At 41.0% G+C, this 121896-nt stretch overlaps 7 protein-coding genes across 10 annotated transcripts; 3 read left to right on the top strand and 4 right to left on the bottom strand.

The window, feature by feature from the left end:
• The first annotated feature begins 1759 nt into the window (after positions 1-1759).
• Positions 1760-88531, top strand: LOC106636192 (uncharacterized). Its single transcript, XM_089592063.1, has 18 exons — positions 1760-2215; positions 6788-6900; positions 7315-7372; positions 29687-29744; positions 30746-30827; positions 33530-33618; positions 34979-35111; positions 35216-35418; positions 74711-76376; positions 78359-78541; positions 83715-83943; positions 84224-84459; positions 85074-85416; positions 86477-86685; positions 86819-87021; positions 87117-87286; positions 87386-87547; positions 87630-88531. Exons 1-18 carry the CDS (start codon positions 2152-2154, stop codon positions 88118-88120), a joined length of 4692 nt encoding a protein of 1563 aa, XP_089448189.1. The 5' UTR covers positions 1760-2151; the 3' UTR covers positions 88121-88531.
• A 4021-nt stretch (positions 88532-92552) lies between these two features.
• Positions 92553-96236, bottom strand: LOC106646357 (prostaglandin reductase 1). 2 transcript variants are annotated; one of them, XM_089592235.1, is made up of 5 exons: positions 96044-96236; positions 94353-94480; positions 93592-93883; positions 93124-93397; positions 92553-93023 (listed from the first exon to the last, which is right to left on the bottom strand). In XM_089592235.1, the coding sequence occupies exons 2-5, from the start codon at positions 94456-94458 to the stop codon at positions 92682-92684; spliced, it is 1014 nt and encodes a 337-aa protein (XP_089448361.1). In that variant the 5' UTR covers positions 94459-94480; positions 96044-96236; the 3' UTR covers positions 92553-92681. The 2 variants fall into 2 exon arrangements, with proteins under 2 accessions (XP_089448361.1, XP_089448360.1); XM_089592234.1 differs by having other exon boundaries at positions 96048-96236.
• Positions 96237-96594: 358 nt separating this feature from the next.
• rictor (rapamycin-insensitive companion of Tor) lies at positions 96595-104968 on the bottom strand. 2 transcript variants are annotated; one of them, XM_089592233.1, is made up of 15 exons: positions 103945-104968; positions 103715-103765; positions 102920-103067; positions 102586-102851; positions 102082-102500; positions 101666-102019; positions 101178-101581; positions 100421-101078; positions 99450-100131; positions 98733-99379; positions 98358-98663; positions 97850-98289; positions 97669-97771; positions 97498-97605; positions 96595-97316 (listed from the first exon to the last, which is right to left on the bottom strand). In XM_089592233.1, the coding sequence occupies exons 1-15, from the start codon at positions 103991-103993 to the stop codon at positions 96909-96911; spliced, it is 5043 nt and encodes a 1680-aa protein (XP_089448359.1). In that variant the 5' UTR covers positions 103994-104968; the 3' UTR covers positions 96595-96908. The 2 variants fall into 2 exon arrangements, with proteins under 2 accessions (XP_089448359.1, XP_014205206.2); XM_014349720.2 differs by having other exon boundaries at positions 102920-103076; positions 103724-103765.
• A 707-nt stretch (positions 104969-105675) lies between these two features.
• LOC106638657 (uncharacterized) lies at positions 105676-107731 on the bottom strand. 2 transcript variants are annotated; one of them, XM_014351939.2, is made up of 4 exons: positions 107639-107731; positions 107396-107555; positions 107167-107295; positions 105676-107085 (listed from the first exon to the last, which is right to left on the bottom strand). In XM_014351939.2, exons 2-4 carry the CDS (start codon positions 107546-107548, stop codon positions 105985-105987), a joined length of 1383 nt encoding a protein of 460 aa, XP_014207425.2. In that variant the 5' UTR covers positions 107549-107555; positions 107639-107731; the 3' UTR covers positions 105676-105984. The 2 variants fall into 2 exon arrangements, with proteins under 2 accessions (XP_014207425.2, XP_089448105.1); XM_089591979.1 differs by having other exon boundaries at positions 107396-107504; positions 107623-107653.
• A 2486-nt stretch (positions 107732-110217) lies between these two features.
• Positions 110218-112782, top strand: LOC106638365 (translation initiation factor eIF2B subunit gamma). The gene is made up of 6 exons (XM_014351489.2): positions 110218-110415; positions 110528-111211; positions 111281-111590; positions 111678-111907; positions 111985-112161; positions 112250-112782. Exons 2-5 carry the CDS (start codon positions 110535-110537, stop codon positions 112139-112141), a joined length of 1374 nt encoding a protein of 457 aa, XP_014206975.2. The 5' UTR covers positions 110218-110415; positions 110528-110534; the 3' UTR covers positions 112142-112161; positions 112250-112782.
• Positions 112783-114312: 1530 nt separating this feature from the next.
• On the top strand, positions 114313-116621 carry LOC106637691 (mpv17-like protein 2). The gene is made up of 4 exons (XM_014350573.3): positions 114313-114839; positions 115486-115988; positions 116080-116205; positions 116283-116621. The coding sequence occupies exons 1-4, from the start codon at positions 114815-114817 to the stop codon at positions 116292-116294; spliced, it is 666 nt and encodes a 221-aa protein (XP_014206059.2). The 5' UTR covers positions 114313-114814; the 3' UTR covers positions 116295-116621.
• Positions 116622-118064: 1443 nt separating this feature from the next.
• On the bottom strand, positions 118065-120557 carry LOC106636163 (ATP-dependent DNA helicase Q5-like). Its single transcript, XM_014348483.2, has 11 exons — positions 120445-120557; positions 120188-120324; positions 119930-120094; positions 119680-119853; positions 119360-119539; positions 119183-119282; positions 118999-119110; positions 118685-118900; positions 118497-118613; positions 118363-118423; positions 118065-118294 (listed from the first exon to the last, which is right to left on the bottom strand). The coding sequence occupies exons 1-11, from the start codon at positions 120548-120550 to the stop codon at positions 118133-118135; spliced, it is 1530 nt and encodes a 509-aa protein (XP_014203969.2). The 5' UTR covers positions 120551-120557; the 3' UTR covers positions 118065-118132.
• Between the last annotated feature and the right edge of the window lie 1339 nt (positions 120558-121896).

Genomic DNA, 121896 nt, shown 5'->3' with positions numbered 1-121896 from the left:
AGGAGCCTCGCTCGTGGGTGTGGGGCGGACGAGACTAGCGAACGGGGGTGGCGGTTGAAGGGGCGCGCTCGCGACGGCTGCTTGTGTGACTCTGTTCGCATACACATATACCCACTGCTCTTATATATATATATTATCTTCTCTCGGGATGTGGGTCCTCCTTTGCTATAACTTTCCTATCGCGAACTTTGATCCGCGTGCATATGGCTCTCTTTTTCACCATCATCCGTGACATGTGCGTGAGGTGATGCTATTCTCCGTGACTGAGCTTTTTTTCGCGTGCACCCGCTACACGGGAGTGGGGGGGGGGAACTCAAGTTTTCCTTCCCTCGTTCCTTTGCGCTAATGGCTCGGTCTGAGTTCAAGAGCTGAAAGATTTAGGTGTACGTGGGAGGCTGTGCGTGCTCCGGAGCTCTTTGAAATATTTACCACGGCAGGAGAGCTCTTGTTTTCCTCGACAATCAAAGTCGTACATTCAGCCTACTTAATACGGAGGACTAGAAAGACCGAGCACATTATTGATGTACGTTATTGTGATTCAAAATACGAACGTGTAAATTGTCGCGAGCATGAGTATATTTGTGCTAGTCGAAAGTTGCCAGACTGTGGAAACGTATACACACATTGTACATACGTGGCATTCACGTGAAGACTCTTTTTTCTTTTTTTGTTTCTCCGAGTGCACTTGCGCGCGAAGAACAACGAGAAGAAAAGAACGCGAGCTAGGTAGAGACGGAGAAATGTCAAAACGGCATTGTTTAACGCTGTTGAAGTAACAGCTACTGTACCCCTGTTCTTCTTAATAATCCTGCTGACGTTACTCGGCTCTTTCGAATGAATTGTCACTCGAGCAAGAAAATGGAGAAATAAATGCTGTTTAATTCCTTCGTCAACTATGATGTTTTTAATAATCGATGTACCTACAGTAGCTATGTTTTTTTTTTTTTTTTTTTTTTTTTTCTCACCACGGTAATCCAAGACTGGCTCTCGAAGCCGAGACTTTTGCGGACCATTTTGTATGCACAACAACGAAAAAACGAGAAAAGTTATAACAAAAAATACCCCCACGTATACGCTCGTCCGAAGCGCTGCACTGTCAAAGTAAAATTATGCATCCTATACGGTGTGGTGTATTAATCTCGGGGAGACCGGAACGACGCACCACATGACGTCGTATGAATTCAATTAAGCCACGGTTACCATGCAACAATGCGGAAAGTTACGTGATCGGATGACGCGATGCACGTCTATAACTTTCCATTAGATGCTCTCTCTGCTCTTAAATGAAAAAAGAAAAAAAAAAAAAAAAAAAAAAAAAAAAAGAGAAACTATTTCGCTCGCTGTACACGCGAGAAATACTAGGTACACACGGTATTAGCGTGGCAAAATTTGAAATTGAACCATATTTCTCTCTCTCCCGGTTTATTAAGAAAATTGAAAATGCTTTTCCCCGGGAAAATGAATGCCGCTCTCGATTTTCATGCGCCCGTATACACATATACTTATACGTGTGTAGGTATACGACTGCCCGTTCAGTAGAAAACAGCCCGTCCGACCGTACCGTTTACCTTTTCTACTGATTTAGTGCACGACGCACGTGTTTTGAATATACGCGCTGGTCTCCGTGAGATCGATAAACCTTTGCATTTTTCGTTCGAAAGAATAACAATACCGATCAATTGGTACCACTGAAGATGAGAAGAGGGAAAAATAAACATTTCTGTTTTTTTTTTTTTTTTTTTTTCATTTTCAGAGCCAACAATGGACGAAGCGAAGTTGCTGCAGCTGACGATGCCGAGCCCCGACCTCAGCTCGTCGACCGCGTCCGAGCACCAGCTTCCACCCGATCGCCGGCAGCAGCGCTCCAGAAACAAAAATCCATCGTCCAATTGAGCCGAGCTAGGCCATAGCAAAACACCAGAAACGCGGTCGAGGTGCCGCGGAAGATGTAGTGCCGGCAAGTGGCCCTCGGCTGGCCGGCCCCCCGTACAACCCCTTTACTTCACAGCGATGTTCACAGCTACGCCACGATGAAGAAGCCGGCGAAGAGGAGAACGGCCAAGGACACCCGGTTCCCACTGTCACTTCTGTATTGCATTTAACGCTTACCCTCGTGTAAAAGGCACCTCTGCTTCGAGGCACAGCGGAAAAATGGTCGACCTCGGTGGCTACATCATCATATTGATGAACCACGCCGGCAAGATGAAGCTCTACGGTGAGTGTACGTGCGAGCGCATCTTTTGTTTTATAAGCACGTGCAGGTTACTTCTATCTCTGTTGTTGGTGGCCTTTGTTCGTATTTATTTATAAAATGATATGTCATTTCGCTGTTAAATACATCCCTAGGTGTGAGCGATTATATAGGAAAATATACCTGGGAATCCCACGCGAAAGATCAATCCGGTGGGACAATAATTTACGCGCAAAGCCGGCGCTTCGATTAAACCCGGAAATCTCCAAAGTGATTTCTTCCTCTCCCACGCCGAGTGACGCCTCCTCCACTCTTGGTCCCTTCTATTTCTCTCAACGCGAGGATATCATTAAATCCTTTTTATTCTTTCTTGCCTTCGTTCCCCCCCCCCTCTCTCTCTCTCTCTATCACACTCCTCTCAGTGCAAAGGAGAAGAACGAGAAGAAAGAGGAAAAGGTGGGCGGCGGTCCTGCTCTTGTAAAAGTAGAGAGAGGGAGAGAAAAAAAAGGGAGAAGCTCAGGGCGCAGCCTAGGGACGATTCCTCGTATTGTTCGGAGTCGTTATTCGCGTCCGAAGGATTTCCTGCTCCAGCTCCGTTCTATGTTGCCGGGCTCTTTGCAGTGCACGCTCGACCTCCTTCCTCCGACTTCTTTTTGATGATATTTCCCTCTCTCTCTCTCTCTCTCTCTCTCTTTTGGATGACGACGACACACGCACAGTAATTAAAACTCCAACTGTTTTCGATCGAGAAAAATATCCTCCCTGTCACTTTACTCTCCAGCTTGGAGGTGCTTTTTTTCTTACTCTGTCCCTTGTGTCAAGTTCACCGGTGCATTACTTCTGACAGATTTCAAAAAATTCTCATCCACCTTTTTCGGTCCAATAACGTGCAGATTTGTTATTTTTCGATGGCGCGAGAGTAATTGATTTCTATTTTTTCGCTTTTGGGCATCTACAGGAGTGCCTTGTATTTTCGTTGCGGCAAAAAGCGTAGCCAACTGAAATAAATTGCAACACTGGGTTTTTGGAAACAAGAAATTTAATAGACCATTCCAAGGAGTTTTTCCATTTGATTAAGCTCTTATTTTATAGGTACAATTTTGTTTTCATTTAATCAGATGATTTAAAGTCCAGTTATTAGGAATTCTATTTATAGCGTATACATTTAACGGTATGGTTTCAGACCCCTGCAAACATTGTCGCGAAAAGTTATGCATCTCAAAAGTATAAAACTTTGAACCCATTTTTGTTGGGCAAGCAATTTGTAACTTAAAAAAATCTCATGACAATGAAACTTGTTTTTACAACACCCACTTTCAACTATATTTGACATTCCACGGCATATCGGTGCAAAGGTTGTAGTTCTAAAAATATACATCTTTTGACAATTGGAAAAGCAGTAATTAACGTAGATTCAATTATTTAAGATTCACGTAAGGGCAAAAGAAATTTGCTCTACTGAAGTCATCTGCTTAAGCTTAGTTAACCTCAGAAATTCCATAACTCACCCATTACGACCGCAGCGTTGTAATCTCACGATTAAAAACCAATCTAATTTTCCGTGAACCCGTAACAATTGGATTTTCAATATCAACCTAACTTTTCGCAAGCTCGATCCCGTCTCTCGCCGCTGCTCTCTCATTACCACGTTAAATGATTCCCCTGTATTATTTAACGCAACTATACGAGTGTTACATGCACGTATACATATATGGGTGGCTTAAAACTGCCCTCTCTATTGACTCGCACCGCCCCCGCCCCTCTCGGGCGCTCAAAGCGAATTGTTCCGTTCATCAAGTACTTGGAGCTTTTGATGACCGACCACCGGAAGATTAAACGAACTCGGTGCACAACTATTGTGTTACATACACCTACACGAGTATAGCTTGGACACTGTTTGATTTCCGAATTTCCACCCCTACGCCCACTTCTCCCTTGGTTTCGATCACGCGTTGATTTTTGAGCTTTTCTTTATAAAAAAATATTTTTTCCAACCTCGAACCAATAAAACACCCGCGTGCTCGATACATCCCCTTTAAAAAGATCAGAGCCGGAGGTTCTCGCGGGCACCACCGGGGCATTACGAAAAGAGCCCAGTTACCTCTTAAACGCTGCCCTATTTTTATTTTCCCCCGTATATATAATATACGCTCGGCGCAACACAGCTATATATACCATAGACATAGACTTATTTTCCACTTGAACCCTGGATCCCGTTTTTCCGGCTGCCTGCGCAATGTCCCGCGTCTCTTTTTTTTTTTTTTTTTTTCCTTTCTCTCAGTCACCCACCACAACCCAAGGGATATCGATCCGTATACACATACGCTGTACAGCTTGATTGTCCGGCGCAGTGCAATGGGGCGGATGGGTACACTAACCAGGTGTAGGTTCTCTTCACGGTTGGGCGCTGATTATTTGCCGTTTTCGATACACCACCTCTCGTGCTCGCGTTGTTTTGCGTGTGAACGCGCGCGGGAGCTTGTTTTGCTCTCTATAAACTTTGAATTGCGCGACCCCCCCCCCCGAGCTGATTGCGAGGCTTAATGAGTTACCGCGTTTTTTTTTTTTTTTTCATACCGTTAACGAGTCTTGCTTCATTTTATTTTATTTTATTTTTTTTTTCCTCTTCTTTTCTTCATTGAAATTAAAAGTGCAAATGTGCCCGTGGTGGGGGTGTAATTTAATATTTCTCCGTGCAAATTAAAAATACCCGGCCAGAATAAATTTGAATAAACAGGAAAAAATACGGGAGTATATGCCTGCCCTCTTGCTCGCGGTTACAGAGGATGATTAAATAATAGTCCTTTTTTTTATGCTCGGCTTAAAACCAGGAGGAGGAGGGGGTGTGGGGTGATTATACGCGTGAGAAAAATCGTGGCCGCGGTCGCGGTCGAGTTGAAAGTTTCGAGTCCAAAGTTGGTTATTTACGTGAAGTATGTACGTAAGCTGCACGAGCGCGCCGCTCGTTTGAGGAGTAAGTTTGAATTATGCATGGCACGAGAATTTCGGAGGTTAAAGTAACGAGGGGAAATTCGACTGGGATGGGTTTTGAAGCCACGGCCAGCATTGATATGAAAGTAATTTGTGCGCGGAAAATGTTTTCCGAAGCTTTTTTTTTTTTTTTTTTTATTGATTGTTTGATTTTTTTTTTTTTTTTTTTCTTTGTCATAATGCTAAGAATTCACTCAAAATAATTACAGCAAAAAAATATGAGGTTTGAAGCTCTTCATCATGTACACTGAATTTTATATTCGCTTCCTTTGACGTATGCAAGTGTAAATAGAACGCGTTTGAGAGAGTCATTTCATTAATTTGAAAAGTTACGTGGTTTTTTGAAACTATTGATATTTATGCGTTTCCAAGTGCTAGCAGTGTTGGATTTGATGTATTAAAAAAGTTTGCGCAAGAGCCAAGAGTACCCAACCCTGTATCACATCATTATTTTTACGAGGTTGAGAAAAATATATGTACTTTTTAAAGAAACCGCTAGGGATTTTTATTAAACAATTTGTCCACGTATATAGAAATGCATCACTCGACTTTTTAGCTACCGGCCGATGCATGTCTGACCAAAACCGGGCACTTACTACTGATTTTCGCTCTTGAAAGAAAATGTTTACTTTTGTCGTTTGTACTTAATTAAATTTTTAAAGTAACAGTGAAGACGTTTCTTAAATACCTTTTTGCACAAAAAATGTTTCTTTTTTAAAACTTATCTCCTTCATTGACATTGAAGAATTAAAAGGTTTAAAATGTACAAAAATTGGCATACTTTTATAATGTTACAATTCCCGGATCAACGAATCCCCAAAAAAAAAAAAAAAAAAATTGACCCTTATACCCCTTTTCTTCCCTTCCACCGATACACCTTACAACCCCTTATAGTTTCCACCCGCATATGCTCAGCTGGAATGTTCCGCGTGTAAAATTTCATAGCCGGGAAATGAGGAAATTTCTAAGATAAGTCGCGCACGATCGCTCCGCGCCGTGAGAGGAACCGCATTCCACTCCCTCGTGTTGGCCGTGCTTTTATTCCGCTCTTCGGGTATGCGGTTTTTCCCTCCAATGAATAGAGCGTCAAGATAATAAAGCCCTCCTCCCCCCATCTTTTTTTTTTTTTTTTAAGCCGCTCAGGAGTATTCCCTTGTGTACAGAGCTCGAGCTACAGTGTCTTTTTTTCCTATACCATGCAAGGATGGCCCAGTAGCGCTCTCATACCGAAGGACTCCCGAAAAGCTCTTCTGGTCCGGTCGGATGAATTTTTGACGCGCAGCCCAGAAACGCGAATCCATAGCGCATCGATGTCGACATTTTTTGATGAATTAAAGCGCGTCTCACTCCAGTCGGGCCATTTTTTATTTTCGAGTTCGACAGGACCTCGTTTGCGCGCGAATATACAATGGGGTTGCATAATAATGCCAATGTGTTGCCGAGGTATATACGTCCATTCTGTATGTATGCACCACCGGGCGTTTTTAATTAAAAATGTTCACCTCGACGCCTCGAGGAACTATTTTTCATTCGCTGCACCATAAATCGTGTATTTAATACATGTGTTGATTAAATTAATGGATCGTAACCTGTGTTTTGGGACAGGCTCGCCGGCCGACAATGGCGACAACTTGGAGGTCGGTGACGAGATTCTCGAGATCAACGGTCGGACCCTCGAGAACGCGACCTACGAGGAAGTCATTAAACACATACACCAGGTGAGTAAGAATGCCCTTTTGTTTTTATATTTGCAAACGAAATTACGAGCTTCTTGATTTTCATCCAAAACGGCTACTCTTTTAACCAAATTCGAATCTTTGCGTTTAAACTTCGATATCCGCGTAGTACACCTCGTGCACGTATTATGGAAGGGGGCCTTGGCCGAGCTCCAGTCGCGATAATTTGCTTGGAAAAAGAAAAAGCAGGGCACCCGTCTAGCTTGGGTCCTTTTTTTATTATTTTGCGTATACCTGCATACCGTTTGCTCGGGGAGGGGAAAAAAATTACCCGTCATCTGGAAGAATTCCAGCTGTGAATTGGTTCGAAAAAAAGAGAAAGAGTCTCTGGAGAGGGGACGAGCGGAGGTGTGTGTTTTACCTGATGTACCGATCGATGGCCTTTGTCTGTTGCAGTGCATTAAATCCAGGACGATATGTCTGCGGGTCAAGCGGAGGAGTGGCAACAAAATGGGTATGGCTTTAACATGTTATGTGCACCGTTGCATGAGTATACCGTAGAGTAACACGGTAGAATTTTTTTTTTTTTTTTTTTTTTTTTACGCATCGTCGCAGGAAGTCGAAAGCTAACGAGCTGATGAATTTTTATGGCCAAAAACTCATGCCCCCCGCTCGGGGAGTGAAAGTTGGCAAAGACTCGCTGTCGCTCGACGCGAAACTTCTTAAGTGTTATTGCAACTCCGTGACTTGCCCGGACGCTCGTCAGCCGTCTGTTTTCCACGTGGGGATCGATACGCATCACATATTTCACCAATATCGCGAGCTGACGCGAGAACACAAACCCGTGGGTGGGTCCGATGGCTCAAAATAAAAAACACCAACTCCTTTTCCGAGCCTTCGATCGCTCGAGCCGTACCAAGGGATGTCTCATCCTCGTCGTCGAGGAGCCCTTCTCCTTTTCTCTTCCCCCCCCCCCTTGCAAAAGTTTTAAACTCGGCTCGCGAGAGCCTTTTCGTGTTTAAGCGAAGCTCGAGTGGAAGAAGCGACTCCTGACTCTGCCCCCCTAAAGCATTTTCCGACCCGAGGAAACAACTGGCTTCGCGGCGCTGCCGAATGTTTTGGCGGGGATTCAATTAGGCAAACGACGGGACTCTACGCCTTTTTCTTTACACTTCGGAGCGCACATTTCATGCAATGCGTTTCAGCTCCCCCTTTGAGTTTTCACCTTCTTTTGAACTCTTTGGCGAGCTGGAAGGTAAATGAATTCAGAACTCACCTCTCCGAGCCCACCGAGTGTATTGCATGTACACACAAATAAACTTTCTTGCCGAGTAATTTTTAATAACAAGAAGGGGAAAGAGAAAAATTTGTTCTTTTTTCAAAAGTACACAATACCCCTTGGTACACCCCGCGCGCCCTGTTCACGAGATACGTATTTATTTTGCAAAAGCACGCGTTTCCCATGTATGTATGTATGCTTCGTCCGAGATAGCAGCAAAAGTTTTTTTCCTCCTCCCACGGAGGGGGGGGGTGACTTATGAGATTTGAGTTTGCGCGACAAACACACGACGGACTTTACGATGTATCGGGCGCTTTCGAGCACAATGCCTGCGGGTAATCTTTTGCCGTGTGTACACGCGTAAAGCCGGATTTTGCGCGTTTTGTCATCCGGCGTCCAATATCTCGTGCGATAAAAGAGGATCGGCTGCGTATGAGTGGAAAAAAAAAAGAAAAAAATCAGCCACGATGACGTTACTCAAAGCTTATGTACATATATGTATATCTCTTTGACGGTACATTATGTTGCGGCTCGATCGGTAAGGAAGCTCGAAGCGCTCACCTTTCCCATGATAAATCGATCAACGTCCAATCACCCGCTTTTTCGTTATCATTAACTCTAGGCGACAACAATAATTAAACAAAGAAGGGTCCACGTGATGAAAAAAAACAGAGTAAACTCGATGAAACAAAACGCTAGCGAGCAGCAACGAATCGGCAACGGTCGGTCGGTCCGTTCCCCAGGTAATTATTATATCTATGTATCGTGTGCCAGGTCTATCGTCCTCTCTCGGTTGCTCCTGCATTGGCGCACAGGCCGAGGTATAAGTAGTAACAGGCGCGAGTGAGACAGACCGTCGGACGTATATATGGCTGTTGGTGGAGGAGGAGCGAATGTATATAGCCGGGCGAACGCCAGGAGTAAAAGAGAGAAGGAGAAAAGAGCGTGGATACAAGCCACACCAGGTAAATAAGACAGAGAGAGAGAGAGAGAGAGAGGGCCGGCACGAGGCTCCAGCTTGTATAATACGCGGAGGCACAGGTAAGGCCTCTGCTCCTGGCTACATACGTGTCAGTTTGCTTCCCGATCTTTTTCACGGTGCTTCGCGCTCTCTCTCTCTCTCTCTTTTAAACTCTCGTCTCGGTGCGTGTCGGCGTTCTCCCGCGCGATTCCCCTCCTGCGTGGTGGGTGCTTGAAAACATACGCTTGCATCATCAACCCCCTGTTTTTTTTTTTTTTTCATTTATTTTTAGACCGCGCAAAGTGTGCCCCGTTACGTGTAGTTACCGATCATCGAAATCGGCACGAACCAAGTGCGCGAGCTGTCTTCGTCGAAAACCGTGAGGAAGAATTGCGGAGACGATTTGGTGAAACGTCACGGAAAAATAATTAATCAACAAATAAAAAGAGCGCCCACATAGTGTGGCACTCGAATTGTGCGTGCGTGCGTGGAAGAAGTGTGAAAGCAGCTCGTGGAGCACACGCACGTGCGATAATGGCATGGGTAGCTGTTGTCGGTGCGTTGCGCGACCCGCACAGTGTTGATGATAAAATTTGAAGCAAATAAAAAAAGAAAAAAACAAAAAGGGAGACGACAATTTTCCGATCTTCCGTGCGAGCACCGATTTTGGACCGAGCGAGGATGCTGCACAGCACGGGAGACGATGGCGGAACGAAGAATGAAATAAATATATAGGTAGGAGGATGCGCTCCTCTCCGTGGGTGCACTTTTTTGCAAACCGATCTGTGCGCCTGTGTCGAGCGGAGCAGGCCCGGGGGCAGATGCTGCGCGAGTATAAGAGCACAGAGTGTTGGTGTGTGTGTGTATGTGTACACGTTTGCTCTATCTATATGGACGCATGTGTGGGTTCTGTGCTCGGTTGCGCAAGATATTCGCAAAGTGAGAGTGCTGCCTGCGCCCGACTCTTCTACACCACAACCGAGTATAACATATATGTTACAAGCCTGGTATTCACGTGCTGGGCGTTATGTCGTATACGAATTTTTTTAATTATGTCGCTTTTGTCCTCAATGCACCGAAACATGGGCGTGGATTGAAAAGGTTCAAGGTGCAAGTGAGGTCGAAAGTTGAGTATGCACGTGTACGTGTATCCTTACAGGGGGGGGGTCCGTGGATGTATCTACTCGATTGCCGTGAAGTGCAATGACATCCGGCTATATACATATGGATGCTGAACGATTTTCGCGCTCACCTCCGCGCAGTTGTTTTATAATTAACGTACCTCGTGCGTGAATCGCGCGACGCTCAGGTATCTCAGATCGGCAAATGTTTTCTACTCGATTGGAACGGAAATAATTCAAACGCCAGCGGTGACTGATTGAACGGCTGATTCATTGCGTTGGGATGCAAAACGATTCGATCGCTGTTTTGGAATTCCTCTGTATAGGTGCACGCACTTATCGTGCAAGTGAGTAGAATCGTAGTGGGTATGTTTCAGAAGAATTAACAATTTTTTTTGCAAACGAAATACTTTTTTAATTATTCAAGTCAAACGCAACTGTGCGTAGCGTCGTCCTTGTTAATTAATTTAAAACGAATTTTTAAATACATTATTTCGTACGACTAATAAAGCGTTAAAAAAGAAAGCATCAAAAATACGAATGAAAAATTGCGCAGGGATTAAATTTTTTTTGTTTGAAATAAAACGTTTTGAATATTTTATAATTTGGCACCGTTAAGCATTTAATTAATTTGTTTGAACCAAAATATTAGTCATTATTGAACGAAATTTTTTATCTTTTTTTTTTTTTTTTTTTTTTTTAACAGCACTCCCATGCAGCTTATTTTACAAATTTTATAAAAAAAGGAGCACTTTTTGAATTTTGATTAAATCTCGATGGAAACTCGATACCACAGGTCTGCCCGACACTTATACTCGTCCCACTTAGTCGACGAAGCCACACACGCGCCTATACCTGTTATTTTCGTTGTCATCTCGGAAGAGCCGGTTACGAAAACTCGATTTCACGGAAAACCCAACAACAAAATATTCTTCGGTGGTCCCTTCGCGCACACAGTGCCGTATAATTTTACCAGACGCGCCGCGACAAATATTCAATTTCATATCCACGTAACTTCCTTCACTCCACGCGCGTGCGTTCACTTTTCTTTTTTCCCCTTTTCCCTCTAATCAGCAAAAATACTCGCGCGAGTTCTAATACCCACACGCTCGACACATACGTATGGCGTGTACAACCCGTTAAAATATTTTTGCACGATACACACACGTTATATCCGTACCTATACATTATATACACATGGGGTGTTTAGCGACGCATCTGATGCAATTTATTCGCTGGTGCTTGAATGTATCGTCGAGCGCTCGCTTGAAATTCAACTTTAAACGAGGAGACGTCTAATGTTATCGCGGTGTATCATCTCACTTCGTATACATATACAGTGCTTTCTTCCAATATCTTTCGTATAGGATACGCGCGGGTGTTCTATCTTATGTTCAGAGCTGATGCGTCTCCTTTGGGTACGAACATTTTACACCAGAAAGGAATTTCGAAAGTGTGCGCTTGTACGAGCAACATATACGCGGTGGCAATAATGGCTATAATGTACAGTATAGCCGAACGGTTTTGCGATAGCCGCTCGCATACCTACGTATATATATGCACGCGACCGTGTGTAATGTTTCGGTGCAAAAATAGTACAGTACATATTTATATTCACGGGACGGAAAAGAGAAGCGAGTAATTGTTTTTTCTTTTTTCTTTCTTTCGTTTTCATGCCTATGGAACATCGCTGCTCCGTAACAGCTCGCGAATGACAAGTTTTGCTTTTCCGTATTACATTATCGCATAGGTATACGATCTCTCGACAATTTGTGTAACAAAAGCATTTTTTTTTTTTTTTTTTTCTTCAGTTAATACACAAAGCCACGTGACTCACTTTAACGTTTTGATCACCAATAGTTTTTTTTTTCTTTTTAAGGCAAGGCCTTTGAAACACTACGATCCGTTTGTCGCCGCGAAACATATTGCATTACCTTTACGTATCCACAATAATATAAATATAGTCATGCGCGCGACACACGCGTTTAAATCGATGCGGGGACTTTCGATCGATGATTACGCGAATAGCGCAATTTTATTTTTCCCGATTCTCGCTATTATATTAACCACACGCGAGCAAAAACGAGGAGCACACAGAGCGTGTTTTTTATATTACCTCGGCCCTTGAAATGTGAAAGGCTATATACATACCCACGTGCATACCACCACGTTATTCGCGTCTCATAGCTGTATCGCGCGTATTTATATGCACTACGTGTACAAATGTAAAAAAAAAAAAAAATGCATAAGCAGCATCGTTCGGAGATAGGGTAATCAAGGTACGTATGCAACGCGATTGAATAATTCATCTCGGTGGCATTCCGATAGGACATTTTGGTTTTTTTTCTTCCGAAACGCTGGCGAGTTGTTCATTAAATTTGTTTGAAACGAAGGACAAAAAAATATCAGTAACAAGTCCAGTTCGGTCGAAATAGTTGGATAAACGAGTAGATCCGGTTAATAGACACCCGAGCGATGATAATTCATTTCGGGGGGAAAAAGAAGGGCGCGACAGAGAATTTAATGGCACAAGAGCAGTCGAGCTAAAGTGCATGGGGGGAAAAAAAACGCCGAGTCCGCGATAATTGCTTTTAGATCGCCCCGCGTGTACGCACATTTACTCCGCACGCGCGAGCGATAGTCGTGGGGCACTTTGCTCGATTTAACACTTTATGCACGAAACTCGAAGGGCTTGAAACTCTCCCGCCGATCGACTCGGGCTCCGTGAATTTTCACGATTACGTAACGCGCCACGAGCCTCGAAATGACGTAATCTTTGATTCCACCTGTACATTGTCGTGATGCTAACAGTGCACGAAAACAAATAAGCGCCGATTTCCCATGCCCGTTGACGAGAATCAGGCCGCGGCAGCAACTTGTTTCCGCTATCCATTAGCTCCCCGTATAAGCGTTATATCGCGCCTAAAACTTTGCACTCCATTGTGCCCGTCGTATCGCCGAAACAATTAAACTCCCTCCCCCACCCCCTTGCATAGCTGCGCTCTAAACTCGACTCGCCATATATATATACACACATTCGGTCTTTTCGAAAAAAAAAAAAAAAAAAAAAAAAAACATTCCTTCAGAGCCAACTTCAATTTCCCCGAGCTCCGCAGGTCAGCAGAATTAAATGTCCAGCTCGTGCATTTTTTCAAAGCGTGTGTATAAATATATGTACGTAGAGGAAGGGTATGCACGCGTGTACGAGCTTATACGATGCGCGTCGCGGGAGCAGAGAGGATGTGACGCTAGAGCGGAACCATTGCGCGCAAGCGGGGAAGGGGAAGTGCAGGAACTTACTTCCGATGGGCAACTGTCTCTATTTTTTCCTCCGCTGGTGGTTTTCGATTCATCGGGAGGGACTTTTTTGTTACCGATTGCCGATCGAGTGATTTTTTTTTTTTTTTTTTCGTATACATATACACGTATCAAATTAACGTTTTAGTTAAAAGTTGTACGATTTTCCGATTTTTATAGTATACAACGTATCGACTGGAGCTTAAAATTTGGCGTCTGTATCCTACTTAATTGAATCGGCAAACGAGCAAGGAATGAGTTTTATCGCACGTGCCGCGTCGCGCTTCAAACTACGCAAGTACATAATATATATACTCACGCAACGTTATATAGTTATTTCCAGAGAACGAAGTAAGAATAAACTCGAGCAAAGAGATGTGCACGGATATAGGAATCCTCATTTTATAAGTACGTACACATGTGCGGGGCAAAGTTTTTATTTCCAAATGCGCGCACGTTGGGAAGTATCTACTTATCTCTCGAGTCCGCTTATATTATATACATGGTATAGTTTTCGAAGGAATTAAGAGATACTGTGTGCTTCTCTGGCAGTCGGTGCGGGTAATGCCAGAGTGGAAGTTCCCTTGATCCCTCGCCCATGTATGCTCTTGATCTCATTATGGTGTATATAGGGTGCACGGGTATAGTGTGCATAAGTAAAGTAAGTACAAGAGCAGGTATCTTTATACGAGTAACATCACATGTATACACTGCGCACGAGGATAGTTTCGGTTTATGGGTTCGTGATTCGTCGCTGGGCAACTTCATCGTCAAAACAATTGTTTGCTGTGCAGTTGTGCACACGTACATACGCGTATAGAATGGGAATTGCTTCGCTTGAACAATCACAAAGTGGTACTTTAAAGTCGCGTACAACCTGGGTGGAGTCAAAATTTATCGAAATAATTTTAGTTCCGATCAACGGGGGTTACTCGAGACGAGGACACAACAATCATTTTTTGGCAGAAATTCGACTACAATATATTTTGATTTACAAAATAAATCCACGTTAATTGCGTATGAATAATAAAGTTTTTTTTTTTTTTTTTTTTTTTCCATGGTCACTTCGCTAATCTTATGTGTTATAAGTAAGTACGCATTGCAATATTTACACATTGTTGTGTTATTATACTAGTACCCACCCTATGAGCAAAATTTCGGTGAGATCGAATAATGAACCTGTATAGAAGTCGTCGTCTACCAAACTTCTCTTTGATAGACAGAAAACAAATTTAAACAAAATCAAGTGACAAAATAATTGAAAAATGTCAAAGCCTCTTTCAAATTACATCGTGAGCAACAAAATATAATTGCAATCATTTTTCAAGCTCAACATGATCTCTTATGTTGAATCGTCGAGGACAAGGTTATTTTATTAAAAAAAAAAAAAAAAAAACTATATATATATATATATATAGAAGAACGTAAAATTGAATTAACAATAAAATGCTGTTGACAAGTACGTTTAAGGATAATCAAACCCTTACTTATATACCTTCCACTCCGCATCAACATTGCGAAAGTAGCTCCTAAATTCGCTAGTGAATGTGATGGTTCTTTAGTCGCAGTATCATTAAAAACATAAGATTCACTTTCGTGCAATCGAAGGATGTTCCTGATGTTGAGGAATCGTATTAACAAACTTGAAGCGAGGCCCTCCACTTTTCCCTAAAATATTGTTCAGTTCGTCGATTCGTCGCTGAACCATTTTAATGGCCTCTGATTCCATCGACTTGACGACCACACCCTTAAAAACCGTCGTCATAGTTCTGATGATGAAATTGTACAGCCAGTCCATTGGATGATCTTTGAGCTTTAGTTGGGTTGACCTGCAAAAGGTTTTTTTTTTCTAGTAACATTTCGTGTGGTCGAGTCTTTTTTTTTTTGTCTTTGCGATTAATTACCCCGCGTGGACGAAGTGTAGTCTTCTCAATCTTGCCTCGTACGTTGCAAAGTCCAAATCAAGGGCAACGTTTACTTTTAGATTCCGAATGTCACCAACTAGCAGGCCAGTCCTCTTGACGAGCAAAAATTCGATCGAGTACTGGTAATCGAACTGAAATGCGTCGTTGAGATATAATTAATTATAATTGAGTCTCAATTCACAGATAACCGTTTCCGACAATTCATATCAACGGAATAATTTGTCACTGTCACCTTGAACAACACCTTCGTGATAAACAACTACGCTGCAGCCTCAATGGCTAATAAAAAAAAAAAAAAAATCATGTACAGGTACAAAATACTCACTCCGATGTGGTCCCATCCCAAATTCAAGATCAATGTTATGGCCCTCCTCCTGTACAAAGTAACGCAATCGCCGGTTCGTCGTACGTTCTTCAACTCCCTCAGCTTCCCTTTGTCCAACACCAAATGGATCTGCCAACATTATTCATTACCGTACACGTCAGCACAAAGTTAATTTCCGTCAAAGTACTCACGCTTTTGGCTATCGATCTTAGCACGTCGTCTATGTCCAGTGGCTTTTTCAACGGCGACGATGGCCCCATGGACCTGATCCATTCGTCGACGTAGCTATCGACGTTCACCTGGTAGATGATTTCTCGCGTGGCATTGGCATAGGTGCCCCTGTCGCAAACAAATTCCACTATTCGAGGAACCGCAGAGCCGTGATGGGCAAAAATCTACTTGATAAACTTACGCAACGTCCGTGGGAGCCTCCACGTTGCCACAGCTAGTTGCACCGGAGAAGACAAGCACCAGGGCGATCCTGAGGAGGTGGCACCTCATTTTCCCGGGACTTTGTCGCCCGAGCGAAACGAGTCCGGCAAAAAGTGCGCGTGTGCGCGAAACTCGGGTGGCCGACTGCTATTTATTGGAAAAATTGTCGCGCTCACGGTATATGTGTCATTAGTCGGGATCTCTGAAATCCCTGCCTGGATTACGTTTTGCAGCTCGATTCTCGCGCGCGTCGAGCATCTTATCGGTCTTTCGCGGGTCACCTCCTTTTTCCGGTCTATACGAGAAAGAAACGCAAAAAACCTTTACTGGACTACCCTCGGTTATCGATGCTAGTACACTAAATTGGAGTACCGCTGCTTTGGCCAATTACTCACCGCGAGGTTGCACTCGGGGCTTATTTGTCCATCTGCGCGATCAAATTCAATCGCGTTTCTCGCAGAGATAACTTGCTGAAAGATAAATGAATTTCTTGTCGCGTGGACCCACGTACTCACGACAAGGTTATTGTTTGGAAACGTCAAAAAAAATTATATATGTGTATATTTATAGTGATAATGATAAAAATATTTTGACCGATGCAGAAATCGTTGATCTGAGATTCGATCGATGCGAAACCTGTGGAACTTGAAGAGCATCCAGCATCGTCAATCAAGTTTATCACGATGATATTGGGAATAAAAAGTCATTAATAAATTCATCCACAGCGCCTGTTATCGATGCTAATGAGATAAGGTACTAAATACCCACCAATCGCTAATACAAATGACGCGTACTACGCAAAAGTGAACGGGTATGTTGTACTCTAATTTCAAGTGCACGTGCACCGAAAAAATAATCGGAACAATTAAATCTACGGTCACATGATCGCGCCGAGTACTGACATTGCTTTGTTTGTCAATCATTTGTCGTTGGGCCAAAAATCTTTTGAGACAAGGTGAATTTTTCATTTTTCCCCGTGTACTTGACCACATGGTCAATTGAAAAATCCCCCTTACTAAAAAAAAAGCGCGGAATCCAATAAAAAGCGCATATACCGAGTTTTTATGACTTTTGTGCGAGTTGTATTTACCTGCAGCTATTGGGAAAAGCACAAACGGCAATAAACTAATGAAACTCGAAAACTCTCATCCGAAATTTTCAGTTTTATCTGCTTCCGCGCGCAAATCAAAAGGACTTTGAAAAAAAAAAAAACCCAAAAAAACCAAAAAAAGTGGAAACGAAATAAAGGAAGGAAGAAAAAAAAATGCAAAACAGCCTAGCAAAGCATAACAGCAAGTATACGCGGTATAGCTATATGTGCATGTAATACCTTGGTGATAGCACAGTAGCTTTTATATATGTATATATGTATATATGTGTGTGTGTGTGTACCCAGAGATAGTAAGAGGGAGCGCAATATGCCGACTGGCTGGCGGTAATGGTCGTCGACCCGATGGTCATTCACCTTCCCTGTTCCCCGCGCGTATAAACTGCACACACACACACACACTTGCGTGCAACGTATAACCTACAGTGGTAATATACACGATGTGCGCTGCTCTCTTTGGCTCCTTCCTTGCTCCGGTTATTAGCTCCATATACGCGGAAAGCCCTACGATAATTTAGAACGCGTCCATTATAAGCCCACGTGCACCCCTGCCTGGATATCAAGGGAGACCCCACCGGCTGACTTTCATTTTCCACGTGTGTTTCCATGCGTGCACTTACATATACGTTGGGCTCTTTAAGGGTTATTTTGTCGTACCTATATACAAGCTACTCGCTGCAGTTTGGACATTGGTGGTGGTTCTTATTTTATATTGTACATACTTATACGCGGCTTTGAGCGCGCGTGACCGACTTACGCGTGATTCAGGGGGAGGTTCAAAAATGTTCAATCATTTACATGGACATTTCAAGCGTATAACTTTAAAAGGGTAATGATACATTTTACTAAAAGTTCATTACTTTTTATAGCGAGTTGTAATTCTCTGTCCCTGTAGTTGCACCTTATACCGAATATTTAATTAGTAAAATATATTATGCTATTATAGATCTTTTTTCTCGCTATTTGTATATGTTGTACCTAATATTTTTATCGTATCGCTTCATTGGACACTCTTACTTTTTCCGTGACCTAAAATAAAGAAGTGACATATTAATTGTATGTACACATTGACATTCGTCCCGAAAATTGTCAAACCGATACAATTGAAATGCAGTCTCGCATATACCTACATACGTAAAAATATATTTGTTCACCATCAGCAGAGATAATTGTAGGTACATCCCTCCATAAAATCATAAATACAAGGTATACGCCGGTGTGAAATTCGATTAATCGTCAATCCATCATTCGGATAAATAAATACCGGGCGCTCGACATTTTCCAATAGGTTTTGTTTCCACCGGCAGGCACTGATTAGCGAAATCGGGAAATAGTACAGTATAATCTTTATTTGCGATAACATTCGCGCGCACAAATATACGCAATTTAATAACACAATCGATAAAGCAATGATTTTAAATCATCATTAAAACAAACCGATCGCTAATGAATTTCAACGCATATTACGCTTAAATATTTGCAGTACTTTTCGACTCTCCAGCAAACACCTCTTTAGTGGTATTTTTTCACGAATAAAATATAAAATCTCGGTCACTGTAGTAAACCTATGGCGCAAAGTGTACAATTGCATCAGCGTATTTCCATACGTTTATCCTATATACGTACACCAAAATAAAAAAAAATAAAAAAAAAATAAAAAAACCACAATAAAAGAGAAAAAGAGCCTCGGTCATTTCTCTCGCTCAGTGTTTTCGTCTCATTGAAAAGGAAAATGGGTCAAGGGTCCAAGCGCAAGTATATGGAAGGGAGAGAGAAAGATTTTTTTTTTTTTCGACCATAAGTACACATCTATATACACACCGCGAGAGGAGAACACGCACATGCGTGTGTGTGCATACATGTATATTTTCGAGACGCTCACATCGGAAACGAGATCGAAGCTTTGCGCGCCGCGTAGCGATAAAAATAAGAGGAGGCGGCAGGGGAGAAAAAAAAAATTTCATCCGAACGAGGAAGAGAAAGGGACGGGCTGCCACGGCAAGCCGGCTGTACAGTTAGGAAACTGGTTCTCTCTCTCTCTGCCTTTCTCACTTTTGAGACGACGTCGAGATTTCTCTCTCCTCTCCTCTTCGTTCGTCTCTCTCTCTCTCTCTCTCTCTCTCTCTCTCTATACATCATCTCCTATATATTATATAGACACACTTGGGTACTTTTCATCGGTCGCAAAATAGCTATATGTAACATATTATATAGAGTCCCGTAATTTCGCAACCATCGCCCACCAACGCGAATGTTTGCATTGGCTTCTGGCCCCCCACTGCCCCCCCCTTTTTTACACACGCTTGAAAATATAGAAACAGATCGTCCCTTCCGTGTACACGCGCGCGTGGACGATGGGATGATAAGTTACGTACGAGTCACGTGTTCCTTTTGCACACCAACGAGGCCGCACGCGCTTGTTATTTCACCGGACACGTTTTTGACGACTCGATCCTCGATTTATTTGTGCTTGTCCCCGCTCCTGCGTACATTATAATGGGCGGAGGTGGTGTTTAGAAAGTCCACGGAGTGGACATGTATCGATAATTTTCGTTTTTAATGTCTTATAGCGCGAGGGTCTATATATTACTTCCAAAAGGATGGGCGATCGAAGGAGTCCCGCTTGATTATTGTAATTAATGCAAAACTCGAAATCGTCACCGGCAGTCGCAATTCGTTGGTGTCCTCGTCCAAAGTTTCCGCAGCGAGAAATACGAAATTTGCAGTGCAAATTATTGCCAAAATTAACGTCTTCTCCGCGCGTAGTTTCGTTTGGTCCGTCCCTCCAAATTTTTTTCCTTTTCCTTATCGTTTCGTTGCAAACTTTCTCGTATATACATATACAAGCTTGGGTTTCGTCACAGCTCCCGTGCGCCACGACGACGACAGTGGCAAGCCTGTGTTACGCAAAGCCCGTAAAATTAATATCGCAGCCGATCTTGATAGGTAACCCGAGTTGATTACTGGTTACCATGAAAATGTGTTTCTATTTCGTTTGGCTGTTACATCGTTGGTTTCCTTATTTTTTACTCTGTGCTTAAAGCTCTTGTTTTTCACCCTACATGATAATAGATTATGGAAAATGGCCATTCGTACATTAATGCTTGTTACGTAAAATTCACCCATTGACCGTTAATGAGAGAACCTGTAAAATCAATCCAAATGTTTAATATTCCCGATAAGCGAATAATGAAAACGAAGCCAAAATGCAAATTTCATTTCGTTGTGGGGAAAAAGTATCAAATTTCTTTTTTACGCGTCACGCACGGCTGCACTGCACGTATATATATATATGCTTTATGAACGCAGCATAGGTGCGGGAAGAAACGTAACTTTCAAAATTGAGTCAATGTTCGAGCGATTTTTTTTCATTATTATTGTGATGCTTATTATTATCATACACGCATCGATCAACAAAAACAACGGCACCGGTCGACCCCCTCGCGCGCCCTCCTCCACTTTGGTACGGAAAACAAAGTGACTGGCCTCGATGTTCCGTTACACATGTATATAGGTACGTATATAATATGTGTAGCGTTTTTACGTTTACTTTTGTTTACACCTACCTAACAAATATATCTACATACCTTTGTGCACATGCACTTACGCATTGAAGCGAGTACATTGTGCAGTTTTTACGTAAACATTTTCCTCCTTGTTTAAAAAATTTCCTCACCCAAGTGTCTGGCTATTTAGTGCTAAAAATCAAGTGACTGCTTCCCAGAAGTGCCTTTTTTTCTTTTTACAACGTAATATACATCAAATACAAATACAAACATCCATTTCGATCTTTTGTACGCGTGCATAACATCATGCATATATATCATACATTCCGATGAATAAGCATGTAGCTACTATACTTTATTCTTAATACTCACTTATAATCAATTTGCCTAAACTAAATCAAACGCCACAAAAACAATGATCCGTCACCTAAAGACTAACTTGTTATATTATGGGTCGGAAATTTTTTTTTTTTTTTTCTACAAAAAGAAATAATAGGAGAGCAATGATTGATGCTCGATGATGACGGCGTCGATGATGGAAGAGCCGCAAGAGCAGCCGATCGTTAAACAATGAAATAAAAAGAGTACTTATAGAGTTGCAAAAGCAGGCAAGAATGCATACGTGTCACCGGAACTTGAGACACCGACACATATAATACGCAGAAGCCACGTTTGCCGAACAATTGTCATTTACGATGTGTGTCGCGCCTCCCGTGTATACATATATATATATATATATATACTTATCTGTGTATGCGGCGTGATTTTATAACGGGCACACAAGTGTACTTGTACTGGATAGGTGGATGCAGGAGGGAAACGATTGCTCTCTCGATGCACTTTCGTGGTATCGATTCACTACACCAGACTGCAGTTATGGGTGCTTTTCTTTCGTCATCGATTGCGTTTTTTTTTTTTTTTTTTGTTTTTCGTCACGTGCAATAAAGCACGTTGTTGAAGGTACCATAGAGAAAGTGTAATTTTGGTTTTTGCTGGATGTCATGTAATTGACTAAAATAAAAAGGGAAAACGGTAACAGAAGGGGAAAGATTCCGCCTTATTTTCCCCCAAATTCGGTCTACCAAAATTACGGCTCGTCAGTGCAGAGAGTAACTGCAGTCTATTATATTGTACTGTATGTGCGGTGGCAGAAAACGAAGAGCATTATTTAGAGAGGTGGCCCCAACAACAACAGCGCCAGCAGCGCAGCACTTTACATCAGAATAGCCCGTAAATATGTCGACGTTGGTGTCGTACGTCCCATCAGGGACAGATACACTTTCAAACTGTGCGCTTAAATATGAGCGATTCCGCGAAAAATTACTTTTTTTCCATCCCGCACTGTATCTACGGTTTCATTGGAGCTTTTTTTTCATGTTTTTTTTTTTTTTTTTACACTCTTTTATTTATGTCCAACTTCCGTTCGGAAAAAGCTCAAGTGGATAAAAAAAATGAAAGTATCCTTACAATTACAAGATCGTTTCAATGAAATTGTATCAGGTTCAGTTTTGAGGGCGATCGCGATGATTATTCAAATTCATCGAACGAGACAATGAATAGATAAAAAAGACAATTGAAATTTATCACGGAAGAGGCGATTTTTTGCAAATTTCCTCGTATGTGCCCCTTCATCATGTTCTGCCACTGGTACCATCACTGCTGGGGGAAATAAAAAATTCCATCTCTCAAACGACAATAAAACGTGAGTACAATTATTCTCGGACACGTTTTGCAGAATCACATTCGTCGCAAGCTCGAAAAGTATTTTTTTTTTTTTTTTTCTAACATTGAAATAAGTGCTCTGCACCACGAAACTATATAAAAACAACGACAAAACGACAGGTGGTTCTCTTGAATCATCATCAACTAAAAATCCTTTTCGAAAAAGAGGCAGGAGCTCGAAAAGGTTGTAGTATGGAATAAAAAAAAAAAAAAAAGGAAAACTCGGGAAAACCCAAAAAATCACTCGAAACGCTCACTGGGGAATCCATCGGTTTCCCATTTTTCGAAAAATCCGTCCCCCTCTATACATGTATGTATTCTCCTCGTGTCGGAAAAACGTCGGGATGAGCACCAGAGCGGCTCTCAAAGGGGATTCCAAGCATCATCTCCCTTCACTCGCAACCTCCTCCTTTTCCATTCGGAGTGTGCGTGTGTACATACATGTAATGCCCGAAAGCAGCCCGCAAAAGTGGTGTATACATTCGACTTGCACCAAACGCAAGCTCAACTATAATGCACCCATGCAAAGGAGAAAAAGCACCTAAAAGGGACGACGTAACCGTAAACATTTCACACATATGTATAGCGCTTGCGATCGCATCCCCTGTCGTGGAAAAAAAGGGGTATAATATACCATCATTGTGTCGGTCACGTGCTGCGCGGGCTTTGCGCCAAAAAAGCGTCACGTATGTAATACATATGTACACGAACCGAGACTCGTTATAAATAAATGTATGGGGGTGGAAAGAGGGTCAATGGCGATGATTCGAATCTCATTTCGCTAACTCCTGTAGCTGAATAGCACATAATATATATATTTGAGGTACGAATAACGATAACGCACTTTTATTTGTTTTCCCATTCGTGCGCGATGTGTGTGCAAGTACAAGTAAGTATAGCTTGTAAGCGCGAATCTATGGAGCGTATAGTGACTTTGCAGCCGCGTAAGTAAGCGTTTCTCGTAGCCTTTGTTTTTCCAACACACGGGATATAACTTACGGCACATGCAGGTTCCAAGTTTTTTATCGACTTCGCGGGATCGTATAGTACAACGGTATACGGTAGCGATCGGTTGGCAATCGGTTCGTGCATGTGCAAACAGTCGAAAGGGACGATTCGGTAATTCGATCGAACGATAATTTCAGCGAATCACACGTATGCCCATGTACTTAATGATAACCCGAAACCATCCCCATGACGTGTGTACGGGCACACGCTGTGCAATGTATATGCGATGCTGGAAAATGCTCGGCGGTGGGGAAATTGATACGAATAAGTAACGCAGAGCCGAGCGCCAGACATAGTCAAATGGGCTGATTTAATTTGTCATGTAACCGTGTCGAGAGCCTACCTCTCTCTCTCTCTCTCTCTCTCCGACTGTACAAACATTCAGCCCCAACAGAAGTGTATATGCATATATATAACATAGGGTTCGCGCGAGTACTTCTCTGTACGTGTATATATATACACAGTAGCCCAGAGTGGAGGGCAATTAGTTTTTGTCCGACGCCACACTGCTCTGCGGCCCCGGGGCTTTTCAACTGTTTAACAAGAAACTATTAACGAACTACCTAAATACTATGCAAAGTCGCGTTAGGCGCTATACGTGTACGTTATATTACACCTGTACACGCATGTTACACGTACAGGTGTACCATATAATATATTACACAAGTGGATCCGAAACAAAACCTCCGTGTGGGCATTTATTTTGCATCCCCTGACTTTTTTTTTCCCTCTCTCTCTAATTTCGTTTAAACGTACTCCAGGATAATAAAAATGGAAATGTGTCACTGGCACCCGGGGAGCATTTGAAAATTCAGTCGTATATACACCTTCTTGTCGTGTAGTTAATCATTATATCTATAAGTATGTTATGTTGATTATTTTTATCACTTTGGTGTGAACCGATGCATACAGCGTATGTTTGGTCCTCCCGAAAGGAAATATTCGTAGCACTCGTTGTTTAACCGATACTATGGTGCATCAGAGCGCTGTTGCTCCTTGTACACATCGCAGGACTTGAGAGGACACAAGAAAATATTAGGCCTACAGGGCAACGAGACGATGACGAATTAAAAAAAACCCAATTTGATTTCCGCACAAATGTATCGCGGGGAGCTTTTTTTTCGTACTCCTACGGGCGAGTACTTATTCGACGAAAGCTCGGCCCTTTGAATCGAAAGCCCGCAAGCTCGGAGCTTTCATCGGCACCACACACGCGCACACCGATAGAGAGAGAGAGAGAGAGAGAAAAAGCCATCCAAAGGCACGAAGGCGAGAAAAAAAAGGATGGGTTACCCCGCTCTCTCTCTCTCTCTCGGGGAGCGCCTGTACACGCGGTACATAATACGTATACGCCCGCGGCTCTTCTTCTTAGGTGCGTTGAACCGGCAGCGGTTATTTTTTAGCGTCGCGCGCCGGCTTCCAAATATAAACGCCCGCTCTGAGCCGGCATACACGCGCGAGCAATCCCGAGTCGAGAAGACGACGGCGACGCCGACGATGATGGCTCAGTAGCCTCTCGGGTGTAAGCTCACGTGTGCCTCGGAAATACATGCCATATGGAGAAGGTATGAGCTCGGTATTAACGGTGTTGCCGTTGCTGTCGTTGTAGTGTGAATCGCAACGAGTTTTTTTTTTTTTTTTTTTTTTTTTTTTTCTTTCTTTCTTTCTTTCTCCAGTGGTGATGAACTTACGTTTTGTAACTTTGCAAAGGAACAATCCTCTCGCACTGGAACACCTTCGAAATCGTGTCCTTCGCATCCCCCAAAGTGATGCAGCGAAGAGGTACATATTGGAACCAAAGAGAGAGTGTGCAAACAAACAAACGAAATAAAAAATAAAAATCTCAAAGGTTGACGGGCACATTATATTTATGTGGGAGGAAGTTTTTTGACGCGAGGCGCTGTCGTTGCTTACTCTTGTGCGGTGATTTAATTTTTTCTTTTCAGGTTGTATAAGTGTACGGTACAGTGTGTACTCGTACCGTGAAACTCAAGTGGACTTGAAATATACATTGCGTTCGAGTGGTACACGTTATGGTGTAAAGATTTTGTTTTAGGGGGGGGGGTTGTGCTTCGTAAATGTTTGAATATAGATTTTACCACCGGTGCGATCGGTGCGAGTTCAGAGGTCCCGCTCAAGTGGTTGGAATCGATAACCACATCCGATACACGAACGTAATAAATGTAACGTATACTTGCACAGCGAGATAAACGTAAAGAAAAAAAAAAAAAGTTCATCAGAGAGAAAGTCGGGCCGGAAAGTAAAAGAGAAGGGATGGGTGGGTGGCTTTGTATATTTTTAGCAAATCAAAGTTAATCAAAATACGGCCCGAAATAAACACCCTGCGCGTGTGGCTCCATGGATTCCAGCTCGCGCGCGAACGAGACGAGCCGAGTACAGCGTGCAACGGGAGCTCCTATAATAAGCATAGCGCACCCACTTTGAAAATAAGATAAATAAACGGCCCGAGCGACACGCAGTCTTTCTCCTCCCCTTTCAACGTGTACGATGGTAAAAGATCCGTCAAGTTTGACGAAACCCCATACGATGTGCGCTTCGATGCACCGTACAATGTAAGAGGGCCATCAGTTGGTCCGTTTTGAAGTTCGACTTTTTTTTCTTTTTTTTTTTTTTTTTTTTTTTTTTTCATTAAAAATTTTAACCCACACTATGAGGTAGTGAAAAACAGGGGTCATCCTCTCTCGAGGATTCGGTAACCCACCCCGTGGAGGCAGCGATCGCGGGTTGTATATAATATAGTAACCATCGAGCGCGCGTCGATAAATATAGTCCGACATCACTGGCGCAGCATCGGGCTAATAATCTCAAACTTGCGTCCCGCCAATGCACGTATATATAGCATCCCTCGAAATCCAACGAGGAGACTCGATTACTCGCTGCTTCTATGTATACGACATACTGTACATGCAATATAGGTGGGCGATACTGACCCTTTGAAATATTCAAGCGGACCATCCGTCCGAATGAAGGGAGGAGAGAGCAGAGGCTCGGAAGATTCGAGCAGGATCCGAGGCTTTCGCGTATACGTTTGACAGCGTCTACATATATATATATATATATATATATATATATATATATATACACCTATAGTGTATGATTGAATAGGCGCTAGTCTGGTATATTTGAGACGTGACGTTTGTCATGCACCATTTCTGAGGGAAAGTAGTTGCTCTTAACACAATAGCCAAGTGATTTTTTCCTTTTTTCAATAACGCGTATGTAGGTGTAGAGATCGGTATGGCTAATGCGCCCACGTTATTCGACGCGTGAAAGGCGACGTTCTGTGTATTCTCGTGCAGGGAGGTTTTTCCTTTCACTCTGCAGCGCGTATGCGACCCTATTTATGGCTCGTGAATGGCAATGGGAGCGAACGGATGGTGATTGTGGATCGATCGGCATATTATCCACCTTTTCTTTCCCTACGGATATTCCTGGGTTCGCGAGTTTTTTACCGATTGATTTTCGATGTGATTTTTGTCGTCTTTTGCGAGGAGTCGACAGAATTTTTTCCTAAAGATTGAGACGTCGTGAGATCATTTTTTTTTCCCTCTCTTTTTTTCTTCTCAGTTACATAAAGAATCGACAATCAGACCCACAATACGTATAGGTTATTTGTATTATCTTTTGTGTGCTAATACTGTGCAAGTGAGGCAGTGAATCGAATTGTAATTAAACTGCAGCTGCGGCTTATCGATTCGAATACTGTACGTTTATCTTTATACATACGTGGGATCTGGATTAGTAATTCCAGGTGACGTTTACTGTATCTGGATAATCAAGACAATTGATGTGATTAATCTGATGGACGCAAAATTAAGAGAACTGCTATATCGACGAACACGAATAAATAGCCATATAATGAGCGTATCGATCGAGTTTGTCGGTGAAATGAGAATCCAAGTGGCAAACATAACAATCGCAGCGCCTAAGGTATAAGTCCCCGGAAAATCAATAACCCCGAGATGAGCGTTGACGACCTACAGCTGAGGAGACGAGGGCCCAGGGGCCGCTCGCGAGTCTCCTCGCTCTTGCACCGCATCTCCTGGTGTGGCTGTAGCGCGGAATCGCGGATCCCCAGCAGGCCAAAGTCGCCGACCTTGAGCGAGCGCACCTGGAAATCGGCGTTTATCGTCGAGCCGACGGGAGATGGGAAATGTCCCGAAGACGATACCGATCTTGCCCGGCACTTTGATCTCTCGTCCATCAAGTTTATAGACGAGGACGATGATGACGATGGGGATGCTAAGCGCCAGGAGAACGCGCTTTTACCTGCCAGCCCGGCTAACGGGGGATCGCGTGATTCGAGCGGTGATGGTACAAATCTGCGAGTGGTGTTGTTTCATTTGTTTTTTTTAATTTTTTTTTTTTTTTTTTTCAAGGATTGGAGTGTTTTATTTTTGTTGTTTTTTCAAGTGCTACTGTGAATGTCACACGAGTTGCGTATATACCTACATCTACTCTTGATTGTTATTTTTACGACTGATGTGCAAAAAAAACTGGTTCGATGTAAATTTGTATATTTATAGACAGCCAACTCTCGCTGGAGTGCCAATTTCGAAGTGGTAGGAGTTTTTCGAGTTTTATTTCGGCTGTTTTTAAAAATAAAGCGCATCCAGGGAGTTGTCTTTTGGTCTCAAAAAAAAAAAAAAAAAAGTGAATCATCTCCGTGAAATCAAGAAAACTGCGTGTTTCGTCACAATAAAAATCATAATTTTATTTTTTCATCTCTAACTGTACTGTTCCGACATGAGTTATACTAATCTAATAAAAACAGTTTTTTTTTAACTACTTGCTTTCGATGTATTCTCAGGATGTAGGTGGTATTTTTTTTTTTTTTTTATTGATTTTTCGTTAGAACAAAACAACCAGGTATTATAGCAAGTATTTATCAAGTATTAAAATAAAAAAAAATCAGGCCAAGGATCGATATAATAATAACTTTCTTTTAATAGTAAGTCTACCGTAGCTCCTCACTGTGACGATCATAATGATAACAGTAAAACTTTTTTTTTTTTTTTTTTTCACGCTTATTGTGCAATTTGCACAGAAAGCGTCTGCGACACTTTTTTAATACTTTGCTAAGCTGGATCTTTACCAAACTTTGTAAGCATCCATATTTGTGACGTCATCAGCCAAGACGGTGATCTGTGCTGGATGGTTGCTTACGAATATGGATCAAAAGTTTTTTCATCATAGTAAAATTCCTTTCGGTACTCAAGCATACATAAAAATGCTCGCGAAAAATTAATTTTTTCTTTGAGCTATCGATAATTCGTATGTTGACTTGAAAAAGGATGAGACGTGTTATATGCTCGTGTTTGGCATGAGACAATAAATTCTCAAATGTCAGTAGGTAACGAGAAATGTAAGAGAAAACCCGTTTATCGATTCAAAAAGATTTCCGTTAAATTTGAAACCGTTCCACAACGAGACAGCACTAGCGTCGCATTGGTTTTCTCTCGCATTTCCTCAACATACACGAATTTTTGTAGAGCTTTTTTACATTTTATTCCTTGAAAAACGATTTTTTGTAATCTGTACCTCGTGGAAATTAAAAACCAGCATACTTTGCATGAAACGATTTGAAAAAGGTAAAAAAAAAAAAAAAAAAAAAAATATTTCAATTCTCACCCTAACACGGACCCAATAAACAATGCAAGAACCAGGGCGTGGAGCTTGCAAGTTTTGCGGAAGAGAAAATATTGTTCCTTGACCTCTACGAGGCGAAAGTCCCGCTCGTACCACTTGTACACAATATAAACTGGGCTTTTTGGAGCAAAAATAGAGACCCACCAGAGCGAGGAATAATTGATCCTTCGACGCGAGAGACTTTCGGGCTTACACGGCTAATGTGCAACATCACGATGTATTATTTTTAATTCGCGTGTATCGAGCTTTCGACTTCTGACCGCATGGACGATGAGCATGAAAATACGGGTGGGGTAACATTTTTACCTACTTTTAAAGGGTAATTGGGACACTATACCCAAATGAAAATGTTTTTTGTGAAATTACTAATCCCTTGAGAGTGCGTTTTTGAGTGTGATTCTAATAAGAACAATGCTTGGAAAAAATAAAAATTTGGATCGGCAAAGCTAACGAAACGTTTTTTTCTTGTTCAAGTGCTGGATGGATCGAACACCGTAGGAATCAAGGACGCCTTTGTCATCGCCGTCGAAAAGTGAGTTATTGTTTTGTCTCCGTTACGTATTGATCTTTACTAAACGTGTAGGCACTTTTCTTTACTCGGTGAGTTGAAAATGAAAATAAGTCGTCGCGACAGCAGTCGACGCTCCAACAGCCAAAGTTTGCATTTGTATATATACAGATGTACACCACTACTTGCACCTGGAACTTTTTCATAACTCTTTGGTAATTCGTAAAAAGTATGCTTTAGACGTTTGTTTTTTCTTTCCGTGAGCTATTTATATCAAACGCGAGTCCCGGCTCGACGGTGCTTCGGCTGTTTTGTGTGCGATTCGCTCGATAGTAAGTAAAAAAAGAAAAAAAAAGGAAAGTAAATAAAAACGATCCTTCAATTTTCGTGCAACGGCGCTTTTTCATTCGCTTCAAGTTTTTTCTTTTCGTACACAGAGACGCAGCACCGGGAAACCAATGTTTTTACGCCGAAACTTTTTTTTACGACTCAAAACTTTAGCCAAAACCATTTGCCAATTACAAAAAAAAAAAAGCTCGAAATCTTTTGTCGAATTTATCGGAAAACCAATAACCACGACGTAACATTCAATCGGGATCCATCAAATAAATGTAATTGACGTTTCAAACCATAAATGATATATTATATTCCAGCTGATTTTTCGGAAATAACGGAAATCCGATCCAACGAAACGTACCTATCGTGTCTATACGCAATAGTTCATATGACGATTTCGTCACAAAATTCTCGGCAGTGTACTAGTATAGACTCGTAGAGAAAGACTGCAAATACCGTACAAGCGTCGCCTATCGCCGATCACTTCGCGTATTATTAAGTATATACATACATCCCACTTTGTGTGCAGCAATAGTGAGTAGTACAACACTGCACGCGTTTCTACATCAATCACTTGTTTGGATCGTAAATTTCTCAGTACATGCAGTTACTCGGGAAAAATGACGTACAAAAAAAATCAGACGCACGTAACACGTACATTATTTTTTGTTTTTTTTTTACAATTGCAGAGGTGCAAGGGAACGGCTGGAGAGGCTGTTCGCTCTGAAAAGGATCCAGCCTCGAGACATCCAGACGATATTGCATCAACAGGTAAGCAGCAGCCTCCCCACACGCGTTACACCACCTTATACACCCGTACTGCGACTTACAACGAAGCCACCCCTTCTCTTATTATACTTTTACTCGTTTGCTCGTCGCTACATGCGCGCGTTACCATAAATATGTATTAAAAGTACCGGAGCTTATACACACATATACTGGCCAGATGTTACACGTGTATGTGTAACTCTGTGATTCTTTAAAAGTGCCTTTTCGGACTCTCTGGGACTTTTTTCTACTATAGGTTTGAAAAAAAAAAAAAAAGTAAAAAAAAGTAGCTAGATCCAGTGCCGAGGATCTTTTTTTCTCCCAACGGGAGACGCTGACAAACGTGCAATGTGTTTACGAATGTATATGAGCAACCGGTTGAAGCGTCCAATGGGTCCTGCAGAGACGAAAACTGCTTACCAGCGAGAACCCGTTTAATCTTGACCCACTTGCGGTACTTACGCATCTCTCCGACAACGACCGGCCGCATCGACTTTATCACGTACTTGGAATATTTTAGATAAAAAAGGAGTCAAGGAAATACGACGGTAAATTATAGCGTCTCGTGGTTTTTCCAAGGAAATAAAAGCGCGAAAATAATATTCGAGCGACGAGTTGGCGCGTACGCGCATTAATTACCGGAACTGCATTGCAAATGTATCGAAAGGACGTCGACGTCTCTCCGTTATTATATATGTTTATATATATCTCATCGTGTCGCCGATGCTTTGGGAAGTGTTTCCCCCCTCTTTTCCTCCCGCGCGGTGTGCTCGAGGCGAAAATAAATAGCGAGTGTCTCCGGTGTACACCGTAATGTAAATACATGCAAAATTATTCTCACCGACCTCGTCGTCGTCGTATTATTTTGCGCCCACCGGAGAGAGCCACGGGGATGAATTTGCATCGCTTAGACGCGCGTTAGGGTGGCCTCGATACATTTTATTTTTCCTTCCCTCGCCCGACGTTGTCACTTTCGTGATTATTAATTTTCCCGATTACCCTCCCGTCAAAGACACACATTAACGTCGTCCTCTGAAGTTGTCGTTTTTCTTCCAATTGATTAGAATGTGTACCCCCGACACGCGTATTATCGGCGCCATAAGTATATATAATATACGAGCTAATGAAAAATCAGGAGTGCGCGCTGTTTCACGTCGATTGAGTCTCGGTGACGATTAAAACATGTACAGATCAACGCCAAAGTCGTGGCTTACCACGTATAATATATACGTGTATACGCACCAACACTTGCGTTTGCAATCGATTTTCCGGAGAATCTCTGATCCCACGTGATCCGTGGTCTCGCGACTCTGTACTTTGCAAGTGTGAATCAGAGATGGAAGCTCCGCGGGTCTCCCGGATGAAATCGCTTTTTTTTTTTTTTTTTTTTCATGGTGCAACATTACAAGAGCTACAAAGGGAAAGGACCTTAATGACATTATGTACACTTGTGCCTCGGACTTTGGAAATCGTAAAGGTGCGATGCGCGTTTATAATCACGTGAGATGAAACGGGCATATGTATAATAATATATACGTGAGCGCGTACACGTATAACGGAACGAATCGTAAACCTTGATTTTAGTGTACACATGCCGTTCGTCCAGTTTGAAAATCGGAATGTGCGGCCGCTAAACGTTTTAACCGCGAGGCAAACGCGTCGAGTGACGTGTTAAAATAACAATAATAATAATAATACCGTTTCACGAGTATTTTGTACTAGAAAAACGCAATCTATCGACAAAATTGTCATTCAAATAAATTGAAAAAAAAAAAAAAAAGAAAAAAAAGATTAGCTTCTTCACCTGGGCTCATCGTATATGATACAACAAAAATTGTTTCAACAGAGTATAGACAAAACTTGCTTGGTTTCGTTCCAAAATCACGATATCATCAGAAAACTTGAAACGCTGATTACAAGAGAGATTATACCCATATCGGCACCTGCAGCGCGCACGTGTCCTTGATTATATACGTGCCTTTCGTACCTGCGCATCCATCCGCTCTCTCGGACACGTGCGCCTCTCTCCCTCCTTCAACACGAATTTCCGTTCTTCTTGTAACACACACACACACACACACACACATATGTATATAACTACACCCATTACATACACATGAGACTCGTGTGTATACTGTTTTTCTGCGATTTTATTTCTTGAAGCGCGCGTTATGCAACTCCATACAACCGCACTCGTCCGCGTTGCCATTTTTTTTTACTCTCCGATTTGTGCCCGCGATTATGATGTAGCAGCGGTGACTATAATACCTGCATACGTATATAGCTTTGCTTCATTGCTTATCTTCCCCGTGTACCGATGCCGATCGCCGCTTCTTCCTGTGATGTTTCGCGTTACGAAATCCTCTTCTGCTCTGTTTTTTTTTCTTTTTCCGCGCGATCGGACGCTTCCGGTGATGTTTTCCTATATCTTTGGAACGTATACATGGCGTGGTTGTGCGTTAATTAGAGACGGTGCAGATTGAGTGCATATATATTATTGGTCCATACCTCTATATAAGTAACCGATCGAAAGCAGCACTGCACGTTACGCAAATCACGATTGATCGACGCAATCGTTCACTCTGTGGCCTCGATATTATACGAAACAAATACAAACACAAAGTAAAAATCTTCCTAAATTGGTTTAATCCACTCTTCTTTTTTTTTTTTTTTTTTTTTTTTTTTTTTTTTTTTTTTTTTTTCAGGTAAGCGAGAGTAGCACCGCGTCGACGAGCGACGAGTCCGCCGCGAAAGATGCGACGAGCAGCCAGATCACGGTGACCGTCTCCGACAAGTGAGTTTTACCTCTCAGCCGACATAAATATTATAATGTATATACCTATAACGTACACACGTACGCCAATTTGCATTTTAATGCGTTTTTACTATCCCGCGCGCACGTGGGTTATACACATATATTTCTTTGGTCCGCTATACCTCGAACCCAACTCCAATTACCCACTCCGTCTCGTTTCCAAGTTTTTCTTTTTCTTCTCTTCCATTTGAAAATTTTTCACATCTGTCGACTTGTCCTCTCGTACAGCTCATTTTGCCCCTTTGCGTCGAAACAACCCAACAGCTGTCCATATATACATATCCACTCTTATAGAATGTACGGCTATCGCTTCAACGTAATCGAGAGTAAACAATGACGGACTCATTCTCAGACAATAATTGCCATCGCATGGTTGGTTCATCGCTCGGGTGTATACATCTTGACGTAGGTGAATACTTACTCGATGGAGGAAAATTCAATATTCGCCAAAAGAAAAGGATGATCGCGGTGTTCCCCAATTGATCCTCGTCGCCGTATTTTACGCAACACCGGCGCGACTTTCCTCCCCCTCGTAACGCACCGTCCAAGGGTAGTTAGGTACACATCTTACGTATAGAGTCAGCGAAACGCGTATACCCTGGAGCTTCGCTCGAGAGGACAAGGTTATAGCCCGTGAGCGCGCATCCCCTCGCTCGTACACACATTATGCACTCGCTTTCAATGCAGAGCTGGAAACGCGTTACGAAACTGTGGAACGTAGCTTCTTGCGCTAATTTTCGCAACCCAACTCTCCCTCTCTTTGCTGTTTCGATCATTTTTTTTTTCTTTCTTTCACAAAACTTTTCTCCCCCCCCCCTCCCGTTGTTGTTGTTTGCGCACTCGAGTCGATGAGGAGCATTACCCCACATGCGCGGGCTACTCCTTTTTTTTTTTTTTCCCACCCCCGTAAAACGCATCCTTACCTTATTTTTTCATCTTCTCGGTTTGCTATCCGCGTGCTCCGTAGGTATATCTTTGCACACACCAAAAGCGTCCTGCCTTTTTTTTTTTTTTTTTTTTTCTTCATCCGCGTGCTCGCGTGGTCAGGGCGCACGCTGTTGTGGCACGTTAGAGATGAGGTGGTTGGGGGGGAGGGTGCGCGAATAAAGGAGGTCGCTTTTTTTTCACCGAGCACCCGTGTATACACGCGTAGTAGGGACATTTCCATTGTTTTGTTGTACATACATTGTAGGGCCATTGTTTCTCTACCTCCCTCTATATATACGTAGGAGGGGTGTAACTTGTTTATTAGCTCGTTGTTTTTTCGTAAAATGAAAAATCATCATCATCATCATCATCATGATTGTTGTGTATAAGTAAATACTTGCTTTGTCAACAGAGACGCGGGTACGACGACGAACGCGTACACGACTACGAGGCTGAGCAACGGCACGATCCCAAAGGTCGTCGGCAGAGACCAGCGTGTCGGCTTGGAGAAGCAGATAAGCTGTCCGGAGGACGCGGAGGTTCCGGTTTGTGGTTTTTATACTCGACTTTGATCGAAAGAGGAGACGGGAAAAAAAAAAAAAAAAAAAAAAAAAAAAAATACTCGACGCATTCAATAATCATGATTTAGCACTTGGCTGGGCTGCAGGTCGACAGCGTGCGAGCGAACGAGCGCCGCTCGAGCAGTCCCTTTCAGAATGGCCACACGGAGGTGCTGATCGGGGAACCGGAGGGTGGCCCGAGGTCGCCGCGCGGCTCCACCTCGTCCGCGGTCAATGACGCGACTGGACTGCTGAGCGCGACCGACGACGACAACGCCGAGCCCATTGTCAGGTATTGTGCACACACACACACAATTGCCTATTTTATATTCCACCCGCGTTTCGTGTTTTATGAATTGGAAATCATTCGTCAAGGACAATATCAATATCATAGCATATATGTATGTGCACGGGATTGTTTTCGAACGGTGGACCGTACTTGTATTTTTGCAGAGAGATTGAGAAAAAAACAACAACAAACGATTGTGATTGATTGAATAACAATAATAGCGGAAGGTAGAAGATTAAACAAATTCAAAAAGTGTGAAAATTGATGCACTGCATTATACACCGTACATTAGGGTGCATTGTCGTGATTAACTCTGTTACCTCGAAAGAGCCTCACTTGCTCGAGAAGCCTTTAATTCAGCTGTTCTCGACTCGCCTCTTCGGGGTGGGTGATTAAAATTTAAAATTTCAATTCGACACTCGGCATAAACAAAGAGCCGCTCGGTGTACACAATCTACCGGAGGCTGTACCAATTAAAAAGGCAATATTCATCGCTTCGGCCGGTGATCCTCTCTTCAAGCGTATAAATTTCACAGCTCGAAAAAGTGTGGGTGTACTTTTTTTATTATTTTACTTTATTTTATTTTAAAAAAGAGGGACTGAGTTAATAATTGGAAAGTTTGTAAAGGCTTAGCTCCCCGAGGGAAAAGGTAACAGTCTTGGTTGGAAGCAGAGAGTTTCTTTACCTGCGCGCGGGAAGGAAGAAAAGTCGGAGGCGGAGACGGTAACAGGAGACGGGAGTATTTCAGTCCAAGATACCACTGCGAGATGTCAGAAGCATGCGCCTTTCAAATGGTTTTAAAACCATTTGACGTTTTCCCTCCCATTACTTATCAAAAACACAATTGATAGGCAATTCGCATTGTTTTAGTTTTATCAATTATGTTTCCTTTTCCTTTCAATTTTCGATTAACATGTCACCCCTTACCTATAAATTAACATATACTAAATGCATCTGCCGCACGATCAACTGGTTATAAAAATAATTTCTCGACTCGTTAGAGCAGAAAAAAAAAAAAAAAAAAAAAAAAAAAAGCAGCAAGTGCTCTCGAACCGCTATCGATACGCGCACAATACCCAAAAGGGGCACGAGAAAAAAAGAGAAATAAGTGACCAAAAGACGCGCACTCGACATCTTCAAAGTCTTAGCCCACATACATCCGAGACTTGGGAGGATCCTCGACTCGGCACCAGCTGTTATAATCCTAAGCCGAGAGCAAACCAAGTACATACAGGGTGTGCTCGCTCTCCTTTTTCAAGCTGCTCGGCTGCATGTAGAGAGCCGACGACCGTGTACCTACACCCGAAGAGCCCCACTCGAGAGGAGACCTTCGTTTTTCCCTCTCTCGTCGGCGCGCCAAACAATGTCACATCACGTGCGGGGAACGCTGATGACACCCTTTAACCGCTCACCGGGCTTCGTTTGGCTGGGAGTCTCTGACGATGCACGTATTAAGTATTATATACCCATCGTATTGTGCACAGGTATCGGAGCCGCGTCTCTTCGCGGATCCTCGAGGGGCTGCTTGTACTTTTTTTTTTCCTCGTTCGTTTTTAAGCTCTGCTCCATTTTTCCCGGCTAGTTTTGTCCTTATCCCGATTCTGCACGCCAAGAGGTGAACGATATACAGGGGACGGGGGGGTTGCTAACGAGTGGATTGATAAATAAGCGGACTGCTGACGGAGCGTGTGTGCAAGGTATAGATGCGAGGGGTATACGTATAGTGATGATGTGTAATAGGTATCGATTTTACGCACTACTCTGTATACTGGTCGAGTGTAAATCGGTTCCCGAGTGGATTGTTACTTGTTTTTTTTTTATCATTCGGGGCGCCGATAACAGATGCGGGATGTTGGGATCGTTATCTCCGAGCTGAGGTGAAACTAACTCTTATACTTTGCGATGGCAGTATAAGTACATGGATAGCGATTATCGCTATCGGCTGAGATTTTCGTATCAAGTGACACAAGTTATCAAGTTTTACCTGTACAGACGAACGTATATGTAAATATGTGCAGTGTCTCTATAGGGATACAGCAGGTTATTGATCTCGGAGGTAGGAAAATTTTTGGTCAAACGTCGATATTCGGTCATTGCAGGCTGCAAGGAAAATTTATGTTTTTATACCGATCTTGGACTTTTCCACGCGCGTACCCTTTTTTTTTATAAGCTTTGAAAAATGTTTGCACCATAACGTAAAATGTGTGCGTCCAATATACAAACAAAAAGCCCTCTCTTTTTGCAAGTGATTGATGCATCCCCGCCCCGTAAATCAATGAAAACAAGAACTGGCATTTATGAAGCTCCATACCTGCCATGCACATCTGAATTACCATTCCTGGATTTATAGGCGATTTCTTACCATTGAAGATGAATTGAAATTCACATACGGAGGAGAAAAAAAAAAAAAAAAAAAACCAGCACAACGAGCATTATTAAAAGTATAGGTATAGGTGCCCCGAAAAATACCCCAAAAGCTTGGTTAAGTAAGGGTACACGTGTATAAGTACCTGTATGTAGCGCGAGCACCCATATGGAGCCACGGGTACGTTCAACTCGAAATTCCTCTATCGGGCAAAAGCGGCGTATAGGCGGAGGAAGGAAGGAGCCGAGAGGGATAAATAAACGAGAAGAAGAAAAAAAAAAAAAGCTCCGCGACAGCAGCAGCAAAGAGCCAAACAACAAGAGAGGGAGAGCCTCTGAACGTGTGTATGTATAATATATGTAGGTATGTGTGTGTGCGCGCGAGCATATAGATATAGGTACGCCGCGAAGGGAGTGAGCGAACCAACCCAATGCCATACCTCTCGGAGAGGAGGGCTCGGCAGACAGGCGCATACCTTTCTTATAATCCCGTGACAAGGCTTGGCTCTCTCTCTTGCCGCGGGGACGTAAATACGCATCCAAACCCGTTTCCTCCTCCTCCTCCTCCTCCTCCTACCTATACTGTTCCTTCGTGCACTGAGCTTTGCATTTTATTAAAATCCGAGAGCATCTCCTCCGCGCGCTTCTTCGCCCATCGTCTCTCTCTCTCTCTCTTTATTTTCTTTTCTTTTCTTTTCTTCCTCTCTCCGGTGCTTTTATTTGCTTTTAACTGATTTGACGGGAGAGATTTCGTGAAGGTGGGGCCGGAAATCAAGCGCCTCAGTGTCACATAGCTTTTGAGATTTGATTGATTTTTCTCGCCTCTCCCTTGCTTTTTTTCAAGGAGCTTGATGGCTTTACTCGTCTCTGCATACGTATACATACGTCTTACAATTACGCCCGAGTTACGCCTCTAATTTGTATTCTGATTGCGCAGTGTACTGCCTTTATTACCTGCTTTCTACCAAAACAGCACTTTGAATTATTTTCATGGTACCCAAGACAATTTGCGAGTCGGAGAAACGAGTGACAATTGAATTGCCTACAATTCGCATACACCGGTTATTGTTGCTCTCAAAATGTTGACCCACGTGTAGATATATAGGTATGACCTTTATCTTCCACCTGATGTGCATATAGAGGCACGTCGAGAACTGTAACTCGCAGTGCCCGTGTTTACCTTCGAGGTCCCTTTTCTCGACAGAGAAAGATTCAAGGCCAAGGTAAAAATGCGACGCGTCGTGTCCCAAGGGCCGCAGCTGTTTTTTTTTTTTTTTTTTCCTCACCACCTAAGCCGATCTTTCTACTGCGAGACCCGTGCAGGTGGATCCTGATGCTCTATACGTCCGCATGAATGCGCGCATTGGCACCCACTGCTCCACATATATTCTTCCCGATGCGTCTCCCTTCCCTTAACCATTATACATTATTTTGTATTTCCCTTCGATGCACCTTCGTACGCGTACATACACACACGCATGTGTGTATTTTTCTCTCGGATTCCCGAAAGCCCCTCCCATTCTTTTCTCCGCGCCACGACTTTAAAGCCGCGCGAGCGAAAATGCCTCGTAAATGGATTTTGGGTCCTCCCGGGGGATGTTTTATTTTTCCCTTCCACATCGAGCTGCTATTCAAAGTTTAAAAGGAACCGGAATTCTCGTCCGTTTGAATGTTGTTTGTTTCAAATATCGGTACCGAACAACAACAACAACAACAAAAAAACACATGCCACATAATGGCCACCAAAGGCTCTTTACCCACTTTTCGCTGCCCCTGAGCATAGAGAGCGAGACTCGAGTTCCCAACGTATATATTTGCCTCTGGATGCGCGACTCGCGAACCATCCGATACCGTACACCCTTTGGCCGGGCTGGAATATATTATATAGTATTTAATGCTCATTCGGCAACTCGTAACCCCTATATACACCGGCGGATCCGATAAAATTGATGGGGCAACGGGGACGTAAACAACTAATTTGAAAACCACACGCGAAAGCCGCGTCATGATGTAGGAAGAGAGAGCGACCGATTGGAAGTAAGTGGCCGATCCATACGTTTTTTTTTTTTTTTTTTCTGTCTTTGCGAGCGACGACGCCCGGGAAATAGAAATTGCATTGGGAGAGTACATAAGACGGTGTGCGTCCACTAAATACGTATGTGCAAAGGTAATACAACCTATAGGATATACCAATGCACTCGATTCCGCGCGAAATAAGGCTCGGACTTTCTCACGATCGACACGCACGGCTATACATTTATTATGTAGATCTATATGTGTATACTATACGTGCATGCAGTGTGTGTGTATGCATATGGAAAGGCACACCCGATACTTGGGCGAGTAGTGTTACTCGAGACGACGACCTCGCGGATGATGCGCGCTCTCGAAATCGATACAACAATGTGTGTGTGTGTGTATATACAAATCTGTGTTGCGCGCATGCACGGCTTTCGACTGTGATTCCGGTGTTGGCCAATTCACGTGCTCGTCGCCACGATTGGTTTTAATTGTTCGCAAGTATACAACAAAGGAATGAAAAATCACATTATTTTAACAACCGCAAGGGCACACCTATACGATAAAAATGATACGATCTTATCCATGCCCAAAGATGATTGACACTCCAATCGCGTCTTCCGTCAATGTAAAGCAGTCGTCGTCTCCTTAGCATACAAATCAAACTTATGGCCATGCAAATGCGCGCGCGGTGTGTATATACGATTATAATCTGTGTTTGAGAGTGTATATTTATACACGTCCCGTATTATATACAATCCGCGATATGATGTACATATAAGTATATCCGATCCCCACGTGGATGGATATTAAATCTCCTGCTCAAACATAAACGAATGAGCCACGGCTTTCAAAACTCATCGAGTCTGGTTGTCAAAAGAGCAGGAGGGAGCAAATGAGAAACCTTTTTCTATGAGGCGCTTATAAAAAAAAAAAAAAAAAAAAAAAAAAAAAAGAGTAAAGGGTAAAAATGATACACATCTCCGTGCTCACTGAGAACTCGTGCGTATGTATATAATATACACCTGGCCATTCATTGGCATCTATGCACGTACAGTGGTATAATAACCCCACAAGCGTATCTAAGCACTAGATCCGTATATGTTATCTATACACGTACGCCTATTGTGCACTTATGGTCGGGCATTTTTTTCAATGAAGGTGTACATCAATGGGTACGCCGAAAAAAGAGTATTAGGTTTAGGTGTACCAAGAATGAAACCTCATCGGCAATCGGCCATTAGTATGGAACATAACCCGAACGCACAGATATACTCGCATATTGTATACGAATAAATGCCAATTCCTGCATTATATGTGTATTGTTGGCGTGTTTCCGCGCAGTTTTCAACTTCTGAATCTTGTACCTCTCTTTCCTCCCCCTCTTTTTTTTTTTTAATTACTATCATGTACACGTTTTCGCGAGAGCATACTTTACAAGCATTATAGCATGTACGATTTGATTACAGCTCGCTACTCTTCAAATTTTTTTTTTTCTTTCTACCGCCCCACGTGTACAACGAGCGTATAATTATATTCGAGTACATATAGCGGGAACCTTGAGCTACAGCCGGAAGTATAATATACTGAAATGTATAAGGTGCGCAATGGTAAATGTTGTACACCGTAAATCGGCTACAGCTACCGTTCGCTGTACATTACGCTGTTTTTTTTTTTTTTTTTTTTTTTCATGTGCAGCTGTACTTGGCTTATGCTTGCTCCTTGTCTATTATTTCATCATAGCTATGGGCTTATACATGGTCTTTTTAATTTTTTTTTTTTTTTCATCTAATTGTAAGTACTATAGACTTTCTTAAATGTCGAATTGTTTTTGCACTTTGATTAAAGAATTGTTTCTTATAGTAAATTAAATTTTATCTGTGATATGCCGGCCGCTGGTGTGATTCGGGTAGTATAACGTGATTCTCGTACCACAAGATAATTGCGACACCAGGACTTGCAAATTATTATTTTGCTTAGTGCAGCTTTTGCCCTCGATATAATTATATTTGCAACGTGTCAAAATGTTACGTGCATATCTGACAAAATAATTGACGGAAAATATTTATTTAATGGAGTGTTTCCCCAACAGCGGGAAAATTAAACGGTTGATTAATTTTTTCCCCCATTTTTTCTTCTTCTTCTAGCAGAGCGACTCCGAGTTTACATAAGGCGATTCGAAATCCGACTCGTCGCGTCCGAGGAGTGTGACTTTCGCAACGAGTCGGTTTCACTTTGCGATGAAGGAAAGGAAAAAAAAAAAAAAAAAAAAAAAAAAAAACAGTGCCATCGATGGAGCATGTGTGCTCCTCTACACGCGCGATTGTGATGTATACAATTACAAGATCCCTCGCGAGGGAGGGGCTGGAAAAAGCAGGATGCGGCTAAAGTCGAAAAAGCTCGTTAGACGCGAGCAATTGTACGGCGAAAATGGGAGCGCGAGCCAAGTTTCTCGAGTGGACTTTACGTATGCCCACACTCTTTCGCAGATCATGCGCGACAATTAAGCCGTTCACCGTTACATGCACGTTCCGTAATTGCATTTTATGATGCAGCTACACGTGCATCGAAGGTGCGTCGTAGCGTGTACTTAATTTTACCTCTCTTGTACTTCTTACTGTACGCCAAGCCGTAATGATATGATTAATTAGCTACTGATTTACAACTATCGTCGCGCACTCGGTGTTTTACATTGGTTTTCGTAGTCCATAGATATTACGAGAGAAAGAGATGGTGTTTTCCATCCCTCGTTATTTTATTTTTTTTTTTTTTCTTAATTTTCATCCATGTGCTGGATAAATAATTATTAATTCGACGTGCGAATGAACGCGTACCGTGATAAGTTTTATATTGTATCAGCATGGCGCGTATAATGTCAATCAATTGAATAATTTCATTGTGCTTACAGCCACGTGAGTTTTGAAACTCGTATATTTATTTCATCAAATGTGCACACGTAACATAAGCGTATAGGAGTGAACAATTAAGCCCGTGTGCTTAAAATAACATTGAACTAATGATGCGTAATTTATTCAAGATTAATTTACTACTGCGTAATATGAGGTATGTGTGTAGCAGTTATTGTTAATTCGAATATTACAACTGTTATCCATCGCAATTTTTACCGAAATAGTGTAAATCTCTTACTTTTATTCATTTAATGGGTACCTATTGTGTTGATCGAAAGATAGTTTTAGAAGAAACTTGGAGCTTAATTGCACTGATGGTTAAAAAAGTAAATGTTTCCAATAAAAGTGAAACAGCGCATTAAATTTTTATATTCTCTCGTGGTAGATGTAACATTTAAAACATCGTTGACGCCAAAAAGCTTAATTACTTCGAATTTAAAATCTTTTTTTTTTTTTTTTTTTCACTTCAACATACTCACTTTAAATTTCATTGCTGTATAAATTGGTGATTGAGAAATTATCGTTTTTGTCACACCAAGTTAAACAATAATTTTTACAAAAATATAGTTTAATTACTTTTGTTAAAACTACCCGAGAATTTAGGTAAAACCATAAATATAGGCTTACATTATTTCATCCCCCTGTGTCCATCGTATCAAATCTGTATTTGACATATCACATGCAGAAGAAAAAAAAAACAATAATGATTCCATCGCGTTGCCAGTAAAGGTCCATCGGTATAGCGAATAATTAACTGCTCTCCTTGCGACACGACTTCTCGCTCAAAGTGGGTAAATACACACGCACACACTCTTCTTCTCTCAGTTCTCTATGGCTCTAATCGTTTTTCAATGTATACGTGTGTGCATGTGGGTAAGTAACGCCTTTTTTTTCTGCAAGCAGTGTCGTTAAAGCTGACGTAACGGCCGTTACGCTTTGCACTCCGTGAATGATTTTTCGACGCCAAATGTATGCGAACGTATTACACTGGGGATTTGCAGGTGGTCCGCTCCCTCTCTGTTTCACAAGTGTGCGTGTGCACATATATACATGTTGGTTTTTCGCTGATGTCGTTATTTTTATCCACCACCGCGTGTACATAGGTACATATATGCAGCTCGACGACAGTCGTAAAGCGTCTGGCATTCGGGTCAACGAGTGCATTGGTGTTACACGTATGTTATACATATACCTACCTATATATACTCGCCGTACGAACTAGATCGAGTGATTTTTTTCTTTTTCGACGCGCCACGATTTTCTCGCTGCGCTCGGCGATGGAGAAAACACCTTTTTTTTTTTTTTTCTTCGAGCACCCGGACACTCGGCATAGAACTGTATGAAAATAAAAAACACACACAGAGTAGGTCGACAATGGAAGGAAAAAAAAAAAAAAAAAATTAAATAAAACAATGCAATAATTGTCCTTTATATAGAGCAGCCGAAATATTCTTAGGTGTAAGGTATAAAAGCTGTTGGAGCCAGGTACACTTGTAATAGTATAGAGTGAGAGTAAGTATGTATATATGTATATACCAAAATGTGGTAGGAGGGCGGCTCGGAGCGTGCAGTGTCAAAAATAAGAGACGACGAGAATAAGAACCCAGTGCGGCTGCCCCATTGTCAAGGTTACGGCTGACACGATACTATTATGTGTTCCGCGTGACGTCACAGGGTCCCGACTTCTCCGACGACAAAGGGACTCGCTATATATATATATATGCCGGCCGAGACGACGAGTAAACCGAAAAACGACATTCAGTGTATATATATATTATATACGCGAAGGAGAGAAGGGAGAGTAAAAATTTTCGAGGATATAGCTATACAGGAGAAGCTGTGGGCGCGCTCGCATTTTTTTTTTTTTTTTGCGAGGAGGTAAGGGAGTCCCGGGAGAATTGACTTTTTGTGGTTTTTAGCTCCCGACGCGCGCTCCGTTGGAAGAAAGGCTACCTCTGTTCGCGTTTCGTTTCATTCGAGCGAGCGTGCCTTTTTTTCCCTTTTCTTCGTCCTCAAAAGGAGTAGAGCTTTTTCTTGCAGTGCTGCGACTGCGTGTATTAAAAAATTACAGGTATACATCTAATCATCGACTTTTTGCACCACGTACCTACCGGTTATAAAGTTTCACGCAAAAATCCCTAAAGCGTAACTCGTGAACAATTAAGCGTAACCAAACAGGGCGAGTGTTATTATATAACCAAACAGCTTGTAGAATCGTGTCTGTTTATCAATGCAAAGGGAGAAAAACGTTGTAAGGTCCCCGTGTTTGTAAAAATGGCACCTTGTGGTACTAATAATGTACACAGCTTATACCTCTCTTCGGGCGAGGCTAAACCATTTGCACTCCCGAAACACAAAGAAAGGGGCCTCTTTGTCTTTGTTTTTTTTTTTTTTTTTTTTCTCTTCTCCTTTTTTAAGGAAGTCAAGAGGAGGCGAATGAAAGAAGTATAGCGAAATGAGATTGTGCGCGAGTACTCGAGCGGAAACGCGAGCACCCATACATGTACGTGGTGAAGAGTATATTACGTGTGTAGCGTGCGAGGCGTTGTTAATATTATTTTTGTCCCGGGGCGATTCTATTGATAGTATATAATATTATAACATATACGTAATGTATAGCTATACGATCGAGCATCGGTCCGTACTCCTTTATATATACATGGGCACATTTGTGTTTTGCAAGCAATCTTTCGTATATACGTGTGCTCGTAAATATATCTACCTAATATTATACGTAAGCAAAATTTGAGGTTTATAAATGATAATGGCTATCTATCAATGTCACGAGATAGCATAATATAAAATATGTTACGATGATTCCATCGTACGCGAGAGCATTGTGGAATTTTAAGTATTTTGCAACTTTTACTTTTTATTTTTTATATCTCGTTATGTAAATTATAGGTGCGAGTGCCACGTACAAGTGTCGTGAAAACTTTTCAAAATAACTTCCTCGCACAGCCATGATCGGTGCAATGTATAATTATACGAGGTTTCCGTCTCTCTTTTTTTTTTATTTTTCCATTTAAACTTAAACACGAGCTGTCCTCGTATAATGGCCTGACCTCCGTTCAATGGAAAGGAAATCAAAGTAGACAATGGTAATTTCGATATTCCAGTCATGCTTCGGAGCTCCCCCGTATCTCTTGTTCCGTGGGACTGATGATGCACCATACATACTTACTTTACGTGGCCGGCACTGAAATACCAATCGCTTCGTGTACGGAGGAATCCTTGAATCGACGCCGATATTAATGAGCTCATGAATACGTACGTGTTCGTACATGTACACGCGATTCATTCATTTTCTGGTCGACACTGTGATTTTAACCCTTTGTACATCCAAAAATCGTGAGTTATGAACCTTTGGTTTGAAATAAATATTTGTGAAACGCATCTAAGGAAGCGTGATTTTTATTTGATGGGCTCTTTCAAAGATATAAAATAAATTAAGGGTAATGGGAAGCTTATTTTCAACATGTTTTTCACTGATTTTGAAAAACGGTTGTTATAGTATAATTTTTTTTTATCATTTTTGTCAATAAAAAAGTGAGAAACGTTATCGTAAGTAACGTTTTTTTAAAAACACCGTACTTGAGCCAAAAAATCGTCGCGTTTGAAAAAACAAAATGACTCACTGAGGCTCAAAAATTCTTGAGTTTGGGGTAAAACCATCAAGGGCATTTTATTCTCGGAACGAGCCAATAACCCCTGAAAGAAATATTTGTTTTTATCTCGGCTTTCGGCGAAGATGAAATATTTTTTTTCCAGAATCGACGCGAAAAACCCTCGATTTTCGTCTAGAAATTTTCCGATACCCCACGAAAATTCAATACAAATCTAGCGTAAAAAAAAAAAAAAAAAAAAAAAAAACTTATTCACAATTTTCAAAAACTTGGGATTGAATATGTTTTTACGCTAAACACGCACTTAAAAAAAAAATGAAAAAGGAGGAAAAAACGGCCCTTCCAACGCAATCGAAATCCCTCTCGACTACATTTTCTGCAACCCAAAAAAAAAAAAAAATTCATCTCACGGAGAAAAGCCAACGGGCCGTAATAGTGTATACCAAAACGTAAGAGGAAAATCCAGCAGGCAAACCGAAACGCAGAGATATACAAATACCCTCCGTGCATGGCCCGTACATCATTTATAATGTAATGCAGAGAGGGAGAGAGGCTCGTCGTGACATTAGTGCTTTGGCCCAAGGAGAGGAGGTATACTATATATAGATTGTACTCATGAAGAGGCCTCGCCATGCACCAGCCTCGCCTCTTCTGCTGGTGATGCGCGATTTGAATTTTGCAGCATATAAGTATAAAATAACCATCCGCGAGACTCTCTCCTCAACCCCTCGACTCCTATACCTATACGTGCTGCACACCGAAGACGTTTCATACATATAGCTATTCAGGCTGAAGAGCTGATGAGGAGGAGGCCAGGTAAGTATACGTACTCGAGCTTGAGAACCTCTGCATGCTGCCGAGGATACCCATACAGTATACACGGAAAAGAATGAGAATAAGCAAAGGAAGGGAAGAGGGAGGGAGAGGTAGTGCTCTCCCCGGGTGTATGTATACATACACAGGTATAAAAGACATATCACATATAATATACACACCGTACCTGCGACGGTATTTCCACCGTGGCAGTGCATAGCGTGCAACAGCAACATTACTTACCCTATAATATGTTATATAGTACATGGATGGAGACTGCTCGGTATAAGTATGGGGATTTTCCACGGACGCCGAAACGGAGGCGCGATAGTTTTTCACGAGCCATACTGGCGTGGGAAAGGGGATGTTTCTCCCGCAGCTTTTCTTCGGGAGGGGTTTTTTTTTTTTTTTTTTTTTTTTTTACACTTGCTGCGTGAATCAGGAGGTTCTTTTCTACATCAACCAAGTATAGAGGGCAATCCTTGTGATTACATTGACTCATTAAAAAGTTGATCCTTTTCTAAGGTAGAAAAGGACCACCGAGCTCCACCACTTCGCTAGTTAACGCGTATATTGATATTTATACATATACAACCGCAGCATCAGCACACGCGTCTTGGTCCCCGGTTTGGATCGGTGGTCCGCAAAGTTGCGGGAGTGCAGCATCAGCAGCATTTTTCTTTTCTCTCCTGCTCTCTATACTCTTTCGTCTCCCATACCTGCATCCATATATATACATGTGTACATACGTATATCCCACCACTTGCTCGCTCGTTCTTTTCAGACTCTGCAGTGCACGCGTGCAGGCATGAGGCACCAGAAAGACAGAGGCTTGAGAATCGCTGGCCTGTTACCTATATATACACCATCACCTTTGAAAGAAGCTCGTGCGAGGCTGCATCTCTCTTTCGATTTCTATACGCGTATTATCCATCTCCCTTACACTTCTCCTCAAGACGGACAGAGAGTCCTCGGTTTCTCTTTTTTTTTTTTTTTTCCCCGCCCCTGAGAAAGCCACCCGACGCACTTTGTACCAAAGAAAGGGAGTTTTTCTCAATACTTGCACGTATATATATATATATATATATATATATATATATATATATATATACATGTATATATTACGTAACCTGGTGTGGCTTGTGCTGGGAAAATTCGAGCCAACGAGCTCACCAATTTTCTTTTTTTTTCTTCTTCATACCATCCAAACTCGGGATACGCGCGGGAGATGGTGATTATTCTCAACTTTGCTCTGTCCAAATGAGCTTCGGGGGGTGGTGGAAACTTTTGTTCTCGGCTCGAGGTAATAGATTTTCTGCTCGCGAATATCGAGTACAAGCTCACCCGGTTGATCCTTTCGCATCAGCCATCGGCTGTCCCAAAAAACTAGGATGTTTTATCGCACGCGCCAAGACGTTTTTTTTTTTTTTTCCACAATTGTACGTATACCTCTGTAACATTTTCCTTGAGCTCCAGATTTTGTATATTATTATGTACCTTTTCTTCGTCCCGTGTATACGCAAGGGGCCTTTTGCACTGACTTTCTTTGGCGGAAAAGACAATCGAGCGACGCTGTTACCTATAATATAACGTCGGCGTATTTATTTAAGGGGATCGGCTCCTGTTACCCTCGTAGGCACTACACAGCTTGCGGTTCTTTCTCCCTTATCTCTTTCCGAGGAACTCCTCTCTCTCTCTCTCTCTCTCTATCTTCGTGTTTACTTACCCATGCGCCTCTCAAAACGGCACAGGTATACGTTTAGCACATCAGGGACAGGTACAATACTTGGGTGTATACTTAATATTATAATATAATATATGTGTTCGTACACGAATTTGCCCAACGGTGATTTGCGTCTCTCTACACACCGAGAATCCGAACGAGAAACAAACAAGCTCACAGCCCATCGCACCTGATATGGGACACAAACTCCTTGGTTTTACACTTACCTAAAAATATACTTGGATCGATTTTTTACCGATTGATATGTTTTCTCCTTCCCCGGACTTACTCGGGACCGACAAAAGAAAAGAAAAAATAAAATCACCATATACCCATTAGCACCCACCTGCATTATAATACCTGATGTACGTGATGCGTGAGCTCATGCCACGGCAGATCACTCGGTAGCCTATACATATTAAGTATATAGCGCCTATACACAAAAGGAGAGCTGTCCCAGACGAAAAAGCCCCAAGGCTGTATTATGGACGTTTTTCGTTCGTCCAATATACAATTATACATGTATATACGTGTACGGTGTGTTATTGTTACCATATATATGTGTATAATATGTATCCATGCACTGCGAGAGAGAGAGAGAGAGAAAGCACCTGCGCTTCCTGTCACACACACCCATACACCCAGAGAAAGGGGAAGATAGGACAGACGGACGGACGGGCCCTGAATGAGTAATATGGAGGGCTGAGGTTCTCCCCCTACTTTTTTTTTTTTTTTTTTTTTTCCTTTTCTTTCCGAAAAATATATATGAACAAGCCCAGCACGCACGCAGCCGGTGCCTTTTCGAACTTGTGCTGGGCATATATTATTGTGTATACACGTATATAATATGTGTAGGAAAAGGGCGGCGAGGGAGATGCGCTTCAAGGTGCACGCACTTGTCGAGGGGAGCACACCTATAGCGTATGTATATAGAGGGACTGATGGACGGAAGGGAAAGTTTGGGTACCCCTCCTTTACCCTGTCTCTTTTGTTTTTCGTTGATTTTATGTTTTTAATCATTCAAAAGAAAATTTTTTTTTTTTTTTTTTTCCTTTTCCATCCCCTCCGAATTTCGCGACGTCGAGGAAGAACAATGCATTAAATTACGGATCGCTGACGCCTTCCGGTGATGCGCTGGTGATCTCGCACGAAATTCATACGCGTGTGTTGTACGTACACTATTATATTATACAGGTGCACACACGTGAGAAGTATATATAGGAGGAAAAGGCGCGGCGGAAAAAATAAAATATATATATATAACAATGTAACGCGTAATAGGGTACAGAACGTATACAGTGCACCTGACACATGGTAAGCCGCACGCAATGAAAAGGGGAAGCTATGCATGTATACACATACGTGTATTATTACGTGTTATACGCCAAAAAGGGGAGGAAGGAAGGAACTCGGGCTGCTTCTTGCGCTTATGGTTGATGTTTTTAACTTACGTAGTTATCGGATTATCTGTTTTATTATTGCTGGGTTCGGTACACGTGGGGAGTATGTATGTGGGGGATGCGCTCGTTTCCGTTTTCCGCTGCCTATATGGACTTCTTCTTCTTCTTCTTGGCACGGATTCGACATTTGAATCACAAAGTCCGGTGAAATGGGCAGTCTTTCGGGATTGCGCGTGTTTGGGTACGTATTTTTTCTCAATCTCGTCTGTTTGAAATACTTTCAATGAGTATATCATTGATATACGTGATACAAGCCACAGTTCGAAAAGGAAAACGTGATATGCAACAATTTAATAGACTACGCGAAAAAAAATCCACTATAATTACGCATTTAATTGGGCGATTGTTTTTTTTTGTGTTACAGGTGAGTCATTGAAACGAGTACTTTACGGTACACCGCCTAACCACACGCTGGTAAATGTTGTAAGTAAGTGTAAGCATATACATATTTATACATCCGTATAGCAATATACTGCAGTACAAACAATTGGTGCTCCCGAGAGAAAGAAGTGATATTTATGTAATGGTACATTGAACTTAACGCTCAATTTGTCGGCAATGTCTTTCTTTCTTATTAATACGTCCTTATAGTAAAAAAAAAAAAAAAAAGGAAAAAGGTAAACCTCTACTATTCGATACTTTTTTCTTCTAAAATGAATAAACTATGTGTGTGTGTAACTCCCGGTGCGCAGTATCACCCTGGCCATTTGGCGTGTCGGTGCGACAAGTCAACGCACCCAAAGTACAGGATATACAAGCACGTTACAATACCCATCGTGTGTATCTGCAGCAAACTTGTTAAATCGATCGAATTCTTCATATTACATCGCACGCGTGACTCACCGCGCACAGGAAAAAACGGCACTCGTTCTACATTACAACTCCCCCTCTCGCGTGGAGGGGAAAAAAAAAAAAAAAAACAGAATACACAACAACAAACACGTAATTGCCGCGTAGAGCAAACAGAACGTGCACGTACACAACAAAGGTAACACGTATTGTATATATATATATAATATACCACGCGTTTCCGTCCGATGGGCCCATTGACATCGCGATCGGGAACGATGAGCGGCTCTATCGTCGCAGTACACCGTCACCACGTGCGTGGGCGTCAACCCAGGCGTTGCGGAATCAACAACTTCTTTTCCGTGCAGGAGGATTGTATTTCAATTCGACCCCTACAGGGAGGGGGGCTTGGGTGCAATTTGTTATTGTTCCTACGTTTGATCAGCTCATATATACGTATGGGAAACCGTAGATTTGTTAATCGTTGAATTCATTACAAATTGGTGTAGCATATTACGCTCAGTATAGGTGTAGCACGCAGTTATAAAAATCGACAAAGGTACATGGGCGTACTTTGATTTTGATTTTCGTACAGTCATGCACTCCAGGATGTAACAGTATTTTTTGCGCGATTAGTTTTAGAACGTATACAGTACAAGTGCATTATACGTGTAACCCTCATGCGGTGCATTTAATCAAAAAGGAATGTACTTATGCAATGCTCGCAGGTGAGTATACGTAGTGACGTAAAGATAACGAGGTTTCGTAATTTCATACACGTATAAATATATAACCTATGGATATGTATGAACCACCTATGCGCGTGCAGTGCCGGATAAAACGGAGTTGAAGCCTTACTCACTCGTTGCATTGATTTTCGACCTCGTTTTTCTAGAGCAAAAACTCGTCATTGCGCAGTTTACGTTACCATATACACCGTACAACGCGTGGGTTATATACCTACATCTCATTCAAAAACTTTGGAAACACACGTTATAACACCACAGCTGTACTTATATATTGTAGAGTAAAAAAAGCGAACGAGCCATCGAAAGATACGACGCGTAATATAAGGCGCGGGTGTGCGACGCGCACGTACATTTATAACGTAGGTACATGTACATGATACAATTATAGCGGGAGAAAACAATTTTCACGCGATAAGAACGAGTCGCGTTCGGACGAGGGAGGTGGGCGGGGGGGGGGTGGTGATGTACACGCAAACGATATCACACGTAGTCGCATTCCGGCGCATCGAGTTGTTACCTCGCGCGTGTAATGGCCGCGAGCGCGCGTCCGCGAGAAGAAGATGCCATCGTCGTCAACTTTTCCGCAAAGGCAGTGGGCATCGCTTCAGGATCTGCAAGGGTACATCTCGAGCGTGTGCGAGCACTGCTGGCGTTATCTCGGACACATCGGCGGGCGCTGCTTGTTTTGCAGGTACAAAGTTTCGTTGGTTTATCACGGCTCGTTGTATATACAGCTCTGCGTGTACTTACCTATATAGGCTTATTATTTGTACCGAGTCGTGTGTCGATGCTCGCAGCTTTTTTTTTCTTCTTCCTCTTTCAGCGTCACGGGAGACGGATGTTTTTCTTTTTCTCTTCTGGTCGAAAGGTGATACATTGTAAGAAAGTGAGGGAGGGAATTAGAGAAATGCTGAGGTGTTGGCAGGACAGGTTGACGCGTCACTTGTTTTTTATTTATTATTTTTTTTTTTCTTCTTCGTTGACGTTGCGTTTGGAATTATCGTGCGTGCGTTTTGAAATTTTTCGCGATCGCGAAACCATACGTAAACTCTTTATGCGGTGGATGTGTAAGTTTTTTTTTTTTTCTTTTAATCAAAAGTGAATACAAACAATACGTGGAGATAAGGTGCGTCAGCTTGTAAAATATACCAATTTGTCATGTATCCTAGGGACATATCGATATGTTGAGTGTTCGGACTGTGTAGAGGGGCGATGAAAAAAAAAAAAGAAAAAATAGTTTTCTTCCCACTATAAACATACATCGATATTATATGACTTGAGAAAACGCGTTCCCGACATTCGATAAGTCAAATCATTTGGATGACCGACACACCACCCGATGTTCTTATCAAATTGGTCAATCGATGCACGAGTTAATCGAACCACACCATGTGACACGCGTGAGGATCGAATGTGCATGCACGTACAATATAATATTTTATCGAAAGAAGAAAAAGAGAGTTGATGTTTTGTTGTGCACCATCAGTGTCGGATTCCTGTAATATTTGACTCTTCATCACGTACTCCACAGGTGTCATTCTTGCAGTACACATGGATACGGGTATGTACAGCGGAGCGTTGCTGTAACTAAACACTTGTATCAGAATTTTGGTCGCGCGAATCAGTTTATTCACGTATACGTCGAAATCTGTAAAAAATCCAGAGAGAGCTTCAGTTTTTACCTGCGACACACCTTTTGCCATTATCCCGGAAAAAAGCATCATTACTCAATAAAAACGAATGTTGAAACGAAAAGCTTTTTTTTTTTTTTTAGCTTTGATGAATCACAAAATATATGGACAATCGTAGGCGCTGCGCTCAACGGGCGATAAAATTACCTGGGCTTCAAACTATAGTCATCCGAAGCTTTTTGATATTGCTCGAGTGCGTTAGATTGCTTCTCGAGTATTTATTTTATATTTTTCAAAGCCCCATCCCAATTAAAAGAACAGAATCGTACTTTCTACTTGGTATGCTTTTTTCCTGCGGATACTCTCTTTCATACATTTTTTTTTTTTTTTTTTTTTTTTTTCAAGGTGAAAGTGAGCGAGTAAAAGGTGCGTCGCATGTAAAATGATCGAGCTCGAGTGAACGATTACATCCACAGGGCTACGGGATTTTAAATTTGCAGGATGTGCCGCGTAAAAAAAAAAATTGGCTTCTCATTGGATTTTTCATTGATTTCGACTCACAGGATCCAGTACGTATATAGTTGGACGTAAACGATGTGCGTCTCGTTGTGCAACGGCAGGCACGTCGCGATGCAGTACCGATGATGTATAAAGAAAGACAGATTCTTGGAAAAATGAAAAATGAAAACAAAGAATAATACCTAACGGAGTCTTCCCACGGAAAAAAATGGAGAACAAATAGAAAAAAAAAGCTGGCGAACGCCTCGTTGAAGCAAAAGACTTTTACACTCTCTTTTTTTTTCACACTTTCTAACAAAACGCATATGCAAACAGAAAACTTTGGTCACGCCCGTACTGCAACAAGTCATCTCGTAGTAAAACAATGCGACACATGAGGCGTACGACGACAAAGTGGCGGTGCGAAAAGTGAAAAAATATAAGCTTATAATATGTATGCATTGTAGAAAAAGAGAGCCGATCATATCCGATGTTCCTGACTGCAGTGGTATTATGAAATGCGAGGAGTGAGACAAAAATCAAGACAGAGTCCAACGCGTCGTAATTCTATAAATAACAAATCGAGTAGGTAGGTATATACGTCACGTTAGGTGAACTCTTGTCATAGAAGCAAAGAGTCGGGAGCTTCCAACTACTCCTCCAGTTATGCACTTACGTAACGTTTTGTCACAGAAAGGCGTATATTATACTTACCTACCATTCAACAATTCGAGAGAGAGAGAGAGTCTGGTTTTGCTCCCACGGGAAAAGGAGCCGCAGTGCGGGGAGGCTCCCCCGTCATTGTGCGGTGTCAGATTTTTCCGGTAGACCTGCAGAGCCGTACAGTATAATTATATCGTAGGCTCTTTTTCTTCTCTGAATGCATGCGTATGGTATTGTACTTTGCTCGTGATTTCTTCTTTCGCGTTTGTCCACTGCAAGCGTGGGTACACAGGGGAAAAAAAAAAAAAAAAAATTCTTTTTCCTTCTTGTATACCGTTTATAGGTGTACGCGAGCGCGAGCGATTTTGATTGCCGGGTAATTTTTCCTTTCCCCTTCGTCGAGCTTCGCGGAACCTTCGATGTACCGTTGCGCACATTATCAGCCACGCGCGTGTGCTAAGCTCGCAGGCGCTGGAAACGCCTTTTTTTTCATAATTGGAAGCGATGAGTAACAGCGCTTCGTTCGTCCAAACGAAATCTCATTAGGCTTTGACGTGAACTTTTTTTTGTAAATCATCAGCAAAGTAAGTAAAGGATGATGCTTGTTTTTTTATTTTTAGCGAAATTTTTAATACAATGTCGTGTTGCACAGTAACTGAACTCGTATCTACACTGTCGTGGAATTTGGTGAAAATGGGCAAATAGAAATCACGAAACCGTGAAAATGACAGCTCGCGTGCGATTGGGGTGGAAAAGTGTATGGAAGAAAACACTGGGAGGCAGTGCACATTTCGTACTTGTACGCGCGCGCAGGAGAGGAGGTGCAAGGCCCGAGAAAGATAGCGGTTAATAATAAAATCGCTCGAATAATTCATCGTCACGGCGCGCTGCGCCTCTAAATATACTGCGCTGGATACTATATATACACATCACCCGTAATCGTAATAATACTCACTTAAATCCGATTATTACGAGATTGTATATATACACGCGAGCACGAGAGCTAATGTTATATGCATATACATATAGGTGTATGTATATACCCAATGGTCAATGTTGGCGCTATGTAGCGCTAACTCGGGTAATTGACGCCTGGAGGCACGCGGAAGTGCGGGTGGAACGAGCAGTGGAGATTATTCTTTTTTTTTTTTTTTTTTCTATCTTTGCGCTTTCCAGGATCTTTTATTTTCGCGCTCTACTGCCGGTCGCAATCGGCGGTGCGGTTGCCCCTGGGTTTCCGAGAGCAATTCTCGCCTATGGTTGATCTTCTCGTTGCTCCTGCACCGATTTTTTTTTTCCTCGATCTGTATATAATATGACATCAGGTGCACAAAAAGAATGTGATATCCACGTGGCATCCCTTACACGATGCATAAACGTAGATAACATTTTATATACATAAACCGAGTGAAGCCCCGCACGAGGGATTACCGCGCACGTAATCATACGGCCGAGACTACAGAGGGGCAAACAAGACTATAGTATACAAAAGACTCAGTGACATTTGACCTTCTGCTCTTCTTCTTATATTCCTCCCTCCCACGTGTGTGCCTATATATGTATAAATTAAAAGTCGACGCACCACCTGCACCATCACCGGGTGTTGTATCTAAAATAACAAACATATATATAGTCGCTCTCCCATTTAAACGAGGGAGAGATCCTACAGTGTATATTATATGCATAGGAGAAGCCCTTGGATGCACGGCGAGTTCTCACCTCCTGTAAGACATATATTATATCGTAAAAGGGAGTGAAAAGGAGCATCGATGCGTTTTCTTCTTCGCCTCTTGTATATAATATATAGATTATGTGCGCGTATATGCACCCTCGAGGGCGAGCATTGTAGCTCGACTAGACGCAACGTTGCGTCGGAAAGTCATGCAGGGAGGGACCATACGTGCCCATTTAACCGGATGATCTCGGGATGTTTTTCATCTTCCCTATAGATTCTACGGTGTACGATCTTCCAAAGCTTGCATCTGATCTCTACTACCACTACTATACTCCGTGCGCGTTAGCCTTTTGGAATTTTTCTTCGTAATGCAGGTGATGCGCTCAAAGCCATTATACACCGGGTGATTAAGAAAAATCCGAGTGGTCATTATCGCATCTTTGAGGGAAATTTTCATTAATCATCTGAACGAAAGAAAAGAAACAAAGCAACCCCGTCTGATGTTGATGGGCTCGATGTGTTATTGTAGCTTACGAGACGAATAATACTGCACTATTAGTGAGTGGAAAAAAACAACGCATCACATGTACGATCCGTGACGTTGTTTCGTGTCCATGTGCAGCGCATATATGAGTACAACAGGTGTAGGCAACCCAACGAGCCGGAGGATGAGAATCGGATATTGACGAATGCAAATGGGAGACGCAGAGCGCCCCGAATGCCCCGATGTTCCGTGATTTAGATATACGTGACGGTATATGTATATACTATATCGACGATCGATCTTTCCCTCGTTATTATACGCGTAAGCACATCTGTGCAGCATCCGTGTATAAGTATATAATATACGTGTGGGTGTACGGTGGAAACGTGCTAATACCCAAATTATCTCCTTTCCCCGTTATTCCTAATTTATTTTTTTTTTCTTCTCAATACATATGTATATACTTGCCTCGTTGTTTGTCCCCCGTAGCAGATGAAATAATGGACCGAGTGTTCGGCAATCCGCCATTCTTGCACGTTTCGGCTTAAGCTCCCGAGTATATTGTATATTAGGTGTGCAATTGTCTTCGAGAGCCGAGAGAAAAACATCGGAGGAATTGGCGTAGGGGAAGATTAATTTTTATCAGTATGCGAACCGGTGCTGGCGTTGCGGGCGAAACAATTGATTTACGACGTCTCCCCCTCCTTTGAAAATCGCTCGGCCCTCGTGCGAACGACTAATGCTTATATTGCACCACGTGTTTTGTGTATTTATATGTTACATTTCGTCATGCTGGCTCTCAGATCTGCGGAAAAAGTGCACATAACAGGGATAATGCGAGGAGAGGACGACAACGGCCGAAACGTGCTTCTCCTCTGTATTTATACAAGTCGAGGCTTTTGCACTCGCACACCACAGTAACCTTGAAAGAGCACGTATATATGTATATGTAGCTCTGTGTGGGCCTCGAATTAGGTATACATCAGCTGTGCGTAAGGATAAGATTTCAGAGGGATGCTTTCTAAAGGTATATATGCGGCCCCTTTTTTGGTGGATGTGTATATATTATACCAATGTACAATATGTACACGAATTATCTACTTAGGAGCTTTTCACCTGTATTCAATAATATATACCTATACGTGACCAACTGCGAGGTTGCGGTGGAATTTTTTCGCCGTTTGATCAAAGGCACCGAACAAGGGTTCATTCATCGGGGACGTTCTGACCTATATATATGTATGTAGGAAATTTTCCCCTCTGATGCTCATTAAATTGGGTGCACCGATACTTTGGGATAAAATGGTAATATCCCCTCATTACCCGTGTAAAATCCCTCGGGGAGGGAAAACAACGATAAACCGAAATTATCGTATACGCCCGAGAACATTAATTATTTCATCATTAGAGCGCGAGTATGCGACGCCAATAACGCGCGTCTCGTTAAAAAAAAAAAAAAATGGATGTACGTACACACATGGTGCGTGAAAATCTTGCGAAAGGATATACATCGCCCATTGTTGTCGAGCGTGATGTTTCCTCGAGAAAGTTTGCGTGTTCGTTTCGTACGACTCGCGCTCGTGTGAAACAAGAAAATTCAATAACCCAATAAATTTGTTTTTTTTTTTTTCCACTCCTCTTTTGCCAACCTCGAACGCATGTGGCCTTAAACTTGTCGATTACACAATTTTGTTAATTGGAGTACCGTACGACAGAGCATTTAGTTCTGGAAAAAAGCCCTTACCTCTCGTTTCACGAAATATTTAACAAAAACTCAGGGGGTTGAAGATGAACAGTAGAGTGCTCCCTCCAAAAAAAAAAAAAAAAAAAAAATTCCTACAGCCCCGAATGTGTGTTACGAGAGCACGGCTCCCAGGAAAAAAATTACCGAAAGCCCGCGCGAGTACACCCCACCCTCTTCCTCCTCTTTCGGTCCACTGATGAGCCAAACTCGCGTTCCAAACATCGCACAATGCCCGGTTTCTCGAGGAAAACAAAAAAAAAAAAAAAAACGAGACCTGCCGCACAGGTATACAGTACCATATTGTATACGGTAGTCCGATGAGAAAGAGGCTCGTCTTTTTGGAATCGAGAGGGGGAAACTATTCCGAGATTGGCGTCCATTGTTTGTCTTCGTTTTGTGGGTTTTCTCGAAAAGATTGAAATGAATCGACAATCTCGGTAAATGTTGAATGGGTTTGCACGACAAGGGGCTCTACAGCTGTGGACTCAAAGATGCACCAAACAGCATCATCTCAATCGTTTCGGCCTCGGTTTCGGCTCGTATAAGCCTGTACACAATATATCCTTATATTGGCTACACCCTTTGACTATAAAAAAAATAAGACTTACGAGAATGGAATGTCACCGCGATGAAACAGCTGTAAGATTACGACATCGCTCCATCCGTCAGAGATAACGATTGGTTTTGTTGTGATCAATGAAAAGATAGCGTGTAGCGACGCATCTATCTTTACCCGGTGAAGATATGGAATAGTATCGGGCCATATTAAAACGGTTGAAACTCATGGTGTGTTTGCAGTAGTGACAAAAAAACAAAAAAAAACAAAAAAAAAAAATTAAAAACATCAAGAAAATCCTCCGATTAAAAGCAAAAGACCGATTCGATGAAGAAATCTCCATCCGAAGATAACGAACGCCATCAGATAAGCGCAATACGCGCACATACACACAACGTGGAGTTTTATACGGAGCGTGTAGCGTCCTGTTGGACTGAAAAACGGGTTTGCCTCCTCCTCCTCCTCCTTTGCTTTGCTCTTTTTTCTCGCGCCGAACCCATGCGGAGACGCTCGATGGAATTTTTCGAGCTCTTCGGGAGATCGGGAGGCCGATTTGCTCTTTGCTTATGGAGAAAGTGCGTGCAAAAGGCTATCTTTTTACCTCTCCTTTTTTTTCGAATCTAAATTTAGCTTTTGAAAATCGAAAGTTCCACCGTAAAAATACTTACTAGGCGCTACGAGAGCGAGGATTGCGCGTATACTTCAAACGAAATGGTGATGGCAGGCGAAGGTTGCCGATTATTACCTCTACCGATTTTGTTTTGCGAGCGGCAATACCCGTGGCGTCAACGTCGCACAAACTAATTAGCGGACGAAAGGCGATCCAAGCGCAACTACCGATCGCCGATTTTCTACCGATCGGTTCCTCGATCGAACAGAGGTTTGAACGAAAATTGCCGATTTTTCACTTCAGGTGGACGGTGGAACAGAAATGAAAGACAACGTCGAGGACGATGGCCAACGGAAGAACGAGCAAGAGGAGGAGAAACCGAACGAACCAACATTGTATTAAGTATATACCTGTAACTTTTATATGGATAGTGGATACGTACCGAGCAACGGAGAAAGAAAGAAAGAAAGAAAGAGAGAGAAGAACGTGGACACATACATGTTATATCCCCACAGGTAAAAGAGAAACAGAGAGAGATAGACGTCCGTGTGTCACAGCGTTTGTGTGTGTGTGTGTGGTGGGAGAAGAGCGACGAATAGGTTCGGGGGGAGGGGGGAGCGGGTAAGGTGCAGCAAAAGCATTTGCAGCAGCGCCGGTTTCCCCCGAGGTATACCTATACGTACATATATATATGTACGCTTAACCAACAGGGCGACGGGTGGCGGCTGGCGGCTTGGACCGTATACCATACAGAAAACGAGCGAGCGAAGCCAACAAACTCAGTCTTGGCCGAGCGACGCCGTTCGCCGCTCGCTCCTCCACGTTTGCTCGTACGACAATTGTACACACATAAGATTCATCAAACGCAGAGCAAGCTCGGTAAAGTTACTGCGCTACGCGTCGCAGGGCAAAAAAACGCCATCCGATCTATCGCGTGTGTGTATCGTAAAACTAAAAAAAAAAAAAAAAAATCGGTAAAAGAGGAGGAGTCACACGCATCGGCAATACGTTGCCAATAACGATTTTTCCTCGTGCGCTGCGGGAAAAGAAGACACAGGATACACTCGTGCACTTTTATACACACATATAAATATATGTACGCGCGTGTAAGCGAGGGTGCAATTAAGCCGGTTAACGGAGCCCGGAATACCTGTCTGCCAACGCTCGGTCGACGCTGCAGCTTGTTGCTGGTCTTTTTTTCTCTCTCTTCCTCTCTCGTTCTGGAAACCGGTATATAACCCAATATACGAGGCCCCCAGGAGAGAGACGCGCTGCAGCTCCCGTTCGGCGATTCTACCGAATACCACATCCGAGCGGTGCACGAGGAGTGATACGTTGAAAATCGGCAGTGCGGGTGATTTTTTTTAGTGACAAGAAAAGGATGATACTATAGCGTATATATTACGCGCGTACGCGCGTGCATGGTGTAGCTGACTTGGGAGTTTTTACGTGGTGTGGTGTGTGAGTGAGTGCCGCGCTAAGGTCGCGCCATGGAGCTGAAGATCGTTATCGGGATCGAAGGATAGTACGGGGAAAACGAAGAGGAAGAGTTGCGGTGCTGGAGAATTCATTTCTTCTTGGGGGAAAGTGTGCCGACATCATTCGTATATACCTGCTGCAAATGACCGGTTGTTGTGGTGGTGGTGCTGGTGGTGCTGGTTGTTGTTATTGTTTGTAAGTTGTTGCTGTCGTGCGGGTTGTCGGGGGTGGTGGCTCTCCTGCGCTGCTTCAAGAGGCTGACTGGTGCTCCCATTTTTTTTCTGTGTTTGCTGCACACGATCTGTGCTCCCGTATACATATATTATTAACGGGGAGTCGATGAGGATAAACCGCCGCACGCCATGAGGATCCTAAAGACGCTTCACTGGTAGGATATGTTATTTTTATACTTATTCGTATATGCGCAATTAATACTGTAAGGACAATTTTCACACTGCAGCGCATGCGCAGTTTATAAAAAGGGGAATCCCCCGTATACATATCCGTGTCTGACTGATTATTTAAAAAAAAAAAAAAAAAAAAAAAAAAAAGGAAATCGTAGTTTTCGTAAAAAACTGTCGGTGCGTGATTCATGGGGCTATACTTACGCGTTTTCTACGAACCATGTGTGTATGCGTGTGTCATTCAACGCGATGATTAATCGCCTCGTTGCAGCATCGTTACAGAAAAAATAAAAATAACCTTGACAAAAATATAGATATCCGTAGCTTGTCAACAGCCTACAAATTTTTTTTTTTCCTCTTGACAAAACGCAAAAACCAAAAATCACGCACAAATGCATTGTATACCCACCGATATATATATATATATATAATGCCTCGAGAAAATGGCCATGACGGTTGGCGATAAAGTGCTCCTCGCAGCGTTAGCTCGCCATAAATTATTGCCGTCGGAGAAGACGAGGGAAAAGGGAGAGAGAGAGGAACGAGTGAACGAACGATGGGAGGAAAGGATCTATATTGGAACGACGGGGTTTACTCGGCGCGCAGGGGTTAAGGACGACCGCATTGTAATCTGCACGTTCGCGCAGACGGAGAAAAAAAAATCGCACTCCGTGCACACACACACACACCGCTCTTGTACACGCGAGTATAGTTTATTCGCATGCCTTGTATCTACGTAATGTACGCGCACGTATGGTCGTAGGTATAATAAGTGGACGCGAGTGTGTTTGTGTGCAAAAGAGGCTTTGTTGCGACTCCGCCGCGGATGCTCCTTTGAAGCGTGAGTTTATGCGCGTGGATGTATACCTTGGTACATACGGTCGATTTAATTGCGTAATTTCCAATTCTGAGGAACGTAAGGAGCTCGTTCTGTACGTAGAGCGGGTGCTTTACAGATTTTTGCCCTTTTTTGTCAAGTTGTTTTTTTTTTAATTGGCCATTGTGTTCCCTTTCTCTCTCCGCTTTAACTATGAAAGAGGCTGCTTTTTTTTTCCCTTATTTAACTCGTACCGGAGGAAAAATCTAAAGAGCTTGTCATCGAAGGATATACTCATCGCCGTGACGAATCGGTAAATTGTTGGACGAATCGAGGCTTACCTTTTTTTTCTAAGTACGTTTTTCTATCCGTAGTGTAATTTCTTGTTTTTTTAATTGTATTTGTTAGATTTTCTTAATATCACTTATCTGTAGTTTGAATACGTATATAAATCTTGTATTACTCAAGAAAAGGATCGGTAGATGCATTTTTCCTATCGGTCGAAAAGCTCCGATGAACAATCGGATTGTTATCGCCGCGTGTTTGTATATTACGCGTCAATCGGTACAACTCATCCACCGGAATAAAACACGTTTTCCTTGAATAAATGCAAAACTATTGTTGCAAAGAAGTAACGTATGACGTGGTTTTACGCTCGAATACATTTTTTATAAAAAAAACCATTAAAAAAGCTCAAAGTCAAGTCTTACTCAAAGAATATAGGTATATCCGTTTATAAATACGTTTCTTTCAATAAACTGATAAATGAAAAAAGTTATTGATTTGTTTCTATGTCACTGGTCGCGATTCATACTCGTATACACCTCTACCCACCTATACAATAAACATTCCTTTGAATGGTGACTCAGTAAAGAATTCACGCACTCGTACAATGGTGTAAATATTTAAAAAGCTTCGAGAACACTCAATTGTGAACTTTGACTCGTAACGTCTTAACTTTCAATTAATGTAGTTTTTAAAAACAAAAAGAAAAAAAAACTTTGATTGTAGGTTAATTTTTTAATTTCACCTCAGCCTTTGTTTCTCACTATTTCCGTAAAAGAAGGTACAAGAAATGGAAAAGTGATGATTTGGCTCTTGAGTTCATTACTACGCGTGGGAGTGACTTTTGAACAATACTTTTTCGGAGGCCTTTACCTTTTTTAACTTGTCATGTCTGTATAGTAAAAAAATAAATATCCGAGCACGACGGTAATTACCAAAATTCTCACCACATGATATAATAATTGTTAAATGAAATCACACCTTGGATCAGATGAAGTAGCTATTACGGTCGATGACTCCGCGTCCTTTGAACTTCGTCAACCGGAAAATACGACTTTGGAGTAATTACTTTAAACGAAACGTTTCAAAGTGTCCATTGAATGGCCAACAAAGTATTAATGCAATGTCAAAGTACTTAACGGTGTTTATATAGTGACGCGTAAAAAATTTTTAACCGTTCACATTTGTCGTGCCGAGCCTCTTAGTTAATTACCATTACAACATTACTACATACCATTATACCATTACAATAGGTTATTGCTAAGAAATTATCGTACTTGTAGTTAAAGTTTTTTCTTTCAAATTATACATCACATTGAAGTTGTTAAAGAAAACATGTTTCATTCAACATTATCGATACCGATAAGCAATCTCGTAAAGTCTATCAATAAATCGGCAAGCAAAACGATAAAAAAAACATTTTTTTAACAACCATTTTGTATAAAATAACAGAACCGAGTCCTAATACCATAAACTACTTACTGAGTGGTAAAAGTCTCGCGCGAGGACGAAAAGAACTCCCATCAACCTTACCGCGGCAAATATGAGCGCAATGTACCCGTACGGGTCGCTGTTTATCCGTGCGAAGAAAATATAAGTATATGAGCGAGCGCTCGGTTCTCAGGTGAGATCGAGAGAACGAAAGAAAAAGCATGCATGCATTCGTGCAGCCACGCAGTGACTTCACTTATGTATATACCTGTATATTTGTGCGTGTGTGTGTGTTTGAGAGAGTCAGCCAAGGAAGCCGAGTCACCGCGAGGGAATCCTGCTACCCAAGTCGTTTATTCGTGTGCGCAGTGCATTGTACGTAAGTATATAGGTACATCGACAACTACGACGCCCACGTATCGGGCATTCTAGTCAGGATATTTACCACCAGGCGCTTCCTACATGCATACACATACCTATATATATATATCTCTCTCTCTCTCGTTTTCTACACATATCGTGATACCGTCCCTGTCCGTCTTTGTCTCTTGCGAGCAACTGAGCCGCTCAAAAACCGGATGGAACGCGTACACGTGTATTCTTAATAAATATAATACTCATACACGTATAGACTGATGATATGTGCTAAAAGCGAGCGAACCGATCGCTGCGGCTCTGATGACTGCCTACATATAGGTGTATGCCTGCGGGGAGACTTGCTCCTTGACAGTGTCTGACTCATTGCGTATTATCGGCGCCGAGGGAAATGCGAGCCGATCTTGTACACCCGAAGCGAGGAGCTGTACCTACCCTACACCTATAAGTAAATACCCGTTTGGTATTTTCGTTAGAAACATTTTATACGAAATTTTTTTCTTTTTTTTTTTTTTTGTTTTTTTTTTACGTAGGTGTAGTGGGGTTAATTTTAAATTTAAGGTATTATGTTATGCATTTACATGAAAATTCTTGATTTTTGACACCACGCACGTGCAGCGAGTTCCTCGAGAAATTGCCGAGGATCGGCAAGTCAACGCCGAGGGTTCGGGTGCTGAGGCGCCAAAATGCCATTAGGTTCGTCTGTTTCCTCGGAAAACACTCAAGATTCTCGTCACTTTGCTAGAGCAATCCATAGCGTATTGCAAAAACACCATGCTCACCCTCATACACACCCAAGGGAAAAGACGAGTTGTTCTCCTCTCCACCTCCTCCCTGTATCTTTATCGAAGATCAGGGATGAAAAAAAAGCACCTACGTATATTTATTATTGATGGAAACACGGGTTATCCATTTGCGAACAACCTCCATTTCGCGGATTTTGAAACAACGCCGATGGTTGTAAAAAAAAAAACTCCCAACACTGCTGAGTCGAAGAGAGAGTGGGAGACAATAAAATCATAAAATCGTACAACGATAGGTATTCCATTACGTGAAATCTGCTGGTATAGATACGTGCGATCGTAGAGAAATTCCTTTGACTTTCGCGTTGTTGCTACACACGCACCATCCGTGTGCACACGTGTGTGTGTGTGTGAGTAGTGGCAAACTAGTTTTATCATTGCGATTTTGTAAGTGTACATATACACATTGGGAGAGAGAAAGGAATCTTGAAAATTTCATCTCTGCATGTATATATGAATGCTGGTTTTTGCCGATACATGTTTTACTGTATCTCGCGTTACGTAAAGCGCACCCGAAAGTGAAGTTTAAAAATTGCATACATAAATGCCTTTTGATGCTATCGCGCAAAACAATTAATTATACACCTTTGATCGGAATTTATGGTGTTGCATTCTTGAATGTCTTTTTGTGGGAAAGTTTTTTGGCAGTGACTGCGGGCTATTGATTAAACAACGCCAAAGAGATACATTTACCGATAATTTATTTAAACCAGGTACATCAAGTCGAATATTTTCGTGACTTGTGAATTTTTATTACTTCTTTGACTGCTTTTTCGGGACAGTAATTGTATTATTTTGTATCCTCGATGCCAAAAGTAACTATAATGAGATTCAGGAATGCCAAACCTTGGGGTCTGAAGTTTGAAATTTAAATTAAGAGCGTGACATGAATTATTTAGAATAAATTCGATTAGCCGTGCAAAGTGAAGGCTAAAACGTAATCCCATTACTATAGAAAAGATGAGCCTTCGATCGATACCACCTATTAATGTAATAATATCATCTCTATTCCTATTAAAAAAAAAAAAAAAAAAAAAAAAAAAAAAAAAAACTTTTATGATTAAGTAACTTTTGCTACTTCTGAATGTATGTAAATTATGGGCACATCAGTGGCATACAGTTTGATCTAGATAATTATGATTAAATGTTCCGAGTTTAACTACCTCGGCGTCAAATCTCATTTAAGTTATATGTGAATTCTCGATGCATTTTATGATTGATTCGTTCTTGTTTATCTTTTCATTTATTTTCCATATAGCCCGTATATCTGTTATCCTGCAACGTTAAACTTGAGCTTCAAAATTTGAAAATAACGCTCCACTTCATTTTTTAAGAAAACTGTAAATTAAACTAAAAATTCACATTTATTTATTATTTTCAAACGTGTTTGATCGAAGCTAAAGTGAGGTGAGTTTTCAAGGTGCCAGCAATAATTCATTCCTTTAAAAACGACCACGTAATCACCGAAAATCAAATTTAGTCTGAACTAACCTGTCTCTGTTTCTCTCACAACATTCTTAATGCATTCCATTAAAGCCCGAGTGTATTGTACCATCGCCCCGCGTCCCTGATTTCATCGAAAGGCAAAGAGTTTTTTTTTTTTTTTTTTTTTTTTTAAACTCGTGATAGCTCTAAGGCAGTGAACACAGTCATGCCTACCCCACGATGCAGCATAATGGAAAATACACTCACACTGAGCTTTCTCCCCAATTTTCACGGCTGTACATGATATTAAAAAAAAAAAAAAGTCCTCACAAGATGAGTAGTTACTCTATATTTTTATGTCTGTGTAGACTTTTTTTTACTGAAATTCCACAATATCAATGACAACTATTGTGTTGTCGAGAAATTATACAATCGGATGATAACTTTGAAGAAAGTCACTAAAACTAATTATCGGCTCGGCGAGTCACAATTTTAATTTCTTGTCGTTGCTTTTATAGTCAAAATGTATTGGTATGCCACTGAAAAAAACTTTAAACACATTATAAACGGCCAGTAATTGTTTTTATATATATTATAATACGTACAGTTCTCGTTTGTATGAGATAAGCCCCCTATTAAGTTAACTGCATTATCTTTGCCGTTGCGACAAGCACCGACGAGCAATGGAGCACGAAAAATCACCTTTCGAAACTCATCTTATCTCTTGTGTTACAATTGGGTGAAATTTCGTGAGTAGTGCTGACTATAACCGCGCGTGGGCCAATACATTTATTGTAAAGGTTATAACGCGCGACTAAAGTAAATTAGTTCTCGTGGGTGTTCCGTGCGAGTTAGTTGTACGCGTTACTTGCTCCATACGCAATATAATATATAATCATCGTGGGCATTGGGTCCGCTTTCACTGTATAGGACGACCTCGACACTCCAGTAATAGAGTAGACCGAGTTTTTGATCACTACAGAAGAACACCTTAGCCATGTCTTTGTTCTGGCCCTTTGATCGGATTTCGTTGTCCAGATGCTCCCGTAGATCCGTTTCTCCGAATTCCAGGTAAGCCCCGTGCGTACGTCCAATCGCCAACACTTACAGGGTTACACCTCTCTAGATTCGACTGTTATTTATCGTTGTTTGTAAATCTTATTCGTACAGTACACTATAAATATACGTATGATGTATTTTGATTTAATATCTTACGAATAGCTTTCAAGCACGAATTGTCTGGAATTACATTCATTATAGCTCTTGACACGACTTTTAATAATATTTTTGATGTATGAATTCGATTGTTAAAAAAAAAGAATAAAAAAATTTAAAAATTTCATATTTGGTTTATTAATTTATTCTTAAAGTGCAGGTGATTAAGTTAAAGAAGTATTAGTTTAATTGTACTTCATTAAAAATCAATCTATTAAAGTATCAGTCAATGAATTTGTAAAGGATTCAAAGTTTAGTACAGTATATCAAATGTATATGTATACATGTCATGGCTAAATTACAATGTATGTATAAGTCGTGTACGAAGGTGTCGGTCAAGACTATAATGTTTTCCCGCGAGTCGCAATTACGGTGAAATTATACCAAAAAACCCAAATATAGCCTAAATATATTTTTCGTCATATAAGTAAAAAATATTTTGGATACATGTTTAAATATTGCCCGATGTGCTGATCTAATAAAGGAAGGAGAAGTGACTCGTTTTTCCCATACCTAAATGCCTTTGACACACTGTATATAAAAATGCACACACTCCCACATACATATATATATATGCACACGTACTTACATGTGTTACACAGAGAGTCAGAGCAGTTGGTATATTAGTACAGTAGGTATACCTACCTACGTTGGAAAAGTAATCCGGATCAGCGAGCCAGTTCATCAGTACCTACTAGTCCACTATATGTATGTTTATGCATAGAGATAAGCCCAGTCGTATAAGCTAGCTCTCTGTCCTGTACATTGTACGCTCTGGCTCCCAGTAGCCTAGATAATTAATTTACAGTCGAGTTGGATAACGATTGCCGTAGCAGGACTGTGTAGGAACATCTTGTTGATCTGTGTGTTTATATACATGTATAAGGTATACCTACCCTCGGCTGTACTGTAAATTTCACTCGCGATTTAAGCACATGTCGTTGTAGTTGGTAGCTGCTGCTGATGTACACCGTAACCGAGGTAGTTATACTGCGCCTTAAAATCCATGCATATTCAATTGAATTGGAAAATAGAAAATAACGTATTTATTCATTGATAATGCACCAGGGAGGTCTTTCACGTGATTTTTTTTTTTTTTTTTTTTTCCACTCGTTTAGATTTATAGATGTACCTCTTTCTGCGTGCCGTTCAAAAGTATAAGTACCCGCGCAAATTGAAATTCTAGTCTTGCTTTGGTGTGCTGGGGCAGATAACGATGCTTTAATCATCTTCGAGGGATCGTTTATTTTAATTTTTTTTTTTATTTTTTTCTTTCTTTCTGCTCAAGTGCGTTGCAAACAATGCACGCTCGTGTGCTTAACAACATAATCGCGCAAGTGGCCTCCATCGGAAGAATCGACTTTTCGAAACGATTACATGAAAACCTTTTTTAAAAAATAACACAGAAAAAGACTCTTCGAGGAAAAACAGGTTTGTTTCGATTATCATTCAAATGTTTCGAGATGGTCCGTCACGCGAAAAAAAAAGGGGAGGGAGGACGCGAAAATTTAATCATCCAGCCGATGCGTGCACGATCATTTAATTATCTCCTTCCGCGAAGTCGGAAGTTCGCTGGCGTGTATAATACGGTGGGTTTAATGGGACATCGTCTTCGAGGCTCGCGAGGCAATTACTGTAGCAGGTACACGTCAAAAGGAACAATAAATCTGGAGCCGCGTGAAACGCAACCTCTCAATCCTCGCGCGTATGGGCATGTATATATAGGCGCGGCGAGCCTTGATGCGTTTTAATAACGACTCGATCGGGGTGCTATGCATAAATGTAATACATACGAGATGGCTTTCTCGTAAATTAATGGCACAAGCTGTACGTGTTTTGCAGAGATTTTTCTCGAATTGTGTATAGGGAGAAAATTAGGTGATATCTCAAAATTGGTATGGGAAAACTAGTTTGCGGTTTTTCTCAAACTTGGCGGACAAGTGTCTGGAAAGAGCACTTTTTAAGTGAACAATATTGCTTTATTTTTTCAACTAAATTATTTTTTCTTATCTTTGATAGAACAGTATAGCAGTGACGCTGCGTCTCCTGCCAAGAGACTGAACTAGTTCCTTTTCATAAAAGGTCCAAAGTAGCTCTTTCTCGCTCTCAGCCATTTGAATGCACGAAAACAAGGGCTGCGTGCACCCCTCGATGAAAAAATACCGTCTCCAACTTGTGTAACTCAAAAGCGTACTTTGGACAGAGGAGAAAAAGGCACAAATACTCCCCAGAGCAAAAAACAATTTTTTATTTTAAATCTGAAACAAAATTAACAAGACATAGCTTTTTTATACTTCCTTGATCGGTATAAGGTATAAAAAAAAAAAAACAAAAGAAAAAAATCGTCGAAGTTCATCGTTTAGCATCGCGTTCTCGACTGTTCAAGAGAGTCGAGTTGCGCGTCGCTATCTTTAGAGCCGAGCAGCGATGCTCGCGACGCTATTGGATTTTCATGCCGATTATCATCTCCCCGTACCCGGTATCTCTTCCAACCGATCTCGGCAATAAAACCGTGCCAACGATCGGCAACTTACACGACCGCCACAATTTTTGCGCGGGTATCGAACGACGAACAAATCAATTTGCCGTAAAAGTACCAACGAGTGTCGACGAAAAAGTAGATGAACAAATACTATAAAAAAAAAGGGGGGGAAGGGGAGTTCGAATAAATTATCCAATTTGCTCGCGTGTGCCGGTAACGTATGAAAACTCGTTATATCCTCGCGATACGCAAACGAGAGACGCGATATGAGTCTCCTCGCGATAATTTGCTCGTTCGCAGAGAGGAAGTGAAGTAAAAAAGCCGAGAAGGGCAGAAAAAACGAGCGAGACGGTGAGAATTTGATGTGGACGTATTAGCGCGCTCGGATATGTGGGTTCTTATGGGAGAAAACGAGTTCCGCCAGGAAATTTCGCCCCGACGAGCGGGAGAGCCTCGGTCGAAAAAATAAAGAGCAAGAAAAGAAAGGAGGGACGCGGTGGAGGGAAAAAAAACCAGTACGTAAGCAGGGGAGGAGAGGTTGACAAAAAAAAAAAAAAAAAAAAAAAAAGAGAGAACAAGGGGGTAGACCGGTCTGAAAGGAGAAAACGATGAGCGCCGATTACTTTTGTGTGTATGAAAAGCACAAACTACCAGCATGTACCCTGCAACGTAAAACAATACATCACCGAAAATCGCGGTAGGTAGAGCTCTGTACACGTGTCGTACCGATTTTTCACCCCCCCGATTTTAATGTCATGCGTACAATGCTTCGTGGGATGATGTGCAGGTACTTTTCTTCAGACTCGCTGAGTCTCATTGCCTACTTCAATTTACTGCGGTATCGAGGGACTGCAAACATTATAGTTTTTCTTTTTCTATATCATCATTCTATGAAAAATTGTCAAAAACCACCCTCCAAGTTACTCGAGCAATTTCAAAAATACGTTTCGGACAAGCATGCGTGATAGAAAAAAAAACGCCCTAACTTTTTTTCACGTTCAGCTCTCTGAGGACCCGAAACATATATAGGCTCTTTCTCTCTCTCACGTATACATATTTTTATACATAAATGCGATACACGCAGGCAGCTGTGGCACGTCCTATACCACTGCTATATACCGATGCAGGTATATTTTTGTGTTTTTCCCTTCCTCCCGCGCAACGTGTGTGCCACTATTATTTCACGTACAAGCGTAAGTACATTTATACGTAGGTACTTGACTATATGTATGTGTGTGTGTGTGTGTGTGTGTGTGCTCCGCGCTGGGGGCTTTGTTCAGCCCCGCTAGCTGATGGCAAACTCTCCCATTGTCTTTCTCCTTTCATCGCGGTGACACATTTGTACCCCATATTATACCGCACGTGAGCGATCTCTGCTCCGCAATGCCGGTCCTTCTCCTCTCGCGTACCGTATACACGCGCATTGCTATACATATTGTGCACAGAGGCTAGATAAACGAATTCTGCACGACTGTACTCATATTACACACACGTGAGTGTACAGATACACTTCCGGGGGAGAGAGAGAGAGGAGGTTTGTACACATACGTCGAGCGTGTAATAGAAAGGGGGTGAAAGCTGCTTGGGCAGACTGGCCTGATTTTCCTCGTACCGATTTTTGCTGCGCACTGCAACGCCGGTTTGAAAAACCTTTGACTCGCTGTTTCTCTCCTAATCGCCTTTCTTTCCGAGCATGCGAGCCAACACAGAGAACGAAAATCACCCATACAGCATATCTCTCGTTAACTGCTGGTACCTACGATGCGGTGTATCGGATCGACGAGATTGAACAATGGCTCGCTATTTGCGGGCGCGGGTCAAGTTTATACAGGTAGCGCGGAAGAGTGACATTTTTTTTTTTTTTTTTTTCTTTTCTTGTTTCTTGTCTCTCAATGCGGATAATGTTTAATTCACGCTCGCCCGATCGGTGTAATTAGGCGTGTGTGCTCGTGGCTTTTTTTCTCCATTCGCTGTTTTGTGCTCACCCGTGCGTACATACGCGCACGTACGGTAAATAGAATGAATATCAACGCGATTCTCGTTTCCTGCCCCCTGTTTTTTTTTTTTTTTTTTTTTTTCTTTTTTTTTGTTGCTATCGCAAACATTTTAATAATACGTGTTGTAAAATGGGTTTTTTGGGTGAATCCCTCTATCTTTAAATATGATTGATCGGTGGTGAGCTCGAGTCGGCGATTTTCACGTAAATACACGCCATTGCGAAGTTTCCGGTGTACGCGACTGGCCTTGTAATTGTCAGGTGTACCGCAGTTGGCAACGCATCGATTCGCACGAACGAATGACTGATATTCACCCCCACCGCAAATACCGATCCAATCCTCGAACGCGAAACTTGAAGCTTTCCTCGTCCTCCCCACTATCGTTATCATATACACACGTATTGGTACATGCACAAAAGAAATGTCATATCGGACTAATACCTTCCGCATCGTATATATGTGCGGTGCAGCGGGCCCATTGTTTGAATCTCGCGATAAACAATCCAAACGATACTTATCCCGTGAAAGGTCCTGAAAACTTTGCTTTGACCAAGCCAAAGAGAGAGACAAGAGATGCATGCGTGTATTATGTGGAGAACGGGACGGGAAAAATCTGTCGCGTAACACACGAGTAGTCGTGATAGCAATAAAGTCAGCAGGTACGAAAATCGCACAGGCCCCGAAAGAAGTGAAGTCCGGAATTGTGCGTCACCCCTCCTTCCCTCTCTCTCTTTGACCTGTACTTACGCACCGACAAAAGATTCCGTTCCACACCCTATGCAGTTTGGTGCAAGTAGGTACATTAGAGAAAGTTGGCGTGAATCAGCAGGCTTATATTGCACGGTGACAAACTTTCGGGGGAGGTCGACCGAAACGCGTTCGTGCAGTTGGTATATACCTACTCCCTTGCACAGTAAATTTTTCTGAACCTATTAAGTATGAGATAAGTGTGTTTACGCGTTTCTCGCAAGTACCGCGCCCACGTTGCTGTTGGCATGCGTATGTAGATTTTTGCTTCTCAGTCTGTCCGATTGTCCGAGGTAACGCGTGGAGTTTGAGAAAAATGGCGCGCAAACGAGCCGCCACCTTTCACCATATTATGGCCGTTTCTTTGGGGACGTGAATCACGCTGTTGCGCAATACCGCGGGGAAAAAAAGGGCGAGGAAGCAAAAGTACGTACGTATATATACATTGCACTGTGTACGCAACAACGAGGAGGCAGTGTACGTAATAAGGTCGCCAAGCCAAGCGAATTTGGAGTATGCGTCGCGTGCGCAACGCTGCTTGTACAAGTGCTCGGTAACAATGGGAGTGGATTTCGTAAAATTTCCTCTCGATTCCACGGCTGCGCGCTGCTCCGGTGTCTAATTTTTTCCTCCTTTCTTTCTTTTGTTCTTCCTTTTCCTGCACAAAGTACGTTTGTCTGTTTGGAGAGTCGCTTTTTCCCACCCACGTGTATTATGTGTTTTGGGTATCGTGCAAATAATCGCCATCCGATTGATTGGCGAGCTTGCGATCATTGTATACATTATTTAGCGCAGGGATTTACTTGGTCCATAACAATGGTGTTTTGGCGATCGGTTGTTGCCGAATTTTGCACATCGATGTGTGTACACTTATGGTTAAAATGGCTCCAATACAGATTTACGATTTGCTGCTCGAGAAATTCAACAGTTATTATTATTAGCGAGATTTTTCTGATACAAACACGACCATGTACATCAAGTGAAGTTAAGGTACCTCGCTTGTCATATTTTTATCTCTTGTACATATACGTTTACTTTTACACGTAGTAGCGTTGATTTCATGAAAGTTATCTAGACGTACAATCATTATTTTAAGCCACTATCATCATTCCGCACCAGCTGCCACCCACTTTTTGTAAAAAAACAATGTAGCACATCAGGATCTTGAAAAAAGTAAGATTGGTACAACATGTACCAGTGCATAACACCGTGTCTTTTTAAGCTACAACAGAGTAACGATTGGACTTTAGATTTTTATATGTATATACAGTGATATACCCAATAAACATTTATAATGTACATTTAGAGGTTTTTTTTATTAGATCTCATGTTACCCATACAAACATGCAAGTATATTATACACTGCTCGAAAAACCATACAATAGTCCGACATTTATGCAAATTCCTAGATATATATATATAGCATGTAGTTTAACAAAGTAGTGCTAAAGAATGAATAAAAAGATAAAAAAATTAAACAGTGGTCTAACTCGTGTTTTTTTTTTTCCATTTGCATTGCAGGTCGCGCAGTCGGAGCGTCACGAGCGTGCCCGGCGTACCTCAGCATTCGCACCAGCAGCAGCAGCAGCAACAGGAGGGTGGCAAGGAGTCCACGGGCCCCGATGAGATGTGGGCCCCGAGCTCCCACCATCGGGAGCTGCCCGTCGACGTGCCCGACACCCTGCTCCAGCAGGCCTACCCCAACCAAAAGGTAACGCCAAAACAACAACAAAAACAACTACCCAAGCGCCCCCGCCCCGTATCGCCCCCGGTCCTCCCCCAGAGGGCCGAGCCCCAATCGCCCCGCACCCCAAACTCCGCTGCACCGCCAGTCACACCTGCGCCCACCAATGCCCGTGCAACCCTCGGTAGCGCTAGCGAGACCCCATTGCCCCTTGATCACCCGCTCTTGTTCGCCAACGAGGACAACTCGCCCCCGGGTAAGCCCCGCGAGATCCAGCTGAGCATCGACTCCGAGTCGACCGAGAGACTGCTCATCGACGATCTCGACGTCGACGTGATCGAGGTCGACGTGATCGGCGACGACGCCCCGATCGAGGCTCCTACCGATCGTAAGTCGAGCATCGTCAAAGCCTACCGAACCTCGGACGACGACGACGACGAGGAGGAGGAGGAGCTAGAGGAGGACCTTGATCAGCTGGAAAGTAGAAAGGTCGAGGTGCACAGGGAGCCAGCGGGCATCGAGGCCGACGAGGATTACCCCTTCGCGAAGGAGGACTACCCGACGATGCTCAAGACCTGCAGCGACGACTCGGCTAGCCCGAGGAGCTCGTCGGGCAGGTCGGATAGCACCGTGCCCCTCGACAGTAGCCTCGTGTTGCGCAGCAGCGAGCTCAGCAAGGAGTCGACCATGTCGAGGAACTCAAAGCTCCCGCAGATCGTCGTGTTTGGCAAAGGCAGTAGCGGGGCCAGCAGTAGCATGTCCTTTGACAACCCGGCCTACGGCCTGGCCGATTTTTCCGACTCCAAGGCCCACCTCGTGCTGAGGCCCCTCGAGCAAGTGAACGACCTCGCCCTGCTCATCGACAACGGCAAGGTCCACCACGACAAGCTGGACGATAAAAAGTCCACGTCGAGCGGCCAGAAGAAGAAGAAGCAGCAGCGCAACAAAGTGTCGAGCCCCGAGGCGGAGGAGCTGTTGAGGATCGGCTCGACGGATGAGCTTTTAGGACTGGGCGCCTCACCGGTGACGAGGGGCAGGAAAAAGCGGCAGCAGCACTACTCGAGCGGCTACTCGACCCTACGGAGCGACGTGTCCGCCGATTACGATCAGGTCGACTTTGCCTCCTTCCTCGTCGTCGCCAGCAACAAGAACTACCGCGAGGTCGCCGTCGACTGTCCACCGGACTTTGTCCCCGTCACAAAGTCCCACCCCGTGTATCCACCACCTTCGCGCTCCAGCACCCTCGAGTCGAAGCGCACCGACCCCAATCCCTCCTCGAGGTCCAACAAGTCCGCTAGCGCGACCAAACGGAGCGACAACAACAACGAGGTGGCCTCGATCCAGTCGTCCCTGTCGTTGTCCACGTCGTCCATCCAGTCGTCGTTGTCGTCGCCGTTTACCAAAAGCCCCCGAGCAGTCTCCCTGGCCATGATTAACCACAACCACAACAACAACAACAACAACGACAACGAGTTTGACGAGAGGAGCGAGGGCAGCAAGAAGGTAAGCCGAGCGGGCTCGAGGCTCAAGAGCCTGCTCGTCGACGGGCTGAACTCCCTGAGGTTGGCCGAGCACCAACGCCACCACCACCACCGCTCCGACCTCCCCGCTTGTCCGAGTAGCATCGCCGGACGCTTTAGCGCCATCTGCACTGACAATCCGCTTATCACTGACACGCACAACCACCACACGCATTCACCCGCACCGACCCACCACCACCACCGCACCAAAACACCAAACGCCCCGAGCACCGGGTCCTTCTTTGTCTTCTCGCCGACCGCCGCGATCCGCGACTCCACCACCGACGAGGAGTCGTCCTCGGTAGGGGGCGCTAGCGTCGACTGTACCCTAGCTACCTCCATTGGGGACCACTCGGCCGTGGACTACGTCATTTACGAGGACGTCGAGATGACCAAGCCGATGGCTTGCCCCGCGAACGACGATGAAGACGACGGCCACGTGTCCGTCCAGGTCGCGAACCAAAACTCGCGGAATTCCTTGAGGGAGGCCAGGGTGCGCTTCACGCCGAGGAGCTACTGCTCCCGGTCCCTGGTGGAGGAGGAGTCGCCGGACGCGCAGAACAGGGACAACTCGCGGTTGTCGATGGAGCGGCGGGAATGGGGTCGCACGAGCGGGACGGGCCAGTCGCTGAGCCGGAGCGAGCTGGACTTGCTGGCGGAGCACTCGGTGGGCGGGGCCGAGAAGTCGTCGCGGTTGCGGAGGTGGCTGTCGGACGAGAGGTTGGCCCCGCGGAGCAACCTGGCCGTGGTTTTCGACGCGGATAGCGCGTCGCTCGACGTAGACGGGGGGGACTTTGATGTTGGCGAGTCGGCGAGGGACCGGGGTACTAACGGTGATGGCGACGAGGTGGTGGAACCGATGGAGCTAACCGGGAAGAGAACCGGACAGGTAAATCTTGGCGCTCGAGGGGCGGGTTTTTCGTGGATTCTTTTTCGGCTCCTACGTGGTTGTTTTGATGTTTTTTTTTTCATTCGTTTGATTGTCGTCCACATCAGGGAGTCGCGAAGAATCCACGAATACTCGACGTCTCGAAATTGCAAGTCGGATTGAGCATGACGGGTTATGGAAGGGTTACTTACATACTCCCACTAGTGGAAATATACCTCGATGACGCTGCATGCAGGGACCGATATACCAACTTACAATGTACCTATACAAAAAAACACAGCACAGTAGTGGACAACATCATAAATATATTTATGCACGCACACATTGTACACTATTCAATGTATTTTGATGATACAGACGCACGCATGTTGTTTCCTTGGCTTGTAAGTAGACATTTGGCTAGCCCATTTCCTGTTTTTTTTTTTTTTTTTTTTCCTATTAATAACTCATTCCTCCCCTCTTTCCTGTACTGCGTAGTTTTATTGTACCTCCGTCTCCACTAATACGTATTATGAGGAGCGAAATGATGATATGATTTTCGCTCGGACAGGTAATTTTCAGCGCTCTGTCGCAGGGTATACACGTATACCTACTTTCCATTATGGAAAATTATCTTAATGTCCAAGGCCAGCGGGGTCTCGAGTTTTTGTGTGCATATATAATTTTGTTTTCGCAGATTTTTCCTTACACTTTTCTTTCTCTTCAATTTAATTACAACACGAGTTCAATCTCGAAAGCGATTGCGTAGTTACGCTCCGAGAAGAAAATTGCACATATCTGGATGTATAAAATATATACCTGAAATGCTAATGTACCTGTAGTAGAATGAAATGATCATCACACAATAATTGGACCAGAGTAAACAAAAACAAAAAAAAATAATAATAATAATAATAAATAATAAAAAAAAGTAGGTACGAGCATTTTGTGTGGCGAAAAGTAAAAGGAAAAAGCAAAAAGCCGAGACGAGTGCGAAAGGTAGCGAAACGAGCAACAAAAATGAGAGGAAGCGATGGTATTCCCGTGGAGGTGGAATTAACGGGGAAAACGTGTGTTTTCCGAACGAATGTTTCCAGGCCGCGCTCAATGGCGTCAAGCCGGCCATTCCGCCCAGGGACCAAAAGAGAGCCCCGGCGAGGCCGCCCAAGGATAATCTACGACTCGCAGCCCAGAACAACAATGTCGAGGAGAGCGGCAGCATCGAGACCGTCAAGACAGAGCCGACCCAGCAGCAGCTGCATTCCATACGAAAGTATCAGGTGTGGTTTTTTTTTCCCTTCCCCTCCCTTCCTCTCCCCCTTTTTTTTTTTGTTTCTCCCCTCACCTTCCTCCCCTACCTTCCGAGTACGAGGTATACAATTTTTTTTTTCTTTGTTTTTCGAAAGAGGCCCAAAGTGTACCTATACGCGGAGGTGCAAAAGCGTTGTATATAAGTATACCTGATGATGGTGAGTCACCGGTTGGAAACAACGTGGCCTACCGTGCGTTTTAAAGAATTGCACGAGGGGCGTCATCCATGAATTTTCTAAACTGTGTGTATCTATACCTCTCTTGGCACTTATTTTCATGGTTAATATGTGTCTGTGTTTTTTTATCCCCATAAACAATTTCCACTATAGAATTAAACGCACGAGTAAATTTGAAAAGTCAAGAAGGAGGGCCAAGTGTTTAGCTCACCGAAATCTTACTCGCGAGCGAAGAAAAGTCACTCGCTAAGTTTCTTGGCAGGTGATGCGTATTGTAATGTATAAATGTATACATATACAGGGTCACTCGCGTCGTTCCATTTTCTATTTCGCTCTCCGAGTCGCTCTGATTCCCTTGGAAATTTCGCGAAATTCTCCGCTGGTGGACCCGATTGTGCCAACATTTGCGTTTTTTCATCGCTGATGATCGTACATTTCGCGCAAAGTACGTATATTTTGGGCGAGCTCCCAAAGAGATGCACAAAGATTTTAAAAAAAAAACACCAAACTTTGGTGTTTCGTAGCGGGTATAGTTTGATTTTAGTCCACAAAGTCACAGGTGAGGAGTGGACCTATATTTGACCGTAGCTCGTATGCAGCTCCCCATCGATCCAATGGGATATCTTTGCCAACTTACTTTTTTTGTTTTTAATACCAATATTACCTCGATCTGTTGACCCATTGATAGAGAGTCCTGATTTCTGTTCCGCGCATTTTTTTAGGGTTCGGCTTTTCGTCGAATCTCGTTACTCCTCCACGTGTACTTACGTGCAAGGGTTGCAGGTACATCACGCCAAAAATAAATCGCAACTCCCACCCGCGTACTAACTTGGCGTTGTATACACACTCGCAGGATTTATCCTGGCAGGCTCTTTGGGTCCTTAATATATCTTTCGTTCTCCTCTTGAGTGCACGCTCCCGTTGTTCCCACTGCCTGCGATGGAATTGAAAGAAACGGCTCGTGTCTGAATGTGCGCCTATACGTAAATGCCCCGGTGATGACTACACCGCAGTGCCCATGTAGCTCCATATAAATATAGGCCCTTTAGAGAGTGGGTGCTTACGTGCAACTGATAGCTCATATGGATAGTAGGTATATTATATGGACGCGGAAAAGGGGCTTCTTTTCCCTCTCTCTGTAACTGTGGACTCGGTTGTTTGGCTTGTTGTCTTCGTGCACTCGAGCACTTTGAGTGGTTTTGCGCGTCGAGCTGCACCAGGCTTTGTCTTGATTTTTCCAAATCCACGCCCACTCGTGATTCAGTCCGAATCAATTTGGTGTACTCATCTCACGTGGCATTTCACGGGCTCCCGTGACTTTGAGCTAACGGAGGCTAAAGTAAATTTACTTGTATTGGCCTAGTCACCACCTTACTCCCTCTACTTTTTTTTGTTTTCCTTATAACCTGCGCTGCCGCTCTCGGACGTAATTGTACGCTGTGTGGGTATAGGCTCGTTATTCCCATCGCCGAGAAGAAATGCGAGTCTTTATCATCCGTATTATATACCCATGCATCGGTATGTATACCTACATAGCTGTACGCAGAGGATGAGATAGAGAGGATGGGCATTCTTCGGCGTCTTTGCTCGAGAAATCGGGATGATGTTTTGCTTTTTTTTCGACAAAGTAGGTATATGCCGGGGGCTCGGCGGGTGAGAAGTTCTCGAAAGTATCGCTTTTTTGTCCATAGACGTGTGATGGACCCGCGTCCTCACGTATAGGTACGGAAGAATTCTAATTTGCCTCGGTTCGCATAAGAACTCGTAGGTATGTATTATTATGTACCCATTATATTGTACTCGAGCGCGTAACAAAGTCGAATGCTCCATTACGACGCGTGGCGTTAGGCCGCAATTTTCTTCTTCTTATTGTTTCCCTCCGTCTTTTTGCGCTCGTGTCGAGTAATGGCTTTGAGCTTTGCAAGCGTAAAAAAGCACGCACAACGTGCCATGCGCACACGAGCCTGGGATTTATGTAACGATTTACATTATCTTCCGCCACGTTTCGATTGTACGCCAAGTCTGCAGCGAAAGGCGTTTCATTTGCCACATCAATGAAGGACACGATCGCAAAAGCTCGAACGTGGATGTATGGTGAACTCGCGGTGCTTTGCATCAAAAACGCCCACCGTGGATAACGCTCTCGCTCTCGCGCGCATTCCTGTTCCATCTGGCCGGCGAGTCGCCGCTGCTGTCCGATGAATCGCGCGATAGGGCCCGAATACATAATGGCTTTTGCTCGATGAAACGAAAAGAGAGAGGAATTTGAGAACGTATCATGTATACTTACACATGTGCGAGTTGGGGGCATCCCTTTGAGTGCCTTTTTTTTAAAAAAAAGATTATTGTTTTGGTCCATAGGCTGTGTACGTTTTTAGAGGTGGTTCGTGAATTGTCCAAAAACAACTGTACTCTCGCAGATGCCTCATACGAGTTGGGGGCATCCCTTTGAGTGCCTTTTTTTTTTAAAAGTCAGCAGTTTTCCTATACACTTACTCCAATTGTTGCATAACATTTATAAAACAGCTCAGTGTTACTACTGTCAATAAGGGTATAAGTAGTAATTAGATGCAATGGTTACGTGGCATATAAACATTTTGCACTTGTCGAACTCTCGGCGTCAAATGTATGAAGGAAATATTTTATAACATTGCGTGGATCTGATTGAATATAGTTTATACTCATTTGTGTATAGTTGATGAAAGGACGATTTGGTTCATATTTATAAAATACTTTTTTTTTTTAATGCGTGTTATTTTAACATACACTCAAGACTTGTATTTACGGTAAATCGCAAATAGTTCTGGCACGATAACCGTACCGGGAAATGACTATTAATACGTATTCCTTATACTTGTAACTTCGTGTGGCTGTATGTATAGCAATACAATCGTGCATCTCATGATTACAAACTCGCCCAAAATTACATTCTGATTGCAAAAAAAAAAAAAAAAAAAAAAAAAAATTTGATTTTCACTCAACACACCGTTCCTCCGTAAACAATTTTTTTTAAATCATTACCTTCAAGCCTGATTTAGAGTTTGGTTGCAACCGCGAGTCGTCAATCAATACCGTCACGAGTATACATGTACCGTATACACACAGCAAAGTAAAAACGCGAGAGTATACTCATTTCCGGCTAATAACTCCGTATCAGAGGGGCCATCACGAGCAGGTCCGCTCGCGTGTACCTATAATGCATGTACAGCTGCATACAAGAAATCCGTTTAAATCATCAGGGAAAACATAGCGTGTTATAAATTACAATATATAGTGTGTAGGTACTCATCACCAACTCTTGATTATTTTTTATTATTATTATTATCTTTTTTTTTTTTTTTTTTTTTTTCGTCAACTTGATTCTCAAATGATACAGGCACGGCCCACTTTTCGCGACAAAATTAGTATAAAGTGTAGATGTAGGTAGCGCGTTTTTTTTTTTTTTTAATTCCCTATAATGGCATGGAGTATCTTGTTTGTTTGTTCATTTTCCCGGTTCATTTTCGTTTTTTCGTCGCTTCAAGTCTTGGTTTTTTTTTTTTTTTCATTACCTGCATCTCCAGCGCCACCGTTGCGGTGCGCTCGAGCATATAATAACACCGCGCGCACGCCGGGATTTTATTCCTCCTTGGAAAAATCCAACCGACCATCATCATCATCATCCGCACTGTCCTTTTGTACGTACTTTGGGGCCGGCCGCTGGAATTTAAATTATACGATTGTGGGGGCTCGCTTGGCTGTCATTTAACGAGATTTGCGCCGGAATTCCACAAATGGGCTTTTTTTGCGCGCTCCGCTCCTTCTCTCTCCTCCTTTGCCTCCTCGGCTCCTCTCTCGTTATTCTGCCTCGTGGTAATTGACCGTCCCATTGTTTAAAAATCGAGACTGCCTTATCGAGAGATTAACTGAGAAACAATATTTTACTTTTAAATTACATCCCACCCTCTCTCCGATGGTACGTGGGGCGGGGAGAGGCTTCAAATGTGTATTTTACAATGGGTGCATATGCGCGAGGGTGGGCGAATCAACGTCACCTTGCGTTGGGTGTTTGGTCGATAATTATTCGCCAATGCTTTTTTTTTTTCTCCTTACGTACAATATGTTGTATATATCGACGTAGGTACACATATACATGTATGTAAACGAGAAATACCTGTCCGAAGCCCGTGCGTCGTGAGCGTGGGGCTTCCCTGCTCTCTATTACCCGAGCGCAAGCAACCCTTTCTTTTCTGGGTACGGTACATATAGATACGACCGACCTCTGTGTATTATATACGTATACTGCTCTTATATGATTTTTTTTTTTTTTTCTACTGAACGTCATGTGTAAGGTCGCCGAGGGAAACAAAAAGAAGAAATTTCATTGCAAAAATTATTATTAATTTTGTTACGGTTACGATTGGCGTACTTCTTTGAACTAATAAATGGTCTAATAATGGTCTTTGAACTAATAAATTAAATCCAATAGTTTATACGAAAGCGTCCATTTCTAGAACAAGTGGTACAGTGTAACTTTTACAGGCTAAATAGTGGATGTGAGAAGCAATTTTAATTATTAAAAAAAAAAAAATAAATAATAATAATAATAATAATAAAACTCTCACGTGTGAATATTTAAAAACCAAGTAGTTGTTGGGAAAAACAATTTTTGTGATTATCAATTATATTTATTTGTCAATTCAACATGGAGAGTATTTTGTCAAAGCCTCGTATCGAATAATGTGCATTTCAACCAATGAATACAAAAAACAACTTGCAATCCTTTTGCACCGATGTAAGTATTGTTGCGACAAATGTTGATGCAAATGCCAAATATTTATGAATACATTTATACAAGTCGATTTTCCAACCTGGAAATTCCTGCTGAAAACCCTAAACTCCTCGACATACCTATACCAACTTTCTCATCTCGAATCTTCCGTACACTATACATACATGCGTAATAACAAATTTGAAACGGCCGCAGGATGAGTTCAGAAAGCGAAAGGAGGAGGACGAGCGTCAGGCGCAGCTCAATCGCTCGCTGCGCGACTCCCGCAAGCTGCAGGCCCTCGAGGACCGGGCGACGATACTCTCCGGCCAGGAGAACTTGGCTTACGCCCAGGACGAGGTGACCACGGCCTCGGCCCTGCCCAGAACGCCGAGCACGCACCAGGCGCGCCTTCCCGAAGTCGAAGAGCCACCGGTGCCGCTGAGTAAGCACGAGTCAATTTCTTTTTTTTTCTTCTTCTTCGTTTATTACACACCCACATGGCCGAGGACTCCTCCAGTTCCTTCCCTTGAGACTCTCATCAGCGTCACTGATGTATATGTGTATACTGTTTAATGCTGGAAAAACGAGTCTTCCTTTACCTCGGCAATTTGAGGATTCCTCGATTCCCGTACCACCCGAGACGTGGACCATTTGTCTTTGAGTCCCAAACGCGTGGCAAATGAAATGTACATAAATGAACCTCTTGTTGGTCGGAATTGCAGCGATAGGCGAGGTGGTGGCGATACTGGAGAGGCTTCAGCTGCAGCTGCGCAACATCAGCGGGAGCATGGGGATCTCGGGCCCGGGGGTCGAGGCGGAGATCGAGGCAGTGAGGACCCTCCTGGGCCAGAAGCGCTTCGCCACGGCACTGGCCACCCATCACGCGCTCAAGCACCGCTTGAGGTCTGGCAAGAGCCTCAAGCTACACACGGACGACGCGTCCAGCCTCGCTAGAGACGTGAGTCACCATTGTTTCTTTTCCTTTTTTTCTCTCTCCTAAAGTTCCCCTGATCGATGATGCTCGGCTGGCCACTTTGAATCAAATCTCAAGGGATGGATGATCCAGGACAAGCTCGATTTTTCTCATTTGGAATGTTAATCGCGTCGACGCCATTACCTACGATCAAGCAACGATACCGTCCCTCGACACGGCTTGAAATTAAACGTTCCCCCGTTGAAATGTGAAACGCAAAGAGAACGAATACAATGACGTCGCGCTACGAGGTTCCGCGAAACAAGTAAACGCGAGTGGTATAGCCGCGACAAGGATCCACCTGAGCCGTCGCGCGGAGGCTCCGATGGCAGATAAGAGCCAGAGATGGCCTGGAATAATAAAAGTTGAGTCGGCTCCCACGAGGGCACGCATGACCGGCGAAACGATCTCGCGTAGGTACACCGAAAGCATACCCACACGAGTGAGTACACGACCTCGCGGAAGAAGGGGGATTCTAAAAAAAAAAAAAAAAAAAAAAAAAAAAAAAAAAAAAAGCTCACTGTAGCTTCTTCCCCACTCTAGTCCTTCTCCCGTGAAATGTAAAGTAAAGCTTGACGATTCGTCCTGTATGGCGACAGTGCGTGGAGGTGCTGGAACAGTGGACGCAGTCGGCGACGGTGACGACGGCCAGTGGTACAGCCGCGGCGCCGACCTCGGCCGGCGAGACGATAGCCGCTGCTGAGGAGCTAGTCCGGCTGCTCACGAGCTACGAGATGGAGGGCCTGCTGTTGGCCCACGACACTGCCGTCGCTTGCGTGGACGGGCTGCAGCGCAAGCCGGGCTCCCCGGGTGCCCCGCCCAGTCCGTCCCCCAGCTCGAGGGACTCGCGGATGGCCGACAACATCAAGATCATCAAGATCGAGAAGACAAACGAGCCGCTCGGCGCCACCGTCAGGAACGAGGGCGACGCTGTCATTATCGGTAAGTCCCTGATGACGATTTTTATCTCCCTTTCGAGTACTCGTACAAACCTTGGAAACTATACCTTTACTACGCGTGTAATTTAACTATACAGGCCCCCCCCGAGTTTTAGCTGATTGCGCTATTCACCACTTGGGATGAACTTTTTGCAAATCAGTTGATAAAAAAAAAGTTTCATTGCCTCTCCACCGGGATGAAAGTTGTTCGGTATCAACAACTGCGTGCTCTTGCGCAACGTTTAATTGAATGCATCTGGGACTCGGATGTTTTTCCCATGTTCTCACCTCTTATATACCACCTCGTTTACGTTTATCACATCGCGCTTACAAATAAACTGGGGGGGTTGGTTATCCGAGGAATAAATTTGCAGTTGCATAAGCAAGAGTGGAAGGCAAGCTGCTCCGCATAACGTTGATCGGTAGCATGTGGGTCGATGGAACGTATGACTCCTTTTTTTTTTCTCTCTCCATAGTGGGAATATATAGTTTGTACAACATATTGTACGCATCGTGTAAATGTAAAAGGTGATACGCTTGGATTAATCGTGCATTTGTTCCTTTTAACGATGGGCTCGGCGTGCAGATAATGGACACACGGGTGACATAACGCTGGAGGTGAAAGAAGGTTTCTGCTCAACGTCTCTTTTTTTTCTTGCAATGAGTTTTGTTTTTATTTTTTTATCGTTTATAACGTATGTGTGGTTTTTACGAGCGACTAACTTTCGTGTGATTTGATGCGCTTTTCAATTTTAACGAGAAATCACTAACATGTTACTTGAAGATTTGTGCGAGCATGAGATTTACCCGCTCACCCCGAGAAATGTGTACTTGATGTTTTTGGGAATGAAAAAAAAAAAAAAAAAAAAAAAAAAAAAAAAAAAAAAAAAAAAAAACAATAACATAGTACCTAACATTTTTCAAGAGTAAGAAGAAGAAGAAGAATTTCCATACCGCACGCGCTTAACTGACCCTCTCGAATCCAGCAGTTTTTCCTTATAGCCTGCTAACGTGGAAAAATTATAACTCGGTGTGTTTCTTCAATTTTTTTTTTTTGAAACAAGGTCGCGTGGTGCGAGGCGGCGCAGCGGACAAGTCGGGCTTGCTGCACGAGGGCGACGAGGTGCTCGAGGTGAACGGCGTCGAGATGCGGGGCAAGAGCGTCAACGACGTCTGCGACATACTCGCGGGTATGCAGGGCAGCCTCACCTTCCTCATATTGCCGGCGCCGATGCCCCAGAGGAACAACAACCAGCGCGAGGAGTCCCAACAGGTGACGAGAACATCATAACTAGAATATTGCCCACAATTGCACCGCACAAGCGTCCCTTGGACCTTCAAAACTCTGTACCTTTTTTTTTTGTTTTTTTTTTTGAATTTTCCAAAATTCGTTTACTCTTGGACAGATACACCACGTACGAGCTCACTTCGACTACGACCCCGAGGAGGATCCGTACATACCGTGCCGCGAGTTGGGCGTGGGCTTCCAAAAGGGCGACGTGCTGCACGTGATCTCGCAGGAGGATCCCAATTGGTGGCAGGCTTATCGCGAGGGCGAGGAGGACCAAGCGCTTGCCGGCTTGATTCCAAGCAGAGCGTTTCAGATGCAGTGAGTAGCTTTGCTTTCATTCGGCGCAAAAACGATTACACGGACCGTTGGTTATTTCATTGTACTTTTTTTTTCTTCATGATTTGTCTTTTCAGGCGTGAGACGATGAAACAGACAATAGCTGGTGACAAATCGACGGTACGAGGAGCGAAAAAATCCAGCACCCTTTTATGTGCCAGAAAAAATCCAAAGAAAAAGAAGAGGAGCAAGTTTGGTAATTTCAACGACGATGGCTATCCCCTTTACTCCACCACCTTTATCGAAGGTACTTTCCAGTTGATTATGTATTTTTTTTTTTTTTTTTTTTTTTTTTTTTTTTTTCATTCCATTGCAACGCATTAACCATTGATTCTTCAATTTGTAGACGACAGCGACGAGATACTGACCTACGAAGAAGTGGCCTTATACTACCCCAGAGCTAATCACAAAAGGCCCATCGTGCTTATCGGTCCACCCAACATCGGCAGGCACGAGCTGAGGCAGCGACTGATGGAGGATAGCGAAAAATTCGCGGCTGCGATTCCTCGTGAGTGTACCACCCTTTACTGTTTCATCATACCTCCATGGTTGAACGTTAAATTTAATCCTCCGTCGTTTCCCTTCACCAGACACGAGTAGGCCACGCAAAGAGTCGGAGGTCGACGGCCAGGACTACCACTTCATTTCGCGGCAGCAGTTCGAGTCGGACATCCTCTGCCGGAAGTTCGTCGAGCACGGCGAGTACGAGAAAGCTTACTACGGCACGTCGATCGAGGCGATCCGAAGCGTCGTCAATTCCGGCAAGATATGCGTCCTGAACCTTCATCCCCAGTCCCTCAAGATCCTGCGCAACAGCGACCTCAAGCCGTACGTGGTGTTCGTGGCGCCGCCTAGTCTCGAAAAACTCCGGCAAAAGCGCATCAAGAGCAACGAGCAGTACAAGGAGGAGGAGCTGAAGGACATCATCGAGAAGGCCCGCGAGATGGAGGACAAGTACGGCCACCTGTTCGACATGATTATCATCAACAACGACGTTGATCGGGCGTACAACCAGCTACTCACCGAAATCAACTCCCTCGAAAGAGAGCCCCAGTGGGTGCCCGCTTCTTGGGTGCAATAACAACAGCAGCGGCAGTCGCTGCAACAACGACGGCTCGCTTTCGCTTTGTCGTCGACCGCGTAGTGGTGCAAGATTGATATATATATGTGTGTGTGTGCGCGCGTGTGTCACGTTTGTTGTCTGTTATTCAGAGAGTTTTTTTCGAGTGGTGCAGAAAAACGTTGTTGTCCGTTGTTGTTGTTGTTGTTGTTGTTGTTCTTGTTGTTGTTTTGTGTGGTTCTTATCGTTTTTTTGGGGGCTCGCGCTGTGTGTGTGGGTGTTAATTGTGCATGGTGCGCGATGACGAGGAGATATCATTGATTGCCGTTGTTGTGTATAGGCAGCTTTGTAATGATTTTTCATTCTTTTCGAATCGGTCGCGAGATAGTGCGTGTGAGACATTGTATAAAAAAAAAAAGTGAGAGTTATGTACTTATACGTATACATATACACCCTAACTTTACTTTTAGTTATTATTGCATCTTTTATAAATATTTTTCCGACAGATGTTGAAGTTGAATTGATGCTAGCGTTATATTAAAAGATCGTTGGTGCGTCGTGGATTTGATAAATCCCCCGTGAAACATTATATTATTAGCTATGCGAATTAAAAATAAAAGCGTCAAAAGATATTATCGTTAAGGTAAACGCAGCTCGTGAGTATACACATGTTTATTATTAAAAGAAAAAAAAAAAGAGTAAATAAAGTTACAATAAATGAAACAGCGATGTCATATTAGCGCGTTATCGTTGTCAGTCTCCTTTTTTCTGTGTATTTTTTTTCTCTCCAAACAAGATTATGCTCGAATCTAAATATGCTATGTACAATTATATGAATTTTTGAATATTTAACTAAGTTAAAATTATTGTGAATATTTTGGATTTTTTTTATGAAAGTTACAAATAAATGTGATAAATCAATTTTTTCATGTGAGTCCAACAATAACGAGAGAAACGAACTAGCACACCAAGAGGCTATTCTCATTCAAGTATACTTGATTCATGAATATCAAAAGCTAAATTAACAAGCTTGTAATATTGCGAATTGAAACTTTTCAAGTATCACAAAATCCTGAGCCTTTGAAATATTCAAATTCGAAATTCATCAAGTCATTGTTGAAGTAATGATCTACAAATATAAACGAAATAAAAAATGTTACGTTATTAAAAAATCAATAAAAACGTATTTATCTCTTAAAAATTCTATACATAACAATATAAATATCAGTATCGATGGTGATTGCAACTTGAATGTTAGTTTTTTCTAAAACTTTTGTCAGTATATTCTATAATTGAATCTTTACAAAATTTTTTTAATGATTTTACTGATAAACTTGCAGATCTAAACAAAATTAAATAAATAAAATCGTGTGACACATGATAAATTTACTGAGAAATCGTGTAGTTACAAACATACACCCAGAAACTAATGACTTTACCGTTGACATAGACTAAATCGTGATTGTTTAGAAAACTAGAGGGTTTCCGATAAGAAAAAAATAAAATAAAAATGTTAACTCCATAGTCGTAGCTCGAAGATGTTTAGAAAAAAAATAAAAAAATAAAAAAATAAAAAATATAGTCTTGATCAGTCAAAAAAAGTAAATAAAGTGTGCATCGGTTTTTCTTCACAGGAGAAATTAATTGATAAACGATGAAGTCGACAAAATTTTACTTTCGAGCGTCCATCGATCGGTGCGAAGACGCGAAGAAAATTCTCATCACTATTGATTACCACCGACAAATACGTCCATTTCGTCCATCGTTTCTAAGAATTTATTATTGAAATGTCTTTGTTGTTTTTCGAACGAGCAATCGAGATATTATAAATCGTGCGCGTGTACAAGCGTTTGCACGAAAACGTGGTTGTTGTGTGTGGGTTAAAGTTCAGTTTTTGAAGGGAATTTTATATTTTAATAGTAAGATCGATCTCTGCGCTATAAAACAAGAGTACCGGGTGCATGAAAGCGATTTTTATGAATCGTTACAAGTAAAATCAAAAGCAAAGAAATCGTAGCGAACGAATAATAATTTTTAAAATCAATACGAATATTAAAGAAATAAAGTTTTACAGCGCAGATTTCAATCGGCAGTTATATGAGAAAAGGGTATCGATTTTTGCAAAAAAATTTTTACATAAAAATTTGGTACTACATTGTGTGAAAGAGTATTGAAAAAAGAAAAAAAATAATAATAATGAACGCTGAACTAAGCCATAAACGACAGCCCTAGGAGTTGATAGTTGATCGGCAAACTTGACCTTAAAGCTAAGGTGAAAAATAAAGACTCGTGCCAATAATAGAAAAAAATAATAATAAAATATAAATTATACCGTCGTGTACGTCAGACAAACGACTGCGAAAATTAAAAAAAGAAAATAAATAACAAAGAAATATATTATACATAAATATATTATATTAAAATGTGCCAAACAAAGGGACTTTGACAGTTCAAAATGCGCTCACAAGGCACCCGTACGTTGTAGGAAATAAAAAAAAAAAAAAAAACGTCATGAATATCTGTGCAATTGTTTAGAAAATTATTATAAAATATATAAATTAGCGTTATTAATTTCGTATTGAGAGAATTTCGAGCCGAGCGAATTCTCTGAGCGAGTCTCGGATATTGATGCAAATTGAACGTGTTCTTTACATTTTTTTTTTTTTTTCAAACGATAGTTGATGTGTACATTAAGGGAATGTGTTATTCGAACTCACAGGTGTTTTGTAATAAATATCAAGATAATAAAGGTTTATATCTCACAAGTACTGATGATTTTCTGAAAAAGAAAAAAAATAATAATAAAAAAAACTTAATAAACATAATGAAAATATCGATGTTCAGTTCACTGTAATAAAAGTGGTGATAACGTTTGTCAATTCATTAGCAAATCGAAGGGCCAACGCGTGGGAGTTCGCTCGGACTTTGATTGTACATGTATACATAAACAACATCTGGTTGCGTTATCATAAAATTTAATTGTGATCACCGTCACTGTTTATAACAATTAATACGAGATTGTATTAGCGAGAGAGACCGAAAGAAATGAAAACGAGATAAGTGGTTGGGAGATGTGTAAAAATTAAATTTAAATACAATTAATGATTAATTTTATGTGTAACATAAGCGAACAGGAATATATGATGAGGAATTTCGAAAAAAAAAAAAAAAAAAAAAAAAAAAAGAGACTTGTGTACATATAACGGGTATAACATATATGATATATTATACGCACATAAAAAAAAAAGTTAAAAACAAGGAAATGTCTTTATATATCAGCGCGTTAAGCGAGTCGAATGGGGGAGGAGAGTATAAGAATGAAAGAAAGTCTATTGTCCAAGCGAATTGACACTTGCCACGACTACACCTCCATACCTATATACACACTTGTATTTGATTACCAACGACGTTCGGATAAATAAGTAAAAACGACACACTTGACAAAAAGTATCAGGTAGCGTGGCCGGTTGGAATTTGAAAAACGATCCAACGTCTTTTTTTTAAAACTGGAGACGTAACTGATGAGTTTTCTTCACAATTTGAAAAAATTACTTGCGCGTCATGTCTATATGCGTCTTTCATTAATTATAAAAACAGACATTGAATCGTTTAAAAAAAGAGCCATGCGTTGTAGTATACCTACACATACGCACGCAAATACTATAAATAAAATCGCGAGACCGAAGTAACATGTAAAGTAGCAATAAAGTGCGGAGTTCAACATGAGAGTTTGAGAAACATCGTGTGAAGAAATAAAAACATTACACTATACAAGTGAATGAAAAGGAATTCCTTTTCTTTGCCAATGCGAGATGTATATTTGCGATGTGAATTTTTTTTTTTTTTTCGTTACCGTATGCATATTAGTGTGACGCAACTAAAAAACAAAAAAGCCGCCCCCCCAGGCTCTCCTCCTTATAAATATAAATATAGATAGAATAAACATATAATATATTGTCAGCTGAGCGGGTACTTTTTTTGTTCTGGAGTTATAAGTACGATAATTTCATATGAATGTATATATAGTTTGAAGATACAGTTCCACGTGTGAGAAAGGAAGAAAGAAAAAAAGAAAAAACCACGAGTAAACGATGTTAATTAAGGTTAATTAATTTAAAATTATGTGGAATAAATTACGTTAATCGAGTAAATATTCGTGATTTTTTTTCCTATCACCTACATTTCATTGCATATTAATTTCAGCATGTTCAGAGTCTACTAAAAACAATCCAAGACTCTTGAGTGATAGCGTTATTTCGAGATTTTGTACAAAGACACACACTCTATGAGTGGTGGACATCATCCATTTTTTGACATTTTTACCAAAAAAAAGATTGAAAAAGTATTTCATCGTTTACAATACTAGTTGATATTTTGTCTCTAATGTTTTATAAACTACTGGAATTTAATTAATACATCTCCGGGGTCGTAATTCAAGTAAAGATGTGTTTGTAGATGGAGTCCTTTATTTCTTAATAAAAAGTGAACATTATTTTTTTTTAAATTCAACAGAGTCAATCTCGTTCGAGTATTACCACACATAGGATTCATTGACATGAAAAAAAAAAAAACACTTGATCATTCAAAATTTCACGATGGCTTTGCCGATGTTTTTACCCTTTAACACTCCCACGAATGCATCAAACATATTTTCGAAACCCTCGGTAACGGTTTCTCTGTACTTAAGCTTGCCTTCGCGAATCCAAGCTAGATTTTTCTCGATTCCCTCCATCCATCGGTCAACCCAGCGCAGAACAACAAAACCCTTTATCTCGAGCTGATTGGAAAGCACAAATGGTTGGAGAATCGTTGCCTTTGGTAGTTTGGACGGGCCACTGTTGTAACACGATATACTTCCGCACACCGAGACTCTACCATAGAGATTCATCTGGCTAATGACGGTGCTGGAAATCTCACCTCCAACCTAACGAAGTACGCATGAATTATTATCACTATTTTTTTTTTTTTTTTTTTTTTTTTTTTTTTTTTTTTTTTTTTTCCAAATAAAACTGTTGTTTGCTTACATTGTCGAAATAGCAATCGACTCCGTCGGGAGCAGCCTGTTTCAGAGCAGCAGCGACGTCATCGGTCTTGTAATTGATCGCGTGATCGAAGCCCAAATCATCAACGAGCCATTTGCATTTTTCCGCTGAACCGGTAATACCGATAACTTTGAGACCGTGCATCTTTGCTATTTGTCCAACGTGAGATCCCACTGCACCAGCAGCGCTAGTTATCACCACAGTTTCGCCGGCTTTTGGCTTGCATATTTCCAGGAATCCGTACAAAGCTGTGTTTCTGTATACATATATAAAAAATTAACAATTGATAGCGTGTGTTACGCCAAATCTGTAGAGGAAGGTAGAGTGAACAAGTATATCGGCAAAGGATTTTACGTGCGTGATGCGCTCGATCCAGCAGAAATAGTTGGTCAAAACATTTTGAGGACACGCGGTGTGAAACTGTACTTTTTAAAGCATATTATACTTTACCCGGGCATCCCAAGCATCCCCAGGGCAAGCGAAGCCGGCAAATCCCCAAAATCGGGTACAATGTACGGTTTGGCGTTGAATAAGTCCTTCGACGGTTCATCGGGATTCAGGACGTTGTGGGTCGTCCAGCCAAAGTACCCGTGAATCCGTTTGCCAACTGGAAACTCTGGATTCTTTGACTCGATAATTTTCGCCACTTGTCCCCCAAGCATTGTACTGCCCAGGGGTAGGTGTGTGTTGTAAGCGCGCATGTACGGGTCGACCGAGAGATACTCGGCTTCCACCAAAATTTCTACATCAAACAAATGCACACTCGAGTTGTTACGTGATGCATACGTGGCAATGCCAAAAGTTTTGCTATTTATTAAAGTTACTAAAAATGTATCAAATGGCAAACATAAAACAAAGGGCATGTGTAGAACATCGTGTCACTTGAAAATTACCATTATTTTGTAGACTGAATAATTGACACTGGTTTAAAGATTTATTAATCAAGCAAACTAGTAGAAAAAAAAAAAAAAAAAAAAAGAATTCGACAAAGAGAAAACGCAACACATTGGATTATAATTATAAACTTATCTTTTTTTCATTTTTCTCTTTGTACCATAGCATTATTATATAACTAGTCGACTAATCGAAATTAAAGTAATAAAAGCTCTCTAGATATCATAATGATAAAGAAAAATAATTTACCGCTAGCTTCGATGTGATAAAAAAAAAAAGCTTGTTGTATTGATGATAAAATTAACACTATATTTTACCTCCATCCTTGATAGGGTGCAGCTCAAAAGTTTCCAAAGTTACATCGTCGGGCTTGGGCTCGCCGTCAAAGTGTTTCGAAATCACGTACTTCTTAGCCACAACCATGATTTCGCCAAATGACTCTTTTCTTTTTTTTTTTTTTTTTTTAAATTTCAAATCATAAAAAAAAAAAACAGATTGAAATTATTTTCTTATATACATCAATAAGCGTAAGCTATGCACGAATTAATACATGTATGTGTAGTACAGGTTGACGATGAGAAATGATAAACGTTTATTGTCGCTTAGTTGCAAGACGATAGCCTGGACCGAAGAGTAGACGGAAATAGGTGCACATGCAGTTAGCGAACACGTGCAATTTAATTTGCAACTGGCACGGCAAGGCGATTTTTTAACGGAAGTTTTTTATGAGTAAATGTATGTTAATGTGTTATATTATTTTAGTTGGTCTTTTGGACTTCTAACCGCGCTTTATCGCTCAAACCACTCAAAATAAATCACGTTATCTATTCAACGCAGGGGAAATGAATAACAGCTGAAAAATGCTTGCATTGCGATATTATTTTATATTAATTATTCAAGTACGAAACGAGAGAAATCACAAATATATTTATATCAGTTATTTACTCCATATGTATAAATTATCGAAAGGAAAATACGTTAACGATCACAACGATCATACCGATTTTATATGTAAGAGTGAGAGCACTATGCTATTTTGGGATGATATTTAATTTAACTTTTAAACTAAGTAGCTACAAAAGCAGTGAATCGAGTTTAAAAATTTTTTTAATTAAAACAATCAGTCAGACAATGAAACTAGTGATATCCTAGTAATTATAATGCACTCTGCTATCATTACGAAATTTTTTTTCTTTTCTTCAAGTGATATCGACTTTGAGTACTTAAAACGTAATTACGTGCATAATTTCTAGTTCCAATTTCTTGCTAAAAGAAATTACAATTCAGAATAAAAAAATACAAATTACAATAAAAAATAGAAATAAAAACGTGTATATTAACTCTTTTTTGTAATTTATAAAAAATAAATTTTTAATTTTAACTTTAAATTAATCAATTACTTAGTATGCTTAATATTTCTAACAATTATTTTTTAGTACCAACTCTATAGTTATTGTTATTTCAGAAAAAATTCATTTTACATAATATTGCATATCGTACGTTACAATATATTAAATAATAATTAGGTCAAGCTAAATTTTGTTTCTACAAGAATATAAACATACATTCATTATTTATAAAGCAAAAATGTGTCATTCATTTTTGCCAAAAGTACGAAATAACTATCATCTAGACATTCTTAACAACCCAAATGCTCTTTTGATTAAAATGTCAATTACAATACAATTTTTTTTTCTCCAACTATTATTGTGCTGGTTTTTCAATAGAACATTGGAAATATATTTAGATTTTTCAAGTTGATGTAAATGTTGAAAATTATTCTTCATAAAATTTGAATTTAAATATATAAAGTTCACATAACCTTAAAACGTATGGTCATGCAAAAATCAGGAATTAATGCTGTTAATCAACAAAGAAAAAAAAATGTTTATGAATTTGTGGTTTGGAAATTTTTTGTTTTAGTAAAATAGTATTGATTTTTGATTATTTTACTTAAAAATAAATATACACATTTACAACACATGAAGACAACGAAAGTTATAACTACTTACTCTTTTTCCCCAGTATTTGTGTATATAATAAATTTTGAATTAACAGTGTCAGCAAAAATTATGTAACAAATAATTAGGTAAATAGTACTCTTTTCTCTCTTAATTTTATAGTCTTATTACCACTTTTGGGCGGTTCGGCAATAAGTATAATATTATCACTAGGTACTGAGGTATTGTTCGTTCGCTGATTATTGTTTCTCCCGCCTCCCACCACTCCTCAATTCAATATACATATACTTAGTACAGTATATCTGCATAGAGTGCATAGACGAAACTGCGGTCGCGGTTCGCGGTGTGTAATGTGTATATTATATAAATATACTAAATACTAAACAATACTAACAATAGAATAGTGAACGAACGATTCAACGATCAATGAACGAGTCGAACGTATCTACTTACCTCCTACCCCCTACCAGTTGTTGAATGTCTCTTCATCGCTAGCAACATAGCAACATTGCTTCTCGGATAAATTAATTAATTACTCTAATATGCATGATATAATTTTCAAAAATTTTATTTTTATGTACAAAGTCAATAAATAAATAAATACTTAGTTTACAATAATAACTATGTAAAACAATAATTTGGCTTCAAAACTACATTACAAAATTATGCCGATGGTAAGTACAATTTTTCATAACCCAGGGAAAATGTGATTTCGATCGTTAAAGGAATAACTAGTAAAAAGAAGTTCAAATTTTAAGGATTTGGACCAAAGTGAGAAAAAACTGAAAATTTATGAATGTGGCAGTGGAATTATTCAAATCTATCATCCAATTTTAGCTCCCTAGTCTTTGCTCATATTTTATATAAAATATATACAATGTGCTTTGAATGCAGGCACAAAAAATTTATAAGCTATTCAAGGCTGATGGCAGTGTTAATACTGCTCCTGGCTTTTAATATTTTCTCAGAACTCTTGGGCACTCGTATACGTTCCTCGGGCTTGAGGATTTCAGCAATTATTTTTTCGTCACTGAGACGCTGCTTTGCAAGCTGTTGTAGACTCGCGTCGCTCGACTTTCGCGGATTGACGGTACTACAGGACGACAATCGGCTTTGGGTTGACCTTGTGCTGTCTTCTTTGTTACCGGGTGACTTTCTGGACTCGCGCTCGAAGCAGTCTATAGGTCGCCCATTTACTTTCACGTCATATGATTTGCGCAGTGGTGTAACGATAACCGCCACACTAGGAACATGTGATGATTGCCCGTCTTTGGATTCACTCGTGTTTAGCTTCAAAATTGCTGAGATTTCTTCGTAAAGCTACGAATATATTTCACAACTTACTTATTCATTTATACATTTAACAAAGAACGGGAGTGACCTTAAGTATATGCAAGTAAAAATACAAAATAAGTGAGTAGGCACTGGACGTGAACAAGGATAATATAATTGATTTATAAAAGGACACTTTTTAGTACATTAGTTAAGTACTGGAACTTACCTTATCAAAAGAGGAGTCTAAGAATAATTCTTGTAAAAATCGCCTTGCCTGAATACGATACATGTTACTTGCTAAATGCGCAGCTACCTCGGAATACATGCACTCGTCCTGTCAAAAAAAATTTTTGTGTAAGATTTTTCACATTTATTGAAAAAGAAATCTAGCAATTACCTCAAACACCGCGGGATATTGTTGCCTTAGCATGAGTAATGATTGTCGACTTTCCTTATGAAAAACTGGATTGGCCAGCTGTTGAGTGTGTTTTAAAACATCTCTGCAATAAGTATTAATAACAGTTACCTTATAGTGAATTCGTAGAGATTTATTAAAAAAAAAAAAAAAAAAAACTCACTTGCGAGGTTTGTCGAGGGACTTGCGGAAATCGACTTCGCTACCAGTTACGGAATCATCAGACACGCTTCTCTCGCGAAAACAGACAAGGCAGATGCGCGAATGATCCGTATTGATCTCGTACTCTGAACTCGACTCATAATCTCCATCGCGCGATGTTGAGGATGTCCTCTGATGTTTCGTCTTGCCTTTTGGCAACATCAGCTGATTACTCGTGCTGGGAATCTCGGATGCGAAACTTTCAGTTACACTGAGCTTAGTGAACGTGGCAGTGACAGCTTCTTCCGAACTGGCGTGTGCTCCCTCTTCCAGCACAATGTCTGGTATCGGTGATGCACAACGCTCAGAATCACTCGCTGCCTGAGGTTTTTCCACTTGAAGGAGTCGATTCACGTACCTCAAATCTTCGTGCAAGAGCGAAACTTCGCCTGAATGGATTTCCTGTGACGGAAATGATTAGTTACGAACAAACCATAATCTCATGCGATTCTGTTGAATGAAAAACTCACCTGAGCCAATCTCGTTTGGTAAACCTGACGATTTTTATCCGACGGTTTGTCAAAAAGCACATCGGACGGAGTGGCATCCGGAAATATCTGAGTAAGCTTCCGTGGCAACGCAATACCTACGTAACGCTCGTTACCATCGTTACTGCTATCTTGAGATGAAGTCAATGATGCTGACATTGTCGTTTGATTATACTTATAGATCGGATGAGATGGAGTCGACGGAATAATAGATTCGTTCCAGCTGCGCACTGACTCGTACTCTGATAAACTTTGCAGGGAAAGACGATCTTCTTGGCTATGCACATGCTACGATCATAATTAGTTATCATTAGTAACTTGAAGAAATTCTAAAGAGGTTTCAACTAGTCATTTTACCTCTCCGCTGCTGGGGGAGTAGCTTGGCCTGCGATACCGCTGTAGGCTCCTGAGTTTTGTCAAGCCTTCTACATCTTGTTGGCTGAACCTCTGCGAACTGGGTATAGGACTAGGAGTGTCACCTCTGTCAGGCAAATACAGTCTTCGTGACTCATAGTCCGTAGCAGCACTCTCCGATTGATTTCTCTGCCTTCTTATTACAGTCGGCACATCAGGCAGCTCAGGTCTGCCGTCGCTCAAACTTCTCTGATGTCGAGATTGCTGTCCCAATAACCACTGCTGATGATGGTGCTGCTGTTGTTGTTGTTGTTGCTGCTGCAGCAAACTCGGCGAGGGCTGACGGAAAGTTGGAAATTGATGCGGGATGTTGAACGTGGAGGTCGACTGCAAGATCGGCCAGAGCATACCACGTTTGTGCGTCACGCACGACCAGTCGTGCGTTGCAAGGGCATTCGCTCCGGCGCGGCACGAGCCAACTATACTCAAAGAGTATATAGCCACAGCTCGGACTCCAAAGTACGGACAGCTTTCCGCAATTGAGCATATCAGCTCGATTATACCCAGGTTGCATAGCTGCTCAACGCCCATTGCTGACGTACCCGCGTGTCCCAGCGCCCACAGAGCAGCTTTCACTTTTTTTAGTCTTGCTGTAAATGAAGCGAGCTATTTTAGCTTGTTTGATATTTTCAAGTATTTTATTTAATTAAATCAAACTACCATAGAGTTCACCGAAATTACTGTCTTCGCGCGAATCCGGCTGGCTTCTCCAACTCTTCTCGGGCGTTGTTCTCCTCGAGTCATCTTGACTAAGCTTTCTCTTGACCTCTACGTGTATAGATTCAGATCGCCGTGGTATGCTCGTTTCTTGCGGCTTTTCCGTTATCTCTGCATCCACTATCGTCTTCAGTCTACTGCTCGTTTCCATCCCCTCAGTCTTTTTATCCTCGCTCCTACCGTCTTCCCTCGTCCCTCCACTCTCCTTCAGACCACTGCTCGTATATTCGTTTTTAAACCTCTGCAAGGTACGCGCAAATCGCTGCAGCACGTTTCTTCGAATCAGCTGCTGAATACCGAATTCATGCTGAACGAATTGACCTATTAAATGCGGCGGTACGATCATATCCTTGGTCGTGAAAACTGTTTCTTCGTCGCTAGTGCGTTTTTGGTAACAACCACTCTCACTGCGCTGTCTACGCGTCAGCGAATCATTGATTGCAGTTTCCAACAGACCTGCATAGTATTCTGCTAGACCGCCCGGTTTTATCCACTTTTCCAATTCTTCAGCCGCAGAAGGCAATGACGCAAATGCCGAACGAAGGGAGTAGAAGCGGATTTTTAAAAGGTGGCCCCGGTTTCCTAGTTTCACCATCCATTTGTCCCAATTTTTAAGAATATTTTGCTGTAAAAAAAAAAAAACATCGCATAACATAATTTTTTTTCTTCTTTCAACTTTCACAATTAATTTTAATGCAATTTCAAAAAAGGGATACCTACGTAATTACTCGTTTTAATAGCTCTTTTTTAAGCGTTACGCAGAGTGACAGTGTTATAAGTAGCGTTTTAATTTTCAAACTTGAATTGAATTATTGAATTCAGAAGTAATAGGAATAAAGGCTCAACTATCTACACTGGTTTTCAAGCTACCCGAAAGTTGCGGTCAAAGAATAAAAACAAAATCGATAAGTTACCTCAGACTTTTGGAGCACGACCTCGAGTAGCTCGGGCTCTTCGCAGGCTTCGTGAAGCGCCTCAAGCGCTGCATTCGCCACAGCCGGGCTCGTGTCATTCAGTTTGTTCAAAAGCAACATAATCACCCAATGGTCCGCGTCCCTCTTTCTCGCTCGCAACAGAATCCTCAGGAAGCGCGTTGCGTACAGTCTCGTGCTCTCTGACGACGCGTCGTTCGCCACCTTGGCCAACACTCGTCTGCTCAAGCCTTCCCGCAAGTAATCCAGCGACGAGACAACAAGCTTGACGTAACACTGATGTTTGGTGGTCACGGCCAAATCTTGAAGCTTGTCAAAGAGTTGATAACTGCGTAGCACCTCCACACCGCGAGCCGAGTGACTCAATTGACCGATAAATAGAAAATACTTCTGACAGCAGGTGATGGTAACACTACGTGGCGAGAACAGTACATTGTGCGCCGAGTTCGACATCCGTAGCGCCATTATGTTTTCGGCCACGTCGTTTATGAGCTCGTTCAAGTAACGTTCGCCCTCGAGCTCGTACATCTCAAGCAACAGGTTGATCAGATCGCAGCCAGCTAATGTTATTTCACGCGCCTTTAGTGCATTCGTCGTCAACTCGATTCGACTGTACGCGTTCGAAGAGGGCCTAAAGTACCTGAAGTATTTTTTAAAATATTCATCATTCCGATACTGATTTGACCAAGGTGTACACAATAAACAAACAAATCAATAACTATGGTCTCTAATTACGCACTTGATAAGCTTTTTTATAAACGTGCGATGATCGTTATCCTGCAGCGACATGAACGACTCGTCCCGCGACCTCAACAACGACCTGATGGACGGCCAATTCCAGTAGTGAGCGTCCTTAACATTCAAAACTTGAGAATCCCTCAACATCAGCAGCATAGGCGACTCACGCTTGAGCCAGTGCCGAACGTTCGAGTGTCGACGTAAATCTCGTTGTATACTCGGTCGCAGCCAAGCTCCAGCCTGCAGAAGCCGATCCATGAACAAGCTCGCGGGAGTCGGCCGACTTCGCATCATTGTTTGCATTCGATTCAAAATCATCATTGCTACCCATGCCTGGTGTTTATGGGAGCCATCCGAAGACGCGTACTGCAATAGATTCGGTAACGGCGGTGTCACGTCGCAGATCTTGAAATTTCAACAAAAAAATCCAATATCAAGATCCAATTGAACACGCTTATGATCAATGTCTTTCACAAAACATATATGTACCTTGGAAGGAAGTAACGAATGCACCAGGTGCAACAACGCGCCCAAGAGCACGGCCGCTCTCACAGAAATAAACGTGTCCGAGCACACGATTATCTCAGCTAAGGCTCGGTGTAGACCGACTTCTATCAAAACGTACACCAGTAAGGCTAAATGCTGCTCTGTGAGATTGGGACTGCTCGATATGGGTGGCAGAATAATTCGGCCTTCTGCCTCGACGAAGCCAGCGTCGAGTTTCCACGTATCTCTGAAACGTCGTGGATCGACGGCCGCGAGTGCCACATCCGGTTCGTCGGTCCACGTTGGCAGAGGTAGACCCAGTAGTTCGTAAAAAAGTTCTAAAACTGCGCCTCTTACCTACAAAGTAAATTATTAGTTTCAAGAGATACGAAAAAATATAAAAATAAAAAATAATCGACCTGTAACTGATCGATGTACAAAATATCCACTATAGCTTTGATCCCCGAATTTTCATTAGGATGGCAGAAATGCATAACTCCTGCAAACGACCTCAGTACACTAAGTACAGCCCATTTACTTGCGGCGTACGCCTCGCTTCGTTCTTCTTCACTTCGACCCGTTTGATTGATAGGCTCAAGTTCGCAGTAAGGCGCGGCGATGCAGAGCAACGACACGTGAGATCGGGTCTCCGGAAAACTAAGCAGTCTTATGAGTACGCCGACCGTAGCCTCGGCTATGTGAGGTGGTTGGTTAGTTGCAGCGACGCGTGCCACTGCCGTCGTACCTCCGCAACTAATGAACAAGTCCTCGTTGAGGATACTCAGTTCGCAAAGCGTCGCTAGAAATGCACGGAACAGGTTGTCGTTCGTCTCTAAACCTGTGGACAAAAATTTTTTTAAAAATTTAGTTCTTTTATTTGTTTTTCGAAAAAACAACGTTGAAAGTTAAATTAATTAACATACCAGCATTAACATTGCTAACAAGTGAACGCACGATAGCAGGACTGAAATGTTTTGGAGCAGTGACGAGCACCTTCCTAGTTAGCCTGAGAGCATGTAATCGTTCTACATCGTCACGCGAGAGAAGGTCCAAGCTGCGAGCCACAAAGTAGCCGTACTGCAGTTTATTCATCATCAGGACATCTTGCTCTGTATTAATGAGATGGTGTAGCATCCTGAGCGTTGCTGCACGAATTTGCATCGTCTGATCGAGCATACACAGGCGGATACTGAACATAAAATAAAATTAATGGATTGATTGATTTATATATACGAGAATCATGGAGAAGTAACTTACCAGCGAAATAGTTCATCCTTGCTGTATCCATAGTCCGTAGCTTCGCTGTCACGGATAAATTTAACAAAACCATTGAGATGACCCACCTTATGAACTCTGGATACTTCATTACGACGGCACAAACTAGACAATAAATCTCGCATACTCTCTTTTATATCTGGAAACGATATTAACATACTTTATTATTAGAATGTTAAGCTATCCAAAAGATGGGATAGTAAAACATTAATTAATTTACAATGAGCTATCAAAGTTATGGAAACTACATGCATGGAGATTTTTAAAGAATTTCATTACAAAAATTATTTTAAATTTTTAAATGTAATCTATGTTAACAAAAAAGTTTTTAGTGTTTTTTTTTGCATTTAAAGATGAAAAAAAAAAAAAAAAAAAAAAAAAAAACAGATAATTTTTTCTATTATCCCAACATTAATCAAAATTTTTAAAATTATTTTCAAAGTAGCTGTGAAAAGCAAATATTGAAATCATTGGTACTTTCCTCGATTCTGAATAATCACCGAGAGAAATGTTCTTTCAAAAGCTTTTCAATTAAAATCCAAACGAGTTTCAACTCTGTTTGATAGATAAAGAACCGTCAATCAATACTGAACCTAATGATTTCTACATCAAAAATCGCTTTGTAAATGGTAATTAGTGTTAAGCTTCTTTCAGAAAGTCTTTCCAAATATTAACGTTGAAAAAATTTCATATACTACTAAAAATAATATAAATAAGCAAAAAATAAAAAAATAAAATAAAAAAAGTGTAATAATGAAAATAATAGCACCACATAACGTTTCATACCTTTTGACAGATCAAACTCAATGCAGTTGTTCAACGGCCTCCCTGCAATCAGAAAAAAAAACACCACACATTGCATGAAACGATCAGTCTTGGAGTTTCAATTAAAAAAATAATAATCTTGTAAACAAACAATCACAAAGAGCAAAAGACACACTTTTCTGCACATATACACATGACTATAAACCCACTATGCAAACATGTAACTGTACGACCCCACAGACCTCGCTCCCGCTGCTTCATGCGGACGGTCCATACCGTCGACATGTTCATCGACGGCGTGATGATGAAGCAAGCTCTCCTCCAAAGGTTTAGTCGATTCTGCAAATGACGGGGCGTCGGTGGCCTAAAGATACGACGTTGCAGAAGCAACGATGATGAGGAAGGTAACAACGCCGACGACGACGGCGACGACGACGACGACGAGGCGAAGAGCTCTCTGCCTCTTCTTCCTCCTCCTCTCCCACGAGTCTGCTGCTGTTGATGGTGGATAATATGACACCGTTGCTGCTCCTGATCCTCGAAAACGACGACCCGACGAGCTGCACGCCGACAAGCTTCGCCACGCACATTCTCTTCCCGCTGCTGTTGCTCTGCTTGCCTCTTATCCTTGCTTCTGCTGTTGATTACTTTGTCGGCATCTCCTCCTCCTTGGCGCTCGTTTGTAATCCGCACTGACGCGGCCCCGGATCTTGAAGAGGTACGGGCTTCCGATTCCCGAGGATGACGATGACGCTAGCTCCTGCTGTCGGCGCCGACGTCAGCCGCGCCGGTGGTAGAAATTGCAGCCCAACAGCAGCTTCTCCGGGTCGTTGTTGTCGCGGCCTGCACGACACGCGCCCATGCCTGCTCTAGGCTCTCCTGTTGTGCTATGCCTGGTTTATGTGTCTATCCTGCGAGACTCCAAAATATCCGGAGGTTCAAGTCATGTACGTGTTTCAAGGCTATTATGTACCGTTTTTGTCGTTAAGACCTGGGTGACGATTATTGCAATCTACTATATGTTTGTGCACACACTCGCGAGGTGTTGTGTGTTTTTGTTTGCCAAAACGTTATGCGTTTGTTGTATAACCTATAGCGAATTCAACCGTTTTGTCCAATATTACCACGCACTGCAGGTGAACTGCTAGTTTTATTTTGAGAAACAATAAGTACACAAGTCAATGTATGACCTATAAAATACTTCAGAAAGCCGAACACCGAAACGAAGTTAAGTAGATTACTGTTATACTCTCGAAGCCGCGCGACCACACGTCTGCACGTGCAGAATGAAGCTGCCGATTGCGGAATTGCGTAATTTGTTAAAGAAAATTCCTCCTCTTTCTACCTATACGTTTGTCTCAGGGACGTAGGGTGTTCCGCAAGGGGTTGCTGCGTAAACGAAGCGCAAGTTATAAAAATTGTATTTTTTTCAATCAACACGTCAAGATTTTATTTATTATAAACTCTTATATCATTGTTTTTCTTACGTTTTTTTTTTTTTTTTAATATACTTTCGATAATTTTCCATTCATTTATTTATCAAAGTGCTGCAGTGGTGAATCAAATTAAAATATATTAAATTAATTTTCCACGATTGGATATTGCAATCCGCAGTTCTCAATTCTGCAGACATCGAGCAGGAGAATCTCCCTTTTTGTTTCTGTCTCCTTTGCTCTGATTGTACGGCATTGCGGTCTTTTCGTGACGAGTGACGATAATGAGAATAAAAAAAAGAAAAGTGAGGAGGTCGCGAACACAAAAGGGGGAGAAAAAAAAACTTTACAGGCAGTAATTCGAAATGGATTTGAATTTTTACTAGGATTAGGGGAATTTTTTTTCATGGCTATTAACTTTGTAGTTCACGAAACTTCACTTTAAGGTTTCACCGAGTTGAAGAAAAACAGAAACTTATGAAAAATAAATAACTTATATTTTTCTTGCGCACAATTATTTGTACAGAATTTTTTTCACGCAAAATCGTTCAACACACTATGTGCCAATGTATTTACATTTTTTTTTTATTAAACCATGATTAATCAACTTGAATTAATAAATTATAACAATGTATTTAAACTATTCAATACTTAAAAATTGTAAGACAATGACTTATGGACTACATCGATTGTTAATGAAAAAAATATTTTAAATAAACATGCGAAAACAGCTCGTAAATCTATTTCTTCGATAAACATATAAAATCTCGCGTATTGAATATCAGACTTGCAGTACCTGCGGTAGGTACTTGGTTAAAAAAAAAACTTAAAATTCAATGTTAAAAAAATTCAAGGAAATGCTATTTCTTTTGTGGCACACCATCTGCTCAAAGTCCGGATAGAAGGAAGTGGCATGTGCTGTTTTAACAATTCTTCGTATCCACGCGTGCCACACTCTTGTTTGAGCCTTAGGGCTTTCATCATGGTTTTTTGCGACCATGCTGTTATGGATCTTGGGTTCATTTGCTTCAACTCTAAGGCTCTCACTTGATCTTCCGTGAAAACATCTTTCAAGAATGACTTTGAATTACTCTTATTTTGCTCTTTCACTAAAGCCTGAATTCTGCGATTCATTAACACTAGTTTTTTCCTCAGAGCATTGTTCAACTTGAGCTGTTTTAATAAAAGTTTGTCCATCTTAGCAAAGCGCTCTTCATCCATTTTTTGCGCTTCAATTTTGTTTAAAATGATGCTGCTTTTCGACGTTGTCGTTGTTGTAGTTGTTGTTGCTGTTGTGGTCGACGTCTCACTAGCACTTTCATCCACCGATTTCGATTCACTGGCACTTGTATTAACAATGGCTTGAGTCGCAGATGTATTAATGTTCAACGGCTTAGGTTTTATCGCGATAAGATTATTCCCACTGTTTACAAATGGCTTTTGATTGACACCCTCAGCCCTTTTTTGATTGATAGCACTCACCGACAAAGGAATCAGCATAGACTGAGGATGCACCAGAGTTGCTGATAAATTTTGATTTTGTATTTGTGGCTTGAGGATACTACTACCCGCGGCAGGTATTATTATTGGCGTTTGATTGCTCGCAGCTTTAATTTGATTTTTGAGAATACTGGCGTTTGTAGAAATCAACATGGGAGACGATTGAACACTTGTTGTTTTTACCATGGATTTTAGGATACTCGCACCACTAGAAATGGTTGAAGGTGCAGATGTGTTGACTATTTTACCTTTAGTATTAACTATGATAGCACCAGTGGAATTGATTGACTGGGTACTGAAGGGGACAACAATTGATGGCGAGGTAGAGTTTATCACATGAGGTGGCAAAATTTTTATCAGTGTGTGATTATTTAAATTTATGTTTTTTAACAAATTCCTTTCTTCAGGTGGAGAAATATTTTTGTCGATGTTCTTATTCTTGAGTGGAGGCTGAAAATAATTGAATAAGTAACATTGATTGTATGTACATTACCACAGGTTTAACAAAAATAATAATAAAAGTTTTCCTACCACAAATTCTGACATTGATGGTTTTTCATCGGTTATATCATCACCAAAAACAGTAGGCACTGCATTGTATTTTAATTTACGTGATCCATCAACTCTCATTTTTTCCCACATCTCTGGAGCAAAGTGTACCTACAAAAAATGGGATTATTAAAATTGATTTTGCTGCTCCTAGTGCTGCAACCATAAAGGATAGCTGCCACTTAATGATGCATTTTTCAGCATCTTATACCTCGCACACACGATGAGCACTGTTAGGAGTCCAATTGGGCTTATTAATATTTTTAACCCACTCTTCGCATCTTGTTTTATCTTTTGGAAAACTCCTCATTAAATACCCTCTGTACGATGAATTTTTGCAACCAGGTACACAGCAATTGGGCATGTTTTCTCTGTTAAATGGTACACATATTATTCTAAAAAATACTCACCACAGACAGTACAACACAAAATAATAACCTTTCAATCTACTTACGTGGATCTTTACTTTTTATCAAACAAATGACGTCACATTTTAAAAACCACGCAAAAGCTAATATCGCAATATATGTTATGAAGTATATTTCATACTCCTTTATTGTTGAAATAAAACTGGTGTTTCTTTTTTAAATTTAATTTAAAAAATTTACTTTTATTGTCGAACATATACTTTATTATAATTTCTGCAAGTCAAAAAAACACTAAGTTTGTACTTATGTTCTTACAGTCTTACACACAACTAAGGTTAGGTTTATTTGTTTACATTTATCGTTCTCACTCTCTCTTTGAAGTTTTACGCGCGCGCGTACGCCGTACGGAAGCCCAATCACGATATTAAAATGAAAATGTATATTTGCCGCAAACAGTATAAAAAATGTGAACTTTTCATTTTATGTCTAAAAAATAAGTTGCGGCTGGTTTATAATTGATTATATGGCTCTACTGTAAGTTGTAATAATTATTTGGATCAGCGCCATCTAGCGGTCGTGATTTTTTTGGCCAAAAATTGCTTCTAAAATTCTGAAGGAAAGCTTTATGCAGTTTAGCCCTAGAGCCACTTATTCAATTATAAACCAGCCGCAACTCATTTGATAGATACAAAATAAAAATTTAATAATGTTTGAGCTACTTGCGGCAAGTTTACAATTGATCTTTTACTCGAAAGTATGAACATATAGGAAATCGATATTCGGATAAAAGATAAATTGTAAACTTGCCACAAGTAGCACAAACATTATTAAATTTTTATTTTGTATCTATCACAGAAGTTGCGGCTGGTTTATAACTAATTAAGTGGCTACAGGGCTAAACTGCCTAAAGCTCTCCTTCAGAATTTCAGAAGCAATTTTTGGCCAAAAAAATCACGACCGCTAGATGGCGCTGATCCAAATGATTATTACTACTTACAGTAGAGCCACATTATCAATTATAAACCAGCCGCAACTAATTTTATAAATAGAAAATAAAAAGTTAATATTGTATGTGCCGTTTGCGGCAAGTTTGCAATGTATCTTCTACACGATTATTGACTTCCCATATATTTATACTTTCGGGTAAAAGATAAATTATAAACTTGCCGCCAACAGTGCAAACATCGTTAACTTTTTATTTTGTATTTACAAATAAAGTTGCGGCTGGTTTATAATTAATTAAATAGCTCTACTATTAGTATAGTTCAGTAGCAATAATCATTCGAATCAGCGCCATCTAGCGGTCGTGATTTTTTTGGCCAAAAATTGCTTCTGAAATTCTGAAGGAGAACTTTAGGCAGTTTAGCCCTAGAGCTATTTCATTACTTATAAACCAGCCGCAACTTTTGAAATGGATACAAAATAAATAATTAACATTTTTTGTGCTGTTTGCGGCAAGTTTACAATTTATCTATTACCCGAAAGTATAAATATATAGGAGGTCGATATTCGTGTGAAACATACACTGCAAACTTGCCGCAAGTAGCACAAACATCGTTAAACTATCTATTTTGTATCCATTTCAAAAGTTGCGGCTGGTTTATAACTAATTAAGTGGCTATAGGGCTAAACTGCCTAAAGCTCTCCTTCAGAATTTCAGAAGCAATTTTTGGCCAAAAAAATCACGACCGCTAGATGGCGCTGATCCAAATGATTATTACTACTTACAGTAGAGCCATATAATCAATTATAAACCAGCCGCAACTAATTTCATAAATATAAAATAAAAAGTTAAGATCATATGTGGTATTTGTGGCAAGTTTACAATTTATTTTTTACCCAAAAGTATAAATATATAGGAAGTCAATATTCGTGTAAGAGATACATTGCAAACTTGCCGCAAACAGCACATGCAATATTAACTTTTCATTTTCTATTTATGAAATTAGTTGCGGCTGGTTTATAATTGATTAAATGGCTCTACTATAAGTAGTAATAATCATTTAGATCAGCGCCATCTAGCGGTCGTGATTTTTTTGGCCAAAAATTGCTTCTGAAATTCTGAAGGAGAGCTTTAGGCAGTTTAGCCCTAGAGCCACTTAATCAATTATAAACCAGCCGCAACTCATTAGATAAATACAAAATAAAAATTTAATAATGTCTGTGCTACTTGCGGCAAGTTTACAATTTATCTTTTACTTAATTATCGATTTCCGATATATTTATACTTTCGCGTAAAAGATAAATTTTAAGCTTGCCGCAAATAGCACAAGCAATAATTGTTTATTATTTTATATCCGTATAACCACTTGCGGCTGGTTTATAACTAATTAAGTGGCTCTAGGGCTAAACTGCCTAAAGCTCTCCTTCAGAATTTCAGAAGCAATTTTTGGCCTAAAAAATCACGACCGCTAGATGGCGCTGATCCAAATGATTATTACTATTTATAGTAGAGACATTTAATCAATTATAAACCAGCCGCAACTAATCTGATACATATAAAATAAAAAGTTGACGATATTCGTTTTATTTGCGGCAAGTTTCAATTTTTTTTCACCCAAAAATTAAGTACTTAAGAAAATTAACGGATTTAAAAATGAACTTGGTTTTTTAAAATATACAATTGTGTGTTGTCTTAACGTCACAAGTCAGAATCATGTTTTGTCAGTTTTGTGTCATCAGTGTCATGTTTATGTAGAGAGACACTCTTGATGTAGATATACACTAATAAGATTTTACAAAAACATAAGCACAATACATACTTTTAAGGAAATATTAATATTAATTAAGAACTCATTTTATACCATAGTAAGATTTGTGAAAGTTAAGAATTTTTTCAGTTATCACGAGTACTTCCGGGCATGTGAGTAGAGAAATTTTTAATAAAAACTTTGCAACAGTTGTTGACATGTGGGTTAGTAGAAACATTGACCAACTTACGAAGAGAATTTCTTATCTGTAACTAAAACTTTTAGATTGAAAATGGTCTATAAAAATGAGTTCCAAGCAGTAGTGCTTGCTGGTGGTAAGGGTTCTCGTATGACAGAGCTGACAGCTGGAAAGCCAAAATGTTTACTACCCATTGCTAACATGCCAATGGTCTGGTATCCATTGAAACTTTTGGAACAATCTGGTTTCACGGAAGCTATTGTCATTGTATCGGAAGCAGTTAAGATGGACGTAACGACAGCTCTAGACAAGTATGGTTTAAGCATTAAACCAGAGGTTGTTGGAGTGCCAGATGCAGAGGACATCGGTACAGCAGACTCGCTTAGATTTATCCATGATAAAATCAAGTCAGATCTTGTGGTTGTGTCAACAGACTTTATTGCCAACATAGATATTTCTGAAACTCTAAATCTGTATCGTAAGCACAATGCTAGTATTACTGCGCTGATTGTACAAACTCCTAAAGCACCTGAAGATTTTGTCCAGCCTGGACCTAAAAATAAACAAAAGCCAGAGAGGGATCTTATTGGCATTGACAATGAAACAGGTCGGATTGTTTTTTTAGCTTCTGCATCCGACTTTGAAGATACGGTAACCATGCCTGTTAAGCTATTGAAGAAACATCCTAATTTTACTGTGTTCTCAAAGTTACTGGATGCCCACTTGTATGTAATCAACAAGTGGGTGCTTGATTTTTTAGTGCACCACAAGTATGTGTTTATTAATTTTTTCAATTTTTTTATAAATCTATACAAGTAACTTTTTTTTCCCGTTCTCAGAAACTTCAGTACTCTGAAGGGCGAATTACTTCCTTACATTGTAAAAAAGCAGTTGGATAAGCCAAAAATTTTTAAAGATGATAAAAACGCATCTGTTGTCAAATTGGATACTAGACAAGATATATTTAGGTTTGCAGTGGAAAAACCTTTTAATGAACTGATTATGCACATGTCAGCCTATAACGATCACGACACAAACTTGGAGAGTGCTTATAACAAGGATGTGATCAAGTGCTATGCTCAAATTGTGAATGGAAAGTGTGGCTTGAGAGCAAACACTCTACAAATGTATTACTTGGCTAATGCATTGGTAAATATGTCATTGATTGTTTCAATAATTTTATACAATTTGTTATTTCTTTTTGAAAAATTTATCTAAAAAAATTTTCAACTTTAGGCACATGAATGGTTTGACTTGAAAAAAGAGGGTGAATCGACTTGTTCCAGCGTTTCGCTCGGTGCTACTGTAAAAAGTACACAAGTACAAAATTGCAGAATTGATGATAATGCAATGATTAGTGAAAAAACTTCTTTGAAATCGAGTTTCGTAGGTTGCAATGTAATAGTGGAACCAAAAACGAGAATATCAAAGAGTGTCATCATGAACAACGTTACAATAAAATCAATGTAAGAAGCAATTTTAAGTTGTAGTCTGCTTTCTCAGAAAAAAAACTGATTTTCATTTAAATCTATTTTCTTTTCAGGTGTGTTATAGAGAACTGCATCATATGTAATGATTGTGTTATCAATGAAGGTAGTCAACTAAAAGACTGCTTGGTTGGAGCCAATCATGTGGTGTCGGCAGAAAGTAATCACTCTCGTGAAATTTTAACTGATATTGATAGGCTAATGGAAATTTAGTAGTTTATATTGAAAACTTGGTAAGCAAATAAGTCCTAAGATACTTTGTTTAGTCAATTATCGGAGAATCACACATTTATAAGTTTTTTTTATTGTTTTCTTACATAGTGTGCTCAACAAACTAGCCGAGGTGTAATGTGGTTCATCGAGAGTCAATAATTTTTGACTTTTTAGAGTTGACAGCCTTTTTAAGGCGTATATACTTATTTTAGTACTCTAAATTACTGAAGTAATGACGGGGCTGATAAACTTTCATAGTCGCAAGATGACAATATACACACACGCCGGAAACGTGTGTTTGAGGAGTGTCATGGCTATCTTCTCTTTCCTCAACATTGACATCTTTCTGGCTCACACTAAGGCTTTCCAACAAGTCCTACCACGATGACAGTGAGAAATGTTGACAACAAGGAATGAACAATTCAGTGCGAATAGTAAAGTAACGAAAAATATCAAGCATTTTATGTATGAAAAAATCAGAAAAATGTCACGAGCAGTTTTTTGAAATCATTTCTTGTGTTTTTAATACGTCCACATACATTAAAATACATATTTTTTTTTATTTTCGTGCTGCAACGTTACAATGTTTTTGTACACTATACATATACAGCTGTATATAGCTAAATGGCAATTAAAAATAATTTTTAGAAATTTTTGGTTCTTTACCTTCTTAATGAAACCCCCTACTTAAAAGACAACATAAAGTCTTGATTTTATCCAGTTTCATCAAAGATAAAGACAATTTAGGGAGAAAAAAATTAACTCACACACATACTTAATGATTGAAACATCTGCATAATATGACATATCGAAAAAGGCCAGTTGACAAAAAGATATCAATAACTGAAATTTTAGATAATTTCTACTTCAAAATTTTAAATGTCAAATTTCTATCATGCAGATCTTTGGTGATACAGTCTATATTATGATATCGAGATCTTTCAGATTTTGCGTATAAGATAATTTGACACAATTTTGAACTGAAAAAGCAGGCCATTCATGTTTCAGAGTGGACAGAGTGATAGTCATTATTAAAAATAAAAAGGTACTGTTAACTGCTTGATTTCTTTTTTTTGTAATGTAAAACAATTTATTAAAATGGAAAAAAAAATGTTTCTCTTAAAACCGGCTAGGTGTGCCCAAATCTAAAGCAGTCGCTACAACCTATCATATACATCTTTTGCTGCTAAAAAAAAAAGAGATTAAAATACATCTACCTTTTTATTTCAAAACTATGTCCTCACATTTTGTAACCTTAATAAAGATCAGACATTTCTCCTTTGGTCTGTCATTGATCTTGAAATTGTGGCTCGTTGCCAAAGTTGTTTGCCATTTTATCAATATGCGACTCCTTCACAATTTTCTATAATTAAAGTTTGTTCACACACCGCGAGTGAGTGATTAGTGTGTGATTAGCATCGCCTTTTAGAAAAATACAATATGACATTTTATTTAAAAATTAAAAATCAGTATCCACATTTTTAATATCCATAAACATATTCTTCACTATTTTTGAACAGTTTCCGGTCAAGAGTTAAAGGTATTTCATCTAAACTTTATCAAACAAGAGATATAAAATACATATATAATATGCATGGCGCTTGTGTGTGTTTTTATGGCACAATTTACAATTAAACTAAAGTCCCACTTTTGATAATGATAATCATAAGTAAAAGTTGTCTTACTGAATGGTAATTGAAAGCTCATCAGGGACAAATGAAATGAGTTACAATACACATATTTGTACAGCCGAGTCCGATACATCCACACATATAACAAAAGCAAAATTGAACAAACTAAAAAAAATGTATCGCGATCGTCCATCAGACTGATAATAGAAATCGAACGCCGCAATAATGTGAGTACAAAAATTATTCCTTGTATTGTAAAAAATCGCCAAAGCTATAGTTAAAGTTATAGGTTTATGAAACTAATTCCTCATTCCAAGATTACCACGCGCCATATACCTATAAAAATGAAAACAAGAGAGTCGAAAAAAGCCCCCCCATATCAGTATATACTTCTTGCGTATACCCGACAAACAAAGGTTTAAACATCTCTCCTTCGCATCACTCGATCGCTATTGCATAAAAAAAAAAAAGCGAGACGATAAGACGGCGACGGTAGTCCAAGATATCTAGCAGGTATAAAAGCTCACGTCGCACATGACCGCTTCAGTCGCACATATTCGAGCGCTCCCGCGAGATAATCAAATAAGAAAAGTCGGAAACGGCCAAGAAGACCTTCCTGTCTGCGCTGCTGGCTGGTGGATCTATTCGAAAAGAGGAGGGTGTAGGCTCTCGCAAGAGTGCGTTTCAAAAAAAGAATCGCGCGGAGAATTAGAGGCATCGGAGAGAAGACAGATAGGCGAGGGGGCAGAACTCTTCCCGCGTGAGCGCGACGATCGAGTTATGCTTCTTGGATCCCGGCCGATTTTCCGTCTACACAAGCGCCAGAGGATCAAGAAGCTCGTCAACCCCTGCCAGGGTGGATAAGTTCGCTGCTTACGTCGGATCGAGGAAACCTTTGCTTCGCTAGGTCGGAGGATTTTTTTTCTACCGGCCGGTTCGGGAGTTCCCCGCCACGTGTATATATATATACACACATCGTCGTTGTTGCGACGATTGCTGCTGGAATACTTACCCGTCGCTTCGAGGAAGAGGCCATTTGAGGATGGGCGTCTTTGGCAAGATGTTCGGTTAGTTGGCTGCGATTAAATTTTTTCAACGACCATACTCGTTGCGAGAATATTGAATTATGGCAGTTTGTTTATGTTGACGTTTGACGAGCTGCATGATGATTTAGTGTGTTTATACGATATTTTCAAAAATAAAGAACGAAAATTGGCGAAACACGCTATTGTTTTCAAATTCAACGCTAGTCTTAAAGTAAAAAAAAAAAAACATTGTCATTGCTTGCACTTTTTACTTTATGAATATACTGGGAGTTAATTTAATTTTCATACAATTGTTTCGATGGTTAAAACGTGGCTGGCCAAATGAGAATACGTCATGTTTTGTGTTTTAACAAAAATCGTTGTATTGTTTTTTAAGCTCCTTGAAGAAAATGATCATCGTGATTGGTTGCGTTAGACTTAGGTAACAATAACATTATCTTTTATCTGTAATAATATTTTTTAACAAAATAATGTTACTCTAAACTGTCATCGCTACATTGATTGACAATATTACACTTGAGAGATTTATGAAATATTTCGGCTCTTTTTCGAATAATTAATTTTGAAGCAACAAAAAAACGTACGATTCGTCGGAGCACGACAATACCGGTTTGCATTTCTTGTGAGGAAAAAAATGAAATGAAATTAAATTTTCAATTCTCGATAGGAAAATACCTGCTGGTGACTAACACAGTGAGCTGCGGCGTGATGATGGCTGTGGGCGACGCGATGCAGCAGCGCAGCGATTTTTTCAAAAAGCACTTGCCAACGAGTCCCTCAAAGTCGACGACAAACAACGTACTATTGCTCTACGACGGCAACAAGGAAGCAATGACCCTCGCGATAAACAACGAAAGCACCGTTTCGAGGGTAGTAAAAACAACAACGGCATCGACACCGCCGATCGACGACTACAATTTCGTGCGTACGCGCAACATGACTGCCGTGGGTTTTCTTCAGGGCCCGTTTCACCACTACTTTTACGCGGTACTCGAGAGGTACCTGCCCGGCCGGAGTACCCGCTCGATATTCAAGAAAACCGTGTTGGACCAGGCGATCGCCAGCCCCACCTGTTTGGGGATATTTTTTTTCGGGCTCGGCGCGCTCGAGCGCAAAAACTTGAATGACATCAACGGCGAGGTCCGGCTCAAGCTCATGGACACGTGGAAGGTGATAAATACATCATACGAATTGCAATTCATTTATCTTTTTACCACGATCAATTTTACACAATATGTGGCGTTTCTTTCGATTGTCTCAGGTCGACTGTATGTTCTGGCCACCCTCGCAGTTCATCAACTTTCTTTTCGTGCCCATGCGCTACCGGGTGATATACATAAATTTCATGACGATGATCTACGACATGTTTCTGTCGTACATGAAATACGTGAGTATTTTACTCTATAATATATATATACTTTCAGCGTTTCGCTGATTCGCGTTCATTTTTTCTCTCTTTTACAGGATGTCGAGTGACACTGAATAAAGTAGGATTGAACGGTGCCGCACCAACAGTACCTATATGTAACTCATTCAAGTTTTGGCGGATGGAAAAAAACAAAAACGTATACACTTGTATAATTATATTGTTAAGTACAGAAGATCGATGAAAGATCAAGATGGCATATGGATAAAAGCTTATCCGTGATGTAGAGTACAATCATCCACAACATTGGCGAAACGATCAAACGATCAACAAACGAGATAAAAATTTTGTAATACATTGTTTACCGAATTTACACACACAAGGCTGCGTTTTATATGATATATATGAGACTATTAAAAATTCAGTCATTTATTTTATTCTAGTCTACTTTTATTTTTATCACTCATTTACCTAAATCGCATAATAATTATTTTGAGATTTACTCATTGGGCGTAGTTCAAAGTAGCTGTTTCGTATTAATTACTTGTTTACGTTTACTATCTATGAAACATAATTTTCCTAATACTTGCCGATTACGATACGTATATTCTCATCAAGATTATTTCCCTCGATAAATCGCGTCTATACCAACAAAGATTATCAAGTAAACAGAGTGTCCTATCTACACACAACAAGCCTCTTATCTAGAAAGATCGTGATACTAAAAATTAAGATACAAGTCTCGAGTCAATAAAATGTGAGAAACGATTTGAAACGTACAGGTACTTGGAAAAGAAGCCATACTCAAAACGATGTTCGGAAAAAAAAAAAATGAATCCTTGCAAGTCAAGCACACCACAAAAGTTTTCCAACAAGAGCTTCGAGAAACATCTGTATCATCGCCGACTGCTGATTAAATTTTCATCATAGAAAACGAGATAAAAGAAAAGATAGCAAGATAGCTTAAGAATGGAGAACCGATCACCAAAAAATCCTAGCTGCACGTGCAACTTTGAGAGCTAAACATCTAAATCTTACTTTTGCGAACAAAAAATAAATAAACAAATAAAACCGTTGCCCGATAAAATCGTCACGCGATGTTTATCGATCGGTGACAGGCGTGCGCACAAAATTCCACGTTAGGAATAAAATAATCTATGAGAGAGAGAGAAGAAAAAGGTGCCGGACGACGCCAGTATAATGTTATAATCTCTGGCACCTGTCTCGCACACTTGTAAACATAAACAATGCGTCGTCTTTATCTCGCGAAACTCTTGAAAGCTCGTTGATGATGTCACTGTACCACACATATCTATAAAATATGCATACAGAGCTTTTTTCCCTTCATTAAACTTATCATTGACAATAAATGTATCATTTACGTTGCGAATCAATTCGATTTTATCGGCTTGTGAGCGAATTTGGGTGGCACGTGTTGATCGGAGTCTGCAGTCATTTTAAAACCCACCAAAGTTGATCGGTTAACATGGATCGTCCGTTGATCCAAACAAGAGATGGTCTCATTTTTTTTTTTTTTTTTTTTATTTGCGATTATCTGCTGTCACTGCTGAATTTCTCTGATGAGCTTTTTTTTTAAAGCTGCGTGAAAAAAAATTCTATAATGTGTGCCCGACTATAACTGGTTTGTAATACAAATATTTGTTAAATCTTGCAACAGTAACTAGTGTTTGTAGTAGAATAAATAATATAATGAAACGAGGATTGCACGAAACTGTCTTTACTTGCATTTGTATTAAAAAGGTGGGATAAGAAGATATGTGTTACACGAAGGTGTAAAGAGTATAACTAATTTTTCGACACCACAGTAATTGTAGAGCTGTTTTCAATGCATTATTTTATTTAGAAAAAATAGAACATGTGTAAATTTACATTTTTACCTTAACTGTAAGTCAGTAGCGTCAAAATTTTATGTATTTTCTGCATGTTACTACCGATACAATAATACTTGTATAAGGTCGCTCTCTTCTGAGGCAATAACTTTTCGCCTTTTGTCAGGATGATAGTGTGATTCATCTGTAAAACTCATTAATGGATGTGACACATTAAGCATTGTCTCTGAAGAACATTCACTTGTTACAGCATTTCTAGCCTGAAAATTTTATCTTTTATTAATATGGATAATAATGTTTTGGTAACAAACTACGCATTTTTATTTACCTTTTTTTTGTTATCTCTTAGGTTACTTGATAACTTTTCTTTATCTTTTGATGTCAAATTACTAAAAGTAGAAGTGTTGATTTTAAAAGTTGTTAAAAATTTTTTGACCAATAATTAAATTATCTATGAATTACCAATTAAAATTTGAAACAGATGGACTCATTTGAATAGATGACTTACAAAAGTCGCATTTTGTCATACAATTGGGTACGATTTGTCCAAAATGTTTTGATAAAACAACGTGTCTGCACCTATTTCAAGAATGAAAAAGTCAAAAAATTTTTGCTGTAGGATTTTAAACAGATTGAAAAAATGTATGTACATTGTGTGAGTAAGACTTTGTTTTATTTCAGCTAGTAGTGCTGCCTGACTCGGCTGATTTTTGTTCCCACCATGTAAAAATGTTTCAGAACTGCTATGCATTTCCGCAAGACTGCAATAAATTTTACAGTAGGACATGCACCTATCATGTCCTGCTCTTCCAGTTTCTTGATAGTAATGCGGAATGCTTTGAGGAACACCCCAATGTATAACAAACCTATCCATGAACAAAAAAACACCAAAAGATAATTTTATTCGTTTTTATTCCAGTGATGGTATTAAATTATATCAAGTAAGTTCCAAAGAATATCAAACCTCACTGATGGCTTGCTGATTCCTATTCCAAAATCACTTGTAGCAATAATTATGCGACATTTACCTGAGTCCCACAATCGTTGAACTTTGAGTCTTTCTTTGCATTTTGTTTCTTGATAAACAGAATAAATATTACATAGATAACTTATTAATATGATAAAAACTATATTATTTGAATACTTACGGTTATAATGTACCGTTGTAATACCCATTGATAACAATTCTTCATGAAGCTCTTTTGCATGTTCCTTTTTACAAAAAATAATACCTTGAACTAAATTTTCCTGCAACATGACAAAAAGTTATTTATGAAGATAAAACAGTTAATTATTAGTTTATTAAAATCTTTGAATACAAAAACCTCTGATAAAGAATATCTATCCAACTGAAGAAACCGCAAAATATATTTTTTCAAATCTAATAATGGATTTGAAAGAAGATCTATGAACTGAACGTCATAGCTTAAATTTTCTCTAACCACTGGCATTGAGAACGTCAGTGGATCTCTCAGTCCCAATACTCGGTAAACGTCCTCTTTGATCTGTGTACAATATTCAATAATAATTATAAAAGTTTGGATTATCATTCACATCATATAAAGCAAAAAATTTTCAAGCTTATTTGGTTCGATAATCATTAAACACAGTTAACAATATTTAATTGATTATAGAATAAAGTTACTTTTTTAGTGATTGTAGACGACATAGCAAGAATAGGGACGTGTGGGTACTTGGTACGTATCCTGTCCAAACTTTGGTAACACTTTCTAAAATTATGACTTGATGGGCTTACACAATGAGCCTCATCAATAACAAAATAATAAGATATTCTCAGATTAACTTTGGCCATTATTACCTAAAAACAGAAAGAGTTGAAAAAATAAAAAAATTTGGGAGTAAAAAATTCATGAGTTTAAATATTTTAAGAATACTTGAAAATGTAATGATTGACACTGCTCTGGAGATATATATAAAAATTTAATTTTAGGTTTTTTTTTAATCAAATCTTTTTTAATAATGTATTTAATACTGTTTGGAGTGTAGGCATTCCAACAATATGCCATAATATTTTTACTCCTTAGGTAATCAACTTGGTGCTAAAAATATAATAATAATGATAAGGAAATGGTTAGTATAAAATGGTAGTAAAACTTCATTAAATGTAGTATTAAACAAGCGTAGATACTAACAGTAGCTAATGCTATCGTAGGAGTAATTACAATAGCAAATGCATAATCCTTTGACAAGACTGGTAATTGAAAGCATAGAGATTTTCCAAATCCACTTGGCATATTAATAAAAATATCTCTTTGCTCTATTAAGGCATCTTTGTTGAAAACAAATATAATTGTAATAAAAATTAATAACACAAATCAAAGCGTGAGGTTATAATAAACAAACAAGTAGAGCAGACAAAAGTTTTAAATAAAGTCTCGAGAGAACTTACCTTCATAAACATGTTTTGTCACTTCTTTCTGAGACTCACTTTTGAAATCAGTAAGTCCAAATTTATTTTGAAGTTCCGAATACATCAACTGCATTGTAGCAGCCATTGTTGATTATAAAAAATACACGGATGTTTTAAGTTATTTCTATTAAGAATTACATTGATTGGAAGACTCTGGCCAGTATAAACAGCAGACGACAGTCAATAGCGATAAAATCTACTTTTTTCTCGACTTTCACGTCGTCTGCTGTTTTAACTGCGGCCAGATTACGGAATAGAGCGCCAGTTTAATTCAAGGTAGTTGACTTACCGACCTGACGGTAACGTAGAGCGCAACCTTAAATTACTTGGTGGTGACGATTGCGGAAAACACCCTTGGGGTTATTGGGTTCAGTTTTCAGTTCAGTTATTCAGTTTTTTACTGAAAAATTTATCTTTAAAAGTATAAATACATAGGAGGTCTAATTTTGGTAGAAAATAGATTGTTAACTTGCCGCCAAAAACACACGTATCGTTATTTTTTCATTTTATAGCTTCATCATGAGTTGCGGCTGGTTTATAATTGACTAAATGGCTCTAATCCTGAATGCTCTGATTGAGAATTTTAGGAGCCACTTTTGGCCAAAAAATAAAGACCGCTAGATGGCGCTGATCCAAATAATTATTGCTGTTTACAGTAAAGTCACTTTATTAATTATAAAACCAGCCGCAAATAATCTTACAGATAGATAATAAAAAGTTGTCGTAGTTTGTGCTGTTTACGGCAAGTTTACAATCTATTTTTTACTCAAAAGTCGACCTCTAAAAATAGAGATATTCATATGGTTTAATAAAATCGACCATATGGCATTACTTAGTAGTAATTTCTTTGATTACTACACATAACTTCACGTACATCTTACACCGTGCTCTCTTTACCAGAATGATAAAATCCGAGATAAAATCAGAGGCTGTAAAGTTACGTAGGTCGTGGTGGTAACGCCGCTTGGGGTGTTTGCCGCAATCGTCACCACCAAGTAATTTAAATTTGCACTCTAAGTTACTGTCAGGTCAGTTAGTCAACTACCTTGAATTAAACTGGGACTATTTTTCGTAATCTGGCCAGTTAAAACAGCAAACGACGTGAAAGTCAAGAAAAAAGTGAAGATTTCATCGCTGTTGACTGTCGTCTGCCATTTTAACTGGCCAGATTACGGAACAGAGCGCCAGTTAATTCAAGGTAGTTGACTTACCGACCTGATGGTAGCGTAGAGCGCAAAACACCCCCAGTGTAGTCATGGGAGTCAAAACAGCAAAAAATATCGAAGTTTATTGTTTACATACGCAGAACCCACCGACAGTTATACTTAAATGTAGTACACTCGCCGTACTTTGATTCGCAAACCGCGAAGTTTAAATTCTTAAATTTTTTAATGACAAATAAACATAAAGTATGATTTTAAGATTGTTCAA

This window comes from Copidosoma floridanum, unplaced genomic scaffold, assembly GCF_036245765.1.
Source record: "Copidosoma floridanum isolate Cflo_tuat_1 unplaced genomic scaffold, Cflo_Japanese_pri ptg000014l, whole genome shotgun sequence".
Classification (NCBI taxonomy): Eukaryota; Metazoa; Arthropoda; class Insecta; order Hymenoptera; family Encyrtidae; genus Copidosoma; species Copidosoma floridanum.
This window is presented reverse-complemented; position numbering and strand designations above follow the sequence as displayed.

Coding starts and splice junctions, on each gene's coding strand:
- LOC106636192 (XM_089592063.1), top strand. CDS start 2,152: ATGGTCGACCTCGGTGGCTACATCATCATATTGATGAACCACGCCGGC. Junction 86,686..86,818: donor AGCGCGAGGAGTCCCAACAG/GTGACGAGAACA, acceptor ACTCTTGGACAG/ATACACCACGTACGAGCTCA. Junction 87,548..87,629: donor ATTCGCGGCTGCGATTCCTC/GTGAGTGTACCA, acceptor TCCCTTCACCAG/ACACGAGTAGGCCACGCAAA.
- LOC106646357 (XM_089592235.1), bottom strand. CDS start 94,458: ATGGTTGTGGCTAAGAAGTACGTGATTTCGAAACACTTTGACGGCGAG. Junction 93,884..94,352: donor GCACCCTATCAAGGATGGAG/GTAAAATATAGT, acceptor TGTTTGATGTAG/AAATTTTGGTGGAAGCCGAG. Junction 93,398..93,591: donor GGGATGCTTGGGATGCCCGG/GTAAAGTATAAT, acceptor ATATGTATACAG/AAACACAGCTTTGTACGGAT.
- rictor (XM_089592233.1), bottom strand. CDS start 103,993: ATGAACATGTCGACGGTATGGACCGTCCGCATGAAGCAGCGGGAGCGA. Junction 98,290..98,357: donor ACCAAACGAGATTGGCTCAG/GTGAGTTTTTCA, acceptor TTTCCGTCACAG/GAAATCCATTCAGGCGAAGT. Junction 97,606..97,668: donor AATATCCCGCGGTGTTTGAG/GTAATTGCTAGA, acceptor TTTTTTTGACAG/GACGAGTGCATGTATTCCGA.
- LOC106638657 (XM_014351939.2), bottom strand. CDS start 107,548: ATGCCCAATTGCTGTGTACCTGGTTGCAAAAATTCATCGTACAGAGGG. Junction 107,296..107,395: donor GTGCTCATCGTGTGTGCGAG/GTATAAGATGCT, acceptor CATTTTTTGTAG/GTACACTTTGCTCCAGAGAT. Junction 107,086..107,166: donor CATCAATGTCAGAATTTGTG/GTAGGAAAACTT, acceptor AATTATTTTCAG/CCTCCACTCAAGAATAAGAA.
- LOC106638365 (XM_014351489.2), top strand. CDS start 110,535: ATGGTCTATAAAAATGAGTTCCAAGCAGTAGTGCTTGCTGGTGGTAAG. Junction 111,591..111,677: donor ATTACTTGGCTAATGCATTG/GTAAATATGTCA, acceptor TTTCAACTTTAG/GCACATGAATGGTTTGACTT. Junction 111,908..111,984: donor AACGTTACAATAAAATCAAT/GTAAGAAGCAAT, acceptor TTTTCTTTTCAG/GTGTGTTATAGAGAACTGCA.
- LOC106637691 (XM_014350573.3), top strand. CDS start 114,815: ATGGGCGTCTTTGGCAAGATGTTCG. Junction 114,840..115,485: donor CGTCTTTGGCAAGATGTTCG/GTTAGTTGGCTG, acceptor AATTCTCGATAG/GAAAATACCTGCTGGTGACT. Junction 115,989..116,079: donor AGCTCATGGACACGTGGAAG/GTGATAAATACA, acceptor CGATTGTCTCAG/GTCGACTGTATGTTCTGGCC.
- LOC106636163 (XM_014348483.2), bottom strand. CDS start 120,550: ATGGCTGCTACAATGCAGTTGATGTATTCGGAACTTCAAAATAAATTT. Junction 119,111..119,182: donor TACAACGGTACATTATAACC/GTAAGTATTCAA, acceptor CTGTTTATCAAG/AAACAAAATGCAAAGAAAGA. Junction 118,901..118,998: donor ATCAGCAAGCCATCAGTGAG/GTTTGATATTCT, acceptor GTTCATGGATAG/GTTTGTTATACATTGGGGTG.